Source organism: Lagenorhynchus albirostris, chromosome 12 (assembly GCF_949774975.1).
Source record: "Lagenorhynchus albirostris chromosome 12, mLagAlb1.1, whole genome shotgun sequence".
NCBI classification, from domain to species: domain Eukaryota; kingdom Metazoa; phylum Chordata; class Mammalia; order Artiodactyla; family Delphinidae; genus Lagenorhynchus; species Lagenorhynchus albirostris.
This window is the reverse complement of record NC_083106.1, coordinates 53329489-53473667: the sequence shown is the minus strand read 5'-3', so window position 1 is coordinate 53473667 and position 144179 is coordinate 53329489. Positions and strand designations below refer to the sequence as shown.

Genomic DNA, 144179 nt, shown 5'->3' with positions numbered 1-144179 from the left:
CCTTTCACAAAAATAAATTAAGGATGGATAGAAGATTTCAACATACAAAATGAAACCATTATAATTGCTAAAAGAAAACATGGGAGAAATTTTTACTATGAAGAACTGACTACATATAATCTTTCATTGTTCATCAAACACTGAATTCAGTGAAGTCTGAAGTTCAGTGGGAGAAAGCATGATTCAGTACGAATGTCCAGCAAGTATTTGGAGTTAGAAGACCTGGGTTCAGTTTCCGGCTCCATATCTTAAAAGCTGACTGATCTGGAAAAAGGCACTTACATTTTGAACCTCGGTTTTCTCAACTATCAGGAGTGACAAATACTGTAGGGGTTTCTTGTGAGTTTCCAATTGGGTAATGATAAAATTGAAAGTGACAGGTAAACAAAGTGACATAAACATGCCAGTTAATATCTAACTAATATCTAAGAATTTAGTGCCATATAAACAAAGTAACATAAACAAGCTAGTTAATATGAAATTAATTTTTAAAAATTAAGAAACTCGGGCTTCCCTGGTGGTGTAGTGGTTGAGAGTCCAACTGCCGATGCAGGGGACACGGGTTCGTGCCCCGGTCCGGGAAGATCCCACGTGCCGTGGAGCGGCTGGGACCGTGAGCCATGGCCGCTGAGCCTGCATGTCCGGAGCCTGTGCTCCGCAACGGGAGAGGCCACAACAGTGACAGGCCCGCGTACCGCAAAAAAAAAAAAAAAAAAAATTAAGAACCTCAGTCGCCTAAGTAGAAGACAATAATGTGGAAAGTCTTGATGAAGATCACACGACAATGAGGATTAAACAGAAAAACCCTCTACAGCTGCAGGCAAAGATGTTCAGTGTGCCCAAGTAGAGGGCACTGTTCACATAATTGTCCGAAGAGTGGCACTGTGTGTGTGTCTGTGTGTGTGTGTGTGTGTGTGTGTCTATGTTTATGTGTGTATTGAGAGCAGGGGACATATATATTTTTTCCTTTCAGCTTGAACCCCACTCAAGAAGTTTTTCTTCCTCTTGGAGAAATTCAATGAATTCAACCCCTCCCTCTGCCCTGGCAGATGCTGAGCACAAAGGGATACAGCCCAGAGGCAGCTGGCCACACAGCCCAGAGCTCAGTGAAAGGCAGGAAACTCTGACAAGCCATCTGCAGGTGGGCCAGAAGCATTTCATGAAGTAAATTTGAGAATCATAATTCCATATAATTGTTAAAGATATATTGTTTAAAATCTATATTTGACTAACCTCAAATAAAAACTGGAAAAAAAAATCTACAAATAGTACTAAGGACCCTCATCTAAGGAAAGGATAATACACATGCAGCAAGAATGAAGAGAACGATGAACAGAACACAGAAAAGTCCAAAAAATGCGGAATCGGAGGAATCCGGATGTGAGCATTTTAATTCATGTCTGCAAATTCTTTGACACTCCTGTCATCACAAGGCAGGTTTCTATGTTCCCTGCCCTTGAATCTGGGTTGACCTTAGTGATGGGTCCACCAATAGCGTATGATGAGAGTGACACTACGTGACTTTCACAGTTGTGGGACCTATGAAGTCATAGAGGGCCACATGCTTAGAAGGGCTCCTCACTTGGTTTAATGCTCTGCTACTGCAATCTTGACATTCTTGTAATTTTTGAACAAGGCACCACCTTTTCATTTTGCACAAGGCCCCACAAATTATAGAGACAGTCCTGCCTCTGACCCTGGGTCATAAAGGCACTTGTACTTGGTCTTCTCGCACATGCACGCCAGAGCCCTAAGCCACCACGTGAGCATCATAAATTACCCTGAGGCCGCCATGCTGTGAGGAAGCCAAACTATCCCAGCCAGGGGGACCACAAGTGCTGAGGCTACAGGAAGAGAGAGGTGCCCTGCCAGCACCCAGCTACTCTAGGTTCCTCAGTTCCAGCTCCAGCTCCAGCCACTGTCTGATGTGATCACACGAGAAACCCAGAGCCACGACTGCCCAGCTGAGCCCTCCCCGTATCCCTGATCAGAAACTGTCACAGATGATAAAATGGCTGCAATGTTCTGAGTCTTTACATTTAGGCACACTGGAATATTCTAGACTAGATTTATTTCCTTAAACCATACCTTTTTAATCTTTTTTTATGCAAAAAGGGGAGAGGAGCAGGTAAGAAAGAGTAGAGACACCTTCTCTAGACCTTTTCTCTAGCTATTAGCCATTAAACATGAAAGGGAGGTAGTTTAGGGGAGCAACAGGGCCTGGGACGCAGGAAACAAGGCACATCCTGACCAGTCACTGCCTGGTTGGAGCCCTGACCTGGAGCCTGGTGAGCCAGGGGTGCACAACTCCATGAGCCTAATTGAATGAGGTAATGAGAGTGAAAAGTGACCGTATCCTATTAACCTAACTAATCTCTATCAGGTTTGTGTGTCTCATGGGACCAACCATCACACTGCTGAATCCTTCTGCAACTCTGACCTCTGGCGGGGTTTGCAGGGCTCAGGGATAATGGCGACCATTCCCCAAGGATGCAGCGTGAGCCTGACTCTCCCCCTGAACCAGCTCTAATTCCGCGAACAACTCCACGGAGAGGGTTTTACTGTCCCCATTCGAGGATTGAGGAAATGGAGCTTAGAGTCAAGAAGTAACTTTATAAAGCTGACGTCTATTGAGTGCTGATTACATGCAGGCTCTCTCTACTGCCACTCCATATGCAGTATCCTACGGACAGCTCACAGCTGCACTCTAAAGTAGGGAATAGCATCATCCCCGTCCACAACAGATGATACCTAGTTTCACAAAGGTTAGGGAACTTGCCCAGGGTCCCAGAGTAGCCTGAGAAAGCAGGGTTTGGCTGTTTTGATATCCTGCTCAGAGCCCCTCTGCCATGGTAACTGGCCCCAGGGGACATGTCCCTCACTCCCAAGGTCCTGTAATGAGATTATTGCAATGCACAATCTTTACAGGTTGGGAGACGCATGAGGCTTATTTTGTAACAGATAGCATCATGGAACTTCAGTGAGTTCACCTTGTGCCCCACAAAGTCTCCCGTCAATGGAATGTACCATTCAGATTACATATAGCAAATAGTACAGCAGACGATTTGGCAGTGGACAGCGCTCGGAAACACGGGCTCACCTTGCCTGTACTTGCATAAAATGTCTTTCTGTGTCTATACACAACTGTTGTTCGGCTCCACTTCTCTCAGACCAGCAAGGCAGTACTGCTTAAAACAAGCAACCAGCTGCACCACTCAGGCCAGGACCTGTCACCATTATGCGGGTGACGTGACGCCACACAGAACCTCAGCTTTTCCTGTCCTTTTGGCTTTATATTCACAAGCATCTGATAGCTTTCAGAGCCAACTTTGCTGGCAGTTCCTAAGGTGAGCAACATCGCCCCCGTCAGACACCCCTTTTCCATCTCCTAGATGGGATCTTACACCATCTGTTCCCAATCATTGCTTCTTGCTTATTGTGTAAATTGCATTTATCACTCTAAAAGGACCTGAGACATCTTGACTGTTTTCTTCTATGTGGAACTTGAAGTGCATCGATTTCTGCTGCTATAGCCCTATAGCCACATGTTTACTACCTGTCAGTTCTAGTTTACTCAGAAGTTGCCTCTACAGAACTGAACAGTCTAAAACCAGCTCACAAAATAAGAGAATCAAAAGCCATATTTCATCCACGTGTGGACACTTGCATCCACCCTCCCACTTCTACCCCACAAGATTCTACCAGAAAGGTCCCCAGTATCCATCCTTCGGTGGCCAGCAGAAAAGCCCTCTAAAAGCTTCCATTGCTAGAAGAGAACAAAGTTGTCACTTCTTGTGATCAAATTCAGCACCTCCTGTTATTCCTGTCACCATCATGAATGTATGTGACACAGAAAAGCCATGTGAGCCTGAGTCCCAGGACTCCCATAAAGCCAGGGATAAAATGATCTCCAGGCAGGTCCTGGGGAGCCATCTCAGAGAAGTAAAGGCAGGTCTAGAGGGCAGAGGGTGGGCTTTGGAGCCACACAGATGTGGTGGTGGAAAAGTCATTTAACTTTTCTTGAGGGGTAGTTTTCTTCTCCATGAATGGTGAAGATAATACCTCACTTGCAGGGTTCATGTAAAAATTAGAAATAATGTCTGAAAAAACTTATTTTCATGCCTAACAGAATGACCTCAGTAAACAGTAGCTATTATTGTTAGGAAAAGAAACTAACATAATAGCTTTCTTTAAAATAGTTTGTTGTTTTTTTTTTTTAACAAAGTTACACATGTGCATATTTTAAATGGTCAAATGGGGAAATCAGCCTTCTTATAAAAAAAACTACCCCTTACATTAGACCTACTTTCTCCTCCACACGTAATGCCAAATTGGTTTGATCGATTGATACTCTCACGAGTCCAAGGGCTCTTTGAATCTGGAAATTCTTGTCCTTCAATACTGGAATGTTTTAAAAATTATTTTTTGGTCTACCTCCTGGCTTATTTCCTCAACTTTATCTTCCCACCCTTCCACTGAATTTTCATTTCTTTTCTCATAGTTTAAATTTTTAGTATCACTTATTGTTTTCTGAACGTTACTTTTTATAGCCACTATTTTTTGTCCACGGCTGCAGTATCTTCTTCCATCCCTGACTATAGTAATTTCTTCTGGTTCTATTTTCTTCTTCTATTGCTTTCCTAGTGCTTATTCCCTCCAAGATGCTTTTTTAGGTTGTTTCTATCTCTGTCTGCCTTACTGGACGCTTTCCTAAAAGGTATGAACATCTCTGGTTGTCTGCCTCTATTTAGAAGTGTTGTACTAACAAGTTTATTGAAGCTCTGTATGCTTGGAGGAGGTCTGGTTACTTTGTTCTTCTGTGTAGTCATCTGCCAGAGGCCCATTCACTGAATGTCAGCAGATGAAGGCCTTTCTCTTGGGCTGGTCAGATTTTTTTGGATAGGACTCTTCCAAGTCTCCTGCATATAGTAGGTAAAGCCTGACTCTCTATTCTGGGAACCAGGAGGAGAAGAAGTGAAGGGGGAATTGGAGCCACACTATCAGTATGTAAACATTCACTTAATCTCCCTCCTTTTAATACAGTCCTGGATAAATAAACCTCCAGTCTTCTGCCAGGGTAGGCAAGAAACAGTCACCCGGTTGTGCAGAGTTGGAGAGAAGGTCCAAAGATCTGTTTCTATGTTAATTAGGAAGATACTTTATTTTTCTCTCAGAAAATAGTTCAGAAGTAGACAGATGGTCCTGGACGGGTAGGCTGTGCTTCATGAGGAGGAAAAAAAAAAAATCCAGGTGCATTCTATCTGTTGCTCCACCTTCTCCTTAGGAGGTCCTCTTCATTTGTATGCGCATGGTCAAGGTTAACTCATCATGATATCTACATTCCAGCCCGCAGAAAGAGAGGAGAGAGAAACTGAAGGGCAATTAACTTCTTTTCTAAAAGCCTGACCCATCACATCCCTGTGAGCTAAAACTGATTCATGCAGCCATCCCTCCCTGCAAAAAAAAGCCCGAGAAATGTCATTGCTAACTGGGTAGCACGTGCTCAGCTAAAACTTGGTGATGAAGGGGTTCTGTTCCAAAAGGAAGCAAGGGAGATTGGATCTGAGGACAGCAGCTTTCTCTGCCACCGCTTACTGGATAGATTTTTAATCAGTCTCCCTGTCCTTGGCCCACCTCCACCTCTCCTTCTAGAACCTGTAACACCACTTGGGGGCTTTATTGGGGTTTTGCAGTGCTAATCAGAATGCTTTTTTAACTTTCCCAACTCTGGGCCAGGGTTCAGACTTCCCAAATCTGCTTTACCATTTGCAATGAATCCATCTGCTCTCCAGCGTCCGGAATTTCATGGCTGTTGTCTTCTCCTGATGTCCTTTCCCTTGAAGATGTATTCCTTGTTAAATAAAACCTTTTACTCTTATTATAGTGGAATTGGGGGAGGGAGCAATGGTTAAAAATGTGTGCTCAGGGACTTCGCACGGTCCAGTGGTTAAGACTCCACACTTCCAATGCAGGGGGCATGGGTTCGACCCCTGGTTGGGGAACAAAGATCTCACATGCCACGTCACGCAGCCAAAAAAAAAAAAAAAACCACAATGTGTGCTCAATCAGCCAATTTTAAATAATTCTGATTTCACCAATTCTGATTTTTAATCAGGATGAAAGATGACAGACATCTACTTTTGGTCCATTCATTGGTCATATTTCATATACTCATTAATTAATTCCACAAGTATCTATTAACTGTCTGCCATATGGCAGTCATTGTGCTAGACACTAGAGAGACAATGGCTTTATCAACCACATAGCCCAAGGCAAAAAGAGATAATAAGTAGATTTTTAAGAGGTAAACATGAAGTAAAAATTAAGAAACATGCAATAAAGAAAACAAACATTACAGTGGGATAGAAAATAAAGAAGTAAGAGAAGGCCTCTGAAGTGATCACATTTGAGATGAGATTTGCAAAAGACCTAGAAGCCACCAAAGCAAGGAACAGGCACTAAATGTGTTTTGTTTTAGGAACTAAAAAGATGCTCCTATGTTTTTATGGCTTCTTATCTTTACAACGTCTTACCTGGTGACTTCTAAATAGTCCCATAAAATTTTTCTTGCTTTTTTTTCTCAGCTTACAGTTGGTGGTGGTATAATAAATAGAACATTATCCTTTGACTCAAAAGACAGGGGTTCAAATTCCAGCTCTGCCGTTTTCCAGCTGTGTGACTCAGCCAAGTTACTCAACTTCGTTGAACTTAATGTCCTCAGTTGAAAAGTGAAATATTATAAGAAGCTTACTTCTAGCGAGAATCAAATTAGATAATTCATGTGGAAGTGCCTGGCATTTAGTAGGAACTCAGAAATTGTTTGTTGAAACAAAATCTGAACATTGAACAGGTTCTCTGCTAACATTAAACTTGGATTCTCCCCAACACTGGCAGAAGACTCATGAATTAGTTTTCCACTCAGATAATAAGGAAAATAAATAAATACCATCAGTGCATGTTACAAACAAGTATACTAGGTAATGAAATCGGAATGACTGGGTCGGGTCCCTGGCTTCCCCCACTTAGAACTGCATCTGCTGGTGACATCCAGATCCAGTTTGTGTGAGGCAGCTGTTATGCACCCTGACATCTGTTTCAAGGGTAGGGACGTAACATGCCTTAACACTCTCCCCTTCCATAGCCTATTACAGAACTACAGCTGATGGACTTACCTAATGTGTTTCTAGTAATTGTTTTTTCAGCACATATGAAGTCTTGGAAGGCATAAGCTCCATAAGTTTGGATTTGGAGTACTCTTGTTTATTTTTCCATAACTTAACGTCTTGAATATCGTGAAGGGTTCCTAGTGGTATTATTTAGACTTAACTCAACAAACTTTATCCTTTGCTTCCTCGACACACAATACTGTGTTGATATAGTGGGAGGAATACAAAGATGATCTGAATATTTGTGGTCTAGAATATAATAAAATGCAGATAAGTCTAAGGTCTGTTTTCAGTGATTCACAGGACACTTTATGAGCTTACAACATCACAGAGTCATCATTATGGACATCGGTTACTATTCTATATGATCACGTTTATAAGGAAAGGCTGAATAAGGTCTATAAGATACAAAATAGTGGCAAAAGGGTGAGTTGCTTTCTTCATGCTCCCACAGAGAGCACTCAGCTCTGCATGGAACTTGGAGATTTGTAGTAATTCAAATACAGAGAGAATTGCCCTCCAGATTCTGATGTGAATTCAGATTCAGATTTTTGCATCCTCAGTACCTAACATCAGGTGAGGCATGTAGTGCACACTCAATAAATGTGGAGTGTTGGCTGGACGGATGGATATTTAAGGCTTTCTCTATTTGTTGCCCTAGAAACTACACAATGGTAAATGTTGCTATTAAAGACACTCTACTAGCACACTGAAGCTTGGCATTAGCATCGCATCTAGTGATGCTACCATTTTGACAGCAGCATATATGACTGTGAGTAAAGGGTTAACGTCAGGCCTGGCTGAGGCAGACCTGCCTGAGAATGACCTCGGTCTCCCAAGGCCCTGTTTCCTAGGAAACAGTGGAGTTAAGATAAATAGGGAACAGTTGTGTCTCCCTCTGTATTGTGTGAAACAAAAACCTGGGGTGGGAATCTGCAAGCTGGCATGCAGACCTCAGGCTTGATGAAAACCATATACCAGACTGAGGGGGGAAGGGGGCTGTGGCCTCTTTGTGACAAGATGACCCCACACACCTTGGCCCTGCACGTGGGTGTGGTGGCAAAAAAGAAGCGGCTACTAGGGGAGCTGCTGCGCCTCCCCATGAGCTGATGGTGCTGCATCTCCTTGCTATGTCTCCTGCTGTCTTCCCTTCCAGAAAGCTCAGTAAGAGTAGTATCAGATTAAAGCCTGTCTGTGTCTCCCGAGTTTGATTTGCCAACTCGGACTCATAACGGCAGCTGATGAGCTGTCACAGTCAGTAACCTTCATACCTGTTCCAAATGTCACTCTCAGCACAGAGAAGAGGCAGTTTAAAAGGAAGAACAAAAGAGAAGCAAAATCTTCTATACTACGCCCACAAGAATGGAAAATAAAACGTGTATATATTTGGGGTTGCCGTGAACCCCAGGCAAAACCCAGACCGGCTCCCAAGAGGTCAGCACACTTGATGATCGTGTCCCAGCAAGATCAGAAGGGAGGGGATTAAAATTAATACAGTGGCAATGTCTGGAGTAGGCACTGCACAATTTAAACTGCATCACCAAAGAAAGGCCATCTGGGAAAGGAAGCGCAAAAGAGAAAAAGCAGGATGAGGGTAATTTGATGACTAGGAAAAGGTCAAAGGGGCATATTCGCTAAAGGTCCCTCTGGATCAGTGAAACAAGATGGAATAAAAGCATATGCATGTTCATTGAAATTAAAAACCCTTTTAGGTTGTCCTCTCTGCTAAATTCTTATGGCTTGAAAATGACTTTAAATTCCTGAAAGCAACTCCTTCCCCTCTGAGTGAATGCGTAGCCACTTTAAGATGCTTTGCCTGGGAGTTTCATATGTGCCTTCAGCCAGGAAATGTTTTAACGGGCTCTACTATTCACTTCAGACATATGGATTTTTTTCAAGCACCAAACAAACAGAGTCCACAAGCTAACAAATGCCTAAAAGTGCCACATGGGTGACATCGGACAGAGTACCACCCAAAGCACCAGGCTAAGAGCCCTTAGGACTCACGTCCACTAGGCTGACCATCTTCACTATCCTTCATTATCATTCTTTTTTTAATTGCATTGAGAACCCAACATGAGCAAATCAAAGTGGCCCTACCATGTCTTTTACTTCATTTATTCCATGTGTTTATTTCCAAAGAAAAGAGCACTACAGGTCATTACTCTCCGTATATTCTAAAACATCCAAACAACTTTCAGTAGATCAATTCTAAAAAATATTGATAGTGTTAGTTACATCAACATAATACTAAAGTAGATGTCTGTGAAATCATGCATCTTCCTCCAATAAAATCCTAAATGCAATATATTTAGTCTACATATACTAATATTATTTTAAGTAAAATTGCTTATATTGCTGTAGTCCTTTATATGTCTAAACATTTTACATAACTCATCTCATTTGATATTCTCAATAACCTGTGATATAGTAAGGCCAATATTATTATTACAATTCAGCTCTCTTGGAAAGAGAAAGTGGTTTAAAAATATCCATAAGAACACAGCGTTTTTAAATGACCTTAAACTACATCCCAGTTAGTCTGACTTCTAGCAAAATATTACAGAACTTAATAAAAATTAATGCAAATTTTTTCAGTTCATTTCTTCAAGATTTCAGTCAGTTAAAACAATAAAAGTTGTTAAACATATCTCCTTCCCTCAGTAATAAGGTAACTAATTCGTCTGTAAGTAATTATGTAAAAATTCAAGCTTTTGAAAAACATGTAGCCATTTTTGTGAAGCTGCTGGGTAAGGAACTTACCCCATTTCTTTTTTTATTTTTCAGGAGGGATTTGTTAGACAAATACCAAGTTTAAAAATTCATATAGCTCAAGCACAAGTTCAAAAAGTTTAATCCCAGCAATACGAATACTCTAACTTCCTTGGAAGAAAAATTTTTTAAAAATCAAAATTTGGACCCACTTCCTTTACTACTCATTCTAATAGTTCACCAAGCTCCAAATTTTGTTTCAGAACAATTCTAGTGGGCAGTCCAACCCCTTGGGGTAATCTTGAGATTTGATTTAAATTCTTCTGGAAGATTCATACTTTTATAGTTGGGAAAGGAAATTGATGACTTCTATAAAGTATAGAAAAAAAAGTATTTATAATGGGATTTCGGGGCAGGAGCTTTGCAATTAAAAATACGATTTAAACATTTTACTTAAATCCAACCAAACTGGAGTGTCAGCAAAACTCTATTCGTTAATTTTGACATGATTTACTGAGTATAATCCCCTTAAGTCAGAAGCTGACCTCCACAGCATTCAAGCTTCCTGTGGGATCAAAAGGAATAATAAGAAACATGTTACTACTGTAAATAAGCAAGTCTGGTGTTGTGTGCCGGTTTGTTCCTATGTTGTCAAATAGACAAGCACGCAGCAAATACTCAGCAATAACCAAATAAATGTCCGGAGACCTTTTCCCAACCAACCAAGCCGACAACTCAGCAACTTCAAACAGATTTTTTTTCTTTCAGAGCCAATTCACTTGCAGTGTAGGCTGATAAAGCAGTATTAATCTCCTGCTTTAAATCACGTTTCTGTCACTGGGCTCCATTAATCTCCCCCCTGTTATCAAGTGTCTCCATGGCAGGAAATTATATTTCTAAATTGAATTTTGTTCTGTTTCGATGCAGTAAGAAATATTTTCCAGACTACTAATAGGATGCATAAAGATTGTGACTCTGACAATGCCGTTAAATAAATAAAAGCTATAAATTAAAACCACCTTCACTCACTATCCAGCAGAATAGAATAGAAAGCATTGATTACCTGGAAAGAGTAATCAAATAAAAGATTTTAAATGAAAAGTGAGGTAGCAGATGGTTAACTTTTTAATTTACCTTTTTATAGCAATTGCCCATAAAGGTAAAAAGGAAAAAAAAATCAATCCAATGAGTCTCTCGGTGCTAATAAAACACATATCGATTCTTAGTGCATATGCTTACTCTACAAGATGCTAGAACTTGGTTCTACCACCCGTAATGGAAGCAGATACTGTTTACGAGCGCTTCAGTGGAGACAAATTTACAGTAAAGGAATATCTTTGGACTAGATTTATTATCAAAGAATAAAAACTTATAACCACAAGAACAAAGAGATTTCATTTTACGGGCAGGGATCCACTCATAGTAGGCCAGGACAATTCAGCCAAATGGCAGTTCAGTCACTGGAAAAGGTCTTCAAAATGACAGTCTCCTTTTTTGTTGGTGAGCAATATAGTGATTTCAACAAAGTTTAGATTTTTTTCATCGATACAAATTGCTCTGTACTACCTCCTTTAACACAGATCTAGGTTCTCCTTGACAGTAGCAATGTGGGGAAAGTCTCTTCAACCTGCTATTGAAAGGATGCTCCCAAGGTGGACCATTTTAAACTCCCCATATTTAAAGGTACATTGCATGAAAGAAGCTTTTCATTAGGCATCAACGTAAGGAACTTGTGGAACACGTAACGAATGCTACCTATCCTAAGATGCTTGAAAGATAAGTAGGATTTAACAAATGTACAAAAGAAAGGGGTAAAAGTTTTCCAGACAGAGGAGAGACAAATGGTTACCAGCACCTCTTTCCTACTCTAACCTATAGATTTGGCCTGAATAGATAAGATATTCAGATCAAATCACATCTACCCTCTTTAAGTTTAAATTCAGAATATTTCAAACAGAATTATCGTGGTAGACTGAAACCACTGTTACACATACTATCTTCATCAATTTAAGTATTCTGAAGCTCCATTAGATTAAATACATAAAGGTTATTTATAATGGGTAAAGAAATAATAATCTGAAATCACGGATCTTAAGGTTTGCAAAAGTAAAACTAAGAATCTGATGAAAACTATAAAGAATACCTTCAAAATAAGAAATAAATATTAACCAGAACTGGAAAGCACACTGAAATGGAATAAATTACATTCAGAAGAGGAAGAAATACAACATGTTCTTTTTTATAAATAAAAGCAGGTGGTAAAACGGAAGTCAGCATTTGAAAAACATACATCCTCCTCCTTTACGCTTTGAATGGATCTTACCTATGCGCGTGAAAAAGAAAGAAACTGCAGCGTCACAAAGTAGAGATGTCACATTCCCAAAGAACAACCAACTGGTAATGGTAGGTTTGAAACCCTGTGAAGCTTATCTATTATTATTATTATTATTATTATTGTCATTTAACATAATTTTGACTAGTGAGCAGAAAATAATATGCTCCTGGGAGTAATGGCAGCAAAAGAGAACAACGATCATTATTTTTCTATAGGCTGCAATTTGACAATATATTTTGCATAAACACCACCACCAGGTGTCTAGCCTCTGGACTCACTTTTTATCAGAAAGGCCAGCCAACTCATCCAGTGTGATGTACATTTCAAACATTAATACCATGCTCCATTTAATGCCAAAAGTTTTGGTGGGGTTCCACATGGAATTAAGATCCTGAAAGTTAGCTTAGGACATTCTCAATTTTAATCTAAATCCAGCTGCCAGAGAGTTGCTTCACACATGAAATGTACTCGCTAGTGGCTAATTTTCCGAAGCGTCTCATAGTCACCTTACTGGCACATAAAATGTATAATTCAATTGCTTGTTCATTAAGGGGGAAAAAATCTATATTGCCTAAATGGGGTACAAAACAGAAGTCACACACAAGGGAGGAAAAGCACTGCAGTCTTTCAGCAAGAGAGTCTTACACCACATTTTTAAAAAATTTTCCAGCACCAGGCATTCTCCCTGGCTAACTGTTCAAGATTTCCATTTTTACCATTAAATAGTCCCATTTTAAAAGGACTGCCTTACTTGGCAAAACATATTTAGACACCCAGTTGCGTTGGTTCAAAGGCTTCTAGTTCTAAATATTTATAGGTAGAAAAGAGAAGGGTTAGGAGCCTACTTCACCTTGCCTTTTCCTGAGATTTGTAAAAGACTGGCCACACACCAGAATGACAGGATGTGGCCAGAGGGCTTCATTCTTTTGCTGAGACAAAGTTTCCCCAGGAAGGAAATCTCAAGTAAGAAAGGAATCAGGAAACTAAGGACCATGGCAGTCATCTGTAAAGAGCTCAAAACACTTCCGAGAGCAAAATGCTCAACCCAGCTCTTTTTCTGAACAGAGAAATCAAATCCCAAGATCAACCAAGAAGAAAAAGATCACAAGGGATATTCTATCTCTAGCTCCAAAAAAAAAAAAAGGACCCATTCTCAATTTTTTAAATGCATCTTTAGTCACTTCCAAGTATAGCTTTAAATATATTGCTTTGAATAATGGTGCTGGACTTTCCATGCCCATGTATCCCAGGCCGTTCACCTTGAATGTCAAAGTGCCCAGGATGCTTCTTTACAAGAACCTCGCTTCCAGAACATACCAGTCCTTAAAACTTGAGCTGAGTAGGAGAATAAATGCTTGATTTTAAGGCATTTTGTCAAGTTCCAGCTGAGTAAAAGGGACAACTCCCAGGCCTAACATAAAGTGTCTTTAAAGATCCAACTTTATAAATAACTGGCTAATCAAGTGTGAAAGCTTAAAGAGGGAAGAAAGTTCACTGACATAGCTTCTTAATACCTAACTGGTTCTAAATAGCCAACATTTATACTAAAAAGCTAAAGTTGATCATTTTTTTCCTGTCTGTGTCAGTGTTAACATATAATCTCCTAGAACTCCTTCAATTATATTCTTTAGCTACATCTATCACCAATCCACAGCACGCTGAAGACAAAGCAGGATACAAATAAACTAAAACAGCAGGGACCCTGATCTTAACAGAGTTTTTAAAGTTTTTAATTCATTGCTGCCATTTAAAAACTTGGAGATTTCCCATAAATTTCCAGAGTTCCTTTTTTTTTTAATTGGAAGATCCAGCATCACTAGGCCCTCAGTCCAGTCTAGCAATAATTGACCGGCACTGAGCGACTGCTGTGTAATCCCTGAGACAGATAATCTCCAAAATTCTGAGTGCCTAAACATGACTGTAGAAAGTTAAACTTTCCATTCAAATTGCATTAGCAAAATCGACTTCGTAAGTGTGAAGCTCAGTACACTTCTTTGAACTTTAAGTGAATTCCAGAATTGTGATTATTTAAAATGACTGGGTAGTTCCTCTTACACGAAACAGGATTACCATGGCAACAACACATCATCAGTAGGGTGAAACTCACCTGTCCCACGACGGAGACATCCCAGCTCACGTTCCCTGTTAGTGGGTGAACAATCCAATGCTTGGTAAACTGTGCTTCACAATGATAGGAAGAGCCAACGGCAAAGGACGGAAGAGCAGCATCGCTATGAATGCTTCGTCACCACAAGTCAGTTACGTAGCTCTGGTAACTTTTCTGACACCTCCTACTTAAAACTCAAAAGGTCAGGAGGATTGTGAGGCCCCCTTTCACAGTCTGTATTCATACTGAAAATCAAGATCAAGCGAGCTTTTGCCCCTCTGCCCTGATGGCCCCAGTGCCGATGTGCTTGTTGAAGGAGATGTTGGGGGATGGGAGGCCAGTCCTAGCACTCGATCATGTCGAAGGGGGTCTGAGGCATCATGTTCATCCAGGCTCATCTGCTCGTCTACTTGTTCCTCTTCCTGCTCTGCTCACCTTCTTCCAGGTCTACAGCCTGTGGCGAAAGCTGCTGAAGGTAGCTGGAGGGGCCTACCTGACGCTGGTACTCATTGCTGTCTCCAGTTCCGGGGCTTCCCCACGATGGAGCACATCTGTGCCAAAGCACGGGAAGCACAGGCAGGGCCGGCCGTGGCCCCTGAAGATCCCCTGGACCCCAGCCAGGAGCCAGGGCCCGACAGTCTCCAGGGGGCTCTTCCCTGCCACAGAGATAGCAGTGGCGGCCATGGCTGGACCACGCCACAGTCATCCACTCCTGGGCGTGCTTCCTTTTCGTGTCTGGAGGAGAAAGCCCAGACCGAGAACCCCAAGCCTTCGGCACAGAGCGCCTTCCAGATGGACTACCAGCCGTGGGTGGCCACGGCCCAGGAGGTGCTGAGGCACAGCGTTAGGAGCGGCCAGGGCAGCTGCCCATGGGAGCCGGCCTCAGCCAGGAGGCGGAGCCGGCGGCGGGCCCGGAGGACAAGGTGGCGCGGGCCACGGCCACCTGATGCAGCGAGCGCTGAGCACCGGGCAGCTGCTGGGGCTACTGGGGCGGGCGCCAGTGGGCCAGCTGGCGGGCCGGCTGCCCACCTTCACGCGGCACCAGGGCGTGGGCTGCAGTGCGCCTCCTCGCGGGAGCCCCTCAGGGGCGAAAGGTGCACAGGACCAGCTGTAGGTGAGCGAAGCGGAGGCCGCGTTCCTAGGCCCCTCGGAGGCCCGCGACGCGCCGAGCACTGCCCCCAGAGGGCTGGAGGCCGAGGAGCTGCTGAGCAGCCCCCCTGCGCATCCGCTACAGCCCCCGCAGAAGCAGCAGCAGCAGCAGCGAGGAGACGGTCACTCAGCCCTGGGCTTCCCGCGCGGCTCCCGGGAGCTTTAGGCCCCGCGCTCGCACGCAGACGCACTGGGCCCCCGAGCGGCTCCTCGCAGGGCGCCTGCGCATCGAGAGCCGGAAGAGGCCGAGCGGCTCGTGGAGGGGCGGGCCAGAGCTGCCTCTGCGGCGGACGGTGGACCAGTGTGTGTCGCGCTTCTCAGAACTGCTCTGCTACTTGGTCATTGTCCTCCACCACGTGGCCACCGCCTCGCCGCCTCCCTGGTGCTGCCCGCGCTGTCTGGCTGTGGGCCAGGCTGTTTCAGACTCAGTGAGTGGTCCTTTGTTCTGCTCAGTGGCCCTCAGGTGCACCCCCTTATTTCAGTATTTCAGACCCACAGAGGAGGGGTTGAGGTACTTCTGCTGTGGGCCTGAGATGGGTGTGTGAAGGCCGACTGCCGTGTGTCAGCTGCTGCTAGCTAGAAGTGCCCGGCGTTTTCTGTTAGAGCGCATCTCGCTGCTCCATCTATTCTGTGTGAGTAAAAGCTTTGCTCCGGGCAGCACTTGACAGTGTTGTGTTTTCCTTGGTGACTCTGATACCAAGATGCAGTGGGCAGAATGTTTGGACTTCTCTTCCCGGTGGCAGGCACTGTGATGATCTTTGCTATCCTCCGTGTACATGGCGTTCTCCCCTGGCATTTATTCCTGGTACACAGTGCTCTGCTCAACACACTGCTCATAGATGCCTGGGTTCCTTTGGAGTGATGAAAACGGTCTAAACTCTGTCATCATGATGGTCACACAGCTCGACACATATACTAATAGATGGACATGGTAATGATGCTCTTTGTTGACAAAAATTCACTACAAATTCACTAAAATTAAAACTGTATAACCAAGGCTTTCTGTAGCCTAGGTCCGTGTGCGGATTATACTCTCAGGGGACTTAGACTCCTAAGAAAGTAGATAGGAGCCCATCAAGCGAGGCTTCTCATCTCCTCCTTCTCTCAGGCAGCCTCCACATTCAACGAGATCAAGAAGCCTAAATATAAAAGGAAGCTGTGATAAAAGCGATGGTATGAGACTTTCCTCTTACTCATACTCGTGTCACTCTATTTTGCCCATCCACCAGAGATAGGTTGGATGTCAGCTTAATGATATCTCAGCCTCTTTTTTTTTTTCTAATCTACTGCTCATGCAGGCCGGAAATGTAATGTCAGGCATTAGGCTTAAATTTCACTTAAATGAGATATTCCACTCATTTTTTTAAAAGATGATTTAAATCTTATCATACTGCTATTTCATTCTCCTTGATAGTATTGTTTCTTCTATTAAATTCCTGGGTCCATTCAGAAAGGGGGAAGTGTGAGACCCCTGCCTGTATCCCCAAGTACTTTCCATTGTTCAGCCAGAAGATGAGTCCTTCCTACTCCAGTTCTAACGGTGGTCAGTGTTGTATGAATGTGGAGCAGAGTGGTACCTCACACATCCATCACCACCTTCCCAGTACATCGGGCACAGATACAGTTGCTATTAAAAGCAAAATACACTTCCCCCCCCTCACATATGCCTAGGGTCACTTTTGTTTGGCATTTACACTCCTTCAGGTTATTACAAAACCATACCCCGGAGTATTGCTAACTCAGTTTTCTCTTCACTACGTTCGATGTAATTTTCACATCAAGGTGTTTCTGTAGACTGGACAGAGTTAGAGTTCAGCTTCTTCTAGCCAAAGTGCTAAAATGTGACTAGACAGCAGCAATTGCTTTTTAATCTAAGCAAACTGATCTGTCAAAGGCAATCCACTCGGGGAAGCTATTCCTGGAGGATCCTAATGATCCTGATGAATCACACTGCCCCATGGGAAACTGAGCTGCTGAACTCTTGACATAGCATGTCACGAGTACTTAGAGGAATAAGTACATACAGCCGAACTCTGTGTTGACACACAAACTCTAGCCTCTTGTGCGTAGGTTAATGATCACTGCTTTCGGTCTGGTGGAGGAGTACCCTCCTGTGCGTGGTGATGTCAGTTCACGTTTAATGATATTACATCCACTAGGCTTCATGTCATACAACCCACTATCCTCACAAGCACCTACCAACAGTGTGCTCCATTCCTCATGATGTAAATAAACCTTTGCCTTGTTGTTTTTAATGACCTCCTATCCTTTAAACAAGGGTTCCCAACCTCATAATAATGCCCGTACCAATTTAGGGCTTTACTGTTACCAAGATCTTTAAGTACTTTATCTTGTTTAGTTATCACAACAACATTGAGAGGTCAATAGAGATGGTAGCATCATTTACATCGTTAGTAACTCATAGGACTGAGACTCAAACCTAGATCTGATGACTTCAAGTTTTGAGGTCTTCCCAATGCTGGAAATCTTGTTATTGGAGCTTTTGTTCTAGGGTTAGTCTAGGGTAGCTGGGTTAGGGAGGGATAGCAGTGGTGAGGTCCTATTCCTGAGTAGGGCAGCACTGTCAGGGTCCCGCTGCTCCCTACAGAGAACTCTTTCACACTTCAGATAAGGAAACAGCAGATGTGGAGGCAGCACTAAATGTGTGGGGTCTGGTAGAGGGCAGTGCTGAAAATTCTCCAGTTCTCCCTAAGTGATGGGACAAGTGTTCTTTGAGAGTGACCTCCACTTATTAACGGAGGAGAGCTTTAAGAAAAATATTGACACGTAGTCAGTGCAATCAAAGGGCAATGAAAAAGTAGGTTGGCTAGAAGGTATATGAAGGAATGATAATAATGGGAATAGTAAGAGCTAGGGAGTTCCCTGGTGGCCTAGTGATTAGGATTCTGGGCTTTCACTGCTGTGGGCCTGGGTTCAGTCCCTGGTCGGGGAACTGAGATCCTGCAAGACATGTGGCATGGCCAAAAAAAAAAAAAAACTAATGTATAATGTATCAAGCACTTAATGTTTTCCACTATTCTAAATGCTTTATGTATATTTATTAAATTCTCATCATAACCCTATGAAATAGCTACTGTTCTTCTGAGGAGAAAACTGAAGCAAAGAGAGGTTGATTAACTTACCTGTGACCACATAGCTAGTAAATGTTAAAATTAAGATTCCAGCCTAGGCAAACTGATTCTCCAACTTGTGCTCTGATTATTGTGTGGCAATAATCCAGCCTAGGCAAACTGATTCTCCAACTTGTGCTCTGATAATGATGAATTTGGGAAGACTTCTGAATTCTGAGAAATTTCATTAATTTTTCTAAAAACAATAATGAGTATTTCCACATCAGGCCATAGTACAGCCTAGATAGTCAGTCTAACTGATCCTCTCACTGAAAAACACCTAAAATTGATGCATAAAATTAAAAGGAAAAAACTTTTAAAAACATGCTAACAAGCTGGCAAGAAAGTAAGGAGGGGCTTCCCTGGTGGCTCAGTGGTTAAGAATCCGCCTGCCAATGCAGGGGACACGGGTTCAAGCCCTGGTCCGGGAAGATCCCACATGCCGCGGAGCAACTAAGCCCGCGAGCCACAACTACTGAGCCCACGTGCCACAACTACTGAAGCCCACACACCTGGAGCCCGTGCTCCGCAACGAGAAGCCACCACAATGAGAAGCCCATGCACTGCAACAAAGAGTTGCCCCCACTTGCCACAACTAGAGAAAGCCCGCGCGCGGCAACGAAGACCCAACACAGCCAAAAATAATTTTTTTTTAATTTAAAAAAGAAAAGGAAGGAATACTGAGGTGCCTACAATTACAAGAAAATGTGGGCCTAGAGAGGCAAGCTGAACGGTGAAGTCTGACAATATTCACTGATCCTGAGGACCTGGCTCTCTGATTTCATAGGGTTGTGGGGATGGAGACACAAGTCAAAGTGCAGGGCCTGAGCAAGGTGGGGAGTGGGAGACCGCAGTGACCCAGAGATCCACTGCCCCCTACGTCAGAGATAATAAGAAAGACTAATTTCTCAATCCCTAGTGCTAGGAGAGGAGGAAAAAAGTCTCTCCTAAGAATTCATAACCACAGAACAGACCTTCATTTGGGTTTCTAGCCCAAATGCACATCACTGGAGTGGTACCAAAGAAACGTCAGGATAGGAATAGGGTTTAGAACGGTTCTGGGTTGATGGTGCACCCAGATGCCTGGCAGAATCAAAAGCAGCCCAACTCTAAAGGAGCCAAACTTAGAGTCAGATGCCACGACATCAAAGTGTCCCTTGTGAGAGTAGCTGTCTGCAGAGACACCTGTAACGCAGTGGCTCTCAACTAGAGGCAGTTTTGTCTCCCAGGGGACAGTTGGCAATGTGTGCAGGCATTTTTGATTGTCATGACTCGGGGGCAGATACTACTGACATCTAGTGGGTAGAGGCCAGGGATGCTGCTAAACATCCTATGGTGCCCAAGACAGCCCCTAGAACAAAGAATTATCCAGTCAAAAATGTCAATAGTACCAAGGTTGAGAAACCCTGCTCTACCTGGATATATACTCCATACGTAGCCTGAGAAGAAAAAAACAGTATGACTACTATCTCTCTTTGGCAAGAAACAAAGAGGGTTATTAATGCAGCTAGATACTTCGCTGACTATTTAGCATTCATTCGTGTCACATTGTTGGCTTTTATGAAGCTACTTAGTGGTCCCTGAAAATCCTCAGGGTAGTTTCCCCCTCATTAATTACTCTCAAGCCACATGTTCCCTATATTTTTCAACTTTTTTTTGGAATCAAGATATAAAACTTTAAAATTTAGCTGTTTAAGTTTCATCTTGTTTTTTAATTCTTATTTTTCCAATCCAGAGATATCTTTTTAAAAATTGAGATATAATTGACATATAACATTATGTTTCAGATGTAAAACATATTGATTCAATATTTGTATATATTGCAAAATGATCACCACAGTAAGTCTAGTTAACATCTGTCACCATACAAATATTTTTCTTGCAATAACTTTTAAGATCAATTCTTTCAGCAACTTTAAAATAAGCAATACAGTATTATGAACTATAGTCACCATGATGTACTTTACATCCCCATGACTTACTTACTTTAGAAGTTTATACCTTTTGACCCTCTTCACCCATTTTGCCCACCCTCCACCCTCCTGCCTCTTGCAACCACCAATCTATTCTGAGAACTTGTTTTTTTGTTTTTCAAGACTCCACATATAATTGAGATCATATGGTGTTCATCTTTCTGACTTACTTCACTTAGCATAATGCCCTCAAGGTCCATCCATGTTGTCACAAATGGCAAGACCTCATTTGTTTTTATGGCTGAAGAATATTCCACTGTATATATGTACCACATTTTCCTTATCGATTTATCCATCTATGGACACTTAGATTGCTTCCATATCTTGGCTATTGTAAATAATGCTGCAATGAACATGGGGGCACAGATTTCTTTTCGAGTGTTTTCATTTTCTTCAGATAAATATCCAGAAGTGGAATTGCTGGATCATATGCTGGTTCTATTTCTAATTTTCTGAGGAACCTTCATACTATTTTAGAATTTGACTGAGAATATTAATTTTACTTGAATACTGTATAGACATCACTTCAAGCACTCTTCCCCACTTTTTCAATAAGCTTATCAAAAAGAATCAGATATGGCCACTCTTCTCAGAAAAATGTAGAGCCTTGTGGACACAACAGCCTCCAAATCATGAAAGCCACCAGATCAGAATTCTCAAGGAATAACTAGAACATAGAACTGAGCAAGCTAATAATACACTAATGAAATATTTTAGAACTCAATGACTAGCACACATTAGTTTTTTTTCCTAAGTTTATCATGTTTAAGCTTTTCAGTTAGTTGCTTAATCAACAGGCTAATCCATTTATTTGTCTCCAAATCTAGAGGGCAATTTAATAATTCAATTAGGCCAGATGCTTAAAGCTGCCTTGGACACTCAGTCTATATTAAACCCTTCTTCCCCTGCACCAATACTTTTCTGTAGCTGGTTTTTACACTTAATCATATGCTACACAGCAGTTTTAAAACCCGGTCAAGTAGGCCTTCCATCTGCCCAACTGAATTTTATTTTCTTTGAGGGCAGGGCCTGGTCACAGTCCCTAAACCAGTATTGAATACATAGAAGGCATTAAAGGGAATTTATTGAATTGATTTAAAAAGTTTTCTACACTAACTGTATAACCAGCACCCACCTAGGACCTCTTCCCCTCCATTTCACTCAGCATCGAGGGGGAGTGCATCCCCTCGATGCACTCACACAAGTCTACCATTATAGTCATTATATTCTGTTTATGGTTTTAATGGTTTTGCAACATTAGAGGCACAGTGTCTTTCCAAGCACCAAGTAGGCTTGAAATTGAACATTTTTATAAAGATAATAAAAGTTAATGATGACCCATGATCTACAATCTGACATCTGTTCCTTTTCATCCTGAGATGGTACAATACCCACACTAGCTTACTGTGGCACAGCGGGAGAAAAGAAATACAGTCCAAGTAATCACTCTTAACTATCAGCTTAGTAAGTTACAGTTTCCCAACAGGTTTGTCTTACATGTAGGAGGCTGCAGGTGTTTTTCTAAAAGTCTTTTTATAAATGCGGTTATGTCATAAAGAGACAGCATGGAGTAAAAGAAAACCTAGTGGACTAAAAATCAGAAAATCTAGGTTCTAAATTCTTCCTTGGTTAAGGAAGTCATCGCCTCTCCGGTCTCAAATTTTCTCATCTTTAAAATGAAAGGACTGATTTTAAATTAATTTGTGTCAATTTGCACCGGACCAATAGACAAGTAACCATAATCTAAGACCTAAGAATTTCACAAAGGACATTCTAACAGAAATCTTGTCCACATTAAAATATCTTAAACCAAACTATAAAATTGGGATTTCTGTTACTACTGTTAACCTTAAAAGTAAGTTTGTTGCCTAACAACTGTGAAATACATAGGAAACGGGGGAACATATTTCACACAAAAAAACAACTGTGACTATAGATATACATGCCTAAATTGTGGTGAAAATAACCAAAATTTTAATATTAGCTAAATGCCCACTCATAAAGACAGCTATTACACTTTCTCCAGTTGACAAAAAGGTTGCACTCCAAAAGACTGTAAGTCCATTTGGGGGAAACTTTATAAATGGAGGCTAAGTTTTTAGTTTAATCCATAAGCACGTAAGTGACCCTTGATGTAGATGAACTATATAACATTAAATGCTTGAGTTCTGGGTCCTGAGACTGGGGCTTGTGTCACATAGAAGATGAATTTCCTTCCCTATTCTTGGGAAGAAGACTGGAAGTAAGCAATTATTAAAACTAATCTACCTTTGTCACAGCTTTCTACCTCCTTCTAACCCTTTTACATTCTGGGAGGGTACATAGCCCTAATCATGCTGTTGGAACAGTCCTATCAGTCCTGCTTAAGCGTTCTATGTTCCAACAGCCCCTTCCTAAGCCTTCAAACAGTAATTCCACAACTATGGAGCAATTGATGAACATTTCAACAAATAACCCAGAAAATGTTACTACTCTGAGACTATAGTGTTGAAAGAGGCCACCTTTTATAAAAGCAAAAAATATTAGAGGGCTTCCCTGGTGGCGCAGTGGTTGAGAGTCCACCTGCCGATGCAGGGGACACGGGTTCGTGCCCCGGTTCAGGAAGATCCCACATGCCACGGAGCGGCTGGGCCCGTGAGCCATGGCCGCTGAGCCTGCGCGTCCGGAGCCTGTGCTCCGCAACGGGAGAGGCCACAACAGTGAGAGGCCCGCATACCGCAAAAAAAAAAAAAAAAAAAAAAATATATATATATATATATATATATATAAATCTAAGTGTTAAAAATTTTAGAGATATGATCAAGTAAATTATGAAACACCTGTATAACAGAATATCATGTCATCATTTTTTAAAAAGTTTACAAATAAGCTGTTAATAACATATGTTTAACATATAATGCTGAATAAAGAAGATACTAAATGCTATGTTCTTTACGAACACAACTATTGAAAAAATGCATTGAGAAAGATTAGAAGGAAATACAATTGTTGGGTAGTATAATTTACTGCTTTTTTCAAGTCAGTACATGAATCCATGATTTCCAGATTTTCCCATGTTAAGTAAGTACCACTTTTTGTTATTTTTAAAAAAGTAAGGGCTTCCCTGGTGGCGCAGTGGTTGAGAGTCCGCCTGCCGATGCAGGGGACACGGGTTCGTGTCCCGGTCCGGGAGGATCCCACATGCCGCGGAGCGGCTGGGCCCGTGAGCCATGGCCGCTGAGCCTGCGCATCCGGAGCCTGTGCTCCGCAACGGGAGAGGCCACAACAGTGAGAGGTCCGCGTACCGCAAAAAAAAAAAAAAAAAAGGAAAATTGGGGGGAAGTGTAAATTCAAATAAATAATTAATAGAATTTGAGAGAGCTATAAACAGTGCTAATTATCAGGCAATATGGAAACAGAGCTTTGTGGGCAAAGGAGCATTCCTTTCTTTGACTATGTTACCAAGAGTTTAATTAGGATACTCATTTTAAATTAATCATATTATAAAATGTTTTGTGATTATGAAAACATTACTTATCACTATTGCTATGGCATTTTATAGATTCAATAAAACCTATTACTGAGTCTTCTCTTGATTTAGGATTCTGGACATTTTATATATATCATATAGAAAATAACACAGGGTTGTGATTTAGACAAACAGGAAAAAAAGGTTATATAGCAAAAAAGTCTTAATCCCATCTTACGTTTTCCCAGATATTGCAAGTCTCTGGGCCACAAACTTTTCTTGCATATAACCCTATGTATACTGTATTTACACACTAATAACACTTCTATACACCTTATTTCACTTAATGTACCTTAGAAACATTTACGAATCAGTATGTATACATCCACTGCATTCTTTGTACATACTTTCTATTGTATTTACATAACACAATTAGCAACCCCTTAACGATATTTAAATTATTTCTGTTTTTCTCTATAACAAGTCTTTAGTGAACATTCTTGTACAAATATGTTATGTATGGGAATAAGTATCTCCACAGATAAATTCTTAGAATTGTTGATTCAAAGACTATGGTGTACATTTAAAAAATGTGATATTGCCAAATCGCCTTCCAAAGCATTTGTATCACTTTACACTCCGGGGGAACATTTCTAATCAACACAGATTTTTTTTTTAAAGCAAACTCCGATGCTGTCAACGGCCAGGAAAATAAATTAGTGAAGGAGGCTGGGGTAAGAAAATGGCAAACTGGAGAGCATGTTCAGTCATTGCAAGAAGCAGCTTCTACTCAATTCCAGCCTACTAATAATGCCTTCTAGGAATCTCTGCCCAATGTTAAACTGTCAGATTTCTCATAAAAGCCAAAAATCTGGACTTCTGCAGGAAATCTCCAGATTTTTTAAATGTTGCCAACTCACGAAAAATTTAGAATTGGTGTAACAAACAAAACACATGTGTGAGTGGGACTCATCTGTTGAGCCTCCAACGTGTGACCTATGTTTAAAGCTATCATTGCCCCACCAAAGCCAACAAAGACGTCACCACAACCAGCTGTGTTTAGCATCTGTTGTAAAACTAGGATTTCAATAGATTACATTACATTTTTGGATGAATTAGAAGATGGGTTTTATTAACTACGTAGTCACTATCCCCACAAACTATTTGAATAACTTAATTCTACTCTTGCCCAGGTGTTTTCATTAATCAGTTTCCTACAATATGCTCCCTTGCCTTCTAGTTTCATTCCTGTAAAGTGCTGTATTTCTGTTTTCTTCCTTATATGAAGCTACCACATGTTGTAAGAGTTATTTTCCTGTTAGTGTAATCTTCTTTTACCCAAAGGAGAAGAAAATCTCTAATCATTTTTTTATATTTGCCTTCAACATATCCATCTACTTACAGAAGAAATTGTGGGAATAGAATTAAAAAGACTTGCTGCCTCTAGTTTAAATAGGATTTTTAATCCATATAAAATCTTTTTATATTAGCTAAATTCTTATTGTTTAGAAACTAAAGATAATATAAAAGAATAAACCCTAAAATTGCTAGCTCTATATAAAAAAATATTCAAATTCATGGATATAAAACCATGAGGTTTTTAATGTTTTATTATCTCCTCTCCATAAATACCTGCAAAAGAACCAATCTGACAAAGTCAATGTATGATTAAAAACAGAAATAAATGTTTGTAAATACTAAAATTATAAGCAATGTAATATTAAATAAATCAGTTACCTAGCTGAAGTTAGAAGGCAATGACCTCTTGTACAATTAAATTTCAAAAACCAACATTTTAAAAATTATTAGCTTCATTTGTTGTAAATAATGCATCTGAATCCTAATTTTAGGGCTAATAGTAATTTTAAAAGATTTCTTAGTTTTTAATGTAATCTGTTGAGAGATGTTTTCTTAATATTAAAAAAAAAACCCACAATAACAAAAGAGGACCAAAAAACATGTATTAAAGAAGTTTTATGACTTAGCAAAGCTTTCAACATATATGCCTAAATACATGTATATACAATACATATTTGCCTATATTGACAGATATACATTGTCTACATTTGTCAGTGACAAATACAGTGGCTGCTCATATGAGAAAATATGCATATAAGAGTCATTTTACCAATAATGATGCCACTGGATAATCTATTTTTAGTTTCCAAAGGCAAGGTCCTAAACATTACAAATTCCCCTGTTAGTATTTTTAAATGTCTGAGTGTTCCTACTTCCCCTAAAAGGTATGCTGTAACTACTCAACTGTGTCTTTTCCAAGACACCCTAGAGGCTTCCCTGGTGGTGCAGTGGTTGAGAGTCCGCCTGCCGATGCAGGGGACACGGGTTCGTGCCCCAGTCCAGGAAGATCCCACATGCCGCGGAGCGGCTGGGCCCATGAGCCATAGCCCTGGGCCTGCGCGTCTGGAGCCTGTGCTCCGCAGCGGGAGAGGCCACGGCAGTGAGAGGCCCGTGCACCGCCAAAAAAAAAAAAAAAAAAGACACCCTAAAATTAAACCCACTGCTTTGTATTACGTATACATCACTTGAACTCAACATTCTAATAATAAAAAGAAAGTTTACGGAAAAATTAAATTAAATTACAAACTTAAATTGTAATCTGCACATCAGATTACATTTTCAAATGTTATCATTAGAGCTCACAGATAAAACAACAGTAACAAAAAGAAACCCAGTAAAATATCGTATTTTAATTTTATCTAAAATATAAATTAAAATAAGGCATAAGAAAAACTTTGAGACAATATATGTATGTGAAAAACTGACCACTGAAAGATGCAGATAATTCATACAATATAGCATAAGCTTTAATATATAAATTAGATGTCACTGCATCAGCTGTTTATTAGTCACATCAGTCTAAACTTTACATATTAAAATACTGAAAGGCTAGAAAACATCACTGCAATATAGATTCAATATGGGAAAATACATATTTGTGGCTTTATACACAATGTAAATTAATCCATTCTATACAACAGTTTTCCAAAATATAAACGGCACTTTACATGCAATAGGACATACCAAGCTGGATGTCCTAATTAATTTACTATATAGAAAAATAAAGGAGACAACACCTTTTTAACAGAACAGTTACATAGCAGACATGGAATGTAGAATAAGATTCTGCCCTAACACACTCTTGGATAAGATTAAAGAAATATGAAAAAGGACAGTTTCTACTATTTTCAGTTAGCATTTTTTAAATGAAGACTACTGTGATTTATATTTTCTAATTGTATCACAAACTGAGAAAACATAAAAGGGAAAAGAGAGGGGGAAGAAAGAAAACCTGATCCTTTATGAATAAACATCAGCCTTGCCTGTGGGCTGCATTTAGGCTGCTTTTCTGTTGACGGTTTCCTAAATTACTTCTGCGACTCTGCACTGCACATCAGCAGTCAGATGAATTTTCCAGACTTCATTATGCCATTGTGTAACCATAGCTGCCACAATGTAGTGCCACAAGAAGTCTGTCCTTGAGTATTTCTTTACTTGGGTATTCAGGTAACTTGAGCATGTTGATGCTTTAAAAGAAAAACATACCACTATTAACTAAGAAATCTCTGAAATTTTTTATTGTTTTGTCTAGCAGTGAAAACACTACTCAAAATTAACGTAAAACCACCCTCTTAAATTTGCAATCAAATTGGAAAACCCTGAAGTAGTATTTAAAAAGGAAAAAAAAAAAACAAAACCCTGCTGCATTGCAGTTTCCTTTAGCATGCAAATGTAGTAGAAGAAAATAAGTTCCCTTCAGCCTAAAATAAATAAGCAATAGGGCAATTTAGTTTGAAATGATGGTGTAACTCAGTGATACTTATGACAGTGTAACTTTAGTGATACTTGAACTACACATATTCAATTAGAGTACAGGTAGGTAGTTTCCTCAAACATTTTCCCTACCAAAAAAGGGGAAGGCAAGAAACTATGTAGCTACTTATTTATCAGTGATTACAAAATGCTGAATAGAGATCACTGTTGAGATTTTCCTCTCAATGCAGCAATACAGTAGTTAGACCTTTGATCATTCAAAATTAATCAGAACAATTTGCAATGCATTTAAATAAACCAATTTAACATACCATGTGCTTGAAGTCGGTAGAAGATTTGGAGTATATGGCACAGCAGCAATTGTAAAGTTCTGCAATCCACTTCCACCCATGATATTAGCAAATCCACCATGTGGGACCCTGGAACTAAGAGTTCATATCTTAGTAAGTCGTAATCATGCAAGGAATATCTTGGTAACAGGTATATTTCGAATTAGCAAAATGACTAGTATCTAGTAGATGTTCACTAAATATTTGCTGAATAAATAAATGGCTTACTTGATTAATTCAAGCAACAGAGGCTCTTACATGTTATCCAAATGATTTCCCTGTCTGTGAAAAAAATCTAGAGTCAAAGGGTTTTTGTTTTGTATTGTTTTACACGGTGGGAAAACTAGAAAATTCTTTACACTTCTCTTTCCAGAGATTTACACATTGGTTGTATTCTTTTCAGATGTCCCCTAACATAGTGAGACCATAGTGAGACCATAGTGAGGAAGGTGAACAAACTCAGAAGTCTCACAGTTCCTAATTTCCAAACTTAAACTACAAAACTGCAGTCATCAAAACAGTGTGGCACTGGCATAAAGACAGATACATAGACCAATGGAATAGAGAACCTCAACATAAACCCTTAAATATATGGCCAAATGGTTTTTGACAAGTGCGCTAAGAATCTCCAATGGAAAAAGGACAGTCTTTTCAACAAATTGTGTTGAGAAAACTGGATATCCACTACAAAAAAATGAAGTTGGACTCTTACCTAACGCCATATACAAAAAGTTAACTCAAAATGAATCAAAGGCCTAAATGAAGAGCTAAAACTATAAAATTCTTAGAAGAAAATACAGGGGAAAAACTTCATGACACTGGATTTGGTAATGATTTCTTGGATATGACACCAAAGGCACAGGCAACAAAAGAAAAATGAATTAGACATCATCAAAATTAAAAACTTGTGTGCCAAAGGACACCATGAACTGAGTGAAAATGTGAGCCACAGGAGAAAATATTTTGAAATCATAAATATGACAAGGAATTAATATCAAGAAAATATATAGATCTCCTACAACGTAACAACAACAAAAAATAGGGACAATTTTTAAAATTTAAAAAATAGGGACAGGACTCAAATAGACATTTCTCCAAAGAAGATACACAGATGGCTTATAAGCATTCGAAAAGATGCTCAATCAACATCACTTGTCATTAGGGAAATGCAAATCAAAACCTCATTGAGATAACCACCTCATAGGCATTAAGATAACTATTAAAAAAAAAAAGATCACTAGAAAATAACAAGTATTGGAAAGGACATGCAGAAATTGAAACCCTTATGCAATTGCTGGTGGAAATGTAAAATTGTGCAGCCACTGTGGAAAACATTATCGCAGTTTCTCAAAAAACTAACCATAGAATTACAGTAAATATCCAAAAGAATAGAAAGTAGAGACTCAAACAGATATTTGTACATCCATGTTCATAGCAGCATTATTCACAATAGCCAAATAGTGGACTCAACCCAAATAACTGTCCATGGATGAAAGGATAAGAAAACTGTGGTAAACACATACAATGGAATACTATTCCACCTTTAAAAGGACATATGCTACAATATGGATGAATCTCGAGGACATTATGCTAGGTGAAATAAGCCAGTCACAAAAAGGCAAATAATGTATGATTCCACTTACATAAGGGACCTAAAGTAATCAAATTCATAGAGGGACTTCCCTGGTGGCACAGTGGTTAAGAATCCACCTGCTAATGCAGGGGACCCGGGTTCGAGCCCTGGTCTGGGAGGATCCCACATGCCGCGGAGCAACTAAGCCCGTGCGCCACAACTACTGAGACTACTGAGCCTGTGTTCTAGAGCCCGCGAGCCACAACTACTGGGCCCACGTGCCACAACTACTGAAGCCCGTGAGCCTAAGACCCGTGTGCCTAGAGCACGTGCTCCACAGCAAGAGAAGCCACCACAATGAGAAGCACGTGCACCACAATGAAGAGTAGCCCCTGCTCAATGCCAACTAGAGAAAGCCCATGAGCAGCAACGAAGACCCAACACAGCCAAAAATAAATAAATAAATCTATTTAAAAAATTATAAAATTCATAGAGACAGAAAGTAGAACAGTAATTGCCAGAGGCTGGGGGTAGGGGAAATGGAAAGTTAGTGTTTAATAGGTACAATTTCAACTGAGAAAGATAAAAAGCTCAGGAGATGAATGGTGGTGATGGCTGCACAAATATGTGATGTACACAGAATTGTACACTTAAAAATGATTAAAATGTTTAATATTAAGTATGTTTTACCACACACACTAAAAAAACCTGTCGAATAATGCACCAGGATTTTCTGTCTGAAATCAAAGATGATATGTTTACATTCACAGGGGAAAAAAAAACAATCCAATATAAACAGATCTCTTCCCAGCATTTTTCTTTTCTAGCTGGGAAGTAGTTTGGTTGCTATTAAACACTTTATTGATGAAATGCCTAAGCTTACTTTAGAAATCCAAGTGAATGTTAAAAGGATGCCTGCATCAAAAAAAAAAAAAAAAGGATGCCTGCATCTTGCTAACAAAACACTAACACATGAGCAATTCCTACTTAGGGAAAGAGAATATCTAAAGACCTGAATATGTCTATAAACTGAAACATTACTTTCTGCATATTTCCCTTTGCCTAAAAAATTAACAAAGGTGACCAAAAATGAAAAGGAATAAAAGGCAAGCTGTTTTCAATTTCCTACAGAGGCAGACTTTAAAAACAAGTATTCCAAAAAAAAAAAAAAAAAAAAAAAACAAGTATTCCACTTCACCAGGACAAGGTGAGAAGAGAGCCTTGGACACTGATTCTTACACAAATTATATCACAATATTTCAATAACAGAATGATCAATCTAATGTCTTTCATATAAATAAATTTTGAAAAATAAGCTTAAAAAATCAGATGATCCCCCAATTTTCATATCTAAATTGAAATTTTTCTGTAAACTGATATTCACAAACAATCTCTGAAACCTTACTCCTCTTCCTCTAAACTACAATGACTGGGCCCCACACTTGAATAACCAGTGGATCTTAGCTAAGATTATGGCTCATCAAGCTTAAGCATGTATGAGAAAAATAAATGGTCTTTGGTTGAGTACTATGACACCTGACATATACAATGTAAAATTACAGTTAATAAAAATGAAATATTTCTATTTTATACACAAATCATCAAGTCTGACTTTCATTATTCTTAACAGATAATGAAACAAGAGTAAGACATTTAAGACAGCCTTGTAGATAAACAAAATATTGTCACCACCATAAAAATATTTTAAAGTTACTGTTGATACAGATTCTTGCTTCTACAACTGGAACACATTTGACTCTTTAGTAAGATTCTTTTAAATTATACTATGGACACAGAGAAAGACATTTTACAATCTAAATATAAACGATAGAATTTTCCAAAAAGTGGAAAAAAAAAAAACCACACACACTCTAGGTCTAGAATGGCAAAGGCAATACCTATTGATAACTGGGTCTAGTGTAAAAGGAAAGTTAAGGTTTAAAAGAACTTAAGGGTTTCCCTGGTGGCGCAGTGGTTGAGAGTCTGCCTGCCGATGCAGGGGACACGGGTTCGTGCCCCGGTCCGGGAGGATCCCACATGCCGCGGAGCGGCTGGGCCCGTGAGCCATGGCCGCTGGGCCTGCGCATCCGGAGCCTGTGCTCCGCAACGGGAGAGGCCACAGCGGTGAGAGGCCCGCCTACCGCAAACAAAAAAAACAACAATAAAAGAACTTAAGACTTAGTTTGAGTTCAAAACAAGGACTCCATGTAGACTAAGTGCTGAAAAGTGGATTCTTCAACCTGAAGGTAAAGCTTAGCTCCATGTAGTTTCCCCTCAGCTTCCTTGGCTTCTACTCTTTTTTTTTTAACCTCTTTATAATTGCTTTACAATTGTGTGTTACTTTCTGCTTTATAACAAAGTGAATCAGCTATACATACATATATATCCCCATATCTCCTCCCTCTTGGCTTCTACTCCTTACCCACATTCTTCATCTCAGTTTAAATGGATTCGCAGCTACACTTCTCGACCAATTAAATAGTAAACAGTACAGTTCTTTTCAGCACTGCTAACTATGACTGTACTATTGACACGGGAGACGTACAGTGTATTACTAATCAAAGTGTTTTTTATTCTACAAGAGCAGCAATCTAACAGACATTTTTAGTACTAAAGAACTTGAATAATTGTTTTCTACATCTTAAAGACTCATACCAACTGAATCATGAAGGAAAATATAATAATTTATTAAATGGTGTTTAAATATAAACTGCTTAGAAAAATAATCAAAGAGCCCTGCCTTATAACATAAACCAAAATAAAGTCCAGATGGCTTAAAAATTGGTAAGTAAAAACAGAAACCACAAAAAAGTTACAGAAAAAAAGGTAGATAAACATATATATACAAAATCTTGGGAGTACGGAAGAATTTATTTTAAAAACATAAGGAAAGTACTGATAATAAACTTGCAACCTAATTTAGCACTTTCATTACATAATTTTTATAAATTAAATTTATAATCTAAATTACAGGGAAATCTGTATGTTTAACTTAATATAATTAAAAGGCAAATGATAAACTGGGAAAGATATTTGCAGAGTTAATGTCCCTATATATAAAGAACATTTAAAACCAAATTTTTGAAAATGATGGTAGAATAATGTGCAAAAAACAAAGGAAATCCACACCACACCATACATATATGAAACTATGAAAATAAAAATGATTACATCCTGTATTGATAGAATAAAAGAAATAGGCTGAGGTGAATACTGATATTTTTCTGTAGGTTAAATGAAAAATGTCTCAAGGTTATAAAAATTTATACACTTTTGTATCTAAAAATTTCCCTTCTAAGAATTTATCCTATATTTTTATCCTATATATCCTATATATTACATTTATCCTATATTTATAAATAATCAAACTGGGCTGCAAGTGTATAAAGCACAAGATTTCCTTATTCAGCATTATTCATAAACAGGAAAATGTAGCAATAAAGGACTATATCAATTAAGGGAGGTCCATAGACTGAAGAATAGACAGCCATTTAAAAAACTAGATCTATAAATGAAACAATGTTTAATGATATATTGCTAAATTCAAAAGTTATAAAATAGGAACAATGTTTTTTAAAAATAAAAAATTATATATGTGAGAAAAATTTTAGAAAAATAACCAAAATGTTAAGTGATTATATTCAGAGACTGATATTAAAGGTGATTTTTTAAAAATTTGAATTGTCAGGCTTCCCTGGTGGCGCAGTGGTTGGGAGTCCGCCTGCCGATGCAGGGGACATGGGTTCATGCCCCCTGCATCGGCAGGTGGACTCTCAACCACTGTGCCACCAGGGTAGCCCTTAACGCTTTTTATTAAATTACTCAAATCTCTAGGTATTTCTGGCACTAAGTAGCCAAAAAAAAAAAAAAACTGACAAGATTTTCTTTCATAACTTTAGTCTATAATCTGTGAATAATTCATGTTTTATTCTTTGAAATTAGGTACATAGTATATATTATATAGGTATATAATGTATATTTTTCTAATTATATACCTAAAAAACTAAGAAAATACAGCAAAATATTAATAATGTTATCTCTAAATAGTAATTAATTAATGGGATTTTCATTTTCTTATATCTATAGTCTCCATTTTCAAAATTTTCTATAATGGTTATGAACTACTTTAAAAATAAAAACAGTTGACTTTAAATTACATATATATAAGATAGATATATAGTCACACTATGTTTTTAAAACAGGTAGGAAAAAGATACATCAAATTATTTACAGTGCTTATTGCTGGCAGGTGATGGTTTTTCTATTTCTTCTAATTTTCTGTGTTCCAACTTTCTTAGAAGAACCATGTACATTTATAATGGAATGACTAAACTATATTTTCATAAATAGAAGGACACAGATGAAATTCTAACTTATCAAGAATGAAAATCAGGAATTCCCTGGTGGCGAGGTGGTTAAGAATCCACCTGCCAATGCAGGGTACACGGGTTCGAGCCCTGGTCTGGGAAGATCCCACATGCCGCGGAGCAACTAGGCCCGTGCGCCACATCTACTTAGCCTGCGCTCTAGAGCCCGCGAGCCGCAACTACTGAGCCCACATGCCTAGAGCCTGTGGTCCGCAATAAGAGAAGCCACCGCAATGAGAAGCCCGTGAACCACAACAAAGAGTAGCCCCCGCTCACCACAACTAGAGAAAGCCCATGCGCAGCAATGAAGACCCAATGCAGCCAAAAATGAATAAATAAAAAATAAATTAATTTTTTTAAAAAAAGAATGAAAATCAGACCTTTTCTTTTACATCTTTCAGAAATGTAAGTTAGAAGAGGTTTAAATCATCTAGTTTTCTAATATCTATGATATTTAATTGGTTCCAAAAGTAGACTTTTCAAAGTATGGTATCACAAATTATTTTTCAGGCCACAAATCTTAAGACTTTAAAGTTTGATAAGAATTGGAGAAAAACTGCTGTGTATGGGTATTATTATGTATTGTGTGCATGTGTGTGTGTGTGTGTTGTCCCAGCAACAAATGTTGGCTACTATCATTGACTTACCTGCAGAATGAAAAGACTACCAAGTTATAAAATATAATATACATGCTGATAGTCCTGATTGGAACAGTTTATCTTTTATACCTTAAATAAACATTTATTGAGCACTACTATATGTTTTAACTTTAATGCCTAAATAAACCTTTGTTTAATATCTAAAAAAATGGAAAAGGAGGTAAGAAATTGACAATTCAGAGTAATAATTCATTTTGAGTTGTCTATGTCTAAGCCATTAGAAATGGAATCTATTAAATTCTTTCCACATTATCATAAAAACACTTCTTACCTGCCAGTAACAAACTGCAACAGAAGAACTCTCTCCTCTGGAGTAATATCTTCCACAACTTCCCAGAACCACTTAAAAACAACAATAAAAAACTTAGCTCATATTTCAGAGCAACTGCAGGCTTCTTAGTACCAGAGAAATATGCAATATTCATAAAGCATATTTTATTCCATGAAACTCATTTATCAAAAAAGATTTCATACAAAGCGCTCATATGCAATTCCCATGAGAAGATTTAGGGGAAAACTTTACTTTGTTAATTAATGTAGGTTTTCATCCAATAGTGCTGAAAAGCTTACAAGATTAAATAGCAAAACTTAACTTCATTCTAAGCTCTGGAGAGACTTTACCTGAATAACTGGATCTTCTCTTTCATAGCCACTTGTGTATTCAGTATTTTTTACCCAATCACTCACATCAATTTCTGGCATGCCAGAAAGCAGTAGCTCCTTTGGGGAAGAAGCAAAATATTTCATTAGTCTTCTCTGGGGAAAAAAGTGATTACATTTAAATAGTAAATTTGCCTTAATTAGAAACTAATCCCATGTAAAACTGATTTATTTTTGTAACAGTGTCTGCAAGTCATCAATAACAAGTACTACCTGAGAGAGAACCCTTGATACTAATAATCTCAAATATTGTGAGATGTGGAGATGTCTCTACACTGATACAATTTAATTAAAACATGAGATAGGGCTTCCTTGGTGGCGCAGTGGTTGAGAGTCCACCTGCCGATGCAGGGGACACGGGTTCGTGCCCCGGTCCGGGAGAATCCCACATGCCGCAGAGTGGCTGGGCCCGTGAGCCATGGCCACTGGGCCTGTGCATCCGGAGCCTGTGCTCCGCAGCGGGAGAGGCCACAGCAGTGAGAGGCCCGCGTACCACAAAAAAAAAAAAACAAAACCATGAGATAACAGTTTACCTTTATATAGAAACTCACATGCCACAACAGTTTATATGTGCAATAATTTTGTGAACATTATCATCTTTGATTTATATATATTTTATGAATTTGTTAAATTCTATAAAAATACTGTACTCTCAGTATGAAAGTGAAAACAAAGACCTAAATAAATCTGGGTTAAGCAAACGAAAAGATCAAGAAACCCTAATCACTAGGAAAAAAAGGAGTTATTATAATAAAAATAGTTATTATTTTTAAAAAACCAAAACACATTTAGGCCTTTGAAGAACTCTATTCTGGAATAATTCCAATCCAACTTTCAAGTCAAATTTCTCCAAGGTGAAAAAAAAATGCAATTTTCCTACTAATGACTTTTGGTATCCTTCTTTTTTCCAGGAAGATCATCAAACAAACAAAATATCAATCTAATAACTAAGAATGAATTAATAATGGCAAAAGTATTTACCATCATGTTCCCCAAGAGAAAAGAGAACATGAAAAAGGCTTGTCCAAATCTCTGAATCAGCCCGTATTTCACAGTTGGATGTGTTTACACAGTAAAGTGAGGTAATAACTAGCCTAAGCTTAACACCGACAAGCCAGAATAGCAGAGTTTGTTATTGCAGAGATAGATACCATGTGGTTCAAAATCACTTCTCCTACAGCAATTCCTCATAATATATACCTGCCTAGTATAGAGTATGCTCCTAGTATAGAGTATGAAGGCCAATGTAAGGTGGTGTCTCAGAACTCTTGGGTGTTTCTGGGATCTATTTAAGGAGTCTGCAAGGTTCTCCCTTTTCCAACGTATCTGAGGCTGGATTTTCTCCATTTAGTTCAACCAAGCAACATATCACAACAGATTATAAGCAGAAGCAGATATGAGAACCCAGTTTCTCCTATTAAGCCAGATATTAAAGAAACTTGCAAAGATATAAAACAATGCCACTTCTCCCACTATTTTTGTTTTATTCTGGAAAATGCAGTTTTAATTTCTTAAATGTTTTATTTATGTTAATATGTAATGAATTGTTATTTTTATGTGAATTAGTAAAAAATTTTACATTTCTGTTTGAATTTCAAATACAGTTAAGTATCAATTACTATAAACCACATAAACAAACTCTTTTCTTTTAAGGGGTCCTAAGACCAAAAAGTTTGAGAACTGCCTGTCTAGGGTGTGTTTTAGTCCTCCTTGCCATAGTATTATAAAATACTTTAACTAGATGAAATCATTCTGGTACGGTGCATTTTATCACCCCCAAATACATTTTCCATCTTCCTTTGCACATTCTATGCCCCAAGAGGCACAGACTGGCTCTCTTGCCTGTTGGTTTCAGGTTGGGCTCCATCACTGGGCAACAGGCAGGAGTCTGCAGGTAAGGGCATTTTCTGCTCCCTCCCTGCTTCAGTACATCTTTGCAGTAGCTATGTCTCCTCAACTAGAGCTGCCACCTGGTGGCCCCCGGTGGTTCAGGCTCTCACCGGGCTCCTCACAGTACTTCCTCCACTTGTCTTCAATTCTAGGGGTGATAAGGCTTTTCCACTGTTGCTATTCTCTGGATGCCTCAACCATACCTTGTTTCTTCTTAACCTGCCCATGCCTCTTTAAGTTCCTCCATTAAAGTTTCTTTATTTGAACCATCTGGGGAAATTCTGCTCCCTGGCAGTACCCTGACACAGATCTGCCAAAAGGAATATGGATGATTGTTACATGTTTCTTGTACCCATGAGTTTAATCCTCTTCCCTTCTAGGCTGAAGATAAGCTTTTAATAATATTAAGTATGCTTTCACTGTTAATAATTGTGAATAAAAATGAGTGAGAGGATATTCTCTCAAGAAATTTGAAGCATTTCATGAACATCATATGTTATGACTTTGTGAAGAGGACAAAAGATCTTTATTATCCCATTTAACACCTGGGCAAAAAAAGTTATTAAACTGACTGAAAACAGACGAAATTGGAAGTCCACAATACAAAGTACATATGCATATAACAAAAAGATTTTAAATCCCAATCAATAATTTATTATTTTTTTAATATATATATTTTAAAGTTATATACTTTATTTTTGGCTGTGTTGGGTCTTTGTTGCTACGTGTGAGCTTTTCTCTAGTTGCGGCGAGTGGGGGCTATTCTTCATTGCAGTGCGCGGGCTTCTCATTGCGGTGGCTTCTCTTGTCGCGGAACACGGGCTCCGGGCGCGCGGGCTTCAGTAGTTGTGGCTCATGGGCTTAGCTGCTCCGCAGCATGTGGGATTTTCCCAGACTAGGGCTCGAACCCGTGTCCCCTGTATTGGCAGGCAGACTTTTAACTACTGTGCCACCAGGGAAGCCCCTATTTACTTTAAGATTTTTTTGATGTGGACCATTTTTAAAGTCTTTGTTCAATCTGTTACAATACTGCTTCTGTTTATGTTTTGGTTTTTTGGCCCTGAGGCATGTGGGATCTTAGCTGCACCCCCTGCATTGGAAAGCAAAATCTTAACCACTGGACCACCAGGAGAGTGACAAAATAACTGAATTGGTCTGTTGGAATTAATTAGGTACAACATATATAACCCATAAACTAATAGTCAGGAACTGAGTCATGCAGGTGTTCACAGCTCTTAGCTTACCTAGAGTTTACATGACTCAGTGTTTTAATATCCTGGTACCACCATGGATAAACTCATAAGCAGCACAGTATGGCAGGACAGTCCCTCAGACATTTGAGGAACCCCTCAACTGTAATAATGTTATAGATACAGTAATCACAAAATGTTGTCACCATTTTTGAACCTGATAATCACCTCTTGACTTGAGACTGCGTTCTGTCCACAAATGGATGAATACACATCCAGTTAAGGACACTGATGCTACTGGATACCTTCTTTTCACTAAAACTCTAGAATCTAACCAGTATCCTTTAACTCTGATGAACATCTAGCTTAGATGTTTGCACAAACTTATTTAAAAAGTTTTCTATCCCAGTGTAGCAGAGCCCTTTCCTACGAAAGACACAAAGTCACACCAAAGGTTCTAAAACCAAGTCCTACTTATATAGTTCACGCCACTGAGAGGCAATACTGATGAAGAGAGACTGGGCTGTGGTCAGAGACCATGGGTTCACAGTCTGGCTGTAACACATACTCTGTGAACATGAGCAGGTCCCATACCTTCTTTGGCCTAGTTTTCCTCATCTGTAAAATGGGAATAAGAAGTTACCTCAGGGGTCTGATGTGAAGGTTTTAAAAGTTAATACACATGAAGTACCTGGCAAATACTAAGTGTTTAATAATAATAATTATCATCACTGCATAAGTAAGCATCATGCCAACAACACTGCTCTTCCAAAACAATCCCACCATCTGAATCAGCTCAACTTAGTAAAGCCAGAGTAGAAGACAGACTAGGAATCCTGACCTAACTTCTAATGTAAGAACCACAATTAAAAACTTACCAGTAGCAAACCTAAATGTAAAAGACAAAGGAATAAAGTTTTCAGAAGAAAATACAGGAAAACACTTTCATGACCTTGGAATAAGAAACAGTTTCTTAAACAGGACACAAAAAGCTCCATTCATTTAAAAAAAAAAGAGAAGAGAAAAAACAAGTGATAAACTGAACTGCGTTAAAACTAAAAACTTTTATTAGTTAAAAGACACCAGAGTAGAAGATCTTCATAATACATATATCTAACAAAGACTCCTATAAAGAATATATAAAGATTCCTACAAATCAGTGTTTAAAAAAACACAAAAAACAGAAAACACAACAGAAAAATGGACAAATTACTTGAACACTTCAAAAACAGAGTACACAAATGGCCAATAAAAACACACTCAATACCAGGGAAATACAAATTAAAATCACCAGGAAATACCACTACTATTCCACCTGAATGGTAAAAATAAAAAAGAAAAATATCAAATGCTGTTTAGGATGCAGAATACCCAGAACTCTCATAACCTGTTGGTGCGAGTGTAAACTGACATACTACTCTGGAAAACTACTTGCTAGTATCTACCCTAATGGAATAAATGCACCCCCTAAATCCCAGCAATTCCACTCCAAGATATATAATCTACACAATAGCCTGAAACTGAAAACTACCCACCAAATGTCCATCAAGAGTAGAAAAGACCAAAAAAAAAAGTATATTAACACAATGAAAGTACTACAGAGCAATGAAAATGAACACATTACAACTGCTTGCAATAATACACATGATTCTCACAAACAAAAAGCTGTGCTAAAGAAGTCAGATATATTCTAGGTGATTATTCCATTTACATTAAGTTCAAAAACAGGTAACCTAGTCTATATTATTAGAAGCCAGGAGAGTGGATACCCATGAGGGGTCAGAGTGACTGGAAGAGGACATGAGAGGGATCTGGGGTGTTAGGATTTCTCAGTTTCTTGATCTGGGTGCTGTTTCATGGGTGTATACAGTTTGTGAAAATTCATCAAGCTATACATTTATGATGCATGTACTTTTCTCATGTATATTGTAGTTCAATAAAAAGTTTCATTAAACTCAGTATCAGTAAATTATGAGGCAAAGTTTTTCTCAGTTATTTGTGTTGTTGCTATTTGTTTTTTATACATAGGTCCAGAAAATAATGTAATTTTCTGCTTAACAATTCATAAGTATGCCTCCATTTTTAAATACTAAAAATAGTAACTTTTATGGTTATACAAAAACTAGACAAGTCTATGCTAAATAAAACCATTCATCTTAACCGTAAAAACACAACAAAAAAACCTCAAAACTAACATTTAGTGAAACTAAGTCACCATGGACTTCAACATTATTTAGCAAATTTTGTCCACTACTATACTAAGACATACTATGAGTGATAAATTGAAAATACTGGTATATGTAAAATTAACCGGTACACACCATTGTACTTATTCATATATTAAAATGAAAGGCATAGGGTGAAACTAATTTTATGAGACAGAATAAAAGCCAAAGGACACTTTTCCACTGATCTAAAATTTATTATTCCAAACTAAGAAAGCAGCTGTACTCTATTTAAAATATTGTGTGGTTTTATTAAGGAGTTAGACAACTCAAAGAGCTTACAAATAATTTATTACCAAAAATAAAAGAGAAAAAAGGAAATGGGGGAAAATGCAGACATAATTCATATAAAATCAGAAATCCTGTTAGATCACAGTAAAGGGCAAGCAAATTAAAGAAGCAAAACAAAACATTCATTAAAGACTAGGGGCCAGCAAAGACAGTGGACTCCATACATGGTTAAAATGGAAAATTATAAAATTATATAATGATGAAACAAGAAGCTGGAGAAGATAACAGAAATACAAGAAAATCCCTCAGTCAATTTTTATTTTTGGAAAAAATAAAAGGTACAAGAAGTTACTATCAGTATCCTTTACCTCATACAGCCAAACAAAAAATTTAGAAATAATGTGAATATTGCTTTTGGGAAGATTGGCCTTCAACATCTCCCACGTAGAACACTTTGGAAATACATTACATTTTTCTTTATCACCAGCTCACTCCATTCCACATTAAGAAATTGCTAATCTGGTTATTAACCTTAAGAGAAGCACAATCACAAATCTTATACCTCCCTAAAAATCAACATTAAACCATAATGTCTTCTACATTATTCCATTCATCATTGTGCTCCAAAATTATTTCTAAACTACATCAATTGGAGTTTTGTGTTGTGTTGCATAACAACAAAAGAACTGATGTTTGGGACTTCCCTGGTAGTGCAATGGTTAAGAATCCGCCTGCCAATGCAGGGGACACGGGTTCAAGCCCTGGTCCAGGAAGATCCCACATGCCGCGGAGCAATTAAGCCCATGTGCCACAACTACTGAAGCCTGCGCTCCTAGAGTCCACACTCTGTAACAAGAGAAGCCACCACAATAAGAAGCCCGAGCACCACAACAAAGAGTAGCCCCCACTCGCCGCAACTAGAGAAAGCCCGCGCGCAAAAACGGAGACCCAACACAGCCAAAAATAAATAATAATTTTAAAAAAAGAAGTGATGTTTTTCCTTACCAATTCATATTCATCAAAAAGTTGTATGAGGGAAGGTGGAATGAACATATGAAAGCCCTGTAAAAAAGCATTAATCTGAGGCTGAATGGCTCTTGTCATTCGAAGTTCAGTGACAAGCTGGACATACTCCGCCTATTAAAAAAAAAAAGTTTCTGTGATGATTTCTTTTTAATTTCACGTACTTAAGACACTATTGATATAATCATTTCTCATTTAAGAGGTAAAGGTTTAGAATTAATTTGGCAGAAATATTCATACACCTCAGCAAACCAGTAATCTACCATTCACTAACCTGTTTAGGCCAAAATCCTAAGAATCAATCACCCAGGTTTCTCTCACACCCTCTATCAGCAAGTGCTATCAGATCTACCTGAAAAAACATTCTCAATCAGACCTTGTCTCACGACCTCCACTTTTAGCACCTTGGTCCAAGCCGTCATAATCTCTCACCCGGATTACTGCAACATCTGGTATCACTGCTGCCTCTGTTTGCCTCTGTTACTGCTTCTTCACCACACCAGAGTGACTTTTTAAAATTACGTATAGATTTTTTATATATAACTCAGATCACATACCCTCCTTCTCAAAACCCTACAATGACTTCCTATGACACTTGGATTGAAGTCCAAACTCCTTTCCTAGTCCATAAGGCCCTAAATGACCCAGCCTCTGCCTTGCTCTCATCTCATTTCCTTCCACTTTCCCCTTTGCTCCCTCACTCTATCCCCCAAACACAAGCTTGCTCAGGCCTCCTTGTCTCTATACTTCCTGGTTTCTCTGACTGAAATCTCTTACTAGACTGTAATCTCTCTGTAAGCAGGGGCTCTGTTTTGTTTACCAGTATATATCCTCAGCTCTTAAAAAAGAGGCTGTCACTTTGTAAGTGTTCAACAAATAATGTGATGAATGCATACATTCTACAAATTCATTTAAAACACACTTAGAACCTGATAAAAAGACTCATTTAAGTGTAGCCTATTTGATTCTGAGTTAAGGTAACCTATTTTCACACATTTTCTTTTAAAATACACATCACCATCATCTAGAACAGTGTCTCTTAAAATTTAACTAAAAAAATGTATTTTGGCTCAAACAAAATGAATTATCATCACTCTCTGTACATAAACCCTACCATTGTCATTATTCATATATTTTAAATTACAACTAAGTGAAACTTTTAGAGTTAAAAGCAACATGCTGTATATGGTTCTCACCTCCCAGGAATGAATGCTCTAAACACAGAGGGAGAAAACCTATTTTAGGCCCCTTCCTTTAATATATTTTTTTTTTTTTGGCACTAATCTGATGCTCTGTTCCCCCTGCCAAAAAAACGTCAGGCACTGAGCCAGCAAGTTATACATGATTCCGGCTATGAATTCTCCATACATCTCAGACCTACAGAATTGTCACAATGGATTACTCACAGCTCTCCCCAAACCCTGCACGGCTCCTTCTGCAATCTGGCACGGGGAAAGCTACTGTCTCTGCTATTCAATCTACTCCCACCCCAAATCCCACTCCCAACCGCCCAAAGGTTCTTCTCCATTGTATAGGAATTAATCAGTTTCTACAAGTTACATCCAGGTAGTTACTAGAGAGAGGGAAATAGAAATGTGTGCCAAACAATCAAACAGAAACACAAACTAAATTTTCAGGATCCAATCTAAAAAAATAATATATATAACACACTTCCAAGTAATAACCAGCAATGATTTCAGCATTAACACGTGATTATCTTTTAACTGATGTCTGTTCTAACTAAACTGCTTAATGAACATACTAAAATTTTTCTCCTCCATTCATTCATTAATAATTATATATTTCTCTCAAGATGTTTTGCTTTTATAATCTTAAGGTACTATTCACTAATAATTATTCAAGACCTCAAATTATGAAGCATGAACTGCTCAAGTGCACTTTATTTTAATTTGCCATTGTATTCCATATTTATCAGAATAGTACACACTCTTTTCTATCAATTAATTCCTATTATTTCCTCATACATTCTATTTTTAAAAATTAATTTCACAAATATACTAATGTCCCCTCTAATATTATTTCCCACATTTATTTTTGTAGCTCTGGCCCACAGTTATTAGATATCAATTTGTGAAAAATCAGCTCCTCCAGATACCAGTCTCCACATTAAGTTAATTTAAATATGGACAAATCTTGGTCTAATTATTTCTCAGTAAAATAAAATCCAAGCCATCACAAAGTCTCCTGAGTTGTTTAGTAAAGTAAGAGTTTTCCAGGTAGTTGAAAGACAACTGTGTTTAAGAGAAAAAATCTGAATCCAGCTGCTTCTAAAATGTTTCCCTGCCTCCTTAAAGAGCACATCCTCAGAGAGAGTAACACACATTAACGTGTTCTTGATGACACAATTATTACTATGAACATCCACTATTATCATACACTAACATTCTGACGGTTCATACTGTACAGAAATACACTGGTTGCATTCCCACCACCTACGAAGGCATCGAAGTGACTCATCCACACACTTCATGCCCTTGAGTAACTACATCAAATACCTTAAATGCTCTAAGGAAACAGTCAACATGTAGATGACAATCAGTCCACAAAACACTGGCATAAAGAGTTGTTCAAATAAACATTAAATATAAAGGAAACCTAAAATCCCACTTCATTCTAAGGTATTTAAAGAGATGATATAACTTGGGTGTGGGGGGTATTTTTATCCCCAACAGATGTATACGTGCTCCCACCTGAGTTGTACTGTTAATTCTTTGAGGGCATAAGATAATACCAGATGCCACAGAAGTAAATTGGAGAATTAACTATACTAAAGAATCTGAGTTAGTACCTGTTCTGGTGAAATAGTTATGTTTATAGAAAGCTTTCAACTTACAAAGACTCAGCATAGAGATAACAAAATTAAAAAGAGCCTTAGCAACTTTTTCCTAGCTCAACCTCTGAGCCTCATAACTGATATAAGATAGGTAAGCAAAGAATAAGTGCCAAGGGAAAAATAAAAACACTAAGATTGAGATTCAACTTTCAGATATTACGTTCCAGTTAAATTGCATGTCTAGTTACAGAAACATTTTGTTTTAATTATCTCCTAGTCTTCTGAATGTGTGCAATGAATAATATCACCCCTTGGAAATCTTCCTTAAAATTTTAACTTCTTTTCAGGCTTTGAATCTAAATTATGTCTTCTTATGAGGAGTGGTGGTAACATTGAAAATTGACACCTTTTTTTTGAAGCTATTTTTCTTCTTGAAAATTTTTTTCACGATTTTTGAAAGAGATATATATGTATCATGTTTACTTAACTAATAGTTAACTTTTAATAGTGAAAGCAAAATGTTCTTATCCCAAGTAAGCTGATAAACTTGGACATACTTGTAAAACTGTTTGAAATAGTTAGTTTTACTTTTAAATTAATAGTTTAAAATGGCATTATGACTGGCATAATTCAATTCACCATTTGAATATAAATGCTTTAGTAATAAAAGCTTCTTTCCTGGGCTTATCCACTTGATTATTATTGCTCTGGTATGTAAGAGTTTTCACTGAAAATTTCTCCACTGAAAACTCAAAGGATACCAGATTTCTTCTGCAGGAATAAGCAGATATAAGAAAAAAGAGAGGCACATTTTTACAATGTAACATTTTCCAATAACTTATCCTTTACCAATATATTCTTATTTTTAAGGTCACTAATTAGTTATAAAGATTGATAGTCTGATAAAAATCCTATTACATCAGTTTCCATAGAACAAATTCAGTCATTGAAAATAGTGACTCTTCAGGTTACCATTACAAGGATTTGGTGATTTTTTTTTTTTTTTTTTGCGGTACATGGGCCTCTCACTGTTGTGGCCTCTCCTGTTGCGGAGCACAGGCTCCGGACACGCAGGCCCAGTGGCCATGGCTCACAGGCCCAGTCGCTTTGCGGCATGTGGGATCTTCCCGGACCGGGGCACGAACCCGTGTCCCCTGCATCGGCAGGCGGACTCTCAACCACTGCGCCACCAGAGAAGCCCCGGATTTGGTGATTTTTAAAGTGAATTTTTAGAATATACTGACTAAAATGCAGAGGAAAGTATGTCCTCCTTCACTGACAAAAAGATACTAAAGATAATTTAAAACTCAATCTAAAAATACATACATACACTCAATATGGAGAACCTTAGACCTAAACTGTTTTAAAAGTTTTCAGAGTAATAAAAAGATCTCTCATAGTATACTTTTCTGAAGATACACATAGGAATCCACTTTAAGTCAATAATCTATATAAAAAAAAATAAATAAAAAATAATCTATATAGACAAGCTTGTATTTTGTACTTGGATGGGTATCAAATGTGCTTGTATGTGAAATAAATCAAATTAAACTAGCAATAAAATATAAGGTATTAACCAAATAAAAATGAAATGGAGGAAAACATACTAAATTTTTAAATTGAACTATAGTTGATTTACAATGCTTTGTTAGTTTCAGATGTACAGCAAAGTGATTCAGTTATATATATATATACGTATATATATATATTCTTTTTCATACTCTTTTCCATTATAGGGTATTACAAGTATTGAGTATAGTTCCCTGTGCTATACAGTAGGTCCTTGTTGTTTATTTTATATATAGTAGTATGTATCTGTTAATCCCAAACTCCTCATTTATCCCTCCCTCCCCATCCTTGCCCTTTGCTAACCATAAATTTGGAAAACACACTAAATTTGTATTTGCTACCTTGTTCATATTCAGTGCCTTAGTATATGAGAGGCCCAGCAGTTACACAACCATACAGACCTCGATTAAAACTGAGGGTCTAACAGTTACCAATTTTGGGCCCTTAGACAGTTATTTGACTGTCTATATTCTAAAGAAATATAGTGTCATAGTTACAAGCTCAGGCTTGAAATTTATAGACTGTCTGGATTCAAAACCACCACTTATTAGTCTTGTGATTTGGAGGAAAGCTACTTAACCTCTCTATGCTTCAGTTTCCTCACCTGTAGAAAGGGGTATCTATACCTCATAGGATTGTTTAAGTGTAAGTTAATACACATAAAGCACTTTTAACAGTGCCTAGCACATTATAAACACCTAATACATGTAAGACGCTTTTATTATTAAAGCTGTTCCCACACTGAATGAATAGAAATAACTATCTCAAAAGGCTGTTAGAGTAAATGAGAAATGCATAAAGAGCACAACTCGAATAAATGAAATATACACAAAGTACTCAATAGGCAGTGGCTATTATCATCACTAGAGAATACAACTGATGTGATGAGGTTGATGACTAGGAGAATGACACCACCCCCCATCATTCTAGAGCCCATCCACCTAAGTGGCTCATCCTGGAGTCCTTCTTCTTTTTTACCTTCCCAAACAGCTAATTACCATGTTCTACAAATTCTACATCCTCAAAAGATGTCTCATTTTCTCCATCCTCACTGCCACTGTCTTATAAAATCACTCATGCATGCTCCCCAGAGCAACGCCACAATCACCTATCAGTTGCCCTGACTCCAATATTGCCCCATTTCAACCCATTTTTCACACTCCAAGTTGAGATTGGTGTTGTTTTTCTTAAAAAACATAAATTCAGTCATGTCAGTGCCCTCTACAGCATCTGCAATCATCCCTAAGCCTTCAGAATAATTTTCAAATTTCTAATTGTGGATGCAAAGTCTTTCAGAATTTGGTCCCTGTCTACCTCTCCCACCTTATCTTTTCCCACTCATTTACTTTGCAATCTACGCTAAGATCTACAACTCTGACCTACCTGTGGTTCCCCAAACAGACCATGCTCTGCCATCTCTGTGCCCTTCTATAAGCCCAGAACATGTCCTTCTCCCTTTCCTCACTCCTATCTGACCACTTAATGCTTCTCCTCTATAACTCAACTTCCATGCCACCTCCTCCATTCCCTGATATCTGTCCCATCTCACCCCCCCATTTTGTTCTCTCCCAGACTTAATGAACTTTATGATTAGTATGGTAAAAGTGTTGTTAACACTTAAAAGCCATGGAGCTTACTCTTCAGTACTAAGAGCTAGAACTGAAGGCCTAGCAAAAATATGTCACTCCTAACTTAAGGTTTTATGGTTCCACAATTTTATCGTTTGGTCAAGAATTTAAAAGTGAAAGTGAAAAGTTAAAGCAAAACTTTTAAAAATGCTGAAAATACTATTTAAATGTAAATGTTCAGCTCCTGGTAATTCAGCCATTTTCTAAAGTGAAACCAAGTGATCTTATTTTTTCCTCTAGATTTTAAAACAAATCATTGACAGATATAAAATTGAATTTAAAAGAGAATTTTATTTCAATTATGGAATATATACTGTTCTGCCTACATTACTTGTATTTATTAATATACTTCTTTTTAAACAAAGGTATTTTATCTATTTGGTTTCAGTCTACAATTACCAAAGCCTTTCAATAAAATTTAGGAATAAATGACTCCCCCATGTGGAGATTAGCTTACATCGACTTTTTCTTACTAACATGCTTGGCAAGTCACTTAAGCTTCAATATGCTTAGAAATTCTGACGTTGATGCCAAATGTGACAATTATAACTTTATACCTAAAGTTAAGTAAGTAAAAGGCTGACCCTAGAGTAACAGAAAAAGTTCATGACAGAAATGTATGTTAAAATATAACAATAAAAAAAAAAAATATAACAATAACACCTCTAAAGAACACGGTTTGAAAATTTTATTTGTAAATTGAATAATTTAACAATTCTAAATCAAGTGATCAATTTAAGATGTTAGTATGTTTTTAAAGATTTTTAATTTTAAAAAATCAGGTTGCTTATTGCACAAACATTAAATGCTTAAGCATCAACAATTTGATATACAATTACACTTGACCTTTACTAGTAATATTAGAAAAATGAGAGGCTCATTTTATTGTGAGAAATGTTTGTATCAGAAAAACAAAAGCTGAGAATTAACATATTAATGATTGAGATCCTGCTTTTACCTCTATATTACTGAACCTCATCATCAAAGTTAGCCTGTCATTAACAAAACAATGTCAATAATATAGTTAAATAAAAACGTGCTAAACTTAGAAACAAAACATCCAAGCTCTTTCATGTTATAGCAATATTCCAGCCTCAGGCTAGACTCACGATCAAGCCTCAATATAAGTGTATTCTTATTTGTTATTATTTATTAAATATCTTCCTTCTTTCTAGATTTTAATACAAAAACACAAATGCAAAAGAATAAAATACATATTTTAAAAATCTAAACAAAAATCATGTCATATGGAAGAGAGGCTGTTAGGAGATACAAGTATAAATATAGCTATCTACCATGCAATTGTTAATGAGCCTTTCCACTTTTCATATATCTGAGAGGAGTGACAAATCCAATCACCAGAGAGTGTATTCACAGATAGGAATCATGTATGAGATTCTCTCATGAAAAGCAATCACTTGCTTATAATGAAGATTTTATGACTTCATTACCCCTAATTGAGAGGAGGTAGCCACTGTAAAATAAAATAATAAATGCACTATGAGGTGGACAATCTAATAATTAGAAGATTTTATAAAAATTTCCATTCACTGGCAAGTTCATATAGATTCAAAAAATTATTTTAAGCATTTTACTATTTTAATCTTCCAGAGTTTAACGTGACTCATTATATTAAATCAAGTAAGATCTACCTCAGTGTGATTACTTTTACTAACAGGATGAAGAACCTTATACTTGAAACTAGGAGACCTGGGTTTTGGCCCCAGCTTTACCATTAACTCTTCAGGCTTCAGTGTCCTCATGTGTAAAACGAGAGGGTAGACTAAAACTTCACTAAGTATAAATGTACAAAAACTCAGGTCCTGATTTTATATTCATAAACTAAATTTCTTTTTTTTTTTAAATATGTAAAGTATCTAAGTTTCAAAAGGTAAAATTACCTAGCTTAATTTAGGTCTTCATTCCTATAGATATGTGAAACCTAGGAACCTATTTTTATAGAAAACTATCCAATAAAAACTAACTTTTGTGTTGTGTTTATCAGTTTAAAAAATGCTGGTACCAATTCTGTATGGGAGGTATTATTATCCCAAGCACACAGAATAGAAAACTGAGGCTCAAAGAGGTTAAAACACAGCCAAGTCTTTTGGCTTTAAAAAAAAAAAAAAAACAAACTACATTTTACTATATCTCTAGTCTACAAAATGATTCAGTGGACATACTTTTTAAGTTAGCTGATTCTGAAGCTGTCTTGGAATTATAATCCAATAAAAGGAAAGGAAAAAGGTTTTAGTCCTGTTTTACCAGAAGTTGCTACTGGTAAGTGATAGAACTGGAATTCCAAAACCAGATTTTCTGACTCCCAATTTCCTACATAATCTATCAAAACATAAAATAAAGCTGTATTATATATTAAAGTAATATTAACTTTCAACAGTGTAATTTAAAACGTGCACCAAGTTTTTAAAAAATATGTACAAACAGGAGATATAATAATAAATAAAAATAATCAAGTTATAAAGTTAAAAAAAGATCAAGTTCAGAGGTCCCGTAGAATTTACTGCATCCCAAAAGTGTGTACAAAGTTTAAACACTGGGATTTCTTCTCTCTATTGGAACTATTAATATCGTACTTCTAAAACATGAAATAGGGATCTAGTGCAAATATGATATTGATGTAAGTTTATATTTCTAATCAAATGTTTTGATATGCAGATGCCCAACTTACACAATCAACTGAACTATGCTCTAGGCTGCTTCAGGAACTGCCTCAGCATATCTAACACAACAATGAAATGATCCTTTATAATTCGAAGTCTGGTATTTGACGGTTTAGTTAATTTAAATATTTTATCTGTTATAAATGTTACAAAAGTCTAACAGTAAAAGTTTTCCTGGCTAGTGCCAGGAGACTTAGAGTAATTAGCAAACTATCAGGGGTAAGTTACAAACAATGGCTAAGGTAAAAATTCAAATACTTACTTTGTTATTTTGTGTTACAAGAATACTTCCACCCCCAGGTTTCAAAGGCACCTCTTCCATTGCTCCAAACACATCAGTCTCAACAGAAAAAGTTAGTTCTAGACCCAAATCACTAATATCATTATCTAAAATCCACTGCAAATTTTTGGCATATTCTGGATCAATGGATGCCACATCTTGGTAATTCACAGGAATACCTAAAAATGCAAACATACAGCAGTTATATTCTAAATGTTTCTGCCTTTCCTTATCTGTTTAATGGTGAAATACTGCCCTCTACAGATACTCTGTAAAACTGCAAAATATAATCCAATTCACAGCATGATTTAAATGAATGTTAATTCCTGAATTTGGAAGTCTGTAAATTTAAGCTTACATTTCTACAATGTAACCTTTCTTTGAAACAGCTATTCAGGAACTTATTATAAACTTTAAAAAGTGCCAATTCTCTTAAGTATATTCATATTAAAATGCATTTTTAGCATAAACATACACACACTAAAATGGAAAAAAAAACTTTTTTTAATCAAAAATGTAGGTTATTTTTTTCTCTCCCTCAGGCCCCCAAATGCCTTACATACACAGTCTCCAATCAAAACAAAAATTATTCACCCAAAATGCCACCATTTATCTACTTAATTTTCGCTAGAGCCTATAAGAAAAACACTTTAAATAAATGCCTAAGGAAATAACAATGGAGCCATACCAAGAATGTGCTTGTAGAATGATCTCGTGAAGTAAATGTTCACCAGCTGCCTATGGTTCAGAGCTAATCCCAAGATCTGTCCAGCAAACCGGAAATAGTTCAAGTGATCGGGATTTACATAGGAGTTGCTATTAGGTTGAAAAGTTGTTCCTATTAAAATAAAGACAAAATAATTTATTTTTAAGACCATGCATAAGAGAGATCATTTCAATGCAGGTAAATTAGTTCACATACAACTTCAGCAAAGCTAAGGTTACATTATGTATAAACGTTCTTCAGCGAAGAAAGTTCTTTGTGGAATATTTAATAGTGGAATTGGAAATACTAATCATTAATTCACACATTTATCAGAATAAGTCATTCTGCAGAGAGAAAATTTTAGAATACTTTTCACTGAAAGTAGTTGGAAGAGGTGTCAGAGAGATCCTAGAAATACATACACACAATAGTGGAATTGGAAATACTAATCATTAATTCACACATACTTATCAGAATAACTCTTCGTGCAGAGAGAAAATTTTAGAATACTTTTCACTGAAAGTAGTTGGAAGAGGTGTCAGAGAGATCCTAGAAATTCATACACACACACACACGTTTTCCCAGGCAGTGTGGAAATAACTACTTAGGCTATGAATTAGGGCAGACATTGTTTCATTCACCTGTACATGCCCAGCATAGCAGGTATGCACTACCATTTTGCTCCTTAAGGAATTGAGCACTACAAGAGAATAACTAAAATTTTTAAATGTACAACTATTTTCCTCATGACAAATAATCAAGTTTGAATAAGTACCACTGAGGTATAAAAGTAAAAACAGCATTAGCAATAGTTATTGACTATTGCCAAACTCTAGTGCAATGGAGGGTAATTCCAGTTACATGAAAAAAAAGTCTGGAAATAAGATAGTGGTGAATGTACTTAATGTTACTGAAGCGTACACTTTTAAATGGTTAAAATGGTAAATTTTACGTTATGTATATTTTACCACAATAAGAAAGTCTCAAAACCAAAAATGTAGTGCAATGGAAAAACCTAATACCAAGATCTCAACTTTAAATAACCTTCCTTATTTTTTCTGTGTGACCACTACCTCTCACTCATTCAACAAATATTTACTGAGTTCATGCTATTTACTTCTCTTCTAGGCACCTGGGCAAAAAGAAAGACTGATAAATCTAATGAAATAGCATCAAAAATAAATAAACAAAGGAAAAGTGAAAGTATTGGAAAGTGAAATGTTTGGCCATTGAGCATACATATTTTAACTCTTTGTGCTTTGCTGGTCTTTGATTTATCAGTGCTGGCACTGGACTATATTGCCATGACCAGTAAGTTTACTTAGATACAAGGTACACATTTGGAAGCTTATGGCTGAATGACTTAAAAGGGCCACATGAAGCTAGTCATCCACTGTTAAGTACCTTTTGAGAATCATTCCCAGTCATGATATAAGATTGGGTATTAAAAGTCAAAGCAGGGACTTCCCGGTGGTCCAGTGGTTAAGAATCCGCCTTCCAATGCACGGGACGCGGGTTCGATCCCTGGTGGGGTAACTAAGATCCCACATGCTGCGGGCAACTAAGCCCACGTGCCACAACTGGAGAGCCCGCCCACCGCAACTACTGAGCCCGCGAGCTCTGGAGCCCACGCACCACAACTAGAGAGCCCACATGCCACAACGAAGACCCAGCACAGCCAAAAAAAAAAAAAAAAAAAGTCAAAACAAAGTTTTGTGAGATGAAGAAAGACTTCAAAGACAAACATAACCATTATTCCAAAAATACAATATTCTGAGAATAATCAGAAATACTTTTACCTATTTCCTCCCCTAGGTCTGTGTATAATTCCTTCTCTAAGTACTTTCTGGGAAATTTGGGTTATTAAAAAGAATAGATACAGAGAAGTCAAAAGAAAAAAAGGAAACACACGGGGGGAAAGGTCTTCAGGAAATTAATAATTTTTAGCTCGAAAGTGAATTAAGATAGAATATAAAGTTTATGTCATGTTTTAAGTTCAAAACCAATAAAACTGTGACATTTCATCATCTCAGAAAAACCCTATTCAATAAGAAAATATCATTTTCACAGAATAGTAATAATAGCATCGGGCTTCCTTGGTGGTTCAAGCCGTGGTCCGGGAAGATCCCACAATGCCGCAGAGCAACTAAGCCCGTGCACCAAAAGTACTGAGCCTGTGCTTTAGAGCCCGCGAACCACAACTACTGAGCCCATGTGCCACAACTACTGAAGCCCACGCACCTAGAGCCCATGCTCTGAAACAAGAGAAGCCACCGCAGTGTGAAGCCTGTGCACCACAATGAAGAGTAGCCCCTGCTCGCCTCAACTACAGAAAGCCCACATGCAGCAATGAAGACCCAACACAGCCAAAAAAAAAAAAAGAATAAATAAAATTAATTTTTAAAAATATTTTTTAAAAAATAACAATAATAGCATCTAATATTTATTTCTGATTTCTATGTGCCAGGCACTGGGCTAACCATTTTTACACAACAGCTGATTTCCCACTATATTACAAAACATAGGTTATCACCATATTCAAATAAGGAAATCAAGGTCCAGAAATACTACATTTATTGGATCAAGATCATAGCAGAAAAAGGGACAGAGCTAGGATGCACATTCAGTGGAATGTGCCAAAGGCCAAACTCTTAGCCACTCTACTACACTACTATTGCTCTATAGTAAGCATCTTAATTTAATTAGAAAGCAAGTTTTAAAGAAATTACTACATACATTAGGTCTATCCAAACATTCCCCACATTTAGGAACCCTATATGTAATTTTCTTCTTGTCAACTAAACGTAAGAACATGAAAATATTTCATCTATATTTTATTAATATTACAGCCCCAAAGAGAAGACATACATGGCTCACAAAAAGGACGAATCAGAAACTATGGTCTATGTGCTTCATCATATTACCTGCCATAAATTTGCAGAATAAGCACCTCAACTAATGATTCCACACCAAATCTGTTTTTCAGATATGAAACTAAATAAACAACTCAGAATAAGTGACTATAAAGAAAAGAAATAAATCTAAAATACAATGTTTTAATGCTAAATCTTGCTGCAAAGATTAGGCCTAAAAAACTAGGGCCTCATCATACTTGTCGTAAAATCACGAAGACACTAAGTTCATCTCAGAGCAAAGAATCAAAGGTTACAGAATTAAAGTAGGAAGTCCCATATTCCTAAATAATTTCAAATACACTGAATGTGTCTGAGGAGCCCATCACATAGGTGAATATCTGCAGTTCTCTAGCATCACTGCAGCCCACCCCCGCTTGCCTCTCATACAGTCATCCTTCTTATTCAATGGAGATTTGCTGCTGGTTTGGTTGGATACAATAGGAAACTACAATTAATAAGACATTCTCTCCTTATAGGAGAATTTAAACATTGGGAAAGAAAAATTTTTCAGGAAATAAAAGCAACCGAACAAAGCATTTAAAAACTGAAATCCCACCTTCACTTGGATGTAAGTCTTTATTAAGTTAAAGAACTCTCAGGTATATCTTATACAAATGAGGTGGTAACCATTGCCATTTAGCGTATCAAATGACAATTCAGTAGGTAGCAAACATCATTTCAATGACGTTTTTATTTGCATTACATGATTAAATAAGAGCTTTTTAGTTACCAAGTCTTAATCTTTTAAAAGGGCTGAAAACAAAGTTACTATAAACAAACAGATTATAAGTTAAGATTTAACACACCATGATTTCTAGACTTTGTTTTTAATGACCAATAACTTTTAAGAGTTGGAAACTCAAATAGGGTTAGCAAATTTTAACTTTTCCAACACGGACTTGTATTTTTTTTAAGTTCATCTACTAGCATGATTTTATAAAAGGAAATTTTAACTCAAGAAAGGTAGACTAAAGGACGATCCTTAAATTGAATAAATTTAGTTTTATTTTATACAAAGAACTGATGAAAACTTCCTTGAGGCCAGCACTAGTCCTTGAGACAAGCATTTGAGAACCAACTGTTCAGAGGAAAGAATGCTAGGCTGAGTCAGGTTCCACTCAAGATCCTACCACTCATTAACTGCTAACATAAGCAAAAACCCTGAATTTCAATTTCCTCTTCTATGAAAAGGGAATATCCAACCACCCTAGCTCACAGGGCTAGTATAGGAATCAAAGGATAAAATGCACTGAAGTAGTCTGAAAATGTGACAACTCACAGAAAAAGTCATCTAGACTGTACAACTTACCATCAGCTGACTGGGTAAACAATGCATAATCAGGATTGACTATCTCATTAGACAGAATATCAAACCACTCACGCACAACACCTTGACCCTGAGTTCAAGAAAATAAGATTAAGTATCAACAGAAATATATGGTGAAAATTTTTTCTAAATAATAATAACATTAAAATTATATTAAATTTCTTCCATTATCAATTAAATATTAAACTTTACTGAAGGGCATTTCAATCTTTTAGAGACAGTGATCTTGACAACACTTATTTTTATACCCACCATGCCTTCTTCCCCATGGAACCGTACAGCAATTCCTTGCTTTAGCTTTGCACAATTTGCTTTTGACACAACTTCACAGCTACTCCTAAAAATAGAATCTAAATATGTAGCATTGGTTAATTTTACATATTAAAATTTACAATAACTAGTATTTTGTGCCTCACACACACATCACTTTGTTAAACATACCTCTGTGAACTAGCAGGATATCATTTTCATTCACTGGCCTGTGCACCATGTCTGAATCTGGCTGTCCTGAATGCAAATGTTCATAGAACCATTCACAGCGATCTTTAAATGGCTACCCCAACAAATAACAGTGAAATATGTTAGCAGTATTTCAGTCACTTAACTGTCAGATTTACTTAACTAGCATGCTAAATGCCCTTTCTACAAATAATCATTCTTAGACCTTTATTTATAATAAGTAGTTCTAGATAAGGTTCTGACATTGCATCCACTATTCACAAAAAGGCAGATCTGAGCTGAAACACTTTGACTACCTAGAGAGCATATTTCTTTTAATTCCCTATATTATCAACAGAAAAGACTTGATAAATTAAAAGAATTCAATATCAGGCATACAATTGAACACACTCTCAATTTCTTTTAAACCCAAGAAGGCTTGTAAGAATGAATTTCCACATCCAGAAAAATTACGTTGCATGTTCATTTAATTTTCTATGAAAATAATCTTTATGGCTAATTGTAATTTCCATCCTCTGAATATATGCAGCAACTAGAAAGGAATTTGTTACCCTTTTTTCTTCCCTTCCTCCACCCTAAAAACTGAAGAATAAGATCTCGTGAACAGTAAATAAAGTCTCTACCTTTTGTTCTTTTGCCAGATATGCAAACTGTAAGTGATTTGTAATTTTATTCCAGAAAGTATTATTGAGTACCTAGGATGTGTAAAATGTAAAAATTTCATTGCTGAAAACTGTTTAATACACTTAAAGAGATGAGAATAACATTGGAACAATATAACACATAATGATATCAAGTTCTAAACAGTGAAGTACAGACCACAGTGCACTAAGAATTCAGAGACTGTGCGGATAAGTGGAGTACAAAGGCTTCATGAGGTCCTGGTCTGAACCAGGACTTAAAGATGGGTAGGTCTTGCTCAAGCAGGAGGAAAAGAAAGCACACCAGGCTAAGGGAGACAAGGAAAAAGGCTCAGAATGAGAAACTGTGACTCCGCGGAAGATGCAGTGAAGGCGCCGGCACAACCCTACACATATTGAAAGAAGTTTTTGTAAGTAAATCAAGGACATAATTATGGATCCTTCGAATCAAGTAAAAGACACAGTGGCCACTGAAGATACTTGGCCAGAGGAATAGCATGGTAAATGCACTCATTAAAATGAGAGTAGTACCAGGATAAAGGGAGGCCATCTAGGCAGCAGCTGAAATAATACGTATAGACTGATACGGTCCTGGTCATGGTAGGAAAGAAGAACAATGAAGTAAATCTGAAAGACATTACTCCTCTGAATAAAGAAGAAAAGTAAAAGATCTCTAGGGGCAGAACTTAAAATCAGAAACAGCTTAGAGGGGGAACACCAGCACCACCACCGTCTACCCCACTCCTAGAAGGCACTGGTGGAAGACAACGAACGAGGTTTTATATGTTCTGAATTTAAGGTTACTTAGGATATAACTACTAAGAGCTTAGAAATAAATACTAGAACGTTCTGCAGCTGAGACATTAGAAAGAGAGTCATGAACAAAGCTGAAATGGGAGACAAGGTAATGTCCCTTGTTCAAGAGATTAAAGATACAGGGACAAACACCAAGAACAGAGAAGTTTATGATCACAGGTCAGGATTGAGAATTTGTTTATTAGCAAATGATACACACAGCTAGAAAAGTCAAAGGAGAACCAGGGTGGTGCAATACCACAAAAGCCAAAAGTTTCAAGAGATAAATACGATTCATGTCCAACACCACAAAGAGGTTCTCTCTCATGCAATTTTTAGGATACCAGTAAATTTCTTCATCTGAGCTAAACTAAACATTTGTTTTCTTCAAAAGACTTAAATATCTTTTTATTAATTCTTAATAAAAATATTTTTATGAAAATAACTGGTGCAAGATTAATTTTTGCCTTTTAATGTCTGTTCTTTCAATAAGAAGAGAGTAAATGCTCCCTTTTCCAAAGTTAAATGTATAATTTTGTCCATACTTCTAGCAGTTTTCCACATTTTGAATAAAACACTGCTGTTGTTATATTCATTACTGGTCATATAAATAAAATATTTCATTTTTAGTACACAGGCTAGAATGTTAAGTGCTTGAAATTTTAATGCTGATTATTCCTAAAACTTAGGTAAAAGAGGAGAGAAAAAATATTACACAGAATTAATGTATTTAAATATGGGCTTTGAAGTTTGATAAACATGGTTTGAAATCCTAGATCTGCCACTACTAGGTTTGTGATCTTAGGGGAATTACAAGTCCTCTCAGAACTTTAGTTTTCCTACTGGTAAAATGGGGAAAATAATACCACTTCAAGGGCTAATTCTGAGGATTAAATGAAATAATGCAAATACAGAACAAAATAATAATCACAAATTAACTAACCTTTATTAAAGCATCTATAAGCCAGGTACTGTTTTAAGCACTTTACATGCATTTTCACATTTAATCCTCACAACACTGAGAAAAAGGGACTTTTATCATCTCCATTTCATAGAAGAGAAAAATGCAGCACCAAGAGGTTAAGTAATTTGTGCAAATACTCAATTCCCAGAACGCTAATAGATGTTGTTCTTATCACTCACAACAACGTAAAAATTATTGCGAATAAGTATTTTAAATGACAGTAAACTTATCTGCCATTATAAGATATTAAATATTAAATTCTATCCTTCATACAGAAAATGTGGACCATTTGAAAATAAATACAAGTGGCAATTTTTTTAAAGTAATTCAAATGTAGCATTAAAAGGTACAAAATGCTATCTTCAAAAGCTAGTAAGTTATCTGTTAAGATCAAAACATCCACACACACATCCATATACCTACAAAGCCAAAGACCACATTTCTGTATGTAAACTTTCTGAGTACCTGCATTTCCATAAAATAATTCACAAAACAGGACTTATTACAGAGGCTCTTCTTAATAGTATTTGTACAGCAATACAAAATGTCTCTCCCTTTAACTAGCAGGCCACCTGAAAACCACCAACAGAAGAAGAAGTCAATCCCTTAGCAGAGGTAGTTGTTTTTGTTTTTACTTTTTTAAATAGCCTCCAAGTTACAGAAAATTTCTTAGTATAGTACAATGGTGGGGTTTTTTTCCCCCTAAGGTGAAAGTAAACTGCTAACATGAATAGTACAATAGGGTGTTTTTTTTCCCCTAAGGTGAAAGTAAATTGCTAACATGATGTCCAGTTACCCCTAAATACTTCAGTGTGTATTTCCTACAAACAAGAGAATTCTCCTACACAAGCAGTTTACAATCATCAAAATCAGGAAATTGACACTGATATATTACTATATCTAATCTTCAGACCCCATTGCAAGTTTTGCCGGGATCCATATAATGTCCTGTATAGCATAAGGACTCATGAACTGTGTTCAGTTGTCCGCTTTCATTCTGGCACAGCTGTTCAGTGTTTTCTTAATTTTCATGACCTACATTTAAAGATTGCAGGTCAGTTATATTGTAGAATGTCTCTCAGTTAGAGTTAGCCTGATGATTTCTCATGATTAAATTCAGGGTATGCATCTTTGACAGGAATATCAAAGAAGTGACACCGTCCTCAGTGCATCCTATCAGCTGGCACACTGGTATGGCTGCTGTGATCACTGTCAAGCTTCTCCACTGTAAAGTCCCTTTTTAATCTTTGTAATTAGTTAGTATTCTAAGAGGAGCTACTTTGAGACTATAAAAATATTCCACCCTTCATCAAACTTTCCATTTATTCATTAATTCTTTCACTATAGACTTACAGGTTCCGATTTTATTTGCAATATTTTGCCATCATTATTTATTTTGATGTTCAAATTGTTCCAGATTTGGCCAGTAGGATCCATTCAAGTTGGTTCTGAACCGTTTTGACATAACCTCATAATTCTCTACACAACTTTCTGGCACAATAAGATGATCCAGGCTCATCTTGTACTTTCTCTGAATTAGCCATTTCTCCAACAGGCCCTCGTTCATTGAGAATGATATTCAGAGACCAAGAAATGGATGCCAGGTTTGCTGTATCTATCTAACCACATAGGAAACTATAAGTTCACAGTGATATCTCCAATTCCAATCCAATAGTACATGATTCATCGTTTTCCTCCATTTTTTAACTTTCTCCAACAGTGAGACACATTATCTTTACTATACTGACTTATTCAATCAACTGCCCCACCTCATATACAATCAATCTTCTGTCACTGACACGGACCATTCACTGCATAGATACCCTATACCCCACTCAAGCTTTGTCAAATTACTCTGAGCAACTGTCACCACCCTGCACACTGGACATCCTCCATATACCGTGCCAACTCACATACTCCGTGCTGAGCTCCTCTTCTACACAAACACCCTCCTTAGCATGTCCAAGCTCCTCACTGGGCCACCACTATGCATGTGGACACCCGCACTGGTCAGACAACAAAACCCCCTCTGTGGGTCAAAAAGGTGGATAGCTAATGCAGATGCTTTTGCAGGAATGGAAGAGGGAAAATGAAGTGAAAAGCAGAGACAGTATTAAATATAGCAAACTACCTCTTTCAAAAACTAAAAGCTTCTTTCACCTATAATCTCATTTACCCTAGAATGGAGTAATTTAGTGTAGATTAAGAAAATGAACTTAAGAACCAGATGGACTTTTAAATTCTGGTTCCCCCACTTAGTAGCTGAATGACTTAAACAAGTTGCTTAACCTCTCCGGCTTCAGTAAAAGAGTACCTATCTCACATGATTGTTATAAAAATAAAATAATCTATGTGAAAAAATGTATGGAACCTGACATAAAGTTAGCATTAAACAAATGCAAGTTATTACTACTACCTTATCTTTTATATCATCATTATTAAACAGATGCCAAAGGAGACCTATATACATGTGTATAATTTTATAAAGATTAGTTCTTAGCTTTCTTTAATTTCTAAAAGGATCAGTGTCCCTGAAGACAATTTAAAATATCTATAGCCTTTATCTTATGACTACTAACCAAACCATTACCTCCAGTCTAGCCTACATTTCAGACAAATTATTTCCTAAAACTTTGTAGGATCATGTCATTCTCCTAAAATTATTAGTGGCTCCTGACAGCCTAGCAAATGGAGAGTCTGCAATCTGGCAATCAATGTTCCATACATTATAACCCTAATCTACCTTCCCAGAATTACATCTCATTCCTCACCTACACAAAATTTCTGCTTCAACCCACTGTATTTTAATACACTTTTCCATCTATATGTCCTGACCCATATCTTGGCTAGAATGTTCATCTTCCCCATTTACTCCTTTCAAAATTTTGCATGTTTTTTAGATTAAAATCCACCTCCTCTTTGAAATCTCCCTTGACTACAGCAGCCAAAAGCAAGCTCTTCCTCCCTTAAACTCCTAAAGAATCAGGTCATACTGTAATTACTGTATTTTATGGGTACGTTTATTATCTCCCCTGCTAGACTGAATTAAGATCCCCTTGGAGACAGAACATATCCTTTCTATCTCCAAAACAACTACCATTTATTGAACATATATACAAGTCACTATTTAAAACTTATTATTCACCATGGAGGTTTTATGAGGTTGGTGTCATTATCTCTGTTTTACAGATGAAGAACCCAAGGCTCAAAGATGTTAGAAATATGCCCAAAGTCACATAGCTGCTAAGTAGCAAAACAAGCTTTTCCCAAGCATGTTTCATGAAACATGAGATATATGGAATGAACCCTCATCAGGGAAAGCTCTCAGGTCAATTAAGTTTGGAAGACTAACAAAGCTAAATTATTATTTTTACCAAAGGGCTTCTCAAAGCCTTTAGCAAGCTGCTGATATGTTTTATTCATCTCCAACAGGGCATGTGTTATACTTCCCAAATGTATTTGGGGATAAAATCCCCAAGGACCATCAGCATTATAGGACTAGTGTTCCATTTCACCAATGTGGCAACATGTTATCTTTGCACATAGTAGGCACTCAATGCACATTTCTTAAAGTTACTCCTCATACAAAACTTACATACTAGTGTAACTCCATATACTAAAGTAAAGAATAAGGTAATGTCACTCCACTTACAGCAGGTGGTCTCAAGTATAATAATTACTGAACAGTATTCAAATTAGCTGAACAGTATTCATTAGACATTCTAAAAACAAGATTAAAAAAAGCACTACCTGTGCTTTTATGATATGCATGAATCTTGACATCAGTTCAGGACATTCAAGGAGGAAGTGAAAGTGGTCAAAGATAATCTTGGGATTCCTAAAAGAAAAACACATTGTTTACATGGATGGGAAGGATGAGCAGCATTAAGTGACATGCAAATTTAGATATACAGATACTGAAACAGAATAAAAATACATATTAATCCACACCTACTATACTTGTACTTGTCATTGAGCATTTTTTGAACAGTAACAGAAGTAATATTTTTTCTGTTGAGATAAAAACTGTAAGAAAAGGCTACAATAGTAATCCATGAAACCAAGAAAGCTTTACCTGTTAACAAAGCATTTTAAAACTTCATCATGTTTGCAGACAAATTCAATGAAACGGGGTGAAGTCATTCTGTGGGGGGTAAAAAACAATCAGAACACACAGACCAAAGTTGGTGATGTGGCAAATGTGACTATGCGTTGAATTGGACTGGCTTCTACACACACAAAAAATGCGGTTTGGATTGTCTTTATGGAATCTGAGGCATGCCTAGTCAATTTATAATATGAAATATATATACACACTCAGATATATATATATAATAACTTTTCATTAACAGATGATATAAACAAGTGACTTTTTAAAAACCTTGTAATTTTAAGCATCTCTGTCTATATGTTTCCAATACATGGTTAAATGATCCTATAGAAAGTGACATTCACCATCCTACATGTTAATAATATAAATGATGCTTAAAACTCAAATATTCTGTACTAATTCCAGATCAGTTCAATGAGTATCCTAAAGATCAGAAAACAACCAAAAACAGCAAAGTATTGTTATTTCTGCAATTATAAAAAAAATTATAGCTTTTCTTCATCTATCAGAAAAGGAAATAATAAGCATGTAGTGTAAGCCCAGATAACTGGGTTTTCTCTACTCTGTAATGCAAGTGCCTGACTTAAGGTTTGACTGGTGAAGTATCCACTTCAAAGATGGCTATCTCGAATAAACACAACGCCAGGCCCACAACTAGATAAAGAGCCAGGATGCCTCCCACTGAGTCTCCTTTGTTTCAGTGATCTTGGTTAATTTTGATAACTGACCATTTGGGCTACTTGTTTTTTTCTCTTCTCATGCTTTATACTCCCACTCTTACGTTTAAATTCACCAATAGTGAGCCCTCGAAACCCTAGTCCCCTGCCCTCGACCCCAGGCTTGTGTGTGCTCTTTCCCTCTTTCTCTCTCTCCCCCCACTCCCCCATGATGACCTGGCTGTGTGGCCCCAGGTGTGCCATGTAATTTCCAGGTCCTATAAGTAAAAAAACTTTTTTCCCCCTAAGTTTTCAATGGTTATCGCTGAAGGACATCCTGTAATCATACGAAGAATCACAAGGGCCAGTCCGGCCACGACACTGGTCATTGATAGGTGGAGACTGGCACACAGAACAACTGGCGCACTCAGCACGACTGCATGACTGCCCTGCAGGGAACCAAGAGGAGTGCCCTTTGGCTGCAGCTTGCTTACCACCACCTAACTCAGGTAAGTAACATCATCTGGGAAAGGAGCACCACTTGCTGGGGATCTGCCTCGCAGCAACGTGCTTTCGCGTACTGCCTCTGTCATGTGTTGCCTGAGACATCCAACCCAAAAGGTCACAGCTGCCAACAATCTCCTCAGAGCAGTATGATCAAGGCCATACATGGTCTAATGAGACGATGAGACCACTAATTATAAAGGCCTTGAATGACTATTAATGTGTGTGAGGATCCTCTTCGCCTCAAGGCCAAGGAGAGCTAAGGAAACTGAAGTGGACAGCAAGGCTATTACCGCAACCCAAGGAAAGGCTCTGGGCTAAAGGCACGAGAAGATTCCATAGGTGAGGAGGGGAGACCTCTGTCTGTAACCACGGTGTCAGTATGTTGTGCCTAGACTGAGTGTCCTAACCTAGCAGAGTAAAACAGCCTCACAGTGTAAACCAATGGTACCACCTAAGGGAAAATACACCAGAGGCCCATGGTCTGTGTCACCACTTCACTCACTACTGTCACTTTTTGTCCACTAACCCAATGGGATATCGGGTCTAATCCCTGGTATAACGCTACTAAAAAATGAAGCGCCAGTGCTTCCTAAGAACACTGAGGAGGTACACCAGCTCTTTGATAAACGCAAAACCCCTTGGTCGCTACCTGGGCATTATTCAATGCTATGCATACTAACATGCCAAGAATTTGATATTATCGGGTTGGCCAAAAACTTCGTTCGGTTAATGAATACGTTGTTCAATAACGTTCTTGGTGAAAATGAAAAATGTGTCTTCTATTTTTACTTAAAACCAAACAAACTTTTTGGTCAATCCAATACATTCCAAAAGCCTGGGGGCTTTTCCCAACGAGCCTGAGTATCTGGTGCTAATAGAGGCCGACCACAATCCTGGAGTATTCTCTTGGGACCCCTTGAAAGGAAAGCAGCCACCTACAAAGGGGCTAACAGTGACGTCACCTAAAATTTTCCAGTAACAACACATAAGATTAAGGTAACAGGAAAAAAACAAGAAGTAGAAACTGAGTTCAAAAACCACTCCTTAATTCAAAATTCAAACCCTTCTCAAAGATTTTATGCAACAGGAAGAGGAGAAGGGAGCAGACTACTGCAGGTTTTCTTGTTTGTTTAGAATGAGCTCTAAATTGTTGCGACCACCAAAATGCATCAACTGGTCAGTATCTCTAAAGACCCTAAAATCCATAACTTTGTTAAAGATCCATCTGGACTACAAACTTGTTTCCTCCAAGAGATCACAGATGCTGAGCCCCTTTCCGCTTTCCCCTGAACGGGGCAGAACTAAGAAAAACGCCTCACAAGGCATCCCTGCCACCAAGGCAAAAGCTGACAGGGTTAGCAAGGCCTCTAAGTGAGGAAAAAAAAACGGATATGAGAAGGCAAAAGCACCCAGAGCCACAAATATTCATACCAGGGCACCTCCTCTCCTCACTTGGATATTTAATGCCTGGCACCATGCCGACTCTTCCATACTGCTAAGGCTCACTGTGAATGGAAAACATTACGATGAGGCCCATCTCCTGCTGTGCAAAACTGGCATGGTCCAATGGATTTATCATTTCCATGACCATAGTGACCCAAGTGACCTCCTCTTCATTTCCAACCCTGGAGAAGCCCCATTTGACCCTGAGTCCAGGGAATTATTTTTACAGGACACTCCCCCTAATTACAGGTTGGCCCTACTACATTTTATTGGGACTGCCAAAACCATCCAAAAGGCACTAAAAATCCTAGGAGGAAACTTACATTCTTTCTCTGTCCCTTAAGATGTAAGTCTTACCATGTTTTTGAAATACAAATACCCTAGGAGGTAACTAAAACTCTGCCCACAATCACCTGAGCCTGAAGGAAAAAGAGAAAGGGAAAGAGGCCTTTTAAAATATAAACTGTTGTAAAACCTCTTACCCCAAATCTAGTCCACACCCTCCTTAAGAAAACATGTCAAAGACAAATACAAATCTTAAAAGTCTTCTCCACAAATATTTGTAAAAAGCTTTAACCGCTGGAGCAGGTAACCTTAACTTGTTCCATCTGCCAGACACAATTTGGACTCAAAGGTAGTCTGTAAACTAGTAAGTTGTATATTGTTGTACCTGATCCACAGCTAAAATTTTAGAATGGAAGCTATAGGGTCTCTGTGTCTGGCTGCATGCTTATGTATGTCTATACAGATGTATGTTACATGCAAGTGATTTTTTTTTCTACCTCTGGATGGTATTGACAAAATTAATTTGTAAAAGAGCTGTATTTAATTGGCTTAAAAATAAATACTATGAATTAAGTATTCCTAAAACTCAGTAATAAACTAACCCTAACGTTTTTCAAGTTCATGTGATCTGGGATAATATTCTGTAAATGAAAGGTAGTTTAAACTTGCTGGTTTAATTTAAAAAGGCATATCTCAGATTTATCAACATTAGATATAATGCAGACATGCAGCTTTTATTCTACTTGGGTTTACAATTCAAATAAGTTCATATTATCTAGGTTACACAATTTGTGAGCAAGAAAAATAGCTTGGGATGATGGCCAATTTTGTCTAATGCCTAATGAGACTTTCATGAATAATCTAGACGTAATTGTTAAGAACAAGTGATTTAAACAGATGTAAGTGGAGTAAAGTTTAGGTGAACTTTTCAGCAATAGCTATGTTTCATGGTATGTCTACTTAAAAAGAGTTTCCCAAATCTCTTTGGTAACTTAAAAACTTCAGAGTTTTGCTAAGTTAAATTAAATGATGGAAAATTTACTGAATATCTAGGTCATTTCCAAATAAGGTAAGATATTGAAACATTAATTACTAAACATAGGTTTATCCACTTTTGGCTTTCTATTACAGAGGAACTAATGATAAATTTGGTTCTCTTACTAAACATGTCTTGTACCACACTGAAAAATTATACTATAAGGAAGCACTCTTGTGGATATCAGATTCTAGTCCTGTTAACTGCCTTTGAGGTTTTCTTTTTCTACCTGTAAACTGTACTGGACGCTGAATTTTCATTTCCTCCAATATCCAGCTACAATTCTTCAAATTAATGTTTCCAATTTTTCTCCCACCCTTCTCACTTGGAATCACTGAGAACTAAAACTGTTCCTTTTCCAAATCCATACAATATAAAGTAGAATAACTTGATGTAAAATTCAGAGAAACAACAACAACAGCTCATATATGGACAATCTTTGTGCCTGTTGCTATATGGGCCACTCAGAAAAATCACCAGATACATTCAGACTGCAAACCAGGAAAATCTAGCAGATTGCCTCCACTTTATCCACTTCAAAGAGGCATCCGCTTCAAAGATGGCTATCTCGAATAAACATAATGCCAGGCCCACAACTAGATAAAGACCCACCCCTCCATCTCCAAGCTCCTTTGTTTTAGAAATCTTGGTTGATTTCAATAACTGACCATTTGAGCCACTTGTGTTTTCTCTTCTCATGCTTCAAATTCCCACTCTCATGTTTTAAATTCACCAATAAAGAGTGAGCTTTCAAAACCCTAGGCCTCTACCTTCAACTCCAATAAAAAGAGAACCCCAGGCCCTCGAGCTTTCTTTCTACTGGCAACCTTGCTGTGTGGCCCCAGGTGTGTCATGTAATTTCCACGTCCTGTAAGTAATAAACCTTTTTTTTTTTTTCAAAGTTTCCTGATGGTTATTGCTGAAGGGTGTCTTGCAATCATAATAAGAACCACAAGGGCTGCTCCAGCCACAACATTGGTTATTGATAGGCAGAGATCAGCACACAAAACAAGCAGAAACCTTCTTACCCTGGAGGCATCTGACAAGAACAGCACATGTAAAAAGCTTGAATGACAGCACTTAGCCGGTTAGCTGTCATAGAAATAACATCCTGGCAGTCTGCACTGGCTTCCTGTTTCCCTCCAAGAGCATCTGGTTTAGATTCCCCTGTGCCAGTGGATAGATTTTCATAGCTCCCAGGTCCTGGAGGTTCAAATGCAGGAATGGAAGTACCATCTTGATCTTGGCCTTTTTGTTTCAGTAAAATAGAAGTGATATCCGTTGAGTCCTTTTTGTTTTTCATTAATTCTGTAGCTATTAAAACTAGCCATTCATCTAATGAGTGCCAAAGCAATTCAAGAGGCTAAGAAAAAAGGAAAGTGTTTTTTTAAAACATCATTCTTAAACTGCAGGATAAAAAACCCACTCAGACAAATATTATAGAAGAGAATATTTACTCTAGATACTTTTATTTTCCCAAGTTTATGTGTCAGCAATGCCTAAAGGTAACAAAAACATAAACCTCATATAAATGACAATTTCTTCATTTATAGCAAAAACTTAATTTGCACTTATTTATTCCTTAGAATAAAAAAAGGAAAATTAAACTCTAACCAAAAAATGCATAAGCAATATTTCTTTTAAAATTTTTCAAATATTTAGTTTTAAACCATACATTACTTTTATGAATACAATCCCCCTACCCTTTACTGTATTAATGTGTCAACTATTTTTAATTATGTTGTTTTTCAATTAAAAAAATGAGAATTCATAAAGAGCTTAATAAACTTAGTTTACTGCACTCTTCTTTACATGGAATCTCTGAGATTTTGAAAATTTATGATGAGAAACTTTAAAATATGATGTGATATTTACATCCACACATATACACACACACACACACATATACATATACAGGCATACCCAACCACACATGAATCCATCTCTAATAACTAGAAACTATCAAATATTGGCTAGCAAATCCATAATTCAAAGTAAAGATCAACAGCTTAATAAAAAAGGAACACATAGGAGTAAACAGTTTCTTAATTCTATACTATTTTAAATATTCCTTTTGAGAATAATGAAATGTCTTTTGTAAATTAACAGCAAATGAAATTTTATCTTTAAAATACTATGTGATCACAAATGCTATAACAGGACTAAGTACTAGAGAAAAATGAAATATATGTATCATCTCTAGTGAACAGTAATTTTTAACACAAGGAGAAATACAAATGCCCAACTACTATTAAAAGACATGCTACTGGGGATCTAATGTACAGCATTGTCACTATAGTTATCAATACGGTATTGTACACTTGAAAGGTGCTATGAGAATAAAGCTTTAATGTTCTCACCACAGCAACAGCAACAAAGTGGTAATTATGTGAGGTGAAGGATGTGTTACCTAACCTTACTGTACTAAACATTTTGCAAAATACACTTGTATCAAATCATCACACTGTATACCTTAAAGTTACTCAACCCTATATAACAGTTACAGCTCAGTAAAGCTGGGGGGAAGAAAGACCTGTTAGAACATTTTTTAATCCCAAATAAAGATGAACAGTGAAGGCACAGGGGAGCAGGGGGGATAGTGGTTTAATGTCTTCCATTCCTACACTATTCTAAATATTCCTATTGACAGTGATAAATTGTCTTTCTACAAATGAATAAAAAGTTAATCTTACTTTTTGATTCTTATATGATCACAGAACACTACAAACTAGACCACATGCTTCTGAAAAACCCACCCTAAATATTTCAACTAAAAGAAATAATCTTACTTTTAAAGACCACTATGTAAAGAGATTATACAACCATATTTGGAACTTTAGGAAATGTTTAAATAACCTGTTCTGCCAAGCAATTCTTTACAATTATTATCTAATAAATCCCCCTGCTGTTATCGTCAGCCTTTCTTCAGATTTCCAGAACACTCTCTATTTGAGAATAATCTACTTATTGAATTTGCAAACAATTAAATCACCCCTAAGTCTTCACTTAAAAATTAAACCAAAAAGCAAGAAGGAAAAAACCCTACCACCATCAACAAAAAACCAGTTTACTCATTCAACAAATATTTAGTTAGTACAGCCTAGGTAAACAGGTAAGCAAAGTGAGGTAAGCAAAGGGTTTCTGAGAAACCCTTTCTGAGGTTGAAATGAGCACCCTTCTCCTGCACAAAGACGGCTTTTCCATGGTTAGTCACAGCAGTTGGATGCCTAACTTCTTAAAGGGTCCCTGAACTGCTTAAAAGAAGGGCAAGAAGCACCAGCTGCCATCAACACTGACATGGTACCTTCACTGAAAATGTCTTAATTTTAATCATGATCCAAGTTTGGGTCTATAGTCTCTCTTCATGAGAAAAACATTAAACCCTGCTATAAAAGATGAAAAGAACTTCTTATGTCAGCAAAACTATTTAGCTTTCATCAAAAAATGAACTTCCAAAAAAGAAAGAACAGGTGGTGATGAAAAACTGCTTGAAACAAAAGGAAAAAGGAATAACTGGCCTCTAAGTGAGAAGGACTAAAACCCAGAAAATCCCCACACTAGATAGAGATGAAGGCTAAGGCTGGAAGTGATACCTGCTCCTCACGTGGATGAGAGTGCTGAGCCTGAACTACGATCATCCTATTCTCAAATACTGACAACCTGCAAAAATTAAAGGTGAATTCTGAATCATTCCAGAAATAATATCCAAAAACAGCCAGATCTGTGTAAAAATGATAGTGACAATAAAGATACCGAGAAAAGCTAGAAAGAGTTTTCAATAGAGTAGCACAGCAAAGAATTAAAAGAGAATGAGGGAAAAAAAGAAGTAGTAAATCATCTTGGGCTTTTCTTTAGTTTTCTCTTTTCCCCACTGTTTATTTATTCATTCACACATGCACTAAAACTAAATCCCAACCTTAAAGCATTTTTACCTAGGGAGTTGTCCCTTTGAAGACTTGTTCAGAAAATTCATTCCTCAATAACAAAAAGAATACTGTGAAAATAACTTTAATTTCTAACTGTAGTAGCAGTCACAGACAGAAAGGGTTAAATTTTAAAAATTAACAATTGCAAACCATGTCTATGAGGCTTTTTCATACTCATACATAATAATGATAAAAAACATCAATACAAAGTACCATACATATTAACTGTTACAGAAAAATGAGTCAATGACTATGGAAAATATTAGGCTTCTTGGCACTATGGAAGTATTACTTCATTTCATATTATTGAGTGATCTTCACCACAGAATTATATTCTACCTATAACAACGATTTGACAAGCATACATGATTTTCAAAACATTTCAAGTTAACAAGTCAAAGCTGTAATATATAATCCCAAACTTGTTGGACAATTTAAAAAATCTCAAGATCCATGTGTCAAATGAGATACAAATTTGACAGGAAAGCATTACTAACAAACTTATTAATAGCATCTTGAAATTCTGTTAATCGGACTGTTCTCAACTCGATAATGTCAAATGCCACGATCCAAAAGATAAGATCTTAAAGTTAAAAGTTTCTCAATCTTTCTTGGCTTCCAATTATAATTCTATGAAACCGTTAATAGTCGCAGCTTACTACTCACAAAAAAGGAGCATATCAAGATTCAAGAAGCCTAAACTCTCTTCCCCACACTCACCCTACTACTATAACCAGAACTACTTTCTCCTTCAGATGTTCCAAAGTTCACAAGGCTCTAGATAAAAATCTCTTAACACTGAAAGAAGGGCTAAGTGTTAAGATTAACTTAAAGGACTTCTAAGATAAATCAGGAAACTAATAACAGGATGTTAAACAAACCTACTACAAACACATGGCCTATAAACCCACTCATTCTTAATGGAAAACCCATTAGCTAACCCCAACAATAAAGTGACATAGTAACTAGTTAATGAAATAGAAAGTAGGGATCAATTGCTACCATAGACAAAATGTGGTAAAAATTAAAATGGTATTTCCAATCTAAAATTGCAGTTAACTCACCAGATGGTTCAGATTTTTACAACTTCAATCATCCCAAAATGAAAAGACCTTAAATACATGGATGACAGTGTAGTTTCTATTTTTATCCATGTAAGTGGGAGGGCAGATCATTTTGCCATCCTCCAAAGAGTCCACATTTAATTCATAAAATTAGATAGAAAGAGATTAATCAGTTCCTTAAGAGTAACACTTGTTAATGTTTTAAAAAACTGGCTGCGTTTGTAACAAAAATGTTTTACCAAAGTGAAAGGTCAAAATTTAAGAGAAAATAAGTGCTCAGAGACAAAGGCAGTTGTCAATGATACAGGGAAAAAAAAAAAAACCTTAAAAAGAGAAATAAAGATACTAACAAATGAAATAAAAGAGAAGGAAAGAACTTTATATATTATATATATCATTGATATATAACAATGAAAACAAAGAGTCTGGATTCCATAAAAGAAAAGCTAAAAGAAAAGCAATAATATCCTTTTCTACTCTGTTTTATCTGTACTGACGGTCTAGATAGAAAAATAACATTTAAATCAAGCACTAAACGCCTATAAAGAGGTTACTTAGCACATAAGTATTTTCTGATATCATTAGCAACAGGTGGCAAATTGAAATTTTAACAAAAAATAAGACAATAATAAATATAATATATACTCAATTTGTCAATAGTGACCATATCTATACCTGGTTTGATTTTCATTCATCATTACAGATGAGTAGAAGGACAAGTAGAAAAATCAATCAGGAGAAGTTTCAGTAACAAACCGCATGAGTCATATTAGCACACATTAAGAACAACTTCCTGTAATATGAATGTTTGAGCAGTGAAACTCACTTAAAACAGCACTAACAAAACAGAGGATCAATAATTCAAATTCCAATTTTACAAAGACAGGAAGCTATCACTTCTAACTAGTATTAAAGGAAGTCGTACGTTGAAAAGCTAAAATCTGAATTACAAGAAGATGCATAACTTCCTTCTTCCAGGAGATGGCACAATAGGGGAAAAAAAAAGAAGGAAGAAAAAGACACATACACACACACACACACACACACACACACTCGCGCGCACAACTGCGGGGGGAGGGAGAAGCATGCACATATGTGGCTGAACACTCCTGCACCAATGTAAAAAAAAAAAAGAGCCTGAAGCAGACGAACAGATGCACAGAAACTGATACATACCTATTCTAAAAGGTTATCATACCTATTCCAGGTATTAAAGAATTGACTAGTGTCAAAATGCTTGCTAACCATTTATTTGTGTCTGCCAAAAACTTGCCATGTAAGACTAGAATCATTTAGCATACATCATTAATTTAACTTTATATAACTTCAAATTTTACAGATAAGTAAAGCTGTCAATCACAACTCATTTTTGAGGATGTGGCACGTAAAAACATTTATATCACCTTTTGGACAGACAACCTATATTTATACCCAAAAGACTGTTTAAAGAAATATAATTTTTCATGAACCCAAAAGCTAATTTTATACTATGAAAAGCTCTCCAGATAAATTACCTTTAAAAAAATAACATGAAAACAATTATTACACATTTGTCCAAAATCTGAGTTATCTGAAAATATAATGCCATAAAAAAGCATTAACAATAGCAATTATAGTCATGTACATTTATTAGCAATAGCCATTATAGTCATGTACATTTTGCTTACTTCACAAAATTGTAATTTGACATGGTTACACTGCCTTGAAAATCTTTCTTCCAAGGATTCCATTCATAAATGTGCTTGTAAAGAAGCAGCAGCTGAAGCAATATAAAATACATTAAGAAAATACCTCAATGTTTCTTTCTTGAAGTAACCCAAGGAATTGTTAATAAACCCAATAAATGAAAGTAAACTTATTTTTAAAAAAAATACACGGACACACACAAAACACAAACGATAATAAAACCTAATTAAAAACCGGATGTCTTCCTTCTGAATAAGACATATTTTTTAAAAATCGTGATGGCTGCATTTAGGACCTATAATCCAATTTTAAAAAGTAGATTTAATTATATTTAAACATTAAATACCTTTACCCTTAGAATAAAACACTACTGAAATTAAAATTTTACTTGTAAGAAAAACAGAAAGCTCACCAAATGAGACTTGCTGCTGATTAGACAGAGATGAAAGGAAAAAGGTCTTAGTTTACAAAGTGTCAATCACTGGTATAAACCAAATTTACATCCTGTTTATGAGGTTTCCAATTAATGAATGTATGCTTTGTCAAATTCATCTCTTTTACATCTATCTTCCTAACAACATCATATACTTCTCTGACCTTGAACACCTGGCTTCTTGGAGTTTTATTCCCATTGTAGCCCATATCGATTCCATTACTGGGAGAGGATGGACCAATTCGAAAGACATGACAAAATATCCTCACAATCCTTAAAAGGCTCTTCATTTGAGCATCATAATTACTAGATATGCTGAAAATAAAAATTAAAATATGAACAGATTAGATGGAATAAAACAAATTACATCTTAAAATACTGATTTTAAAACATTTTCATTACATTTACCATCTGTTTCATAATTTAACGAGTAAAATTTCTTTCCTGCCATGATATGGGATGGAATGTTTTGTTTACCAGGAAGTTAGCAAATGTACATTATTTGGATTGCATGTGAATGATTTATTTACTTTTAAGTAACTAGAATATAACCAATGATCAAAGCATAAAATATGAAGAAAATCACCAGTATAGAACAGTATATTTATAAATTAAACTAATTCTTTAGAACTCTGAGAACATTTCACTGAGAACCAATAGTAGGAATGTTGATTATGATCTTAGGCCAACCCACAACTGAATTGTAGAGGCTGAACTCTACTATTCTATCCATAACCCCATTTTCCCTAACTCATCCCAGAATAGTAACCAATTGTTCACATACAGAACATGTACAAATTGAATAATCTTAAAGTTACTATCTGTATCAGGGTGGTTCTCCATATTATGGGTTGTCTTATGACTGTATATAAATAAGGGAAATACATCCTACTATGAAAAAGACTGATCCAATTAATACTAAACCGTATTAAATATAATATAAACTTTCTTTGACTAATCAAAAAGCCCTTCAAAATCCCAGTGCCTGGGGATTGTTCATCATCATCATGAATATCAATCATTACTCTTCCACAGAGAAACTGTAGGAGTTAGGGTAAATGTGTATTGAATCTAATGATAGATCTTAAAAAAAAACTTGTTGTTGTTTTTCAGGGGTGGTTTTATTTTGAAACCTCCAACATCAGTTATCTTGTATTACAATGGTTACACAAAAGCAGAGTAAAGAGTTGCAATGACATTTGGGCAGAATGATATGACTGCCTTTGCATAAGTTTAATCATCAAAGCTTACTCTATCTTCCTCAGTTCATTAAAATCTTCCTCTATGGTATTTTTAGGTATCCTCTAACACGAAAAACAATAATGATTACTTATGTGGAAATAGCAAATGCCTATTGTAAGTATTCGGATTTGATAAGTGAAAAATCAGAGAGTATTTTCTATTCTGGTGACAACTGAACCAAAATTTCCTGACATTTTTACTTCAACATTCATGTTGTTTTCTCATTCTAAAAATTATTAAATTGTTAAAAACAATACATAAAAACTAGCTATCAGTTACAAGTGTTAGTAAAATACAATAGCTATTGCTATCCATACTGTATTTGACTGGGATAGCTACAACACATTAGCAAAACTTTTTCTTTGTTTTACTAACTTTGAATCAAATGTGTATAGAATCATTAGTTTAACTCACACTGATTTTTACATATTTGCCTTTACAAAGTTGTTTTTAATTCTATATCATAAGATTGTTGAGACTGACAAAAGAGAAATGCAGTATGGTTGAAACTATTTCCTTCTTTTATTGTGTTGCAGCTATTGGAAAAGTTAACTCCAATGACTCTCAAATTCTTCTATGAGAAAGATGTGAATTTAGTTTTCCTCTGTGAAATTACCATATACATAAATATTTGTTTTAAGTACCTGATTTAGGGAACTTCATGAGTTACCTTAAGGTAAGAAGTATTCTCTTATACAATGGAGTCTGAACATCATCAATTATTAATATAGTCTAATAACAGTCTAATATAAGATTATTAGACTATATTAATATTACTTTACCCAGTTTAAACTTCTTCCAATTAAGTCACTGATCTAAAAAATGTCATTTTTCACTTTCCAACCAGTGAAATATCTCTTTCATATTATACGAAAAGATCATAAAATCCAAACTTCATCACAAACTGCTCCAGCTCATCACAAAATGATAATTTCTTCCCAAGCCACCAGGTCTCAAAATAAAAGTTTAAAAATTAGTTTCCTAATTCAAAGCCCTGTCAATGTACTTACCTTTGTTAATATAAGATTATACTTTCATTCAGTATCTTACTTAGCAAATAGCTGTGAATTCTCTTTTCATTTGCACATTGGTAACTATCTTTACCTTCAATCATAAATATATAGAAAGCAAGATGACTCACTTATTTAGTGAAACACAACATTATGTGCAAAAGGGCCCTCAGTAAATATTTATTATCTTCAGCAAATATTCCTAGAATCACTTAGACAAAAAGGCTAACCATTTTTCCGAAAGTATGCTAAATAACACCTCAATTGCCGCTAATTAATATGTATTTGAATTATTTTCTTAACTAAAATATCTATTAAAATAAGTGGCCAAAATTACATCACATTGTGGGTTAAGAAACATAAAATGATTGACAAATGAACAAAAGGAAGACAACCTGCAAAAGTACCATTAAACTAAATTGGCAGGGGGGAATGATTTGTATTTGAGGTCCTCTTAACAATCTACTTCGGTAGCTGTGAGATAACAGAAAAATATATATGTTTTCTGCCCCCAGCCCTTTTCCTGGCACAGAGCTCCTAAAAACCCTGTAATTTCTGAAGTGATAAGTGCACTAGGAGCACCTTCTGTTCTCATATTGGGTCTCTGACCCTGGTTCCTGACACAGAGCTCCTAAATCCCTTGGAATTTCCTGGGTGATAGCAGTAGCTTTTATTCTAATGAGGCAACTCTTAGTGGGCTTTTGGATGGGGGCTGGTCACCAGAAAGACCAAGCAATGATTAGAGACTTGGAATTTTCAGCCTTATCCCCCATTATCCAGAGAAGGGCTAGAAATGGAGTTAATGATCAACACACCCATGTGATGAAACCTCCATATAAAAAACAAAAATATGGGGGGTTCAGGGAGCTTCCAAGTTGACGAACACATCCACAAACAGGGAGAGTGACATTCCCCAACTCTATGGGGACAGAAGCTCCTGTACTATGGACCCTCTCAGACCTCATCCTATGTATCTATTCATCTGGTTGTTCATCAATATCCTTTATCATATTCTTTAAAAAACTGGTAAACAAAAGTAAGTGTTTCCCTGAATTCTGTGACCTGCTCTAGGAAATAACTGAATCCAAAGGGGAGGAGGTCATGAAAACCTCTGATCTGTAGTCAGGTAACAAAAGTTGTGGGTAATCTGGGGATCCACTAATTCCAAGTGGCATCTGTGGTGGGGGACAGTCTCCTAGAACTGAGCCCTTAACCTGTGGGATCTAATGCCATCTCTAGGCAGAATTGAGGTAACTGTAGGACACCCGGCTGGTGTTAAAGGATTGCTTGGTGTGGGGAATAAAAACTCCCACCTCTGGTTTCCAAAGTGTTGTGGGTGTGGTAGTAGTGTGAGAGTAAATGAGTGTGGATGTGGTAGTAGTGTGAGAGTAAAGGAGAAACGCAGCAGGAAGACTAGGTTTTGCCAAGATGGTACCAATACAGTAAATTCTAACACAATACTAATAACCAATACTGGTTACCAATCCCAACAAAGAGATGTTTACAGACCAAATTGGCCATAATAACATACTCTATAAGACATATGAAAGGTATCATTGTAAATGGTGAGGCAGTAAGTCTAGCAAGGTAATTTTAAAACTTGTTCTGGCATGGATCCCTCTTTCCTACCCTGTTTCTCCTGTACCACTAATATCGCTGTCATTTTTAAGAGCTAAATTGGAGCCCAGGATCTGCTCTTTATCAATTAGTAAGGATGTAAATCCTGGTTCTTCTAGCCTAGCAAATCACTGAACTTCAATTTTCTTATATATAAAATGGAGATAATATCTAAATCACAAAGTCACTGTGAGGTTTAAAGGAAATAATGTATCTGAATGTTCTTTAGCTTATTAGAACCTGCTTAAGTACGTATTAAAGGTGAACTTAAAATAAAAACAGAGAAACATAAATGCTTTCTGATTATTAGGAAGAGCAGAAAATAGGGCAGAGATTTAAGTAGAAAAAACAAGTTTTCTAATGTAGGAAAACAGGTTAAGGTATTATGAGGAATTTAAAAAAGAACCATCATTATCACCAGCATCATCATCATCTCTACTACATGCCAGACATAATGGTTGGCACTAGGCTTACAGAACCTTATCATTTCATTCTTACAACAATTCATTAAGATATTTACTATCATTTTCCAAGAAGGAAATAAAATCCTGACTAGACTGTAAATTAAGTGTAGGGTGAGATCTTGTCTGTTTTACTCACTGTTATCTAGCAGATGGCCTAGTGGATAGCAGGCACTCAAAAATATGTATTGGATAGATGGATGGATGATGAAAGGAAACTCCGAAAAGTTACTTGCTGGGGTCACACAGTAAATGGTGATGTCTGGATTAAATCTGAGTCTAGCTGACTCCAGAGCCCATGCTTTTTACTCAGTATGTCTTAGAAAGTCCTCATCATATAAATGGATTAACAGAAATGGCTAATAAAAGGAGAGCATTATGTAAAGCTGGAATTCAATGAATCTTATAGACAAAGTTTAAAGTAGCCTCAAAAGTAGAAAGAGAATAATAGAAAAATTAGCAAATGGCATACTGAGTAGGACTGCTGAAGAAAGACTTAACAGCTAAAAAGACACAAGAAAGTAATCTTGGACCATGAAGTGTAAGGGGCCTTCTAAGCAAACAGTACAGAGTGTGATTCTGGTCTGAAGTATATGAAAAGTACGAAGGAAGACAGGAATAAAGGGCTAACATAATGGACTTGACAGCTGATTTACAGAAGCAGCATACAGTTGGGAGGAACAAAGTCCAGTTCCACATACAGAGGTGAGAGAAGACCACGACCTATTCTAATACTGTCAATGTATTAAAAGTTGACATGAAAAGAAAACTATTGGGTTAGCCAAAAATTTCATTTGGGTTTTTCCAGCTTACGGAAAAATCCAAACGAACTTTTTGGCAAACCCAATCAAAGGAAGAAAGCATCCATAACAGAAGTAGGCCAAATTTAAGCTAAGAAATAACACATTAACCATTTTTAAATGGCTGTTTACTCCTAACTGGGGTGACTAACCACATACAAACAAGCGGAGGTACAGGAAAATATATAAAGGCACTAACTTCATGGACTTAGTGATGAGCCATTAAAAGCACAGATTTGCAAAAAAACAAAGAACTGAACTGAGCGGGACAGTTCAGGGAGAAAACTTTATAAAGAAGCATGAGGGTATAATACTGCAAGGCTGAACAGTAGCCTATACCCAGTTTTGTAAATTACTGATCAAGATTCCTAGACTACGTTCTTGATTCTTTTTTATGAACATTTTACTTACATGACTAGTCTAAGCAATCATTTTCTAAAATTCTAGACACATAAGTCCAAATCCACTTAAGTAAGTCTCTATTTTTAGTCTCTTTAGACAGGCTAAAGTCTCCTCAGGAAGAGCTGATTGCCCTGATCCTTTAAAACAAAACAAACAGTGATAACTCAACAAATGTTTAGAACATCTTAACACTGACAAAAGACATCAACAAAATAATCAACAAAATACACTATTCCCAGAAAAGCCTAAAAAGTGACGAAGCTGACAGATATTGCTGCCTACCGATTTGCTTATATTGTGAAACACTTACCTCAGCAACTTATGACCATTTGTTGTGGCAACTTCAGCAAGGCTTGTTAGAATCTTTAAATACTGGTTCTCACTTTGCTGAGATAAATGCTCCAGAACTTGCCGTAACTAATTTTTTTACAAATAAAAAAATGTGATTACATAATAATCCACTAAACTTTGTCAAGAAATTCAGTACCTATTAGTTTAGTAAGTATCCCAAAGCTCAATTAGCTGAAACCAAGTCCTTTACAGTTATTTGGTCTTGCATAAAATCAAAAGCTTATAGAGAGATAAGATGACATACAGTATTTGTTCAAAATCACCCAGTGAAAAAGTATAAACAGAGAGAACAGAAATCACCAAGTTTATTTATGGAAAATTAATTCCAAACTTCTAAAAATGTAAGAAAAAAACTCTGTAATTATTCAAAGAGTAGAACTATTAACAAATACAGAGCTCAGTAAACTAGTGATTACTAATTGTAACATGATATTCCTCCTTAGATTCTTTTCCTCTACCTATGGGAAATATTCTAATTATCTTAAGGAGAGATCAAAGGCACAGAGGACAGAAGACTCATAGCGCCAAATATTAGCATAAAGTTTATTAATTCTTATATAATTCATACTTAACCTATAATGCAGATAAGCCAATTCAAATTACTTAAATATTTATAATAATAAAATCAATAAACACATTTGTAAGATGCCATATACACCAAACATGAACAAAGCTTGTTCAGGGGCTTCCCTGGTGGTGCAGTGGTTAAGAATCCTCCTGCCAGGGGCACTGGTTCAAGCCCTGGTCCGTGAAGATCCCACATGCCACGGAGCAACTAAGCCCGTGTGCCGCAACTACTGAACCTGAGCTCTAGAGCCCGTGAGCCACAACTACTGAGCCTGCATGCCACAACTACTGAAGCCCACATGCCTAGAGCTTGTGGTCCACAACAAGAGAAGCCACCACAATGAGAAGCCTGTGCACCATACCAAAGAGTAGCCCCCACTCGCCACAACTAGAGAAAGCCCACATGCAGCAACGAAGACCCAATGCAGCCAAAAATAAATAAATTAATTAAAAAAAAAAAAAAGCTTGTTCATTTAATAGCTACCAGCACAATTACATTACCATGTTTTCTCGGAGATCTTCATTCTGTGTCATTTGAATAATTATCTGGAAAAGCCTAGGGTGATACTGAATTAATACTTCACAAGTCTCTCCATATCCACCCTAAAAACAAGATTTAAAATTATCTAGGTTTAAAAACAAAACTCCTAAAGGAAAACATTTCTTCTATATATAAGTCTGACACCAAACATGTGGGATTTCCACACCAACCAATTCTCCAATTCTCTGTGGATACCGATTGGGTGTCCAATTTAATTCAATTATCATGCTAACTGCCTAGAGTTAGGGCAGACCACACAGTAGGGTTCCGTCCCACAAGAGTGCCCCCCACTTCAAAAGCCAATCACAAGTCCAGGTCACCCATACTTCTGACTAACCAGCTGTACGTAAGGAACTCCCTCGACCTCCTCCTCAGGTTTGATAATTTGCTAGAACAGCTCACAGAACTCAGGGAAACACTTTATTTACCATTACCTGTTTATTATAAAGGCTACAACTCAGGAACAGGCAAATGGAAAAGATGCATAGGGTAAAGTGTGTGGGAAGGGGCACAGAGCTTCCATGCCCTCACTGGGCATGCCACCCTCCCAGCACTTTGATGTGTTCACCAACCCAGAAGCTCTCTGAGAACCACACTGTTTAGGGTTTTTATGAAAGTTCCATTACACAGGCCTGAATGACTAAACTCAGTCTCTAGCCCCTGACTCCTCCCCGGGGGTGGGGGAGGAAATTGCCTTCTAATTACATGGTTGGCTCACCTGTCAACCAGCCCTGTTCCTGAAGCTACCTAGGGCCTTTCAGCCACCGCTCATCTCATTAATATACAAAAAGACATGCTTATCACTCTGGAGATTCCAAGGGTCTTAGAAGCTCTTGTGTTAGGAACTGGGATAAAGACCAATATATATTTCTTATACTATCACAGTTCCTTTTAAAGATCATATTCTTAACAGAATAAAAATCTTTGCACCCATCCTCTCATTTGAGGAAAAAAAGTGATCTTGTCGGTTTCTCTTACAAAGTAAGGGACTAAGAATATACGTGAACAGCGTACCTGCACACATAAATCCAAAGGGCTTACTCCATTTTTATCTGGCAGATATTTGGCTCCTCGCAACAGAAGAATCTGTGCTGTGTCTCTCTGACCATGACTGTACAGAAACAAAGTTTAAACATATAATCTTTTTAATTTTAAGTCTTTCTCTATAAATTATGGACAGTTAGCATCAATCAACAGAGGATTAATAATCTTAAAAAATTGAGAGGAAGATCTGAACTACAACCTCAACCGTTAGAAAAACTTCCCAACGTTAAGTCATACTTTTTACAATGTAGATAAGAAACTGGCCTACTGAATCTTAGAATTGAACTTGGGACACATTACCTACAATAAATCATAATATTTTGGGATAAGTTGCTGGTACTCAGGCTTATGCTTTATTTTTTTCTTCCAATCTTTTCCTTCTCAACTCTAGCCTGACCACCTCCCTACACATACATCCAAGTCTCCAGACTTCTTAGTCCAAAAGAACCTCAATACTCAAAACAAAAGTACATTTTATGACACTTTAATATGTGGTAAAAAATAAAAACAAAGGAAGGAGAAAAGACAAATATCAAAATGAGTAAATGGGGGGGATTCATTAGCCAAAAATACTAACTAACTGCCAACCTTCATTTTATCCACCCACTCAGTTTGGCTTCTGCTGACAGCTATTCAATCTGACATGGAATGAACAACTCTCATCCACATGCCCCATTCTCTCTAATTGTTCTTTCAAGTAGGTTTAACAACCACTCTTTAAGCTAGGAGGAAGCTGCTTTGGGGGTAATAATAACTAGACTCTACATTTCGTTATTAAATGAGCTAATCTGATCCTAGACAGACAATAAATAATAAATTTATAATGCAGGGACATTAAAGTTTAAAGCTAATTTTACAAAATGCCCAAGGAAGTCATACAGTTTGGAAGAGTATCTCATCAAAGAATTTTATTTTGTAAATTGATACAGCCACTATGGAGAACAGTATGGAGGTTCCTTAAAAAACTAAAAATAGAACTACCACAGCAATCCCACTACTGGGCATATACCTAGAGAAAACCATAATTCAAAACAACACATGCTCCCCAATGTTCATTGCAGCATTATTTACAATAGCCAGGACATGGAAGCAACCTAAATGTCCATCAACAGAAGAATGGATAAAGAAGATGTGGTATGTATATACAATGGAATATTACTCAGCCATAAAAAGGAATGAAATTGGGTCATTTGCAGAGACGTGGATGGACCTAGAGACTGACATACAGAGTGAAGTAAGTCAGAAAGAAAAACAAATATCGTATATTAACGCATATATGTGGAATCTAGAGAAATGGTGTAGATGATCTTATTTGCAAAGCAGAAATTGAGATGCAGATGTAGAGAACAAACGTATGGACACCAAGGGGGGGAAGCAGGGAGGTGGGATGAATTGGGAGATTGGGATTGACATAATACACTATTGATACTGTGTATAAAATAGATAACTAATGAGAACCTACTGTATAGCTCAGGGAACTCTACTCAATGCTCTGTGGTGACCTACATGGGAAGGAAATCCAAAAAAGAGGGGATATATGTACACGTATAGCTGATTCATTTTGCTATACAGTAGAAACTAACACAACGTTGTAAAGCAAATATATTCCAGTAAAAATTAATTTAAGAAAAAGAATTTTATTTTGTAGATGAAAAAAATTACTATTCAAGCACAAGTGAAACTAGAACTCAGATCTCTGGTCTTCTAGACCAATACTCTTCCCACAGTACCATTACCTAAAAAGGTATGTTATTTCACAAAGACTACACAGATTCCTCAGAAACTTAAAACAAACAAATAAAAACAACCTATTCTTTCTTTTCCACAAAATGACGCTGCATAAAGTATAATTGGACTTAATTTAAAAAAACAGGATCATACTAGGAAGCTGGTGGCAGGCATTAGGTATATCACTCTCTTGATACTTTACTGTAATACTGATTACCTTCCTTAATACAAATATCGACAGACGAAAACTAACTTAAGAACAATATCTAATTTACTCCAGAAAAAGCAGAAAATCAAGAAAGCAAGTACATCAGCAATCCCTCCAAAAGCAACAGTAACTAATTTTACTAGTCTACATTAAGAAAATTCTTCATCAATCATCATTTGTCATTTGTCAGCTGGGCATGCTGGCCAACACATTATATATTACAGCTAATAGGAATTACTTTATAATTAACACTGTTCTATTCTGTATAATACCTAAGTGAAAAGAAACTAACTTGAGCTTAATTTATTTAAGGAGTCAGTGATTTCTTTCCGAGGACCCAAGGTTCTGAGAAACCCAGATTTGCAAAGCTATTCTGCTCAACTTTAATGACATTTCTTTTACAGTTATTATCTGTGTTAGATGTGTTTAATCTTTCCAACTAAACTATAAACTTCTTGACAATACCCTTGTTCTATAACACCAACCATGGCTTATAACATGTACTCAATATACTTGTTGAGTTGAGGGCTTTAATTTTAGATACCATTCATCTGACAAGTAAGCATTAAATAAGGTACTAAGCTACACAAAAATAACAAAAAGACCCGAATCGTTATTTAGGATTAATTTTGTACCACATATAGCAACAAGAATAATTAATATCAAGAAAAAAATACCACTATGACATCTTTAGAAAGCTGGAGTAATTTCTAAAACTACATTAAAATCTCATCTGTGAACAGGTGGCATTTCATTTCAAAAGTAAATTAAAAGAAATGATTGCTAATAATATATAAAATCTGCATAACTTCATTAGGGGCTCAAGTGCCCCATGTGTAATATTGCAAAAGATAAAGATTATCCTGTTACAGACTGCTCAAAGTGTCGCATGAAAGACTTTTCAGTTCAAATAACTGCAAAAATTTGCTCAATGAATAAGTATTCTTTACAATTGAACTTATTTTTTTATATTGATTGAGATAATACTCCCTTCAAGGAAATGCCAGTGTATTTTCTGGAAACTAAGAAGTTGGCAAAGATTTAACTAATAAGAAACGTGTAGTGCTTCTAAAGCACTTAGAACTGATTTCTCAAGCACTTTCAAGTCTCCTAACTTCAGGCTTTGCAGTGATACAATTTGAAAATTTGGCTAACAGTGCATATGTACTATATATATAACAACATTTTTTGGAGCTGCTTATGAAACAAAGAGGCCATATTTTCTAATGGTCCTTTTCTATTCTAAAAGTTTGCAATTTTGAATCTATGGACTGTTTCACGTGGCTACTTTGTGAGTTTCCTAATTGAAAGGAGTTGCTTAGCAGTAGCTGCAAACTATGTTCAGAATCTTACCTGTTTCTCACTTTATTACAGACCTCCAAAATTCCATAAAAATCTCACTAATTTACTGTATCTTTATAACCCCAGCTAAACCTTGCTTTCCTTTACAGAATAAAAGTTTTCTGCAGATACAGAAAATATTTGAAAATCATTATACATCCAAACCTTTATTTGAGGAACCCAGTTAAGGGAATGGGAAGTATTATGACGAATATAAAACCAATCTAATCATTTAAGGACCTGAAGCATTTGCAGATACCACATAAAAGTCCTGAAAACAAAGGCACCTGAATGGGCGGGGGGGGGGGGGTCAATATATGTGTGCCTATAGTCCACATGAAAGAAAGCTAGTGAATTAGAATGTCTTGTACAAAATACCTAGAGAGGAAAAGTGGCTGGGAAATAGTTCCTGTCATAATTTTAGGTCAAAATCAATCTGAAATGACTCACTCACAGAAGCATTACTTTATTAAATAGTGCTCAGAATTAGAACAGAATACAAAGGAAAAAAGAAAAGCCCTGACTGTATGATGGGATAAGAGTCAAATTCTTAGAAAACCATGCATTGCAATGAAATTGAAAGAGGACAATACAACTTTGCGCTCACTGGGTGTGGAAAAGTGTACTAGAGCTTAGTGAGCACCTACCAACTACTAAGTATAAAATCCTCTGCAGGATGCTTTATATAAGCCACCTCATTTAATTATCACTGTAGTCCCACGAGGCAGATATCAGCATTTCCACTTTACAAAGAAACAAAGCTTCAGAGGTCAAGAAACTTGACTAAAGTTGCATAGCTTTGGGGATGGGATTTGAACCCTGCCTCCTATATATTTCAATACAGTTTCGATTTAAAGAAACAGTTTTAGCAGTTAATCACTGAATTAGACATATGACATATCTAGTAACATCCCTCAACAATAAAAATTTACATTAAGTTCAGCTTTATATCTTAGAGCCCTGTAACTTGTCTGCAGGATCAACTTCTTCTATTTCTCACATTCCTTTCCCTTTCATTTATCAGAGACAATACATTGGGAATAATTTATAATTTTTAATGTATACCTCTATCTAGATATCATGAATATAATTAGAAGTCTGCCTATAAAATGAACCATGTTCCATATTTATCATCCTGCAACAATGAAGAATTTATATTCTAGTTTCAATTTTAATCATATTTGCTTAGCCATCTCCGTTCAAAGAGAGCTAATGTTTGCTAGATAAAAACTTAATGATGGCTATACAGTACTAGCAGAAAGTACTTCTAAAAAATTCTTTTACCATAACCCTATGCTCAGACTAACTATACAAATATCACAGTTATGTGAACACTAATATATACCTATATTTTACCAGTATACATGGCATTATTTTATATATTTTTATATATTTTTCAAAAACGTAACTATAGTGATTCACTCATTCAAAAACATTTACTAAGCATCTAAGCACAAAGCACTATACTACACATGGAATATAAAGTGATGAATAAAACAAAATTCTTGCTTTCATTGGGCTTTCAGTCTAGCAGGGGAGACACACTATAAACAAGTACATAAACACTACAAAGTACAAAGTGCTACAAAAGAAATGATCATGATACTGTGATAGGAAATATGGGGAGAGGCCTACCTAGATTGATCAGGAATTCTTTCCTAAAAAGTAACAGTGAAGCACTGACATGGAGGCAGCCACATAAAAACCCTACGGAAGAAGGTTTCAGGCAAAATAAATAGAACATAGAAAAGCCTGCTGGAAAGAGTCTGATGTATTGGGGGAACTCAAAGAGAACCAACGTGGCCGAAGCACAGTGAGCTAAGCAGGGTCAGACCATGCAGGTCACATGGAAGAAGGCAGAGTTTGGATTTCATTGGAAATGCAACAAAGAGGCACTGAAAAGTTTAAAAACAAGGTTTAAGCACAAAGTGACAACAGCCGGTTCATTTTTTAGAAGGTCACTTTGGCTTCTGAGGAAAGAACAGAAGGGAGGGAAACAACAGAGGAATCTGGAAGACCAGTTAAGAGACTACTGCAGTATTCTAGACAAGAAGTAAAAAATTTAAGGTGGTTTAGTGAGGTGGAGAGCAGTAATGAGATTCAGAATGTATTCAGAAAGTGGAATTTACAGAACTTACTAATATATTCCAAGTTGAGGGTCAGAGAGAGAGACAGAAATAAAAAATAATGACCTAGTTTCTGGTTTACACAACTGAGAAGATAAGGGTTCCAATGACTGAGATGAGAAAAACTGGAGGAAAGGTTTGAAAAGGAAATCAGAAGCTATATTTTGGACATGCTAATATCTGAGATTCCATGAGACTTGCAAGTGATGATGTATATCAGGTAGATGGACATTCAAATCTGAAGCTTCAAAGAAACGTCTGATCTAAAGATAACCCCTCAAGACAGGATATGATTTCAGGGAATCAAACAATGATATTATTCATAAATTCAGGACACTAAAAAAGTAATTTGTGTTCTAGCCAAGCAATCAAATTGTAAGTATAACATAAGAAAAAGCCTGGATTCAGGTAAGATCGAGAAGTCTAGAGGTCCAAAAGTCCTTGTATTGTAATTCAAGGCTGTTCAATGATGATTTGAATCAGTCAGACCAAAGCAACATCAGAGACCCTAGAGAAAAGCTAAATGAGAAGAAAAGCAGATCTTTCATTTTAAACAAAGCTCCAGGGAATTCCCTGGCAGTCCAGTGGTTAGGACTCAGCACTTTTCAATGTTAGGGCCCAGGTTTGACCCCTGGTCGGGGAACTAAAATCCCACAAGCCACATGGTGAGGCCAAAAAAAATAATAAAAATTAAACATAAAACAAGGGCTTCCCTGGTGGCGCAGTGGTTGAGAGTCCGCCTGCCAATGCAGGGGACACGGGTTCATGCCCCGGTCCGGGAGGATCCCGTGTGCCGCGGAGCGGCGGGGCCCATGAACCATGGCCGCTGAGCCTGTGCGTCCGGAGCCTGTGCTCCGCAACGGGAGAGGCCACAACAGTGAGAGGCCCGCATATGGCAAAAAAAAAACATAAAACAAAGCTCCAGTAAAATGACATAAAACAGGAAAAAGGATAAGAAAAGAGGAGCTTTCTGGAGCGCTTTATATCTAAAATAGAGCCTAAATAAATACTACAATTCCTGTAATCTAAACCAAAAAGAAAAATCAAGTGTATTGTGAACTGCTCCTAATTGCAACTAAATTTACATATTATGGGGGGGGGCCGGGTATGTGTACAATTATTACACTGTTAGCTCCTTAAGGACTGGGGTTTATTTATTACTGTATCACTAATGCCTATAATAATGCATGGCACACAGTGAATGCTAACTAAATGCTTATTACATGAATGAATCAATGAACAAAACATATGCTTTAGGAAAATGAACCAGAAAAAAAGAAAATGAATCAGGAAAGAGTATTAAAAACAACTTAATGCATAACTCAATATCTAACAAGAATGATTCAAGAAACTTTTTAAAGTTACAAATACAGAGAAAGCAAAGACATGGCTCTGAACTAAGGCATACTTTAATAGCTTATCCCATTGGAACTAACTTGATAAAGAAAACTATGAAAGTTACTGGATTATTGGTATGTCTTTTTTATTACTAAGTAATTCTAAAATCTAAGTAATCAAGTAAATCAAAAGCTCCCACTTACAATATATAAAAACACTGGCAATATAAAACACTTTTCATCATGCAGTTAAGTAACAGAACCATAATGCTATATACTTCATCTTAAAAGGGAGCATAGTATTTCTAGGAAAGGAGGAGTTTTAGAAAATACACACAAATGTTTGTGTTTGGAAATATAGCAGATTCAACATTCTTTAATGAGAGCATCTGGCAATATAAATTATCATACCTGCAAGCAAAGTACAATGGAGTGGCTCCTGATACATTCGGCCTGTTAATATCAGCACCACTGTCTAGCAAGCATTGCACTGTCTGGGGGAAAAAGAAACAAAAGTAAAGCCAGAGAAGTTGAACAAAGACACAGTTATCACAATTTTAGTCCATATAAGGAAAGTTCTCACCACAACCTGAAGCTTTAAAAAAGAAAGAATAGGAACATGCCAATTATGACGGCTGAACAAATTCCACTTTTTGGTAAGCTCTGAGCCTCAGACGCTACACAGTATATGTGGAATTATCAATGTAATGTAAATTGTGTTAACCTGGGAAGGTTCTAGAAACCACTGACATGTGTAGTAGCTACCAAAGGACTTGAAATGTGGCTAGTACACTGAGAAACAGAATTTTAAATTTTATTTTATTATAATTAAGTTTAAATAGCCACATGTGGCGGCACTGGACAGTGCTGCTCTAGATTTCTGAATTTCATTACAAACCAGAGTTTTTTGCCTCTAAAAACAAAAAGTTGGTACCAGAGCTCTTTCTCAAAATTCAAAGAGGATAATTATTAAAGTACAAAATATTAAAAAGCTAAGAAGTCCTTTTGCTACTGACAGTCACCAATACTGACTTAGTTTCTCTGATTGTCCCCTAAGCTCTACTTCTGCAATCATTTGATGTGTACTAAGGGAAAATAAGTTAATATAAAATTTTAAAAATAAATATCTTATGATTTGGGCTTCCCTGGTGGCGCAGTGGTTGAGAGTCTGCCTGCCGATGTGGGGGACGCGTGTTTGTGCCCCAGTCCGGGAGGATCCCACGTGCCACAGAGCGGCTGGGCCCGTGAGCTATGGCCGCTGAGCCTGGGCGTCCGGAGCCTGTGCTCCGCAACAGGAGAGGCCACAACAGTGAGAGGCCCGCGTACCACAAAAAAAAAAAAAAAAAATCTGATGATTAGGAATACGGCAAGGCTTGCCTGAAAAACCTTAAAAAAGAGAATCTTTTCTGGTTTTAATTCCTATGATCTTCATTTTAGTTTCTCCTGCAAAAAGGAAGACAAGATGTAAAAACTTAAATGTTTTTGGAATTAGACTGTTTAATAATTACTTCTGGATTGAACACACATGTTCATCTTTATTGCTGCTCTAAAACCTAGTACATTGTCAGCAAAATATTAAGACTACAAACTCGAAGGAAGAACAGCAAAGAATACAACACATACTAGATAAGTCAGAAGTTTTAGGAAAATGGCAAGCAAGTGAAAGAAGAGTAACTGACTTAGCAGATCAAAGAAAGCTGAAGTCTAAGTGTCTGCAAATGCAGATTCCAACAAGAAACCACCAAATTCTCACTACCGAACACACACACGCAACACAGGAATTGGAAGTAACAGGTATCTTGGAAGACAGGGATAGTTATATAGAGCTAAGACAGGAGAAGCAGTTGAAAACCTAACAGCTGGGCCCTCCCCCAGGACCCTTCCTCCCCATCCCATACAGTTAGCCACTATCCCTCCCTATCTGTCTTGGAAGTAGGGAGGTTTATTATCTGGACAAAGTGAACAGTGAGGCTCTGGACTGGCAGACAAGAAATACAGGGAAGAGCAGGGATGAGCAGCCATGCTGAAAACAACTAATTAAGTGAAAACCTCCAGCCCCCACGCTCCACTAGGCTCCCAGAAATCCAGTAGCCAGGCTTAAAAGCTTAAGCAGGAGGAGACTGAAGGTTTCCTCTCTGGAAAGTGGCACCAGAGAAGAGTCTGACTGATACTGGCATTACAGACACCAGTGAAACAGCCCAGTTGGCCACAAGGGGACATTCAGCAATGCTGGGAGACTTTTTTGATTTTCATTACTGGAGAAGGGAGGGTCCAGTTGGCAGCTAGTGGGTAGAGGCCAGGGTACGTCTAAACATCTGACAATCTACATACAGGCCCCACAACAAAGAATGTTCAGGCCCCAAATATCAATAGGGCCAAGATTAAAAAACCTTGACGTACAGTGAGACCAGTCAACAAACCCAGCTCATGTACACAATGCTTTCAGCCCCATTTCAGTGCCTCACCACTATACATGAATGGACAGACAATGTTTAAGACACAACTGAAGCAGGCCTCTAACCTGAAAAACAAACAGAAAAAGGAAGTAAGAAAAATAAAGACAATAAAGGGAACCAAAAAACAGCAACAAAAATTAGAAAAGTAACTGATACCCTCAGAGAGAAAAGAAAAAATACTATCCATGGGACAAAAACAAGATGCTGGGGGAAAAATATTCAGAGAATAAGATATCAAAAATATGATGGAAGAAATAAAAATTCAATAGAAGTTAGAAATACAATGTTGAAAAACTCTACAAGAAACAAAAAGACGAAGAAAACAGGAAAAATGAGAAAACTAGTAGATCAATCCAGGGAGTCATTGTAGAGATTGAGAATAAAGAAAATGAAGGAGGTGGGAGACCAAAACGAAGTAATCAAGAAATAATACCAAAAAATTTCCCAGAACTGAAGGACACAAGTTGCCAGATTGAAAAGGCTCACCAGTGTCCAGGCTAATAAATTAAAAGACCTTCAACAAGGCACATCAAAGTGAAATTTCATAATACTGGGGATATAAGATTCCAGAGATAAACAGAATTCACAGAATTCAGATTGACATTAAACTTTTAAACAGCAACACTGAAATTTAAAAGGTGAAATGCCCTCAAAATTGTAAGGTGAATGACTTCCAATGTAGAATTCTATAGCCAGCCACACTATCATTCAAATACATGCTTTTAAATAAGAAATAGGCTTAGCTATGTAAGATTTCCAAAAAAATTACCTCCAACGCACCTTTTCTCAAGAAGCTACTGGAGGATATCCTCCTCCAAACAAGGGAATACATCAAAATAGAAGATGTGGAATCTAGAATACTGAAGATCAAACACAGGAGATATCAAGAAATTCCCAGGTTTAGAGAAAAACAATGGAGTGACATTATCTAATGAATTTGTCTTTGAAGAAAACAGTACTGAAAAAGATTCTGTGGGAGCATATAGGAAGAACTACTGAGTCACCAAAAAAAAAAAAAAACCTGAGCTAAGCTAATAGTCACCCTAGTAGAAAATTTTATTATAGTTCACTACTTGACTCAGCAGTAAACAATATTTACCTAACTGTATATGCAACTAATATTGTCTCATTAAAATTTATGATATAATTAATTTTAGAAATGGGGCGACAGGGCATGGGAAGAGGATTTAAATGAGTTAAACCCTCACTCACCATAACAAGAAAAGATTCAGTGATATCTAAAAGTCATAAATTGAGAAAGAGCAGTAGAAGCATATTATGTGGAAATAGATACCAGAAGAAAAGCTAAAAGAGCTGAAAATTGCCGCCTAGTGATTGTGAATTGACAAAGAAGGGTGATTTAAAGGACTATAGTTTTTTATTACAAAGATTTTGATAAAAATATTTTAAGATATAGTATTCATGTATTATTACTATTTGAATTTACTTCTATCTCAGGAGGAATTTGAAAATCTATGTAATAGAAACATTGTTACATAAAACTTTATTATCAGCTATATAATTCTTAAACTGTGGACAAGCGGTCAAGTACTGCTCTCAAAAATATAAGAAAATAAGCATTTAGGTTATTATAAGGCAAGGCCCACTTGAGCCTTTTGATCATGGCTTTGCCCTTTTTGATATCTGACCTAGAAGTTGTGTGTATGTGGTCCCAAATCAGAAGTGAGATGGATAGCAGCAATAATTTTCACTGACTGTTACAGAAATTATATAGACAATAAGCCATCTCTCCAAAAGGCTCAGGAGAGATAAAAGCAATTATATCAAAAATACATATTAATATTCAATTAAAACCCAGCAATCCAGAGAGAAGCTGAAATAAAGTAATTATTAACAAAACATACTATGCATTCATAAAAATTATATAATTGTTAAAAGTATATAATGATATAATAGTATGAATAACCTTAGCATGTGCCTGGATACTGTGCTAATAAGCATTTATCATTTCATTTACTGCATCCTGATGGAAGTTGATATCCTTCTCTGCACTTTCACAAGTAGGAAACTGAATCTCAAAGAGGTCAAGTAATGCGCACCCCAACACACAAATAAACAGGGGAGCGGGGATTAAAACCTAAGCCCATGGTCATAACCACTAAGCAATTTACCAAAAAACAGAAATTCTAAATTCAGAATACTAAATAGTATTCTGGCTAATTTGGCATATCTTCATAAGCTACATTAATCACAGATGATCTACTAATTCCCTACTAAATAACTATTTGAGAGTCAAGCTCAAGAGCCTAGACAGTTATTTCCGTTCAGTTTTTAAATAATGCCATTTCTAAATTCATATACTTTTTACAGTATTTCTGTATTTTTATTTATACTGTAGAGCTAACAGTAAAACAAATTAGCCATTAAACTAACACTAGACTAACATATTCCTCTACAAAGTGGTAAGACAAACTTCAGGCAAATCATAGCAAGACAGCATGATTTGTTTTAGCAAATTTCTCACCCCAAAACTCCTACACACAAATACTTCTGTGTCATATGTTTCTATCATACCCTTGTACACAGGAAATATCCTATGAATACATTAAAAATTCTGTTCTTAACAGAGAAAAACTTGATTAATAAAGTGGAAAAGCTCATTCCAGCATTTTCTTTTACGTTCATAAATCTGCTTTTCTGTTTTAACAAAATTATCTCAATTAAGATCCTCAAAATATACAACTATTAAAAGAAACACATATTTTAAAAAAGCTTTCAATAGCTCACTTGTAGATAAAATGTTGCCTGAAGTCAAAGAGGGAGAAAAACCCATTTCCCTCAGAGTAAGAAGAAAAAAAATACATAAAGGGATTTGAATGTAAAGAGTAAAAAAAATTGCCTTGCAGCACTGACATGAGTGAAAAGTCATCAATCTTTGTGATTTAAAAAAAATGTATGCAGATTTCTTTTTGTAAAATCTCTGAAACAGGAGGAGTAAGGATAACACAGAATTCAATTATTGATTAAATAGCATAATAAAAGAAGCAAGAAAGTCACATAACTTAAGAGTTTCGTTTTTTTTTTTTAATTTCCAATCTATGTAAATGAAGGGCAAAATAACTTTGAAACTAGGAGAATTCAGGTGGAGGAAACTATTAAATTAAAAACGTAAAAGCCCTTGAAGAAACAATACTGCTTGAAGATTTTAAATTATACAGAAGCATAAGGCAAAACAAAATCAAAGAGAATAAATTCTGGATTCAACCACTACAATCCCTAAGGAGTCTCAAAAGCAGAAATTTTCAGCAATAAACAAACCAGATACAATCTTCTATAAGAATCAGCACTATCAACATACGCTTCACTTAAAGGTACAAAAGAAAAAAATTACAAACATTTACAAACGGAAAGAAAATGGCAGAAAAAACTGCTTGGAATGATACTGCATTTGACTAGCCCATTCCATTTTTCAACAAAAATTTCAATGTTGGTATGTGCTAGTAGTATGTGCTAGATGTTAGAGTCACAGCAATGAACAAAATGGACAAACATCTGCCTTCATGAAGCTTACAAAGGGACGTGAGAAATAAAATATGTAGTATGCTAGATGGTGACTAGTGCTATCCAGAAAAACTGATAGGATTCTCTATGACAGATTTGGATTCAATTTGTTTTAGCAAATTTCTCACCCCTAAACCCCTACACACAAGTACTTCGGTGAAAACTGCATTGTGTCTGTTTAACAGACTATAAGCCATGAAGTCCAAAATAAATCACTGTAATTTACAACGGTCATAAGTTCCCCTGTTTTCAAACTTTTATGGCTTCTCATTTACTTGCAAAAATTAAGCTCAGCAGCTTACAATTTAGTAAATGTAAACATGTAAAAGTATACTAACAAATATCTGTGACTGAGAGCTGATTACCTGTATCTTTCAAGTTAATATAACATAATTTTAAGAAGTACACTGAACTAAAATCATTTTATGTGTGTAATATTGATCACCAAAATATGTTTTTAAAATAATTCAGACCTTCAAATTCCCTGTCCAACCCTCTCCCCCTTAAAAAACAGAAACACATTATTATCCTATTCCTAGATAATCTACAAGGGGAGTCTTCCCCCTTACAGAGTAAGGAAGAGCTGGGAAGGAATACTGAAAGAAAAGCATGGAAAGGCGATTTTCACATAGGCTTCAAGAAATCCTCAAGAAACAACACACTTTCAACAGACGTCATGACCTTTCAAATGATAAAACAACATCCTGAGTGGAAAACTAATGTGCAAAGCTAATGTCTGGGTCAATCTCAAAAGTCACTTAATTGAAGGCAGTGACTAACCAAGACCACCTGTACCCAATACACTGATAAGTTACAAAGCAAGAAATCCAAGGCAGCTCTACTTTATCAATGTCAACTCTCTGAACGACACTGACCAAAGTAGAAAGGAATATTCAATATTAAACCATAAGTAAAAACCAATATTAAACCATACAACATAAGTTGTATCCTCATTTACTAAAACAATGATAGCCAAACAACAAAAAAAGCATCTTTCATCTCTTATTAAAAGTAATTCTGGGGCTTCCCTGGTGGCATAGTGGTTGAGAGTCCACCTGCCGATGCAGGGGACGCGGGTTCGTGCCCCGGTACGGGAGGATCCCGCATGCCGCGGAGCGGCTGGGCCCGTGGGCCGTGGCCGCTGGGCCTGCGCTTCCGGAGCCTGTGCTCCACAATGGGAGAGGCCGCAGCAATGAGAGGCCCACGTATGGCAAAAGAAAAAAAAAAAAAGTAATTCTGATGACAGAACAGCAATGCACAAACAACTTATGCACTAAGAAAAATGGCCAACTCACGAGTCAGTGACTGGTGTTTATAGGTCTTCTCTAGAAACCTGTCCACCTAAGCCTATCAAGACTTTGAACCCTTATGTAATACCTAGCAAAAAAATCAATATTACCCAGTTGTGTTAGGAAAAAAAATCACAGTAATAGAATTTCCTATTATTTGCTCACATTTCTCAGAAGTGATGAAAGGAGAATTCTAACATTAGAATAAATAAAATTACTCTGAACCTAAAAACATATCCTGAAATGTTAAGTACATCTACCTTTGTGCTTCAAGGCTGAATCCAGTTAATGTTTTTGCAAAAGCTTTCAATTAAGTTTGCATGGCTGCCCTGTAATTCTCTGGATGAAAAGCTTGGAAGCTGGCTAAAGATATCAAGAGAGCTGACTGAACGTAGATGAGCACTGTTCCTTAACAAGCCTACAATTTCAGTAAAAAAAAAAAAAAAAATGCAGTCAGTTCTATCAAAGGTAATCTACTCTAAGCAGGGTTCAACTATCATTTCATATTGTTTGTGAACCATCATATTCAGTTATCTAAATTTAGCAATATAAAGTCTATTGTGATAAAAATAAAATTTCCTTAAGTGAACTGAAATTAGTCCAAGAACTAATCCTGCTGTGTACTTTAACTAATAGAAATTGAGATTGAACCGTTTGACAGTTCTCTAGAGTTTCTAAGTCCAAGTTATTCCAGGAAAACAGTAATCAACCATTTGTGGCAATTCAACACATCAATACATCTTAAAGACCTAATGACAAAGAAAAAAATTACCAAAAAGTAAGTTCAATTTATGGCCAAAAAAAAATGGAGTCAATTATACCTATGTAGAATAATATTAGGTTTTACTACACTTTCTAAAAATGAGATTAAAAATCAAACAACACATTAGGCCTAGCTTACTGCATAAGAGCAAATGAATGAAGAGTCCAGGTAGTGCTCTTTGTACTGTTCTTACAGAATCACATCATCAATATTAATAACGGTAGTAACAGTACCAATACTATCATTACTCTTTTTGGTTTTCTTTAAGATGTTGGGGGTAGGAGTTTATTAATTTATTTTATTTTTTTTTATTTTTTGCTGTGCTGGGTCTTCGTTTCTGTGCGAGGGCTTTCTCTAGTTGTGGCAAGCGGGGGCCACTCTTCATCACGGTGCGCAGGCCTCTCACTATCGCGGCCTCTCTTGCTGCAGAGCACAGGCTCCAGACGCACAGGCTCAGTAGTTGTGGCTCACAGGCCTAGTTGCTCCGCGGCATGTGGGATCCTCCCAGACCAGGGCTCGAACCCGTGTCCCCTGCATTAGCAGGCAGATTCTCAACCACTGCGCCACCAGGGAAGCCCCTATCATTACTCTTAAGTATCTTCCAAAATATTCACAACACTTTCCTTAATTGTGTAATCAGCAGATTATATCTTAAGAGGTAGATAAAGGCAAGGGAAGAAAAAGTTGTCAAAGACTATATAATAAGCCAGATGAATAACCAAATTCTCTAATTATTTTAAATCAATATCCAAAGACAAACCATAATTCTGGTATTGTATAGCTAGTAACAGCTGACCTAAGGAAATTTATAAAAAATTAAATTATTAAGGAGTTGATCATTTCTTTCATCTGATCATTTTAAAATAGGAATAGAAGTCGTTTAAAATCATAGTGCTATTATGTTACAAGAACAAAAATGGTCACGCTGCACTCTTCAACTGCCCAAATCACTTCCTTCCAACAAGATGATGAAAAGACCCTTATCTTGGTTTACCTCTAATTAAACAGATGCATGTATAGGAAATCATAGCAAAAATTACTTGATTTCTTAGTTATGACAAAATCAATCTTTCTTCCAAATCTTTTATCTGTAAAAAAGTCATGTAAATCTAAAAATTATTTGTCATCAAAGCAAGAATACGGTATTCAATTATAAATTCTACAAAGCTTTAGAGCTCTCAGCCAGTTGTTCAAAATCTTTTCATGCATTCTTGAGATTTACCTTAAAATGAGATTAGAAAGTAAATTTCAGAGCATTTCTTTATCATATCATCCTCTTTTTTTTTTTCGTGTCATCCTCTTTAATTTGAAATGAGCTGATGTGCTTTTGAGAATATTTTTAAGGGAGTTTCTTTCCCCCTTTAAAGTTTTACATTTCATTCTATAAAATATATATATATAACCAATATATATAAATCTTGAAACCTATGTGCACTGGTATATGTCTACGTGGACACAAGTTTTGAAGACCTTTTAATGAATTTATGCAAAAACTGACTACTTTGAGACAATGAAAAGGCCATTTTCATTTGCTGAAATCTGACAAAGCATTTTAGACTCTGTTCAACTTATGGAAAGATATACAAAGGGTTAAAAACAAAATCAATAACATCTACCCTGTAATAACATATCTCAGGGCTCTTAAATCATATCCAACTCAAGATAAAAGAATATTCTCATCCACTGAGATCTGAACATGTCCCAGAAATACATGAGTAATTATGACACACAGGTAATAATAGCACAACTATCAACACAGATTTTTAGAGGTATAATTCAGCCTGGAGGCTAGCAGATGGCCTAATTTTTCAGGATTCCTTTTTGCCCTATTGAAGGATTAAAGGTGCATACAATGAATTGGAAAATAGTGCTAAACATTCTCTTTGTATACGATCCTCACAGATAACTATAATGGGCCAACTATGACAGAAAGGAATCTCACTCACTAATACAATCAATCACAAGTCAACATGACTTTTTGTACTCTTCCTCCTGTATCATACCTGCAAAATCTCACCCTGTGAAGCCCATCACCACAGTGAAGTCAGGCCCCCTATAAATCTTCTGAAAATACAATTCTTCAAAGGCATATGCTATGAGGACTATGAGGAATTCTCCCTTACTTTACCACGCCTGCTTTAGGTGGTAAACCATATGGAGCGTATTATACTTATACTAACTACTCTTCAATAACTTCAGAGGCAATTCTAAATTTTTAATGCACCCTGTAATGCACGTTTTGAACCAAGGTTTTTTGCGTCATTCTTGTTTCTTCACTGGCTTAAGGCAGCTAAAATTAGCCTTTGTAGGTAATTCCTAATCTGAATTCCCGTTTTTTACTACACAAGTTCCCGGGCAACAAGTAGGTTTACAATCTTAGTAAATGACACGCCACTCGTTCGTTAACGGCAGGGAGTATTTCTATTAAAGCGGGTGCTTTTCTGTCCTGTAAGAGCTACCAGCAGGACTCTTTCTCTAACAGGCAGCAGTTGCTTACTGGGGCCAGTCAAGATTAGAACATTTCAGATGATTTTTTGTTTTCCACACAGAATACTTCTTAAATTTAGTAGTACTGACATAGAGAAAGTAAAAGGTAACGAAAAGGAATACTCCTTGAATACAAATGGGTTAGTTTTCAGATGATAAAAGACAAAAGAATAAAAACGAACACTGGTGTTCAGAAGAAATGCCAGGAAAGAAAAAAAGGAAAAAGCATATATCCTTCCTTTTATCCAACTCTTACTAAACATAAGACAATGTCAACCTTGAGCTCACTATCTTAAAAGAAATGCAGTATTCTATGAATTGAGGTCATACATAAAGCATCTAAATACGTAGGATCTGACATCCTGAACCTAGGTTAGGAAAAAAGTGTTTGCACGGGGCTTCCCTGGTGGCGCAGTGGTTGAGAGCCCGCCTGCCGATGCAGGGGACACAGGTTCATGTCCTGGTCCGGGAGGATCCCACATGCCGCGGAGTAGCTGGGCCCGTGAGCCATGGCTGCTGAGCCTGTGCGTCCGGAGCCTGTGCTCCGCCAACGGGAGAGGCCACAACAGTGAGAGGCCTGCGTACCACAAAAAAAAAAGTGTTTGCAGAGACAGAAATCTAGATTCTACTAGGAATTCTCCCAACAAAAAGATAAGACTCAGTGTATACAAAAAAATAAATATAAACAAGCAAACTTCTGTATCTTTGTAGATGCTGGTGGTGTTTTTTGGTTTTCAATTGGTTTTTGTTGTTTAGTTAGTAAATACATAATATTCTATTATCCATAATGTTAAATGTGGGAAAAAAATGAAAGTAACCAGGATAGGAAAATACAAAAAGCAGAAATTCAATCTAAAATCTTAAGCTAACAATCTTTAAATAAAGCACCAGTCTTCTAATGAGAGAGAAAACTATTAGCAATTTTAAAAGCCAAGTTTATACATAGGGATAACAGGAAAGTACTGCCTAAAACAAATGCATGATTTTAGAAATCAAAAGTAAGGAAGAAAACAGCTGTGACTCTAGCACTTAAATCATATTCCAAGAGAGTAGAAAAATAATTAATCCAAGTTGAATTATTTAAGCAATGTCAGAGCTCACTTTCTTCACTAATTCCAAAACTTGAGGCTTAAGGGTAAAAATATGAAAATGGTAAAAAATATGAAAAAGTTATTTGATAAAACTGAGGACAAGAAACATTATAAACTGTTAAAATTATTATATGTGAACATACTATATTTAAAATTTAAAATATTCAGCTATTAGAATCTATGAATCAGAAATAAAAAAAAAAAGAATCTATGAATCAGAAATAAAATTGAAATCCAAATTACAAATACATTAAACATATTTAAAAACACTATTTTTGTTCCTTTTATCCACATAGAATATATTAATCAGAAGACCACATGACACAGAAAATGTTATAAGATTTTGCTTCATGTTTCCAATTATACACAGTGGAAAACTTTTCATGAATTCAAAGTTTAAACAGATGCAACTTAATTTAAAGTCCTTGAGGCTTTATTTACCGTCTTGTGACCGTTCTGGCAGGCCACATGCAGCGCTGTCTGCCCCATCGCATCCTCAACATCGACATCACTGACGTGCTGTACAAGGTCATGGAGTAGTTCTGTCCGCCCATTCACAGCCAGCCAGTGTATCTGTGCAGCCATTTAGGTTACTTAACATTTGTGCAAGAGTGTTTCATATAAAAGCAGCAGATAAATAATGCAATTATTCATCAACTGTGAGCATGATATGCACACTAAATATTAAAATTAAAATTTAAGCCAATATACTTTTTTCCTATATTTTTATATGGGGAAAAAATATGCATCAGGATGTAGGTTACACCACCATGTACTTCAAAATCAAGCATTTCATGGTTTCAAAGTAGTTAAAAATCCTAAACTTAGGATCACCAAATACTCTGCTTCTTAGATGACCATGGACTGTATGTATAGCTTATCTCTAGAGAAGAGGTACTGGATATTTTTCCTCTCCCAGAAACAAACATAAGTTAAAAAGTAATTAATATGACAGTAGGTGTCATATTCTTTACTTCCTATATTTTACACATAATGCATGTAACATATATAAATAACATATATGGGGAGGATTAAAAAAATATAAAACACCTGTAAGTCTACCCCACAAAGATAATCAATGTTAAAACTTTGGACTATGCTGTCCATGCATTTTTCATCTGACTTTTTTTCCATTAAAAAAATATATCATGAAACTTTTGTTTTAAAATGGTAACTCTGAAGCCATGCATCAGCTCCTACTTCTTCCCCGAACATCACTGAAATGACAGTAAAGAGTACCTTTTCTTAAAGGACAGACCTATTAAGAAAAAGAAAAGGAGAGAATACAAGAGCAACACATTTTGCAAGCTGGAAGCTTTTGTCTGAATTGTCAGAACAAAGAGCTGAATCCTAAACCAGTAATAGAGCACCAAGAAGGTAGATTCAGATCACAGAACTCCCAAAAGGCTCAAGGATAGGTAGTAACACTCTGCTGCACTTCTTGAAGTTACATATAACTTTTATATGCACTAGGAAACCAAAATATTTGTATGACTTGCTTTATCTCAGTATTCATTTTATTGACATGGTCAGGAACAGAACCTGCAGCATCTCTGAGGTATGCCTATAAATAAAAACCCAAAACAAAAGAAAGGCAAAGGAATCTCTGGGATGATGGTGAAGAGATATTCCAAATAACGCTGTAAAGCAGGCCTAGAAATCAACCAATCTCACTTAGAGAACAGCAGTCCCCATAACAGACTCCTTCAGAACTATTCAAGAAGGTGAAAGGTACTGAACACATGTTATGAGGATATTCACAAAGCTCAGGGAAGTCTAGTAATGAATTAACAACACGTATTTAGAAAACAAAAAAAAATGTTAAGGTTCAATAAATGAAGAAACAGAAATAAAAGACATACAGATTGGAAAGGAAAAGATAAAACTATCTCTATTTGCAGATGACATGACTGTCTATGTAGAAAATCCCAAGGCATCTACCAAAAACTCCTAGAACTAATAAGTGAGTTCAGCAAGGTCACAGGCTACATGATCAACACATAAAAGGCAACTGCATTTCCATGTACTATCAATGAACATGCAGAAATAAAAATTAAAAACAATGTCGCGGGACTTCCCTGGTGGTGGAGTGGTTAAGAATCCACCTGCCAATGCAGAGGACACAGGTTTGAGCCCTGGTGCTGGAAGATCCCACATGCCACGGAGCAACTAAGCACATGTGCCACAACTACTGAGCCTACATGTCACAACTACTGAAGCCCGCATGCCTAGAGCCCGTGCTCCTCAACGAGAAGCCACTACAATGAGAAGCCCATGCACTGCAACAAGAGAAAGCCTGTGCGCAGCAACGAAGACCCAACGCAGCCAAAAATAAATAAATAAAATAAATTTTTTTAAAATTAAAAAATATAAACGTCACTTACAATTGCTCCAAAGAAAATAAAATACCTAGCTATACACTTAAAACATGCACAAGATCTGTAAGCTGAATAATACAAAATTCTGATGAAAGAAATCAAAGACCTAAATAAACAGAGAGACATACTGTGTTTATAGATTGGAAGACTCAACATAGTAAAGATGTCAATCCTCCCCAAATTGATCTACAGGCTTAATGCAATTCCAATAAGAAATCTCAGCAAGGTTTTTTGTCATAGACAAGTTTATTCTAAAATGTATATGGATAGGCAAAGAACCAGAGTAGCTAACACAATCTTGACAAAGAAAAATAAAGTGGGAGTAATTACTCTACCTGATATTAAGACTTACTATATAGCTAGAGTAATCAAGACAGTGTGGTATTGGCAAAGGGACAGACAGATCACTGGAACAGAACTGAGGACCCAGAAATAACCCCATACAAATATGCCCAAAAGATTTTTGAGAGAGAGACAAAACCAATCTCATGCAGGAAGTATATAGCCTTTTCAACAAACAGTGCCAGGGTAACTAGACTCCATAGGTAAAAAAAATAAGCCTTGACTTAAGCATCACAGACAAATATTAGCTCAAAATAGATCACAGGTTTAGATGTAAAATTTAAAAGTATAAAACTTTTTGAAAAAGATAGGAGAAAATCTTCAGGATGTATAGCTAGGCAAAGAGTTCCTAAACTTGATACCAAAAACACAATCCATAAATGGAAAAACTGATATATTGAACATCAAAAATTAAAACTTCCGTACTACAAAAGGCTCAGTTAAGAGTACTGTAAATCATCTATGCTTCAATTTAATAAATAAATAAATAATAAAAATAAATAAAAACATAAGTGATAGAAGAGTGATTTTGGAGGTGAAGGTGGGAAGCGCAAGGTGTCCTTGAGTAATCAGCTTGAGGAAGGAGCACACATATAAAGGCTGAAGACCTGGAAAGTGACCCCCTTAACTATCCATGCTACAGACCTTTGGAAGTCTTCATAAACCCCCAGAGGTATCTGAACACCAGTTAAGCTCACTGCTCCAATGTAGCATGCTCTCTTGCATCTCCAAGCCTTTGCCAACCTATTCCACAGAGCTAGAACCCCACTACCACTCCCAACCTCACAATCACCACTTACACTAGTCTAACTTCTGTTTGTCCCTTTGGCCTCAGCTCTTGTGATACTTCCCTGGGATGCCTCCTCCAATGCCATTGGTGAGGATGGGTCCCCTTATCTGACTTCTACAGCATCTCCATCACCTATGTTAACATTCATTACAATGTGTCACCATTGCCTGTTGACTATCCTGACTTCCTTGGAAGTTTGGGGAAGACAAGGACTGGGTCAGTCAAATTACTGCTCTAACCCCATACCAGTAAAGTGCCTAGCACATAATAGGTATCCAAGAAAATCCTGTTCAAAGAACAAATGAATGAAGAAACATGAGGAGCCCTTTGTGAGGGTGATCAGCCTACAAAGTATGCAGTCAACAGTTCTCTCCTTTTGTATGAAAAATCCTGGGGATCTTGACTCCCCACTGAAGGTTCTTCCATCTCAGGAGCCCTTGACTTTACTGCCCCACATGCTTGGTGGCCACTATTCAATTCTGCAGCACCACATTTCCACCATCCTAGCTAGCTTCTGATGGGGTCAATGTGCCTGGCTGTTGAATTAATTCCATCATGTGACCTGGGACTAGGCAGGAACACACTTGGTGGCCAGAACTGTTTCTAAGAGAAGGAGGCACACCACACCAATCAGGGCCACAGGATAGAACATTGAGATTGGTCCCAGGCAGAAAAAGAGCTGAGACTGTTTTTATATAATAAGCCTTGTAGAATCATTTGACTCTTTAAATATATGCATGAATAATTTTTTAATAAAAATTTTATTTTTAAAAATTTTATATTCCACTTCCCTTAAAGTTCAGGAGTGAAGGGGGAAAATTAGCAGATAAAAACTTATGCGATTAAACAGACTATGTTAGTACTGAGCATCTTATCTTACCTATACTAGAGAGTGTCCTAAGGATAGAGCTATGTCAATTCCATAGTTTTATAACCCTCTGTGGTACCTACCATATCACTATAGCATTCTGTAGATATTTGGAATACAGTTTTCCTTTACAGAGTAAATGGTGTTATATTGTTACTATGTAACAAAAATGTAGATTATCACAGGAATTGTGAATTCCATATAATAATCATGATTGAACTTAATCTTTAACAAGTCATTCTCAGAATAACTCACATCTTAGGAAAGCTGTTTTGTTATGCCCCAGCTCCCTCCCTGCCCACTGAAAAAAAAAAATTTAATCAGAAAGGCCTTGAAAACTAGCATGGTATGTAAATACTCAATATTCTTCTTTATTCACAAATTAAAGGACTCAAAATTTACAAAAACTACCAAAGGAAGGTTAAAAAAAAAAAGTTCAGCTTTATTGAGGTATAATTGACAAAACTGTAAGACATTTAAAGTATACATCACAATGATCTAATATACATTGTGAAAGGATTTCCACTATCCATTTAATTAAAATCTCCATCACCTCACATACAGGAAGGTAAAATTTAACAAAATTTATTTCTGTCACAATGTCAAAACAATTTCTCAGTAATCACATAATTCTATTTTATCTCTACTTCTAAATCAAATATGCTCCATTAAATGACAATATGATTAAAATTTTTGGATTTCAGCAATCTCTTCAGAAATATCCCACACCACCCTCCCTACAATATCTATGTGGATCAAAAAAATACAATCATATTTTTGAAAAGAAAGTGACATGGCAAAAAGGATAAAAATACTAGTTTAAGTAAGATATAACAAGTCTGAAAGGATACAGGCTAAAATATTAACAGTGATTATCTCTGAGTGCAGGGAGTACAGGTGAGTGATCATTCCCTTAGTTACCTTTTATTTCCTTTCCTTTTTTTTATTCATTCCTTTCCTTTTTTAAAACTAAAATGAGTTATAAAAACATAGCCATCCAAATTTTCCTACCATGTATATATTAAAAGAATTTAAAAGGACATAATGAAAAACAGCTGTCCTATAATGAACTCATAACACACCTCAGTGGAGATGCTCCTACAAACTCCCTTGAAAGTCAGTGACAAAAGCTAGGGGATCAAGACTCCAAAATAAATGAAAGGTCATAAAGTTAAAAAATAAGGGGAAAGGAGAAAAATGGTGAACCTTAACTTCTCTTAATAAATATAGCTGAGAACTGTGTCTCAATCATACTGTATCTTCCCAATTACCACAAAGAGGAACTGCACAAATACTTGTACTACATTTTGCATACTATCACCTTCAAATATTATTTTCTAAAAAGTATTTTTAAAATCGCAGATAAAAATTCTTAGCACTTACTGCTGTAAGGCCTTCATTATTACAAATGTTGACATCAGCATTGTATTCTAATAATTTACTCATGCATTTCTTCTGCCTGAAAAGAAAGAGACAGTTACAGATAACTGGTACTAGAAAAATAAGCAAATGACAATTATTTTACTGAAACAGTAACTATACTCAACATTAATTAATGGCAAATATCAACTTCCATCTGCAATATTTAAATAAGTACTGTAACATCTGAAACAAAACACAAAATTTTTTCTATGACTCAAAGATAATAGGATAAAGAAAAGGCACAATGAGGTTTTCATGCCATTGGGACAAATTCATCATTCAAAATGCTGAGAAATTTCTAGAGTTGACAGAATATTTGGAATAGTAATCTTCATTAGAAATGTCAGACAATATAAGTCTAATGGAAGGGGAATGGACAGAGTAAAATGATGTCTCAATGCTGTATCCTACATTCTTGATTGCAAAATATTTAAAATACTAAGATGAGTTATAAAAACCACAAAATTAATAAAATGCCTATCTATTCATCCCCCTACCTACTTCACTTTTTTTTCAATTTATTTTACTGTGGTAAAATACACATAACATAAATTTATCATCTGAACCATTTTTAAGTGTACAGTTCAGTGATATTAAGTATATTCATATTGTTGTGCAACCATCACCACCATCCATCTCAAGAACTCTTTTCAGCTTGCAAAGCTGAAATTCTATATCCATTAAACAATAACTCCCCATTCCCTCTCCTGCTAGCCCCTGGCAACCAGTATTCTACTTTCTGTATCTATGATTTGGGTTTATCTAAGTACCTCATAAAAGTGGAATCATACAGTTTGTCTTTCTGTGATTGGCTTATTTCACTTAGTATAATGTCCTCAAGGCTCATCCATGTTGTAGCATCTGTAGCATCAGAATTTCTTTCCTTTTTAAGGCTGAATAATATTCCACTGTATGTATATACCACATTTTGCTTATCCATTCATCTGTCAATGGACACATAGGTTCCTTTTGTTTTAGCTATTATGAATCATACTGCTATGAGCTCAAGTATACAAATATTTCTGCAAGACCCTGTGACAAATTTTGGGGTGTTATATACCCAGAAGTGGGACTGTTGGATCATATGGTAATTTTTTTTTTTTTTTTTTTTTGGCCACGCCATGTAGCTTGTGTGATTCTAGCTCCCTGACCAAGGGATTGAACCTGGGCCTTCAGCAGTGAAAGCGAGGAATCCCAACCACTGTACAGCCAAGGAATTTCCCATATGATAATCCTATTTTTTATTTTTTGAGGAAGCACCAAACTAGTTTTCAGAGCATCTGTACCATTTTCCTTTCCCACCAACAGAGCACAAGGGTCCCAATTTCTCCACATCCTCATCAACACTTGTCATTCTGTCAACACTGTTTTTCTGATAGCCATACTAATGAGTGTGAGTTGGTATCTCACTGTAGTTTTAATTTGCATTTCCCTGATTAGGGGTATTGAGCATCTTTTCATGTTCTTATTGGCCACCTATATATCTTTTTTTTACAGTACGCGGGCCTCTCACTGTTGTGGCCTCTCTCACCGTGGAGCACAGGCTCCGGACGCTCGGGCCCAGCAGCCATGGCTCACGGGCCCAGCAGCTCCGCGGCATGTGGGATCTTCCCGGACCGGGGCACGAACCCGTGTCCCCTGCATCAGCAGGCGGACTCTCAACCACTGCGCCACCAGGGAAGCCCCCTATGTATCTTATTTGGAGACATGTCTACAAAAGTCCTTTGCCACCTTTTGAACTGCCTACCACTTCATTTTGCTCACAATGTTTCCTCCTATCCTGAGCCATTCCTAGTCACTCTTCAGTATTTATCTCAATTTCCCCTTCATTAAATAATTAAATGAAAATTCATGCTTTGGAAACAAAGTGATACACACACTATATCTATATATAAAAATAAATTAAAAAATATGCTTTTTATGTATATACTTAACTATGCTCAGTATTGAATTAAGGAAATATGATTTAATCCATGGCATGAAAAAGTTTATGATCTAGTTGAGTAAATGATATATATATATATATATATACACACACATAAAAAATATAAAATAGGGTATGTGTAATAGCATATTATGTATAATGTTACACAATATAGTATATATAGTATTAATATGAGTATTGAGATACCATGATTTATGGGAAAAACATATATTTGGTTTTAATCCACACTTTTTGGGTCACAGCTCCCAAACCCTTTGAATTTCCTAAGCAGTTAAGGGCAATGGCCCTCATTTCCTGAAAACGTTTCAGGGAAGGTGAATTTTGGGTCCCACCCAAGGGTGGGGGTTGGTTGCCAGGAGAACCAACCATATGACTACAGGGTACTTTCAGTCCCACCCTGATTTCCAGGGAGGGGAGAGCACCTGGAGGTTGAATCAACTGCTAGTGGCCAATGATTTAAGTCAATCATGACTATGTAATGAAGCCTGCATAAAGACCCAAAAGGAGAGCTTTTTGTCCCTTTCAGGGAGAGCTTCCCGGATGGGAATCAAAATGTTTCTCCGTGTGACCATGCCAGGACCTTCTTTGTTCAGGACCTCACCCTGTGTATCTGTCTCTTCATTTGGCTATTGATTCGTATCCTTTAATACCCTTTTATAATAATCAGTAATCTAGTGAGTAAACAAACATTTTCCTGAGTTCTGTGAGCCATTCTAGCAAATTAATTGAACCCAAGAAAGGGATCGTGGGAACCTCTGATTTATAGCCAGTCAGTCAAAAGTACTGGTAACAACCTGGACTTTCGACTGGAATCCTGAGTTGGAGGGGGTTGTCGGAACCTCCAATTTGTAGCCAGTCAGTCAGAAGCACCACTTGTGACTGAGCTTGCAAATGGCATCTGAAGTAGAGAGTGGTCTTATAGGACTGAGCCCTTTACCTACAGAATCTGCTTCTACCTGAAGGTACATAGAGTTAGAATTGAGCTGACTTCTAGGACACTCTGTTGGCATCCGAGAATTGCTTGTTGGTATGGGGAAGCGTACACACACACACACACACAACACACACACACACACACACACACACACACACAGTGGAACTGGGTCCAGGAACCCTTTGCAAGTATGCTATATATATATATGACATACAAAGAATATACATAATACATGTAATATATATAACTATTTACTCAAATAATAAATATCTTTGTGCCATGGATTATATCATATTTCTTTAATCAACTCAGTACTAAGCATAACTAACTGATTACTAATTAGTAAATCTTATAATCAATAGCTAAAATTTTTATTAACTGAATAAACCTTTTAAAAGAGAACAAATTACTTTCCTTGCTTTGATTTTTTATATCTAAAATGAGGTTAAATGTCATTTAAAATCAGCTTTATAATCAAAGAAATGGAAGAAAACAAAGCTCTGAGTAAACTTTTAAGTTCAAAAGTTTACAAAGTGGGCTTCCCTGGTGGCGCAGTGGTTGGGAGTCCGCCTGCCGATGCGGGGGACACGGGTTCGTGCCCCAGTCCGGGAGGATCCCGTGTGCCACGGAGCGGCTGGGCCCGTGGGCCATGGCCGCTGGGCCTGCGCGACCGGAGCCTGTGCTCCACAGCGGGAGAGGCCGCGGCGGTGAGAGGCCCACGTACCGCAAAAAAAAAAAAAAGTTTACAAAGTTCCTTCATCTAACACATTGTTATGAAAACCTTAGAAAATAAATCTTCAATAACGTGAGGCAACAGACCAGAAAGTCTTATTAAAATTAATATTGCATTGTTTAAATTATGTGTGTGTGTCTGTGTGTGTGTGTCTGCACCCATATTGCTGGATTTCTAAAATCTATTCAGAAGCCTGTCGTGGACCACTGGCATATTGTCAAAATAAACACTTAGGTGGGACTGTACCAGGGAAAAAAGCTCTAAAGAAGTGTTTAGGGTAGAGATTGTTGGAGAAAAGCAGCAATCCATAATCCCCATCCCAAAAATGAACTGCAAAACTACGGGGCAATATAAGAGAACTATATCTTTTTTCTTACTTAATAATCATTATTGCTATTTTCCAGAACCCTGAGTAAATCAAAAAGACCAACTAAGTGCACACCAATTTTGCTTAGAATGGAGCTAAAATGTTAACTAACACATGAGTTCTGCTCTTTATGAGCTCACAATCTAGCCCAAAAAATAAAGAAAAAATGTTTCTGGGACTTCCCCGGCAGTCCAGTGGTTAAGACTCCACACTTCCACTGCAGGAGGTGCGGGTTCAATCCCTGGTTGAAGAACTAAGATCCCACATCCCGGTGTGGTGCAGCAAAAAAATTTTTTAAGAAAGAAAAAAGAGGGCTTCCCTGGTGGCGCAGTGGTTGACAGTCCGCCTGCCGATGCAGGGGACACGTGTTCATGCCCCGGTCTGGGAGGATCCCACATGCCGCAGAGTGGCTGGGCCCGTGGGCCGTGGCCGCTGGACCTGCGCGTCCGGAGCCTGTGCTCCGTGGCGGGAGAGGCCACAGCGGTGAGAGGCCCGCGTACCGCAAAAAAAAAAAAAAAAGAGAAAAAAGAAAAAATGTTTCAAATCTGACCAATATGCAACATAAGGATAGACAATAATTTTTAAGTCTTCCCTTTTTATATTCTCATACAATCATGAGCAATGCTGGATCCTACTGTACAGGAAACAACTATTTTCCTGCCCAGATACTGCAACAATTATAAGAAGTTTATGGTAACCCAAATGACACAGGGACCAGTCATCCACGTGCTCGGAGGCAGCTTACTGGGTTTTCCACTGGAAAGGAGGGCAATTTAGTATTAATGCACTGATGGCTGAAGACAGAAACACTAACGCAGGCCAAGACAAATACTCTGACAACAATAGATGAGGGGACAAAACAAAATCCCCCATAAACCAGACAGACCAGCAAAAGGGGTAGAATTCACCTATGACTTCTGCTTCAGTCTAGACAAATTTGAACTTATAGAGAAATTAGAGCCAAAGACTATTTCTGAAACCATCAAAAGCTACAGGAAGCAACAAGTAATCAAGTCACTTAATGAACATTTACTGAGCACCTCTATGTTGTACAAGGCATTCATTCAATATATAAAAACCAAAATAGTTAAGTATGGAATATCAAAAGTAATCTTTATAGAAATAGAAAGGCATCCAAGTTAGATGTTATGTTAGGGTTATGGACTCTTCTTACTCCTTTTCTCTTCACTGATTTACCATATGAATTATGTAATAATATCTGTTATATTTCTTCATCTTTAAAATGTAATGGTCTCCAAATTCAATGTCTCACCAAAAAAAAAAAAAAGATAAATATGTGAGGTGATGGATATGTTAATTAACTAGATGACAAAAATCCTTTCACAATGTATAGATCAAATTCATCATGATGCACACTTTAAATGTATTATAATTTTATTTACCAATTATACCTCAACAAAGTTGGAAAAAAAAAAAAAGCAATGGTCTCCTAAATGACTAAGTCTCCTACTACAACAGCAGTAGACATTTTATCCCTGCTGTGCACCAATCTGTCCTTTCATTTACAGTTGTTGAGACACTGTACTAAGATATTTTTCTATATGTAACTTTTTCAGAGAGCTTTGTCACTATCCTACCAACATTTGGGATAATGTATCTAGACCTGAGATCAATTCAACAAGGGAATGAATGATTTAGTCTATGACCTTGGGCGTGACACCCTACAACATACCTAATGTGGCCAATTATTAGAAAAAACAATGGTTTAATCAACACATTACCTCTTGCAACAGTGGACAACCAAACTGGTTCACGTGCTAAGTCAGGAAATGGGACAGACCAGACAGGGTCAAAGGGCTATGCTTCTCCTCTGTCCAACTGAGACATCACTATGGTTCTAGTCTTTCTGGTTCCACTTTAATCCTTGTCTACAAAAATTTGGCCTCAGACTGAGGCAGTGGACAATTTTAGCCCCATATCCATCTCACTTAGGCAGCCACCTCAACTACCTAGAATTCCTGTTCAAAACAGTCAACAAAAATACTTCTAAGAGTAATCAAAAGAAGAGACACATAGGAATAGTCTTTCATAGAAAAGTTTTCCAGCATTCAAAAAATGTTTATAAATGTAAAGTTCCTCAAGCCCTGAATCAAAAACTACTTATTTTCATTTTAAACATAATTCCAACTATTTTAGTAGGGACTTCCCTGGTGGCACGGTGGTTAAGAATCCGCCTGCCAATGCAGGGGACACGGGTTTGAGCCCTGGTCCGGGGAGATCCCACATGCCGCAGAGCAGCTAAGCCCTAGCACCACAACTACTGAGCCTGCGCTCTAGAGCCCGCGAGCCACAAGTACTGAAGCCCGCACGCCTAGAGCCCGTGATCTGCAACAAGAAGCCACCGCAATGAGAAGCCCACGCACCGCAACGAAGAGTAGCCCCACTCGCCGCAACTAGAGAAAGCCCGCGTGCAGCAACGAAGACCCAACGCAGCCAAAAATAAATAAATTTATTTTAAAAAAAAAACTAAGTATAATGTATTTACTCTGTCTTTAATTGCATTAATAAAATTAACTAAACAATGTGGAAAATAAGCCATGGAGTTCAACAAGGCAAAAGACTACCAGGAAAAAGGACACTAAAACAAAGAGGTGAAAATTACGCTTTTCAGAAAATGTCATTATAATACTAGTAAAAATAAACTTTGACAAATATATCTTCAAGAAGAAAAATATTAGTAAACTTAATAAATTATTAAAATTATAGTTTAAAAGTGTAACAAAATAATCCAAGACCCTCTTCCCAAGGCAAATACTGGGCAAAAGAAAAAAAAAATTCCCAAATGAAGGTAGAGTGCCTTGACTACTCTTAGTCATAACAACACAACTTAAGCTACTTAAGAAAAAATATTTACCCATTTCTAGCTGCCAAATGAAGGGGTGTACAGCCTGAAATATCTTGATAGTTAGGATTTGCTCCTTTCTTTAAAAGCAGAACCAAGCATTCCACCGATCCACAACTAAAACAATATTAAAAACAGTTCAGACACATTTAACAAACAGCCATAGTTGACATAGCTTAATTAAAAAACAAAAAGCCCTATTAAACACATTATTTTGGCGGTCCATATTGACCTACAATTTAACTCCTGTCACAAATAGTAAATATCCTCTACTTTCAAGATGGTACATTCTACTGCAAAAGCTATTAAGTATTTGAGAAGTTCATATAAAGCGAAATAAAGTATTAGCACATAAAAGAAACCATACAGTACTCTCAACTTTTGGCTTTCCAGAATCCAAATTTATATTGAAAAATCAATTTTATTTAGGTAGAGTAATCTCAACCTAAATCCTAAAGGGTGATGAGATATCAACAAACTGATTAGCTACACACTGGAATATTATGAATAAAAATCATTCCCACAGCTAAGTAAAAAATATAAAGCCAACAACTTCACATGCAATTAGCATATAAAATCTTATATTGGTGGGATAAAAGTAAAATTTTGGTGAATGTACCCTCTTAAGTATATCCAGGAAAGATAATCCCCGTGCCTAATCTCCTCTAATCTGATCTAGAGCAAGTTAAAACATCAGATATAAGACTTGAGTCCAATCCCAAGATTAACAATCTATCTAGTGAAAGAATGTAAGCATAGCACACTATGCCCTCAACAAAACAAAGAACCACTCAGCTGTCTGTTCTCATCTCTCTCCATAACTACTATAGAACACACTGATTCAAAGCTTACTGATCATTACTCTAGACCAAAATTTAATCCAAAATGTCTTAGTCTTACTTTGCTGCAATGTGAAGCAAGCTTCTTTTCACGCGTCCAAATGCATAATTGACATCAAACTTTGAATTTGATAGTAGTTCAGAAACAGACCTATGCCAAAAGAAAATTGAGTCAAGGTTAAAAAAAAAAGTTTTTAAAAACATAGTAACTCAAGTTAATAGCTGTTTAGTGTTACTCTTACCAATTATTCAAAAGATTTTGTCCCACATCAGCCAAAAAACAAGGCACTACTCTCTAAGCGTAGCACAGCAGCCAGTGCAGCATCATCCAGAAACCAACTGCCCTCACCTATAAACTGGTGCTGAAGGGTTCCTCGTCTGCCGCTCTGACTATGTCACCTGCTCTGAGGACACCTAAGTTGGCTTCAGCTCCCACTAGATTCTTGAGAAGCAAAGAGAGTAGAACTGGCTGCTCCCCCTGCAGAAAGTTGAGCCTATCTATATTAATTTTGGTCAAATAAGAAAAATCAGACAAAAACATGCTTTAATTATATCAGACAGGAGTTCAAAGCAAAAAAATCATTTATATTTTAAACGTGTTTCAAAATACAGTGTCTCTTTACTTTCTCCTCATAATACCAAACTACCCAATGGCTAACCACAGCAGAGCTGTCTGTTACAAGTATAAACATCTCATCACACAGCCAGACAACCACATCTCACGTGCACCCTGTAAAAGAAGTGTCAACACTACCTCAATAGAAAGAACATCAAAGTAGTAGAATATTAGGGAATAACTTGTCCATCAGCCCTAACTTTTTGCTATAAAGATCAGTAGTGACCTCTAACAGAAACCATCATAATGTTTTTTTCACTGTCAGTGACCAAGCAAATACTTGTTTTAAGTTCTGACTATGCATTTAGAAAATCTCTTATCATAGAATTTTACAGTTGATACGGATCTTAGAAAATCTTGTTTCTTATTTCACAGACAGAAAATTATAATAGAAGTTAAATAACTTGCCGCAGGACAAAACCTATGTCCAAACTCTATGGTGTGTTTGTGTGTGTGTGTACGCAACATTTAGGTAAATTTATATTCTTAAAAAATATAAATTTGTGGAAAAAATATATAAATTTGTAAATAGGCACTCACCTGTGTTGATCAGCCATAACCATTGGCATTAATGTATAAACAGCAGTTTCATTATCTAAGTGTTAAAAAAAAAAAGAAAAGGAATTAATTTATCTCCTACTTTTTCCAAAGGGTGATACTTATGACTACTTCAGAGTTTTCTTAACTCTAAATAAAAAGCTAGGAGAAGAGGTGGAAGAAGATTATGGATAGTGAAAAACACCAGAGGTATTGCAAGATTTGCAATAATGCACGATGTTTCATCATACTTACAAGTACTTGGAGGAATGTCAAGTATATATGAATATCAAAGATAAATATGCTAAAATTATTTTAAAATATTACATATACATAGTATTTGCTCCTTGTCAATAACACAAGAAATTTTTAGAAGCTTTTATGAAACAGCATTAAAGTCTTATTTTTACTTACCTCACATTTTCATTTATTATCTTTTATAGAATAAATTCACAGAAATATGATCCAAAAGAAGTTAAAAGTCAATAACATCTATGATCTCATGCGATACTTATATAAATTTCAGATAGCGTTTGAATTTTTTTTTTTTTTGATGTGGACCATTTTTAAAGTCTTTACTGAATTTGTTACAATATTGCTTCTGTTTTATGTTTTGGTTTTTCTGGCTACGAGGCATGTGGGATCCTAGCTCCCTGACCAGGGATCAAACCTGCACCCGCTTTGGAAGGCGAGGTCTTAACCACCGGACTGCCAGGAAAGTCCCTGAATTTACTTTTATGTATTACTAATGGTCATTCCTCAATTCAATGCATATTAGAGCTTTACGTTTTTTAATAAGCTACTTACAGAGAAGTAACACTGACAAGTCCCATTTAGCCCTTAAAAAGTTAATAGCAGTACTAAAATTTATGAGTAAAAGTTTGAGAAAAAGGATATTTGCATAGTATCAAAGTATTTCCCCCACAGTGAATTTACAGTGGAGAACCCAACAGATTATCACCTTAATCATCTGATAAAGGGTAACATCACCAGAAATAATACATATCAGTATATTGTAGCCCTTGAGTTTCCACTGAGAAGGGCACATCACTTTTGTAGTATTCTTACCAAAAATCTGTAACTTTAATCTACTCATGGGAAAACATCAGACAAACCCAAATTAAGGGGAATTCCACAAAATACCTGATCAGTCCTCTTAATCAAGACCATTAAAGTCAAGGAAAAATTGAAGAAATATCACAGTTCAGGGGAGGTTAAGGAAACATGACAACTAAATGCAATGTGGTATCCTCAATTGGATCCTTAAATAGAAAAAAGACATTAGTGGGAAAACTCGAAATTCTAATAAAAGTCTGGAATGTGGCTAACAGTATTACACCAATATTAACTCCTTAATTTTGATCACTGTTCTTTGGTTGTATAAGATGTAAACATGAGGGGAAGCTGAGTGAAGGGTATACAGGAACTGTGTACTATTTATGCAACTTTTCTGTAAGTCTAAAATTACTTAAAAATGGAAAGTTAAAAAGAAAAAGAAAAAATAGGGGGAACTGTTATCATTAAAAGATTCTTAAGAGATGAGTCAACCAAAAGTAATGTGTGGACCTGACTGGATACTGATTCAAACAAACCAACTGTAAGTGAATATTTCTGAGAGGAGAAAACTGAACATGGACTGGGTATTTGATGAGAATTAAAATTACTGTTACTTGTGTTGGCTCTAATAATGGTATTGTGATTATGTCTAAAAAAACATTATATATGTAGAAATATATCCTGAAGTATTTAGAGGAAGAGAAAAAAAGTTACCATTTCTTCACATTTTTGTTCATTATTTTACTATTTTTGAATGCATACATGAAGAGCAATTTAGTCCTTGTCAACATTCCCAAGTACAGTATGCAGATGCAACAACTCTTTCACTATAATAATAATTTAATAACCAAAGAATCCTACTAATAACAGCCAACATGTTTTAAATTATTACCTTAAAGGCACTGTTCTAAACACTTCACATGCATATGCATCATCTCTTTTATCTTCACAGCCACCTTATGAAGTAGGTACTAGTATTATCCCTATTTTACAAACGAGAAAGCTGAAGCACTAAGTAATAAGCCGTGTGATGGTGGCATTAAATGGCTAAACTGGAATTCAAAGCTGGCTGATTCCAAAGCCCCCACAAGAAAAATCTTCCACTGCCCCCAGTATACACTATATAAATAGCCAAAAGGTCTACAATACTATTTTTTTTTTTTTTTTTTTTTTTTGCGGTACGCGGGTCTCTCACCGCTGTGGCCTCTCCCGCTGCGGAGCACAGGCTCCGGACGCGCAGGCTCAGCGGCCATGGCTCACGGGCCCAGCCGCTCCGCGGCATGCGGGATCCTCCCGGACCGGGGCAAGAACCCGTGTCCCCCGCATCGGCAGGCAGACTCTCAACCACTGCGCCACCAGGGGAGCCCTACAATACTATTCTCAACATGTACAATACAGTCTAACTTGTTTTATTCTCGTCCATCTCAATTTTTTCAAAATGCTGACTGCAACCACTAAATTATTCTCATTATCTAACAGTAAGTCACCAAAAGGAGTTGAAAAGCACTTCACTAAGCCTCCCTCAGCATGGCAACATTCTTTCTCTCTCATATAATACACGCCCCAATAAAAATCTGAACTTCTAAACCATGACAATTTCAATTAAGTCACTCCATAATAAACAAAGTCATAAACAGGAAATACCCTTATTTGTGAATTTAAACTTATAAATCAAGATAGTACATACTTTTAAGTGAGCACCATAAGGTTCGCATGGGTTTTACTTATAGGGTGTTCATTTTGATAAAATTTAGAGGTAGATCTTGTTTTTTAAGTAGTATCTAACCTTATTAAAAAATAGCTCACGTACGCTAAAAGGTACAAAGACACAAATATAACCACAACTATGATGCTAGAAGGAGACTATCCAGGAAATACTATACTAAGAAAGTACTGAATAAAATTTGCTGTCAGGTGCTTCCTTCTCCACACTCATGAAGAAATCTTGAGAACTAGGTATGTAACAAGTTTTCAGAGTGATAAGAAAAGTTTAATCAATCTCTCACTTTATCAGATATGTTGGCCATTTTTATTAATAACATTTCAGAACTCAGCAACTAAAAGGAAAACCTCAAAGAACAGGAAGCTCAGATTCACTATGCTATATTCAATGTCTCATCAAACCATAAAATGGGAGAGATTTTTTAAAAAGTTGATAACTATCCTAATCATTATTCAAATATATGCTCAAATGGGCTCAAGTTCTATTATTTTATTAAACAAATTACATTCACTGTAAATGCAGTAGTTTAAGATTACTTTTTCCACATAAATGAATAATATAAGCCAACTTTTTACAGTCCACAGAGAATCTATATCCCTAAAATAATTGTTTTCCTTTCACTTCCTCTCTCACAAGAATATTCCTGTTAGCCCTGCCTAAGATGACTCAACAACCTGCACTCCATTACTTAGAGGGAATACTCATGTTTTCATCATCCCAAGGAAACATAAATATGTTTTCCCAGAATTCAATTCAATAAATAAAATATCTGCAGGTTAATCCTATGCAACAAAGTTAATTTTAGAGTGAGGGCTGATTAAAAACTTTCCAACCTTAATAATTAGCTCCAATCAAGTGCTTATTAATCACTCAAGTCTAACAAGGCAAGATAAACATCTGATTATTTCCTAAAGTTAGACAGATCTCAGAACTTCTGTTCAGCCCTTAAAATGAAAGCACAACAATCTAAATTTTTATAATTAGAATGTAACACACACACACACACACACACACACACACACACACATTTGAAAGGGCCAATCTCAGAGAATTCAAAAACATTCATCAGAACTTAGGGACTAAGATAAGTTAAAAGGACAGGATGAGCAAACTCACTATAATCAAAGAAAAACAAATGTAAGCAACATGGGAAAAAGTTTTATTTTTAATTACTCTAGTTTCCAGGGACTCTCAGACTGTGGGTGGAACTTTCTTTTCCAAAGAGTTAGTTGAGAGGTTGATACTAAGTCTTAAAAATGCTGATATAATTAGATCTATACTCTTCTATGTAATAATCCTAAGGAAATATTTATAAAGGCAGACTGAGATTTAAAAATGTACAAAACTGTTCCTCATAAAATCTATTATAAAAACAATAGATTCAATATTTGTTACATATTAACCTACAAAATAAACCTACATTAAATCCTACAAAATAATTAAGCGTATTTAAAGATATAATAAATGTTGTATGTTTTCTAAAAGCAAAATAAAAGACTATATGCAGTATGATCTTAGTTTCAGTAGAGAAAGAGAAAAAATAATAATAGAAGGAAATAAAGAAAATACTAACATTGTTTATCACTGGGTGTGAAATGACAGATTATTTTATTTTTCTTTCTTTTCAAAATGTTCCACAATGAAAACACATTACTTTTAAAACAAGAAACATTATCAAAGTCTTCTAAGTCACATTTACGTTAAAAAAAAAAACGGGATTTAAACTGAGCAATACAAATACCGTGTAAATGAAACTACACACGCAGCAAAAGATACCAATAATTTGACTGCGGAAAATGAGTGAGATCAGCACTTAAAAAATGGACTCAAAGGTGGAAGGTGGAAAGAAAACAGAGAAAGAAAACGTTGAAGCCAAAAGTCTTGTTCCTAAAATCAGGATCATTTTCAGTCTCTTACTTTACACTAGCAAGGTACCAAGTACAAAATTATCTTTTGAGAAACAGCCGCCACAAAGCATCCTGTTCTGAATCATAAGTAGAGACTAGGGAAAATTTTTTTCAGAAAAATTATCCTCAGGTCTCCAGTCCCACATTTCTTTTATGGCTCTCGCCCAAGTTCTCCTTCACTAACCTTACAGATCACCTCCCCAGCAGCAATTCAAAGAAAATTTTTTTAAAATGATATAAGATAAACTAATGCAATGCATTAAAAAAAAAATCACCAGACTTAACTCCTACCCTTTCTCTCAGTTGAGCATACAGAATCAAGCCTCTTAGAGACAGCACTGCGCTCTCCCACTACCACTAAACCATCTGAATTCATGAGGCTGCAAACAAAACGGCTTTCTTTCTCATCTTTTATTACTAGTGTTTTACCTATTCTGAAGAAATCCTGGCACACTGAACTAAAATTCCTAAACAACAGGGCTCATGCCTTACTCCTCTCTGTAGAAGCGCCCCAGCCGCCTCCGTCTGATGAATAAATGAAGGCAGACATGCATATTAAAGTAAAGTGTATATATGTAAACACACACAGTACTTCAAGTACATGTTTGATATTTGACACCCTTTTATTTATTGTCAAAATACAACAGTGCTCTACATTTAGAAAAAGAAAAGACTGCTTAATTCCCCTCAGCAGCTTAAAGTAAACAATACTACTTGGGGAGCATCTCTCTAGCCCCAGCAGGCAGAGACTGTAAAATGGCCCACAACTGTGATGTTTTCTGAATCCGGATCTCCGCCCTCCGGGTGGTATTTCTGCTCCTTCGCCAAAACCCCTAATCGATAGTCTGGAGAGACTTGGGTCTATCCTGCTTCTTCTAGTAGCAGAACCTTCACAGCCCGGACCCCTCCCCCAAACTCCCACCTGCCCCGGGCGGGAGCGGCGGGCGAGGGGTAGCAGGAGGTCCCAGCCCGGCCCCTGCCAAGGAAAGTAAACGTGGGCGTTTGTTCAGCTTTTGGTTAGTTTTCCCAGCCGGGCCTCCCCGCGCCCCGAGCCCCGCCCCCGACACCCCTAGCCCGCGGCCAGCTCACCGTCCGGCAGCTCTACGGTGCGCGCGCGGCGCAGCGAGCGCGTCAGGCGATTGAGCTGCTCCATCGCTCTCTCCATCCTCGGCGCGCCCTAGGCGCTACCCCTGCCGCGCCCGCGGCCTCCGCGCCCAGCGCCCTACATCCCGCCCCGCGCCCGTCCCGCGGGCGGAGGCGGCGGTTCGCCCGGGCCAGCGCCCGGGACTACGGGGGCCGTTTAGGACTGCGTCCTCCGTCCGGGGGCCGGGAGCTGTCGGACAGACCACCGAGTGGACACCCGCCGCCGGAGACGCCGCTCTGGCCCTTCCTGCCGCCGCCACCGCCTCTTTCCTCCCGGACTCGCACAGCCTTCTGGGAGCGGTAGTTCCGAGCCGCGCGCCCGGGGCGGAGCCACGCTGGGTGCGCCCGTGGCTCCGCGCCCCTGCCACGCAGACGCCTGGGTAGGGCGGTGTGTGCGGGAAGCTGTGCGCAGGCTTGCGGAGGGACTTACTGGGTGTCCCCACGAGCCCCTTCTCCTGCACTGCAAAGCTGTACGAGAGCAGCTCTCTTCAATTCTGTCACTCCCCCCTATATAGACGATTGGGGATTTGCACGGTTGTTCTTAAATCCATCGTCAATCATCCCAGTTTTGGTACATTTGTTTTCCAGATACATGAACTGTTGAAATATTACATTTTCATATGTTAAAGAATGATAAAGTCAAACAAATGCAAACGCAGAATACACTTTTTCCTTCATTGCAAGTAACGTAACCGTAGCTTAATTATTTGTCTCCCCAGCTGGGCGATTTCGTGAGGGCAAAGCCGTCCCTTTATCTTGTGCCTTGTATTCCCGTACTCACCACAGCACCTGACACAAAGTTGAAACTTTGGGGAATATATGGATGATGACATCCTAAAAGAAAATTTTAGTTTATTTGGGAACAATGCTGAAGTCTCAAGATGATGACAGATCCCAGTGGGAAATCCAAAGACTGATTTCGTGAGTTGCAGAAAAACTTGACAATACCAATAAGTGTGGATGAAATTAATTAAAAGGAAATCAGTGGGGAAAAATCATATTTGTCAGCTCTACACAGAAGTAGAGCACAAGCCAGGATAAAAACAAATTTGAAGCAGCTGAAACAGGAAAGAATTTATCCAATCCAGGCGAGTATGAGCCTACCTAACACCACTGACAATGAAAAGAGGAATTTTGTCTTCTTGGGCATAACCAGTGCCAAGATGATGCTGGAGTTAAGAGAGAACCAAAGAGTTTGGTCTTTCTCAGCTTCTCCTTCCTCAAAGAGGCAAGGCTGCTCCTGCAATGAATGGGCACATGTACGTTGGTGATATATATTAGCTGGCCCAGAAGGAGAAAGAGAATCTCACCTGACCTTCCAGGATATGCAGGGGCAGATGGTGGCTGGCATGGGTGTTCCCTGCCAATGCCATCCTGAATCAGTTCCAACCTGCTGCTATCAGTTATTTGTGCCAGTGATGCAACAGGCTCAGGGTAGACCTTCTAACCAGTTGGTCAGATGAGACCTAAACCAGTCCAACAACAAGGTGGAGACATCAGAGCTTCGAAGGAATGCCAAACACTATGGGCCAGGCCATGTCCAACCCTTTGCAACCTAGCTTCAACTGGAAATGGTCCTGCCTTTCTTGGCTTCCCCATACCATTCAGAAAGTCAAGATCCCCACTGCTATACAGAAGTTAGCATCTCAGCCTCTGCTATTACTGCCACCCCTTAAGCTGTTGCTCCATATAAATCATTTCCAATGTCCTCTGGGCACCAAGACTGGATTTTACGTGCAGAGCAGGAGTCCCCAATAACCTCTATGCTGGGCATCTCTCCCCATGCTGGTCACTGTTCACCACAGGAGTAAAAGATGCTGGAAGAATGTTACAGAATGCTGCTGTGGGTTGTCAGTTCTAAATCCTGCAATGTGATGCACTCTCTCAAATAGCTCTGCTCCAAGGTGTATGAAGCTGTGGTACCGCTATAGGCTTATCACTGCCTGTCCAATAGAACTTTCTACAATGACAGAAATGTTCTATAGTCTGCACTGTCCAGAATAGTAGCCACTAAGCAAAAGGGGTTACTGAGTGCTTGAAATGTGGCTAGTGTAACTAGATTTTAAATATTTATTTAAATGTAATTAGTCTAATTAATTAATTTAAATTACGTAGCCACAGGTGCCTAGTGGCCACCGTATTGGACAGGGCAGTTTATCACACCAAGAAGGAAGCTGCCCATGAGAACAACAAAAAAGTGAAATAGCTCCTCAGAGGTTATAGTTGAAGAACTGAAAATTCTCACTTGCCCTGTGGAAGTCAACACCAAGAATATCAAATGAAAGCTTTAAAAGGGCATTTTGTATCATAAATTCCATTATCAAAAATATAGCGCTTTTCACTTATAAGAATCCAGATTTCTCTGTGACCCAGTTTTAACTTTCTCTTTTCTGTTTCTGGATTTTCTTCTCCCTGAAAATTGGTCTTACTGGAGATACCCAAGCTTAAGTTTCTCCATTTAAAAGAAGAAAACAATCAGTTCAATAAAAGGCAGGAAGAGAGCAGGGCGGGGGTGGGGGGACAAAAGAAAAGAACAAAGAACAACCATTGTAAAAACAAAACACAAAAATAAGATGGTAGAAATAAATCCAAATATATTCATGGCCATAATCACAGAAAATATAAACAGAGTCAACTGTGGATAGGGTGGAAAATGTTCTCCTTTCCAGACAACATATATGCTTAATATATGAGAAAGAATTAGTCCTGGAAAAATCTAACTGCAGTAAAATTTTTTTTCTATTTTCTTGTGTCCTGAGATAACACACTACAACTATTGAGGATATATATTCAAAATTCATATCTAACTCTATGAATTCAAAGCACTATAGAAACCAGTTCTCCCTGCATATCAACCATGGGAAGGAAGTATATGCCAACAGCCGCTATTCCTCGTGGATATGAATTGCAAGCCACCAGAACTTTATTGGGAGGTATTGCAAGCCTACATGAAGTTTAGGATTAAAAATGTATTAGCTCTTGGGAGAGATGTAAAGTATGGGATTTCCATAAATCATTTAAATTGGGATTGTGTAAAGGAGGGGCTTTTGGCTATGACTAAAATAATTTTGATGTTTCAAATTTTCATATACCTGTTGCAAAAATTTCATGGTTCATGCTACTATTAAGAGCAGTGCTATGTCTTCCAAAGTAAGGTATTACGATATACATAGAGATAGACAACATCCAAAATGAGACATACTGAGAATTTAAAAATTTTAAATCATTAATAATGCATTTGTAGAAATCTGACTTTTGTAATAAATGAAATGAAATCAGTAATTTCATGTAATCACTATGAAAGGATTTTCCTAATTTTGTAGTAAGTTTAACAATCTTAGTGATCACTGGAGAGAACATGAAAGATAATGTCTCCTACCAAAAACATAATAGTGCTAAGAAAACCAGTATCACTAAACTTGTGTATATTTGAAATCTTTTTTTTTTTTTTTTTTTTTTTTTTTTTTTTTTTTTTACGGTACGGGGGCCTCTCACTATTGTGGCCTCTCCCACTGCGGAGCACAGGCTCCGGACGCGCAGGCCCAGCGGCCATGGCTCACGGGCCCAGCCGCTCCGCGGCATGTGGGATCTTCCCGGACCAGGGCACGAACCCGTGTCCCCTGCATCGGCAGGCGGACTCTCAACCACTGTGCCACCAGGGAAGCCCAATAACTGCCTTTTTAAAGCATTCAATTTGGATTAAATAAAAAATGTTGGTGAGTTTACTCCATCATCAGTAACTTGGTCCCAAATTCAAAGCAAACCAATATTTATATGCAAGGTGGAAGTACAATAAGAAAAAGACTTTCAGGCTTCCCTGGTGGCGCAGTGGTTGAGAGTCCGCCTGCCGATGCAGGGAACACGGGTTCGTGCCCCGGTATGGGAAGATCCCGCATGCCGCGGAGCAGCTGGGCCCGTGAGCCATGGCTGCTGAGCCTGCGCGTCCGGAGCCTGTGCTCCACAACGGCAGAGGCCACAACAGTGAGAGGCCCGCGTACTGCAAAAAAAAAAAAAAAAAAAAAAAAAAGAATAAGACTTTTTTCACTCTCAAGGAGTTCAACTTCTGGAAAGGAAATTAGACATGCACAAATCTGACAGTAATACATAGCAAACTGTGGAGAGTCCTTCATGCTCTACTCAAAACCCTGGGGATGTGGGGGAGAGAATCATCCCTTCATTGTAGAGAGGGAGCAGAATCAAGGAAACTTCCATGCTTGAAAGGAGATCACATTAACACATGGGAAATGGAAACAAGCAGGACAATCTGATTAACAACAAATATTAACAGTTGATACTTGTTGAGCATCAATAGCTTATTTAGCTAAGGCTTGTGGGTAATTGGAGAATTAAGGCTAACATGTGTTAGTCAGATTTCAGTTAGCCTTGAATGTCATGCTTAGGAGCTTGAAGCCAGTTCTGCAAACAGCAAGGGGCAACACAATTAGATGGTAGCGGAAGAGAATGGTAACAGCTGAATGAGTTAAGAGGCCACTTGTACAGGTGAGTGGAAACAAAACACTGTGTTAAGGTGGGAGTGAAGGAAAAAGACAGATATGGGTACTGTGGATTGACAGGATGCAGAATTTTGACTCTACATGAACAGTGGACTAGATGGGTAAGAGTTAAAGATGACTCCAAAGTTAGTAGTTGTCAGGAGTAAGTTCTTTTGGGAGGAAAAAAGTTGCTCAAAAGTTGCATATTCTGGGGACTTCCCTGGTGGAGCAGTGGTTGAGAATCTGCCTGCCAATGCAGGGGACATGGGTTCGAGCCCTGGTCTGGGAGGATCCCACATGCCGCGGAGCAACTAGGCCCGTGAGCCACAACTACTGAGCCTGCGCGTCTGGAGCCTGTGCTCCATAACAAGAGAGGCCGCGATAGTGAGAGGCCTGCGCACCGCGATGAAGAGTGGCCCCCGCTTGCCACAACTAGAGAAAGCCCTCGCACAGAAACTAAGACCCAACACAGCAAAAATAAATAAAATAATTAATAAACTCCTACCCCAACATCTTCAAAAAAAGAAAAGTTGCATATTCTGTTGCATAACTCCAAATCATTAGATTGCAGAATCTGAAGAGCCTTATCAAGGCTGAGTCTGGAGTATGGGATAATCCTATGCTAGATATATTTAATAAAGGCCTGTTTTCTGAGTGCTGGTTTTCCACATCCGTATTGGTGTGGGTTTCAATTATATTTAAAAATCACTTTCAATTGCCCCTGAAGAAGAATTATTTTGTTCACCTTTTCTTCAAGACAAATAGTGCAGTTAAAAAAAAGTAAAAAGTCTAATTTCTCAGGGTAGGGTGGTTTAGGGCTACAGATTGGAGACATAGTACTGACATTGAGACCAGAAAACTGTGATTCATTTCAACTGTCTGGTTTCAAGTTTCCTCATCAGCAAAATGAAATTTATTAATCAGGACTTTTCCAGTTGCAAGTGACAGGAATGTGACTTCAGCTAGCACATGTCAACTAAAAAATTTATTAATACAAGCGGATGGCTTAAGGACCCCCAAGGGATGGAAGCACCGTTAGAACTCTCTCTGTTCTTTGTCAGAGTTATCTTCTTAAAGAAAAACTGGAAACATTTCACTTCCTCCCTCAGAATCTATGCAGCTGTCCCCATTCTCCATAATTTAAAGTCTAACCTCCTAAGCATGCTATTCAAAGCCTGACACAATCTGTTCTCATATAACCTTTCCAGTCCTGTTTTAATAATTGTCTGCACTTTTTGAGTGCTTACTGCAACCAGGATTTGTCTTAGAGGGAAACAGGCTATGATTAGAATTCCTGGCTCTATCCGTACTAACCATGTGCCTTGAAAAAACTTCCTTAGCCTCTGGAAACCTCCATTTTCATCATTTGCAAAATGGGGGTAATTACAGTATCTCTCTTATTTCACTTATTTCTTTCTTTATTTCATGGAGGGACATATGATCTCATATCTTACAGCTTTTCCTGATGGCTCATTCTTGGATCAAGGTGCAGGGTCAGGCTATTTAAATAGGCTGCTCTCTTAAAAACCACATACTTGGGAGATGTAGTTCCCCAAAAGGTAGAAGCTGAGAGATGCAAAATAATTTGGCCAATACAGAGGATGTGGACTTATTTATTCAATCCTACAAGTCTGTGTCTGGGAAACAGCATCCTTATTTGGCACATCCTTGACATCTATTCTTCCAAAATGTTCTTGTAAATTTTTTGCTTCTTTTGTTCGTACTTCCAGCCTTGCATTTATCTCCTGAATCCTTCAGTTTTAGCACTACCACACCCCAGGAATTCTTGATTAATTGAATATCTTATCACTTGTTTTTGTTTTTTTTTTTTAAAGTAAGCTGAGCTGATCTAGCAGAATTTGCTGTCCCCTCTACCCTCTGTAATAGCCATTGTGGAAGACTGCCTCCTCACCACTCTCTTGACCCAAATTGGCCATTCAGGACAGGGTCGAGAATGTTTGGTCAGCCTCCTTACTCTGAGCCTTGGAGGTGGTGGATTTCATGCTGTCGAGAGAGAGCAGTTTTCTTACAGCTTTATTTCACCTGGACACATACCACAGCTCCAAAGTCCTTATTTAACCTTAAATCTCCCTTATTAACCATTGATTTCTGTGCCCCCACCTGCTTCCTACCTAATCCCACAGCTCCAGTTTAACCCCTACATTTCAACATTTTGGGCACTGGTTCTTCAAATTACATTTATGACTTAGTATGCCTATAGCATTCACAAAGGCAGGGCTACACTTCATGCCAAAAAACAATAAAAATGATGGATCTATCTTTTCTTCACAATTACCTAACATGTGCATACCTGGAAATGGAGGTATGTAGATGTAGAAGTGGAGTGTAGCAAATCTTTGATGCTTAATGGTACTTTCTTAGCTGAGCACTAAGTTGGTGAGGAATGATTTCTTTTCATCTTCCTGATTAATCTCTACAGAATCTTTAGTCTCTCTTTCTTTCTCTGAATTTCAAGACAGTGGATCCAGTTATACTTCCTGGGTCATGTGGAGAGAGGTTTGGTGGGGATTGGGGCAGAAGGCTGATGAAAGGGGAAGTGGGTGCTCTAGACTTGATGTCTGAGAAATTGTCCAGGGTTTGGGGGGATCATCTGTACTCTGGTCTGTGCTCAGACCCAGCTTCCTGTTAGAGAATTAGAAGGCTCTGACCACCTCATTTCTGGAAGGGGCTGTTCTCAGGAGCACTGAGGGTGGGAAGGAGTCGAGTCTGATTCTCACTGAGGGACCCACATGGCTATGAACCGCTTACAGTGATGCTCACAGAAGTGCCACTAGGCCGGCACTATTCTATTATAGCTATTCTATTACAGTTATAGAATAGCTACTATACTAGCTATTCTTTTCTGAACAGCTTTTTATAATTGAGTTGATTATAACTTTAAACATTTTTGGAAGATAGCATCAGACTGTAAGGCTAAAAGAAAGCCTTTCATCCTTCTGACACCTCTTTATTTCTCCAAGTCACTATTTCATCAAGTGTTCAACAGGTGGAAAGAGGGCAGAGCCTGTGCTTCATGCTGAAGGAGACACTGATTAAATATAAGGTGTTGTCCTTGTCTTTAAGAAAATAGCAAGCGAGAGCTGGTGGTGGAGATGGGGGAGAGGTGAAATACTTGGCAGAAAACAGATTAAGACACGTGGGTTTTTTGTTTTGTTTTGGCCGTGCTGCGTCGCGTGGCATGTGGGATCTTAATTCCCCGACCAGGGATCAAACCCGTGTCCCTCACAGTGGAAGCACAGAGTCTTATCCACTGGACCACCAGGGAAGTCCAAGACACACATGTTTTAATTCACTGAACACATATTTATTGTGTATCTATTCTATTCCAGGCACTGTTCTAGGTACTGGGGACATAGCTATAAGTAAAACAGACAATATTCCTGTCCTCATGGGTTAAGATTCAAGTAGAGAAAACTTAATATATGAAAATAAAAATAAATAATATAATATTAGCTATCTAAAAGTGCTAGGGGAAAAAAGCATAAGGAACCAGAAGTACAAAGGTCATGAAATGGGAAAGAGCTTGGGGTGTTTGAGGAATAGCACAAAGCCCAGGGTAATTAAGATACAGGGAGCTTGGGAGAAAGTGCAAGGAAATGACGTAAGAGACCATAGTTTGAAGAATCACCAAATGGTCTGAACCTATGGAGTGATGTAATCTAATGTATATTTTTAAAATATTTCCCTAGCTACTGAGTAGAAAGCAAACTGTAGGAGTATAAAATTGCAAACTAGGAGGTCAGTTAGGAAGCTATTAGAACAATTCAGTACAGGGATGGTGGTGGCTTGAACTAAGATAACTACTTCACTGAAGGTGGTGAGATATGATAGTTTTCAAGAATTTGCTGGTAGATAGAATGAGGAGTTTGAGAGAAAGAGGGAAGAGTCTAAGATTTAGAGCCTAAGGATTTTGTCCCGAGTTTCTGGGTGACTGGGGTTGCCATGTATTTTTTTTTTCATTCTCAATTTTTTAAATTGAAGTGTAGTTGATTTACAATGTTGTGTTAGTCTCAGGTGTACAACAAAGTGATTCAGTTATACATATATATATATATATATTTTTAGATTCTTTTCCCTTATAGGTTACTACAAAATATTGAGTATAGTTCTCTGTGCTATACTGTAAGTCCTTATTGGGCCATGTATTGATATGGAGGACCCTGGAGGAGGAGATGGTTGCAGATGGGAGAAATCAAGAGTCCTTTTATGCTTACTAGACATCTAAGAGGAAATGTCAAGTTGAAGGCTGGATTATGAGTCTGGCATTGAGGAAAGAGGTCAGGATTAGATATAATACATTTCTCATATTACATATCTCATCAGCACTAGATTGTAGTAAAACAACAGAACTGGGACTTACCTCATGGTCCAGTGGTTAAGACTCTGCACTCCCAATGCAGGGGGCCTGGGTTTGATCCCTGGTCAGGGAACTAGGGCCTGCATGCTGCAACTAAAAAAGATCCCACATGCCTCAGTGAAGATCCCACACACAGCAGCGAAGATCCCACATGCCGCAACTAAGACCTGGTGCAGCCAAATAAATAAATTTTAAAAATAAATAAGTAAAAAATAAAACAACAGAACTGAATGAGACCGCTTAGGGAATGACCGTAGATAGGGAAATTTGAGGTAATAAGCCATCCAACATTTACAGATAGGGCAGTGTAGATAGATCTGGAACAGCAGGCTAAGAAGGTGCAATCAGTGGTATTTGGTAGACTAGAAACCAAGTGAAAAAGTGTTTAAAGCACTCTCGAGAGTTAGAGTAATAAGACGGAAAATCGATTACTGAATTTGGCAGTTTGAGATCATTTGTGTCCTTGACAAGTGTGGTTTCAGTGGAATAACCTGCTTGGAATGGGTTTGATGGGAAATTGAACAGCTTTCCTGTATCGTTGAGGTAATGTTAATTAGTGTAACTCATCTGGAGGACAGTTTGGCGATATCGATCAAAAGACAAACCTTTGCATTTTGCTGTACGCGGGCCTCTCACTGTTGTGGCCTCTCCCGTTGCGGAGCACAGGCTCCGGACGCGCAGGCTCAGAGGCCATGGCTCACGGGCCCAGCCGCTCCGCGGCAATGTGGGATCTTCCCGGACCGGGGCACGAACCCGTGTCCCCTGCATAGGCAGGCGGACTGTCAACCACTGCGCCACCAGGGAAGCCCTGCACGTATCTTTGACCTAGCAATTCAACTTGGAGTTTATCTTGTAGATATACTGGAATATGTGCAAAATAACATATGCCAAGGTAATTTTAAAAAATTGTAGTAAAATGTACATAAAATTTACCATTACAACCATTTTTAAATGATTCAGTGGAATTAAGTACATTCACGTTGTTTTGCAACCATCACCACCATCCATTCATCTCCAGAACATTTTTCATCTTACAAAACTGAAACTCTGTACCCATGAAACAATAATTCCCCCTTCCCCTCTTTCTCTACACCTGGCAACCACTGTTCTACTTTCTGTCTCTATGACAGGTATTTTTGACCACTGTCTTTTGCTTCTTTCTTTTTTTTTTTTTTTTTTTTGCGGTACGCGGGCCTCTCACTGTTGTGGCCTCTCCCGTTGCGGAGCACAGGCTCCGGACGCGCAGGCTCAGCAGCCATGGCTCACGGGCCTAGCCACTCCGTGGCATGTGGGATCTTCCCGGACCGGGGCACGAACCCGTGTCCCCTCCATCGGCAGGCGGACTCTCAACCACTGTGCCACCAGGGAAGCCCTTGACCACTGTCTTGTATAAATTAATACTGTTAAATTAATTAAACAAGGAGGCCATTAGACTGAGGCAGTCTCTGTAAGCTAACCAGATACTAAGCCTGTAAGTGCCTCAGTTCTAAGAACTCAAAACCTAAGGACAGCCAATCACAAAGAGCCAACTAGGCTTTCCCAAATAAGGCAACCACTTAAGCTATAGCCAATCATCTAATTTCCTTGCTTCGCTTCCATGTCTTCTCTATAAAAGTCTTGCCCCAGCTCCTGTTAGTGGAGCACGTCTAACCACTTCCGGTTGGATGCTGCCCAATCTGAATGGATTTTTGCTCAGATAAACTCTTAAAAATTTAATATACCTCAGCTTATCTTTAAACATATCCATCTGACCCCTCCTGTCATCTTCTAGCTCCTTCATCTTGTTTTATTTTTTCTCATTACAGTATATTTATTTCTGCCTGACACATAGAATTGTTTGTCTCCCTGCACTGGACTTTATGCTTCTTGAGGGTAGGACCTTTGTTTACTTTTGTTCATTGTTATATCCTCAGAACCTAGCACAGTACTTGGCAAGTGTAGGAGCACAAATACTTGTTGGCATGAATGAGGTTCTGGAGGGTAAGCATTCCAATTCTAACTTCCTGGCTAATGGATTAGACCCTGTCCCTGAGGATGTGAGTTCTCCAGGTGTTTAGCCCTTAGTTCTTTCCTCCTGTTTCTCTCCATCAGTTCTCTACAATCACAACTTTTTTCTTAATGCAACTCTGATCCATTTCTTATCTTTTGCCACCGTTTCAAATTTAGTCCCCTTGTCCTTCCTCTGTGACCTCCTGAAAACTGCTACCTTCAGTCCATTGATGTCTCCAAGATACATGAACATATTACTATTTCTTCCTCTCTCTTTCCTTGTTTGTTAATATTATCCTGAACACACACACACACACACACACACACACACACACACACACACGAGGTTTCTGGAGTAGAGACAGATCGTTATTATTCACTTTAAACCAAGTAAGCACCCTGTGGTTCCCCAAGTCCCTATTCTTTCCCCTGGGGTGATACAACAAAAGCCAGATATTACTCTACAAATACAGGGATTGTATTGCAGGAAAGGGTTCCCCACCACCAACCAAAAGGAATCAGGACATTTATATAAAAGAATCAAGCAGCTCTCCCCTTCCCCACAGACAGTCTCCTTGGAGGTAGAATGGAAAGGATCCTGGATTCTCATGTAAATAAACCTCTCGTGGAAAAGACCATTGTCTTCAGCTTTACAACCCACAGATGCCTTCAAGGTCCTGGCTTTCACCCCTCCCTCCGCAACTCTAAACACATGCCTCTCTGAGGTAAATCTCTACAGAACTGTCATTATCTAATTAGTCGTAAGTCACCTTTAAGGGCTTGGTAGAACCAAGTTCCAGTAACATTTGTTCAGAAAGCCCTAGCTAGATAGACACATAAAAACATTTTCTCTACAGCCCTACACCATTCTACCCTCCAAATTTGCTAGTATCCATCAAAGAACTTGATCGCAAGCATCAGAAACTTATGACTGATTTAAGCTGAAGAGGAGTTACTAGGAAAAATACAGCCAGGCTTGGGAACCAGGCAAACCCAAGGGAATCTGGACAGCAGCCAGGTTACAATCAGGATCACTCTGCAGAAAGAGTCTGATGCATAGCAGACTATTTTTTGCTATAGTATCCGACTTGGTTCACTTGAGTCAGGCCTCGCCCCCTGCAATCAATCTTCCATACTTCTATTATACAAATATCTTTCAAATACTTGATCATATCATTCCTCTACTTAAAGTCTGTAAAGCGGTGTTTTGCTTTTTTTTTCCTTTTTTCTTTTGGCCGTGCTGCGCGGCTTGTGGGATCTTAGTTCCCCGACCAGGGATTGAACCTGGGCCCTCAGCAGTGAAAGAGGGGAGTCTTAACCACTGGACCGCCCTGGAATTCCCTGTCAAGTGGTCTTTATCACGTTCAGAACACAGTTCAGACTAGTGGAATGGCATGCAAGACCCTTCTAAATCTCCATTTTCAGCTTCATCTTCTTTGATATTCTGCTATATGAACCCCTCACTCCAACCATGACAAAATATTTGTTCTCCAAATATATAGTGCTTTCTCACATATCACATCTATGATGTGCTGTTACCTTTCCTTGGAATGTTCCTCCAGCCTCATTTACTTGCTTAATTCCTACTTTTTCTTCAAGACTCAGCTCATGACACTCCTTAGATGAGTTAGGGGTATGCCCTCTAGGATCCCATTGTTTATTCTACACACATATATTACACTTTAATCACCATGTGTTAGGTTGTTTTACTGTCTGGCTCCCTCACTAAGTGATTTCATTGAGGTCTTTCTATCTCTATATTCTCCCTGCTCCTCCCTACAATAGCTACTCTTCTACAAGACATACTGCCTCTTATGAAAATCTCACTACAGATTTGATTCTGGAAATATGCTCCTGCATATGGAAGGGACACATGATTTTCAGTAGAAAATATTAAAAGGTATCACCCCAGCAGCAAGTCTCATTGGTAAGAGGGTACATAGCCTCAGGAAAAGTTACCCAGGTTTTATCAATTTCATATACACAGAAATCCTATCATAAAGTATTTAAAAGTCAATGTCTTATAACACCATTGGCTGATATGCCTCAGTGATATTTGAGGTAATGTTACTTAACGTGAAAGCAAAAATCTGGATTTTGAGAAAGACAAATAATGTATAATATCACTTATATGTGGAATCTAGAAAAGACAAACTTCAGAGAAACAGAGAGTAGAGTGGTGGTTATCAGGGGATGGGGGTGGGGGAAAAGGGGAGATATTGGTTAAAGGGTACAAACGTCCAGTTATAAGATTAACAAGTTTGGGGATGTAATATACAGCATGGTGATTATAGGTAATAATATTGTATCATATACTTGAATGTTGCTAAGAGAGTACATCTTAAATGTTCTCACCACAAAAAAATAAATGGTAACAATGTGATAGGATGGAGATGGTAACCATTTTGCAATTTATAAATGTATCAAATCAATACACTGTGCACCTTAAACTTACAAAATCACATCTCAATAGAGCTGGGAAAACACACACACACACACACACACACACACACACACACACAAAGAAAACAGCTAATGCAAGAGGGAAAAGTATCTGGGATTTAAGGAAGCAGGTAATGTTTTAAGACATCAACATGTCAATAATATGGGGTGGCTTTGTGCTATCACCCTTGTTAAGCAAATCAGATAATTGTTTACGTCCCTGCCAGTGCTTTGATGCTGTAATTGCAGTAATTGTATGCTCAATAAAAGTAATGGAGAACAACTGACAGGCAGTCATGAGCACATGGATGACCCAGAACAAAGCTGTCAGACTCTGCATGTTAGGGTGTAATTATGGACCAGAGCAGAATCCACCATGATTGGAAGTCTAATTTTGGCTCAGTACCATGACTCTGGGAAAACCAGAGAAGTATTTCCAAATCATTACTGCCAGGTATTTTATAAGCTCAGGCTAACAAGTAGCCATACTTACATGGACTGTGGTAATAATAAGTGATAAATATTTTCTTTTATCTTTAAAACTGCATCCTTTTTTATTCTTCTATACCAGGAAGGCTCAGAAGCTTGTCATTAGAATAATGAGACAACAGACTCAGTTCTAAGATGAAATAGGTATTTTAAATAGATGAGTAAATTCCTTTTTATTTTATTTTTTTATTATTTTTAAAAAATCTATTTAAAAAAAACTTTTTTGGGCTACGTCAGGTCTTAGTTGCGGCCTGCAGGATCTTTCATTGTGGTGTGGGCTCTTCATTGTGGCACGCAGGCTTCTCTCTAGCTGTGGCATGCGTATTTTCTCTCTCTAGTTGTGGCACGTGGGCTCCATGGCGCATGGGCTCTCTAGTTGAGGCACGTGGGATTAGTTACCCCACGGCATATGGGATCTTAGTTCCCTGAGCAAGGATCCAACACACATCCCCTGCATTGTAAGGTGGATTCTTTACCACTGGACCACCAGGGAAGTCCCTAAATTCCTTTTTAATGACTATTATTATCTCTCAAATGCAATTAAGTTTAAAATTCAATTGACAGAAAAACATCACACAATTTGTTAACACATATATGTATAATAGAACTATATATTTATAAATTTACACATTGATATTAATTCATTTAAAAAAAAATCTTCAAGGGTAATACCCATGAACCTGATAAAGGTGTTACTTCTGAGGAGGGACATTATATTGAGAGAAGTAAAGCTAAGGCCACATGCAGAAATTTATAATTTATTTTAATGTCTCTATATTTTTTAAGTTTTTACCAAAAAAATCCCAAGTTGTATTAAGTATTAATCTTGCCAGTTGAAAAACAAAACAAAACAGAAAAACCACATGAACTGGTAGAGCAGGATTTGACACGGACTTGATAGAATTTCCCATGCCCCTAATAGCTCTGTTACTATGACACAGTTATATTTTAAGCATACTTACATTCAGCATGTTTACATAAAACATAAGCATGTTTACATAAAACATTCAGAAATAATTTTAATATGTATCTGGTATTTTATTATATAGATGTAGTATAATTTTATTCATAGGTCTCTTATTTTGTTCCCAACTATATAAAACAACTTTTAAAACTTTTTGTTACGTTTGCCAAACACAAACAAAAGTAGAGGGACTATTCATAAGTAACCCCCAAGTATCCATAATCTAGCTTCAGTGATTATCAATTTACGGCCAAATATGTTTGCCTAAAATGAAAACTTTACTTTCTCTATTCATATAACTTCTTCCTCTTTGTAATCATCTTTCTCTAAAGCAGAGATTTTTAAAATAATTTATTTTTTATTTTATTTTTTAATTTTTGGCTGTTGGGTCTTCGTTGCTGTGCACGGGCTTTCTCTGGTTGCAGTGAGCAGGGGCTAATCTTCCTTGCGGTGCACGGGCTTCTCACTGCAGTGGCTTCTCTTGTTGCGGAGCACAGACTCTAGGTGCACGGGCTTCAGTAGTTGTGGCACACGGGCTCAGTAGTTGTGGCATGTGAGCTCTAGAGCGCAGGCTCAGTAGTTGTGGTGCATGGGCTTAGTTGCTCCGTGGCATGTGGGATCTTCCTGGGCCAGGGCTTGAACCCATGTCCCCTGCATTGGCAGGTGGATCCTTAACCACTGTGCCACCAGGGAAGCCCAAGAAGAGATTTTTATAAATATCTGGATTCTGATCCACTCACCATTCTCAACAGTTTTAATTAGGCTTTGAAATCATCTTTCATTAATGACAAGGTCATTTATCAGAGTTTCACAACTATCTGGGCAAGCTTATTTAAAATCTAGATCCTCTAAGATTTTTCTCTATCCCTGTGACAAAAATGAAACATCAAAAAATATAAAAATCCTGTGCAAAGAACTACAATGATAATTATGTATATAAACCTATCAGTGTGCACTGACAGATAGTTAAAGAGTTGAGTAAAGTAGAGGGATCAGAAAATAAAATAACTTGGAAAAAAGTTCTAAGATTTGTACCCACACTTAACATTTTCTTTCAAGCCATGGTCTTTGGTTTTAAACATGTTTTGATCAAATGAAAATAAACTCAGGTGGCAGATGCAGGCCAAGTTCACTATTTCAGGGCCTCCACATAGCATCTTCCTGGAGGTGCTTTGCAACTTAAAATAGTGTTCACGTCCAATGCTTGGCAGAACAGAATTCAGAGGCCAAGACCGTGAACCAGACTGGAGAGCAAGATAAATGGAGTGTAGGTAGATCAGAGAAGACAACACCGGGGTGTTTCAGCGCAGTGGTAAATTCAGGACCATGGACAGTGATGTGCGTGCCCTTACTACCTGTTTTGTTTTGTGTTTTCTGTATCATAAAAGTATATTTTTTAACATCTTTATTGGAGTATAATTGCTTTACAATGTTGTGTTAGTTTCTGCTGTATAACAAAGTGAATCAGCTATATGTATATATATATCCCCATATCCCCTCCCTCTTGCGTCTCCCTCCCACCCTCCCTATCCCACCCCTCTAGGTGGTCACAAAGCACTGATCTCCCTGTGCTATGCAGCTGCTTCCTACTAGCTACCTACTTTACATTTGGTAGTGTATATATGTCAATGCTACTCTCTCACTTCGTCCCAGCTTACCCTTCCCCCTCCCCATGTCCTCAAGTCCATTCTCTACGTCTGCGTCTTTATTCCTGTCCTGCCCCTAGGTTCATCAGAACCATTTTTTTTTCGATTTCATGTACATGTGTTAGCATACCATATTTGTTTTTCTCTTTCTGACTTAGTCCACTCTGTATGACAGACTCTAGGTCCATCCACCTCACTACAAATACTCAATTTCGTTCCTTTTTATGGCTGAGTAATATTCCATTGTATATATATGCCACATCTTTATCCATTCATCTGTTGATGGTCACTTAGGTTGCTTCTATGTCCTGGCTATTGTAAATAGTGCTGCACCACCTCTACTTTGGATAGTTTGCTTTTATAGAAAAGCATATTTTATTGTGTATCATGCAGTAGTGGCTGGAGTGAAGCACAGGCACAGTTCAGAGGCCAACTGCAGAGGCCAATCTGGCATCCACAGAGCCCAGGCAGAGGCATGGTAAATGTCTTAAAATCAGATATCCAGGAGTCACACTCAAGGAAAGGAAAAGTCAAATCTGAGACCAAAAATAAGGATTGGGGTACAAGCTAAGGCTGTATAAAATAGAAAGGGAAGGAATTCAGACTTGAGAACTAGAAACAGCACTTTCAAGTGAAGCAGCAGGCAAGCAGCTGCCAACAACAGTGCACAGAGAATAAGGTCTTCCTGCCCTTTGATCTGATTCAATTCAATTCAGTTTGATTCAAGTCCACAAGTACTCAGTGCATGCCAATAATAGTGAGACAATGGTTTTAAGCAATAATCCTGCGTGGATAGATAACAGCTGACGGATTTGCGCTGCTCACAGGTGTGAACAGCATTAAATGGAGGCCATTGATTACAACTGTGACGTACGTCCTCTGGAGCCCTCATGGTCTTGACATTTTAGAAGCAAATACCTTAATTCACTACCGATTATTTTGCTCTAACCCAGAGAAGATTAAAAAAAAAAACAGAATGAAAAGAAGAATGAGGTAATTGGGGAAGGAGGAAAAATGATGAGTACTGATATGATTATTCTCATCTTTATTTTAGGAATTTCATTTTAACTTTTTTTTTCCTGTCAAGACAAAAAATGACTTTATATGAAGCTGCTTTAGGAAGAAAGCCACGTGTGTGTGTGTGTGTGTGTGTGTGTGTGTGTGTGTGTGTGTGTGTGTGTGTGCATATTAGTTGAGAAGACATTTTGTCTTGAATTTATCCAAAATAGATAAAGGGGTGCGAACACAATTGGGAAAAATAGATAAGTAAGCATAGTATATAGAGAAAAGTTTTTTCCATTCAAGAAGAAAGTCACCTCTTACTTAAGGGTAAGAACAGAATCCTTATAATCTCTTTTTACCTATTTTAAATAAAGGACAGTCTTATTAAAAGAAGCAAACCAAGAGTACAGGAGGTAAGATGGTCAACATCAGAGGCTCTTTTCTCAGAGATTGACAGTGTTGGCCAACTAAGTGGGAAGAAACTCTAACTAGAAGTTCAAGAGTTTGGCAAATAAGCAAGCAGAAGCAGTAGAAGACCATATACGCACTTTATTTTGCTACATCACCAGCATAATTATCATGGATGCAAATGTAATGTGGTATTAACATAAGTTCATTGACCTCCTCAATGGATTTGGTATAATGTGACTGACTACATGGATGTCCTCAAAATTCTTCAATGCTCCATGTGTACTTTTTCCAAATTCGTGCTTTGTTGGTTACAGGATAAATTTCTATATAAAAGATGCATTTTCTTGTCAGAGATATACAGGAAACTATACCACTGCCTAAGACATTCAGGTCTTGTCTAATAACTGGGAATATCAAGGGCCAAGCCTGGACCATAATGATTTTTATTCTGCACATGCTATGACTAGGGCCTTGGAGCCAACTCCTAGAAAAGGTGTCAACTAACTTTCTATAAAGGGCCAGATAGTAAATATTTGTAGGCCTTTGTAGACCCCATATTCTTCTCCATCACATATTCTCCTTCATTTAAAAATTTTTTAAGCAACAATTCAAAATGTTAAAAAAAAATTCTTAGACCACAAGCCAGATTTGATCCATAGGACATAATTTGCCAACTCCTGCCAGGAAAAAAGTTAGAAGATTAGAGTTAATTGGTCTAAAGAAAGTAGTGGGATGAGGGTCTATCAATGAAAACTAGAGAAATATAAATAACTTTCTAAAGAAGATGTGCCAGGCTTTTTTTCAAAGGAATGATACGGCCATGCTATTTATGGTTTGGTTTTTTTGAAAGTTAAAATTAATTTGTCCTTTGGAAAAGGATATGTGTCCATTCCCTATGAGCAGCAATGTTTATAGGAGTAAATTAATAAGAAAGACTGCTGACAAACTCAAGTGGAATATCACTACCCTCCTTGATTTTCTTCTTCATGACAGAACTGTTTAAGCAATAACTTGAGAGAAGAAAACTTTCCTTCTATATTATATGGAGAAAACTTGTATGTGGATAGGTGTGTGTATTTAGATATAAGAAACAGATGAAATATATGTTATATATATATACATATATGATACTGAATATATAAAATGTGTATATATAATTATATAAACATATTTACGTATTTTCTCTAGTTCACAGTTCTTACTTTTGCAGAACACAGCTTTCATATATAATTTCAAAAGATATATAAAGGAGCTAATAGAATATGACCAGATGAGTAGGAGTGGTCATTGCACAGCCATTCAGTTAACTAGTTTGTGCAATCATTACCTCCCACCTCCATAAGGTACTGGACATACCCTCTCATGTAGCGAAGAGGTCTCCAGTGTCACGTTATAGAGCAGTACTCACGTCTGGAGTGAAGAGAGTTCTGCATTTGCCTGACAGCTATTGCCAAGGTACACCTTACCTGTTTCAATTAATCAATCTGCCACTCCTCTTAGGGGAGGAAGTTTTTCATAAATGTATGAATTTAGATTAAACTTACTATCAAGGAGGTGGCACTGTCTGCTACAAATGGATCCCATATGTGCTAATTACGGTACAGAACACAGGAGCTATAGAGATTAGGGTAATGACTTGGATGGATGAATAAATAGGTCAGCTAGAGATGAGGGAACTGATTTGTCTAATATTAGAACCAAGCCCTACAAACCCCCTGCCTGAACTAAATCATTCAATTGCTTCTGCAGCTTTAGAACTTAAAGTATGATTTTAAACCTTCAGAGTTTTTGATTTTCATGTATTTGCAGGTCATCTGCCTCTGGAGAATTACAGGAGATGTAAAAACACACTATTTAACAAAACTGCATTCCTAGGGGTTTATGATTTGTCAGAAGATTCTCTACCATTCTGTAAGGCTTTCATTATTTCCCAAATACCCATCATATAAAGGCTCTGTACATGAAAATCCTCAGCAACTGCATGGGCTGCAGTCATGAACAAATATCAAAATATAACAAAAAGATGTTCCTCCGTAACATTTATCAGCAGATGGGACTTTATGATTTGAGTAGATAATACATGGTGACAAGCAGCCAACACATTGGGTTGGCTGCTGATCTAGGAGTGGAGGGACACAGGCTCTCAGTTCATTTCTGCCTTAAGGGCCTTTGTAAATTTAAGACATTTAACACCTCAGTGCCTCCTTTTTCTCTATAAAATTGATTTCACGTGCCAGGATCTATACCTTAGTTAATGCTAACATTATCTGAAAGAAGGAACAGGAGAGGGTTCTTTCTCTCTGCATTTCTCTCTGTCTTTCAAATGTACCCTTCTCAATTTTTATCCCACAAAAATAAACATACCAGATTAAGTGATAGGATGAGAAGGATCATTGGTAAAAAAACAAAAGCTAAGCTACTGGGCAATATGATCTGATGTAACACATCAATTTCCTTAGTCAACCAAAGACCATCTCTGTATGTGCTGCCCAGACATCTCACCTCTATGGCGAGAATTGGGTCAGAGAGTTTAAAAGAGACCAGTTTTTACCACCATAGGAAAAATCGAAGGTTATTCACATTATTGGATGTAACGGGGCCGTACTGAGTCAAAATCAGCATTTAGCCATGTCTGGACCAGACTTTTGTTTTTCTACTTTTCTCCCCTGCTGTCTCCCATACCTGCACACTCCCGCCAACCACATACCTGAGGCCACAGATGGAGAAAACAGTATGTTCTGTGTCTTGGATACTTGGAGCCCTCCAGAAAGAGAAGTTACAAAAAAAAAAAAAATTCCAAGGAACACATTATACGGTACTCTAGGAGCTAAGGGAACACAGCTGGACATAGTGAGGAACAGGGGTATTATCCACCTGTCTTCTCACAGCACAGCATGACTTGGCATCACCAACAATAGCTTCAGAAAATGCAGGGCGGCTTCAGCACCTCCAGATTTGGCAGCTCTGAAAGCAATGAAAGATGGCGCCTTCAATAGATTCAATATTATATTGGAAGTGGGCAACAATGCCAGGTACCACTTTCAGGGGCTTCCCTTCACATTAACCAGGTGACCAGAATCCCAGATATGAGAGGGCTTCCTAAGCTGATGTGAATCATTCCTTAAGATTCAGAGGGATCCTGGAAGTCCACTGATAGTAGGTGGGGGCAGTAATGTGAAATTTGATTGATCACTTATTTAACGCCATTTGTACCCACAGGCTGGTAAAGACTGAGGAATTCAGCATTTGTGGATTTTCTGGTAAAAATCCAGATTTCAAATAAACCATGGAAATGCATAAATTTCATCTTCAAGTTATATGGCCCACTTGGGGGCAGAAATATAGTTGCCATATTCATATGTTATAATCACAGAGGTGTTGGGAAGAACCCTTGCTAGAAAAAAAAATCATTTCCATTGACTGCTGAAATTCTACCATAAATAACATAAATAATATATTCCTTTTTTAAAGCACTGCTCTCTGAGAGCAGATCTCTTCCTTTATCAGAAGAAAAAAAGGTGGAAAAGGAGTAACGGGGGGTGGGGGGTAGCAAAGAAATGAAAATGAGAGGAGACAATGAAGAAAATGTCTTGTGCCTCGAAGTCTTCCTCTGGCTGGAAGGCAGAAGGAAAGGGCCCTTTCAGTCTCTGATTCAGTCTCCCCCCTCCCCAGTGTGTCTCTGAGCAGTTTCTAGTTATGCTGGTAAGATGGGTGGCATGGTTGGGTGAAAGGATCACTGGCCTTAGGAATAGGACACCTGGTTTTAGACCTGTATCTCTAACTAGCTAACTACAGGTTCTTGGAATGGGGGGTGGTGGGAGATGAGTGGCCATGATTTGTAGCATTTGCCAATTTCTGTGATGTATATGTTCCCACCATGACCTATTTCAAGCTACCAGCGTGATGTCACTGAAAGTGGAGTTGTGAAGAGATGCAAAGTGGCACATCACATAGTACTGCTACCATACACACATAATAGATGTAAACAGTAACCGCAAGAACATAGATGGCAATAGAGTATAGAAAAATCATTAGGAAATGATGAGTCCTAAGTATTTACCTGTGTGCGTGTGTTCAAAATAGCTGAATTTTACTGAATTACTACTGTGGGTCAGACTTTTTTTTTTAAATTAAGGTCTAACTGGCATAAAATAAATAGCACTTACTTAAAGTGTACAATTTGATAATTTTTGGTATATGTATGCACCCATGAAACCATCAATAAAATATCCACCACCCCCAAAATTTCCCTTGTGCCCTTTTGTAATCCCTCCCTTTTGCCCCTCCCATCCTCACTCTATTCCCCAGGCAACCACTGATCTGCTCTCTGTCACAATAATTTGGATCTTCTAGGACTTTATAAGAGTAGAATCATACAGTGTGTACCCTACTGTTATCTTGCATCTCTCACAGACTAATTATTTTGAGATTCACCCATGTTGTATATATCAATAATGTATCCTTTTAATTGCTGAGCATATTCCATTGTATGAATATACGATAATTTGTTTATCTATCTACCTACTGATGGATGTTTGGGTTGTTTCTATCTCAAAGTTTAATGACTCTCATTTTAAAAAAAATTCTTGGGATTTCCTTGGTGGTCCAGTGGTTAAGACTCTGTGCTTCCACTGCAGGGGGCATGGGTTCAATCCTTGCTCAGGGAACTAAGATCCCACACCAGCATGCCATGGGGCGCAGCCAAAAAAAAAAAAAAAAAATTCCTTTTACTCTTTTGAGTTTCATTGTAACAGCTTCTATAGCTATGTATTCAAGTTCATCCATTTTCTGCAATGTCTAATCAGCTGTTAATCCACTCTAGTATATCTTTTCATCTCCAACCTTGTAGTTTCATCTCTAGAAATTATATATGGGTCTTTTTTTCTGTCTTCAGTGTTTCTACTTAAATGTTGACCACATGGAATATAGCTAAAATAAATAAGTGTTTTACAGTCTTTCTGCTAATTATGACCTCTGCGTCTGTTCTGAGTTGGGTTTAATTGATTAATTTTTCTTTTTATAACTCCTGTTTAACTGCTTCTTTGCAATCCTGGTAATCTTGCATTAGATATTGTGAATTTTACTTTGTTGAGTGCTGCATGTTTTTGTACTCCTCTAAATTTTCTTGAGTTTTTCTGAGATGTAGTTAAGTTACTTAAAAACAGTTTGTTCCTTTTGAGCCTCAATTTTTAGGGTTTTTAAGGTGAGGACAGAGCAGTAGTTAGTCTAGAGTTAGATGTTCCCCACTACTGAGGCAAGACCTTTCTGAGTATTTTATCCAAATTATGAGTTTTTCCAGCTGGCGGGAACAGGTACTATTTCACATCATGTGTGAGCATAGAATACTATTTTTGGTAATCCTTTCAGATAGTTGTTTTGCCAGGATCAAGTAATTTCGTTATATACAGGTACTGGTTAGCACTCTGCAGAATATTCCAGAGGGACCCTGTCCAGAGCTCTAAGATGCTCTCTCCCTGCAGCTCTCTCCTCTGCTACTTTGTCCTGAGAACTGTAGCTCCCGTGGTCTCACTAGACCCTCAGCTCTATCTCAACTCAGTGAGTCCAGGCTCTGGCTGTGTGCTCCCTCTTTGCTCCATTGCCTGGAACCTTTCTCAAGGCAGTAAGCTGGGGCCACTTGCAGGCTTCTTTTTGT

At 37.4% G+C, this 144179-nt stretch overlaps 1 protein-coding gene across 7 annotated transcripts; it reads right to left on the bottom strand.

Moving 5' to 3' along the window:
* Nucleotides 1-25980: 25980 nt before the first annotated feature.
* On the bottom strand, nt 25981-120954 carry HACE1 (HECT domain and ankyrin repeat containing E3 ubiquitin protein ligase 1). Of its 7 annotated transcripts, XM_060167787.1 has the most exons (24): nt 120659-120954; nt 114887-114941; nt 113792-113881; nt 112904-113008; nt 106011-106086; nt 100691-100822; nt 89053-89135; nt 81872-81968; nt 80818-80919; nt 79709-79815; nt 74031-74181; nt 67786-68120; nt 62795-62863; nt 62470-62557; nt 56302-56413; nt 56113-56210; nt 55843-55930; nt 51601-51750; nt 50895-51091; nt 41943-42074; nt 35363-35461; nt 35013-35083; nt 28125-28238; nt 25981-27566 (listed from the first exon to the last, which is right to left on the bottom strand). In XM_060167787.1, exons 1-24 carry the CDS (start codon nt 120732-120734, stop codon nt 27464-27466), a joined length of 2730 nt encoding a protein of 909 aa, XP_060023770.1. In that variant the 5' UTR covers nt 120735-120954; the 3' UTR covers nt 25981-27463. The 7 variants fall into 7 exon arrangements, with proteins under 7 accessions (XP_060023770.1, XP_060023771.1, XP_060023776.1 ...); XM_060167788.1 differs by lacking the exon at nt 100691-100822; XM_060167793.1 differs by lacking the exons at nt 114887-114941; nt 120659-120954 and adding an exon at nt 113973-114016.
* Between the last annotated feature and the right edge of the window lie 23225 nt (nt 120955-144179).

Coding starts and splice junctions, on each gene's coding strand:
- HACE1 (XM_060167787.1), bottom strand. CDS start 120,734: ATGGAGAGAGCGATGGAGCAGCTCAATCGCCTGACGCGCTCGCTGCGC. Junction 106,087..112,903: donor CATTTGGCAGCTAGAAATGG/GTAAATATTTTT, acceptor CTTTCTTTTCAG/GCAGAAGAAATGCATGAGTA. Junction 68,121..74,030: donor CAAGAAGCCAGGTGTTCAAG/GTCAGAGAAGTA, acceptor CTTTTTTCTTAG/CCTCTTGAATTGCTTTGGCA.